The sequence below is a fragment of the Myotis yumanensis genome, unplaced genomic scaffold, assembly GCF_028538775.1.
Source record: "Myotis yumanensis isolate MYYU_CA2020_CCGP unplaced genomic scaffold, mMyoYum1.0.hap1 SCAF_1, whole genome shotgun sequence".
Lineage (NCBI taxonomy): Eukaryota > Metazoa > Chordata > Mammalia > Chiroptera > Vespertilionidae > Myotis > Myotis yumanensis.
This window is the reverse complement of record NW_027223752.1, coordinates 71,579,586-71,693,516: the sequence shown is the minus strand read 5'-3', so window position 1 is coordinate 71,693,516 and position 113,931 is coordinate 71,579,586. Positions and strand designations below refer to the sequence as shown.

At 41.6% G+C, this 113,931-nt stretch overlaps 2 protein-coding genes and 1 pseudogene across 5 annotated transcripts; 1 reads left to right on the top strand and 2 right to left on the bottom strand.

Annotated features, from left to right (window-relative positions):
* Positions 1 to 21,431: 21,431 nt before the first annotated feature.
* Positions 21,432 to 59,800, bottom strand: EXD1 (exonuclease 3'-5' domain containing 1). 4 transcript variants are annotated; one of them, XM_070424963.1, is made up of 12 exons: positions 58,871 to 59,796; positions 54,306 to 54,491; positions 49,271 to 49,339; positions 45,104 to 45,161; positions 44,387 to 44,511; positions 36,602 to 36,660; positions 36,059 to 36,145; positions 31,639 to 31,743; positions 31,476 to 31,556; positions 28,114 to 28,257; positions 27,124 to 27,315; positions 21,432 to 22,982 (listed from the first exon to the last, which is right to left on the bottom strand). In XM_070424963.1, exons 2-12 carry the CDS (start codon positions 54,436 to 54,438, stop codon positions 22,326 to 22,328), a joined length of 1,710 nt encoding a protein of 569 aa, XP_070281064.1. In that variant the 5' UTR covers positions 54,439 to 54,491; positions 58,871 to 59,796; the 3' UTR covers positions 21,432 to 22,325. The 4 variants fall into 4 exon arrangements, with proteins under 4 accessions (XP_070281064.1, XP_070281073.1, XP_070281065.1 ...); XM_070424972.1 differs by lacking the exon at positions 27,124 to 27,315 and having other exon boundaries at positions 58,871 to 59,800; XM_070424964.1 differs by lacking the exon at positions 49,271 to 49,339.
* LOC139000094 (U6 spliceosomal RNA) lies at positions 51,405 to 51,501 on the bottom strand (annotated as a pseudogene).
* CHP1 (calcineurin like EF-hand protein 1) lies at positions 59,357 to 113,147 on the top strand. The gene is made up of 7 exons (XM_070424981.1): positions 59,357 to 59,625; positions 78,244 to 78,316; positions 89,096 to 89,176; positions 96,474 to 96,601; positions 105,423 to 105,484; positions 110,668 to 110,790; positions 110,934 to 113,147. The coding sequence occupies exons 1-7, from the start codon at positions 59,559 to 59,561 to the stop codon at positions 110,985 to 110,987; spliced, it is 588 nt and encodes a 195-aa protein (XP_070281082.1). The 5' UTR covers positions 59,357 to 59,558; the 3' UTR covers positions 110,988 to 113,147.
* Positions 113,148 to 113,931: the final 784 nt, after the last annotated feature.

Genomic DNA, 113,931 nt, shown 5'->3' with positions numbered 1-113,931 from the left:
TAAATGTAAAACTATAAAACTCCTAGAAGATAGCACAGGAGATAAACCTAGGTGACCTTGGGTAAGGTGATGACTTCTTAGATATAACACCGAAGGCCTGATCCATGAAAGAAATAATTGATAAGCTGGACTTCTTTAAAATTAAAAAGTTCTGCACAGTGAAAGACAATGTCAAGAGGATGCGAAGACAAGCCACAGACTGGGAGAAAATATTCGAAAAAGACACATTTGATAAAGGACTGCAAAAAATATACATAGCACTCTTAAAGGTCAACATTAAGAAAACAAACAATCTGATTTTAAAACGGGCCAAAGGCCCAGCTGGTGTGGCGCAGTGGTTGAGCGTCGACCCATGTATTAAGAGATCGCTGTTTTGATTCCTGGTCAGACCACCTGCCTGGGTGGTGGGCTCAATTCCCAGTATGGGGTGTGCAGGAGGCAGCCAATCCATGTTGATGTTTTTCTCTTATCGATATTTCTATCTCCCTCTCCCTTCCTCTCTCTCAAAAAATCAATAAAAACATAGTTTTTAAAAATGGGCCAAAGTCCTAACAGACATCTCACCAAAGAAGATATACAGATGGCAATTTAACATGTGAAATGCAAATTAAAACAATAAGATACCACTATATACCTATTACAAAGGCCAAAATCTGGAACACTAACACCAAATGCCAATGAAGACGTGGAAGAAACCGAACCCTCATTCAATTGCTAATGAGAATGCAAAATGATATGGCCACTTTGGAAGACAATTTTACAGTTCCTTCCAAAACTAAACATACTCTTAGCATATGATCCAGCAATCATGCTCCTTGATATTTGTCTCCAAAAGCTGAAAATTATGTCTGCATTAGAACCTGCACATGAATGTTTATAGCAGCTTCATTCATAATTGCCAAAGCCTGGAAGCAACCAAAATGCCCTTCAGTAGGTGAATGGATAAGTAAATTGCGGTACATCCAGGCAATAGAATATTATACAGGGCTAAAAAGAAATGAGCTATTAAGTCTTGAACAGACTGAGCTATTAAGTCTTAAATGTATATTATTAAGTGAGAGCAGCAAATCTGAAAAGGCTACATACCGTATGATTCCAACTATATGACATTCTGGACAAGGCAAGACTATGGAGATAGTAGAAATTCCAGTGGTTGGCAGGGTTGTGATTGGGGGGAGAAGAAGGATGAATAAGTGGAGCACAGACAATTTTTAGGGCAGTGAAAATATTCAATATCATGCCATTATGATTGATACATGTCATTACACATTTGTCCTAACCTATGGGATGTACAAAACCATGAGTGAATCCTATTACACTATGGACTTAAGTTGACTGTGATGTGTCATTGTAGGTTCATCAACTATAACAAATGTAGCATTCTGGTGGAGGATGTTTATAATGGGGGAGGCTATGCATGTGTGAGGGTAGAGAGTATGTGGGAAATCTCTGTACTTTTTGCTCAATTTTTTCTGAGCCTAAAACTGCTCTAAAATTAAAGCCTTAATGAAAAGAACAAAATGTACGTATCATCTCAAGCCCTTACAAGTCCTTGAGTACTGAGGACCTGAAATAACTATTTATAAGCTTGGGGTATGGGTTATATAATGAGCTGCATTCATAAAGTTCTATTCTATCTAAGAACTGTTTATCTGTACTCAGAAAAGAGTGGCATTAATAATAACTTATTTCGTTAAAGGCCAACAAATTTTTGAGATATAATTCACATATCAACTTTACCCTTTTATAATGTACAATTGAGTGGGTTTTAGTATATTCACAAGGTTGTGCAACTATCATCTCTATCTAAATCCTGAACATTTTCATCACCACCACCCCCAAAGAAACCCTGCGACCATTAGCAATCACTCATTCTTGCTCCCCACAACCCCTGGCAATCACTAATCTACTTTTTGTTTCTAAGGATTTACCTATTCACTTAGGAAACAAATATTAAACAAACGTTTATGGAGCACCTTCTATGTGCCACACAATCTTCTAAATACAAAGATGTATAAGACCTCTATAGGAAATAGCCTAGAGAACTTCACAGAGAGTTGTTAGAGAAAACATAAAATAGAGAGGTATTCCAAATTCATGGTTTAGAATTGATGATTTAGTAACAATGTCAAGTCCCCCCAAAGTAATTTGTAGATTTGCTATTCTCCCAAATCAACACTCTAAAAGATTTGTGGCATTTACATGCTTAACCTTTTTATGGATATACAAAAGGCCAAGAAGAGCCAAGATACTTTTGAAGAAGAAGAATGAGTTGTTTTTGGATATCAAGATCTATTATAAAGCTACAATAATTAAGACAGTGTGTTATTGACATAAGATAGACAAAAACCCAATAAACAGGAGAACCCAGCAGCAGACATTGGCACTGGTAGCACAGCTTGTAGCAACACTATTTATCTGATAGTGGGAACACTGCAGTTTTTCAATAAATGGCACCAAACAAGTAATTGTATACAGAAACTGGTGAAATTTGATCTATATCTCATACTGTACTTAAAAGTCAATCTCAGGTGTATTATAGACCTAAATGTGAGTGCAAAACAAAAAGATTATAACAAAAGAAATATCTTCAGCCCTGTTCAGTGTGGTTAGTGCGTTGGCCAGGATCTTGGATTTGAATCTGGTCAAGGGGAGGCAACCAGTCTATGTGTCTCTCTCACCTAGATGTTTCTCCCTCCCTCCCTCCCTCTCTCCCTCCTTCCTTCAACTCTAAAAAGCAATGCAGAAAATATCCTCAGGTGAAGATAAAAAAAAAAAAGAAAGAAAGAAAAGAAAAGAAATATTTTCAGACCCTTGCAGTAAAAAAAAAGAGTTCTTTCTTTCTTTTCTTTTTGTTTTGTTAATCCTCACCCGAGAATATTTTTTCCATTGATTTTTAGAGAGGGTGGAAGGGCGGAGGAGAGAGAGAAATGTAGATGGAGAGAGACACATTGATTGGTTGCTTCCCGCACACACCGAGGCCTGGGATCAAACCTGAAACCTAAGTATGTGCCCTTGACTAGGAATCAAACCCAGGACCCTTCGATAGGCAGTCCACTGGTCTAACCATTGAGATCACTGGCCAGGGCAAAAAAGAAAGTTCTTAAGACAAAAAAAATCACACTGACTATAAAAGAAAGCAATAATATACTGGACATCATCAAGGTTAAAAACTTATATTTATCAAAGGAAACCATTACAAGTGAAAAAGGAAATAAAAAGTGCAGGAGAGGATATTTGTAATACTATATCTGACAAAGAACTTGTATATAGAATAAAGAATTCCCAAAACTCATTAAGCAAAAGACACATACTTGCCCTGGTCAGTTTGGCTCGGTGGATAAAGCGTGGGCCTGCGAACTCAAGGGTCCAGGATTGGAGAAGGTGCAGGCTGGGCTAAGGGCCACCCCCCCCAATATGAATTTAATGCACCAGGCCTCTAGTATTGAATAAAAAGCCAGATACAAAATAATATATACAGTATGATTCCATATATATAAAGTTCAAAACAGCCTGGACAGTATTGCTTAGTGGTTGAGTATAGACCTATGAACCAAGTTTAATTCCTGGCCAGGACACATGCCCCAGTTGCTAGCTCCATCCCCAGTAGGGGCATGCAGAAGGCAGCCAATCAATATTTCTCTCTCATTGATGTTTCTATCTCTCCATCCCTCTCCCTTCCTCTTTCTCTAAATCAATAAAAATATATTTATAAATAAATAAAGTTCAAAACAAGCAAAGCTACTTTCCTGTTAGGGAATTCATAAGTGGATGGTAACACTGTTAAAAACAAAAACAAAAAAAACACGGTTGAGAAACCAAGATGGCGGCATAGGTAAACACCTGAAATTGCTGCCTCACACAACCACTTCAAAAATACAACTAAAAGACAAAACGGACATCATCCAGAACCACAGGAAGGCTGGCTGAGTGGAAATTCTACAACTAGAAGGAAAGAGAAAAGCACAATGAGACTCGGAGGAGGTACGGAAGTAAAGTGCAGAGGTACGGAGGTGCACGCGGCAAGGGCTGGCAACTGAGGACGCCGCTGTCCTTTTCAATCGGGAGGGAGTCACAAGCTCCCGACCGCCATGACTCCAGTTCCGGGTGAGTCTGTGGGGACCCAGAGTCATACCGGAGAAACTGGACTGTCTGGCATCGGGCGGAACTGAAGGGCGGCTTTCTCTCAGAGGTGCTTGCAGCGATTACCAGGACACTGAGACCCTGGATCTCTTAGGGCAGGGCTGAGGATCAGCCATAGCTGCTTGCTCCGCCCTGTTGATTCCCTGAGACCCCGCCCCACCCAAGCTGCAGCAGAGGCTTTTGCATATGAATGGCCTGGCCCTTTGCAATCTAAAATTACCTAACAAACTGCAGCTGGGCCAGAGAGACCCAGAACATCCAAAAGAAGGCCCAAGGCCCACAGCAGCTTGCATTGCTTCACAGCTGGGCCTCATCTGGGCACCTCCAAATCCCAAACAAAGAAGAGGAATCTGCATATCTCTCCATAGCTCCTGCTGGGTAGCCTCAGGCAGAGGCTAAATTAGCACCTCCTTAGAGATCTAAGAGCCAGTGTACCCAGTGGTCAGAATGGGACCATCCAGATTACAGCTCCTCAGATCCATAAGGGACACACTCAGGGGGCAGACTCAGTGAGCACCAAAGCCCCACTGAAGCAAGTCTTGCCCCAGAAGGGTGTCTCCAGCACAGAAGTTCTCCCACTGTAGACACAGCTGATTCTCACGGCCAATTGGCCTGGAGGTTAATTCCTCCCAGTGATACCAACTACAATCAAGGCTTAACTACAACAAGACTGTGCACACAGCCAACAAAGGGGTACACCAAGAGTGTCCACCTCAGGTAATTGGGGAGGCTGAGCCACTGGGCCCTATAGGACACCTAGCACAGAAAGCCACTCTATCAACACAGGAAAGCAGCCAAAATGAGGAGACAAAGAAACAGGTCACAAAAGACAGAAATGGAGGAAAGCAAACTACTGGATATAGAGTTCAAAACCAAGGTTATAAGGTTTTTCAAGAATTTTCTAGAAACCGCTGATAAATTTAGTAAGACCCTCAATAAGTCTAGTGAGACCCTCGAGGATATGAAAAAGGACCAACTAGAAATTAAGCATACACTGACTGAAATAAAGAATATTATACAGAGATCCAATAGCAGACTAGAGGATCACAAGAATCAAGTCAAAGATTTGAAGTACGAAGAAGTAAAAAACACCTAACCAGAAAAGCAAAAAGCAAAAAGAATCCAAAAATATGGAGATAGTGTAAGGAGCCTCTGGGACAACTTCAGGCGTACCAACATCCGAATTATGGGGGTACCAGAAAAAGAGAGAGAGCAAGATATTGAAAACCTATTTGAAGAAATAATGACAGAAAACTTCCCCTACCTGGTGAAACAAATAGACTTACAAGTCCAGGAAGTGCAGAGGACCTCAAACAAAAGGAATCCAAACAGGACCACACCAAGACACATCATAATTAAAACGCCAAGGGCAAAAGACAAAAAGAGAATCTTACAAGCAGCAAGAGAAAACCAGTTAGTTACCTACAAGGGAGTACCCATTCGACTGTCAGCTGATTTCTCAAAGGAAACTATGCAGGCCAGAAGGGAGTGGCAAGAAATATTCAAAGTGATGAATAGCAAGAACCTACAACCAAGATTACTTTACCCAGCAAAGCTATTATTCAGAATTGAAGGTCAGATAAAGAGCTTCACAGGTAAGAAAAAGCTAAAGGAGTTCATCACCACCAAACCAGGATTATATGAAATGCTGAAAGGTATTCTTTAAGAAGAGGAAGAAGAAGAAAAAGGTAAAGATAAAAATTATGGCCTTGACTGGTTTGGCTCAGTGGATAGAGCATCACCCTGCGGACTGAAGGGTCCCGGTTCGATTCTGGTCAAGGGCATGTACCTTGGTTGCGGGCACATCCCCAGTAGGAGGTGTGCAGGAGGCAGCTGATCGATGTTTCTCTCTCATCGATGTTTCTAACTATCCCTCTCCCTTCCTCTCTGTAAAAAATCAATAAAATATTTTTTACAAAATTATGAGCAACAAATACATATCTATCAACAAGTGAATCTAAAAATCAAGTGAATAAAAAATCTGATGAACAGAATAAACTGGTGAATATAATAGAATCAGGGGCATAGAAAGGGAGTGGACTGACAATTCTCAGGGGGAAAGGGGTGTGGGGGATGCAGGAAGAGACTGAACAAAAATCATACACCTATGGATGAGGACAGTGGGGGAGGGGGGTAAGGGCAGAGGGTGGAGTGGGAACCAGGTGGAGGGGAGCTATGGGGGGAAAAAAGAGGAACAACTGTAATAATCTGAACAATAAAGATTAAAAAAAAACACGCAAGGACATGATTGCCATAAAGGTTAGGATAATGGCTGTCTCAGAGTTGGAGAGTTAGAAGGGAATTGTTAGAATGGAAAACAAATACAACATAAGATCCTATGGTACTGGCAATGTTCTAGCTCTTGCACTCAGTGTTCACTTTAGATTTTTCTTTAAACAGTGCATTTTCATTATATAAACTTCTATATATATTTCACAATAAAAAAGTTTTTTTAAAAAATTCCCTGTCATTGCTCATTGTTCCTCTAAATCTTTCTTGAAAGTTTCCAGTTACCACTCTCACCTGGAAATCACTATAAATTAATTTCGTAATTGAGATTTCACAAGATGCTAGATCTAAATGTTTTACTGATAGTCAACCTAGAATATCCAACACGTCTCTTCTCTTGTTACTGGAATTCATAATCCAAAAACTCCCCAGAAAACCATTCACACCAATCTGGCAAGGTCCGCTATTTATAATTCATCACTGCTGTTGATTAATCAGAATTCCTTCACCCTTTAGAGGCTTACACATTTTTTCTTTTTAAATATTTATTCCACTATTTAATGTTGACATCATCATTGCATGATGGTGATTTCCAGAAACATTTTTTGAAATTCACGTATTTATTCCTCATTCTTTTCTAATTCTTAAATGTATTCAGGACCTGCAGTGTAGATGGAAATGCATGAAAATCACAATGACATCCTGTTGAAATTTTAGAAAAATGACAATAAATAGAATATTTAACCTATGTATATATAATGAGAAGCACTACTAATGGACAATGCTTTGATTTTTCCTGCTGTTTTTTTAAACATTAGCAATGAGTCATACAGCATGACTGGTGTTTACATTTCATTATGACTGGGTCTCTTTTTTTCTAATTGAAAGGAGCCTTTCAATGTACAGTCAGCTTTTCAGTCACCTGCCTGACTTTAATTTCCCAGTTCCTCCTTGGGTATCAAGTTTCTTCTAATCTCATTTACAGGATATCATTCCAAAGACCACTCACTTCCTTTCCTATAGTTACAACTCATTAATAAGTCATTTTCCAAAATATCATTATTGTAAGTTTTCATCATCTAATTCCAACTACTTGGAAAACATGGTTTTTCTCTTATACCTCCAGGTGTTACCTGGGTGGCCGGGAACAGATAAGCCAACATATCCATGCGATATAATTCCCTGTCTCTGGGAGAAATCACAGATGAATTAGTAAACACTACAGTAAATGCCAACAGAAGGAAGACTCTACTACACTTATGCTGGAGGAACAAAGAGAGGCAGTAGTATTATTGGGGCCAGGATTCCCTAAAAAAGCTGAAACCAGGCAGTACTGTCTAGCTGACAATGGAGCCATGGAGCGGACATAGTCTCTGTTGGAGATATCAACCGGGACAGAAAGAGGGGGTGCTGTGTGAATATCCTGGCTTCTCCCTCCCTCTAATCTTCTACCAGTGCTTCCCACTAGCTGGAATCAGTTGGAAAACAGCCAAAGCGGGAGAACAGGGGAAGCTTGAAAAATGAAGGGACTAGAGAAAAGGGGATTCAGAGAAATCATAACACTTGTCTCCAAATAGTCAAATGACTATCACTTGGGAGAGGGAATAAATATGTTCCATGGCACCATGGGAGGATCAACAGATAAGGAGTTAAGTAAAACAAATCTAAACTCAAAATAAGGAAGAATATCTGAATAAACAGAACTGCCTAAAAAGGGGAACAATTTGCCTTGAAAAGTGACAATCTTGGAGTCTATAACTTGTTAAATTTTTTTTGGAATGTTTCAAATGAAATGTTTTCCTACAAGTTCTATAGGATGCCATTAAAAGCCACAGAAAATTTTTGATAGGATCTAGGTAGTGGGTATATGGCTGTTCACTGTAAAATCTTGTGATTTTATTGCATGTTTGAAATTTCCTATAATAAAATGTTGAAAAACCTTCACTGAAGTCAGCAAAACATAGGCTTACAAAGTGGGATCATTTGTTCATACATGTTTTATTCTCTGTTACTCGGTAACAAATTATTCCCAAAGTTAGCCCTTAAAGCAGCAAACATTTATCTCACGGTTTCTGAGGATCAGGAATCCAGGATCCGCTTAGCTGGGTAGTTGTGGTTCAAAGTCTCTGAGGATGTTTCAGTCAAGCTGGGCCAGCCGTCATCTGCAGGCTTGACTGGGAAGGATGCTCTTCCCAACTCACTAATGTTGTTGGCAGGACATAGTTCCTCATAGGATGTTGGCTGGAGTCCTCAGTTATTTGCCAGGTTGACCTCTCTACTGGCTGCCTGAGTATTGTCCCAACATGGCAGCTGACTTCCCTCAGAACAAGTGATCTGAAAGACAGAGTTTGAAGGAAGCTCCAGTGTTTTTTATTAGTAGTATTACTGGAGGCCCAGTGCCCGGACTCGTGCACCGGTGGAGTCCCTTGGTCTGGCCTGTGGGGATCAGTGGACCTCTGCACCGCCATAGCCCGGCCTTTCCTGCCAGTTCATCAGGCTCCAATCTGCTGTCCCCGTCAATCCCACACAAAGTAGTGCGTGAAGCAGCAGGCGGCCAGGGAGGAACCGAGCCCAGACCAGGAGCCGCACTGCTCCCTCTCATCTCAGCCCGCTGTGCCCATCCTAGGGTGATGCCGGCTCGCCCATGACCACACAGCCACTGCTTGTCATCGCAGTCTCGCTCCTCATGTGGCACTAGAGAAGCAGCTGCAGGCTCGCACCCAGTCAGTCTGGATACCAGTGTTGATCCCAGTCCCAGTCCAGATGGTGGAGAGGGTCGCGCTGCCACAGCTGCGCTCGCCAGCCAGCCGTGAGCCGGGTGTCTGGCGGCCGTTGGTCAGCTGAGCGGTGCTCCCACTGTGGGAGTGCACTGACCACCAGCAGCAGCTCCTGGGTTGAGCGTCTGCCCCCTGGTGGTCAGTGAGCATCATAGCTACCAGCTGGTCATCTGGTCGTCCAGTCGTTGGGTCGTCCGGTTGCTTAGTCTTTTATATATATATAGATAATTATTATTATTGTTACTAGAGGCCTGGTGCACGAAATTTGTGCACTTGGGGGGGGGGGGTCCCTCAGCCCGGCCTGCATTCTCTTGCAGACCAGGAGTCCTCAGGGGATGTCCAACTGATAGCTTAGGCTCACTCCCCAAGGAGAGCAGCCTTAAGCCGGCAGTTGGACATTTTAGTGCTGCTGCAGAGGCAGGAGAGGCTCCCACCACCACCACTGCACTCACCAGCTGAGCCCAGCTTCTGGCTGAGCAGCACTCCCCCTGTGGGAGTGCACTGACCACCAGGGGGCAGCTCCTGTGTTGAGCGTCTGCCCCCTGGTGGTCACTGTGCGTCATAGCGACTGGTTGTTCTGCTGTTCAATCCATTTGCATATTAGCCTTTTATTATATAGGATTATTTTGTTGTTAATCCACACCCAAGGATATTTTTCCCATTGATTTTTAGAGTGAATGTAAGAGAGGGAGGGAGGAGAAAGAAAGAGAGAGAGAGAAAGAGAGAGAAATCCATCAGTTGCCTCCTTCATAAGCCTTGACCAAGGAAGGGATCAAATCTGCAACCCAGGTTTGTGCCCTTGACTGGGAATTGAACCCATGACCCTTTGTGCTCGGGCCGACACTCTATCTACTGAGCCACACCTGCCAGGGTGGAAGCCATAACATTAGACCTCTCAGTGAAAATAAAAGTATATACCAAGATTCTGGGAAGGTGGCAGCAATGGTTATGGTGGCATAGCTTTCAGAGCTTCTCAAATTCTCCCACAAAAATGTAATGATTAGATAGCAAAACTCAAAACTCTTGAACAATATTTACCACAAAACTAGGTGACCAAGTATCCCATAAACCTGAAATTACAAGCCTGTAGGGAACAAACCACCAAGAGCTACTGTAAATATTGAAGACAGGCCAAGAAAATTTGACTCATGGATAACAGATGTCCTTAAAGAATAAAAACAAAGAAAAGAATAAATACTAAAAATATAATTCAAAAAAGTTTTCCTAACATGTAAAAAACTTCTTAAAACTACATATTGAAAAAGCACATTGTACATCTTAAAAATGGTGATAGAGAATGACCAATACCAAGATATATTCTAGTAAAATTATATGGCTTTAAAAAAAGAAAAGAAAATCTTTGGAGAGTCTATACAGGACCACATGACATCAAATTTGAAATAAAATTAGATTAGTATATTTTGAATCAATGGCAACATTTTATGCCAGAAGGAAATGGAATAACATATTTAAGACACCCAAGGAAAGAAAATACAAATCAAGGATTTCATATCTAGCAAAACTAACCTTCATATATAAAGAACACAGATAAATTTTTACATCATGAAAGTACTCAGGGAATATTGCTCCTATGAGCCCCTGATAATGAATCTACTAGAGGAAGAGTTGGAGATGATCAAAATGACTAGAGTCATTGGCATTAGAACCAGTGGTAAACATTAATTATAAAGCTCCTTATAGAACGAAGACTAAATGAAGGTTAAAAAGATTATAGGATGTAGTAGATTAAATATCGTTCATATATTTATTCCTCTCCATCTTAACTACTTTGTATTCCTATCAGATTCAAGCATTCACCATCTCCCACTTGAATCAAAGTAAGAGTTTTTATCCAAGTCAGCCTCATACTATTCTTGTCATTATTTCAGTCCATCCTCCAATTTACAGATGATCTAAAATCTACATTTCTGATTATCTTAGTTTCATATTCATAATTCTTCAATGGTTTCCCACAGCAGTGATGGTGAACCTATGACACGCGTGTCAGAGGTGACATGCAAACTCATTTTTTTGGTTGATTTTTCTTTGTTAAATGGCATTTAAATATATAAAATAACCCTGACCGATTTGGCTCAGTGGATAGAGCATCGGTCTGTGGACTGAGGGATCCCAGGTTCAATTTCGGTCAAGGGCATGTACCTTGGTTGCGGGCACATCCCCAGTGGTGGCTGTGCAGGAGGCAGCTGATCGATGTTTCTCTTTCATCGATGTTTCTGACTCTCTATCCCTCTCCCTTACTCTCTGTAGAAAATCAATAAAATATATTTAAAAAAATATATATATAAAATAAATATCAAAAATATGTCTTTGTTTTACTATGGTTGCAAATATCAAAAAATTTCTATATGTGACACGGCACCAGAGTTAAGTTAGGGTTTTTCAAAATGCTGACACGCCGAGCTCAAAAGGCTCGCCATCACTGGTCTATAGCATAAAACCCAAACACACAAGGCATGTCCTTAATTCCCCCTTCCTTTGGTGGTGCACTTAGATTTCTTTGGGGAATTACCTTTCCCCCACTGTGAGCAGTGTTGGTAGGACAATTAATCAGAGTGCCCTACACAGTTGGGTCCAGGATATGAGGTCAATTATAGTCTCTCTGGATTTTGAACCCTGAGTAAAACTATGCAGGGATGGAAAAATGTATTGGCGATCACTCACTCTGACAGACAGTTGGGTAGTTCCTGCTGCCTAGGGTTCTACAGCTGCCCTTGATGCTATTTCCAAACCTAGCTCTCCAGCTTTCCCATCAATTCTGAGAGTTACTCATCTTTCCAATAAATTCTCTTTTTGTTTACATTAGCCAAGTCAGTATTTTTGCTTATGACCAAAAAACTGTAACAGGCACAAGGGCACTATATTCCAGCCCTACCTCTCACCATCACATACTATATGTTTTCCTCTCTGAAATAGGGAACTCCTTGTAGTTCTCTTACCCAAAACACACCTTTACCCTACCTCTTAAGAAGCCCATTGACACACACCTCAGTTATAGGCCAAGTGCTTTGTCCTCTCCAAAACTATTCTACCTTCCCTGTCTGGCCCCGGTCCCCCTAACCAATACACTGTACACCCTGAACATAACTATTGTTTCTATTTTAATTTTTTAATTTTTTCACTAGACTAAGTTTTTTGAGAAGAGGGACTGTGTCTTTTCTCTGCTTTTTTTTAATAGGGTGGACACAATAGTGGAATAATCGTCAACCCTTATAGAGTACTTACTTTGGTTTAAATTGATTTTAGAGAGAGAGAAAAGGGAGAGGATTCGAGAGATAGAAAAATCGACGAGAGAGAGAGAGAGAGAGAGAGAGAGAGAGAGAGATTGATCAGATGCCTCCTGCACATCCTGTACTGGGGATGGAGTCCACAACCTGGGCCTGTGCCCTGACCAGGAATTGAACCCTGACCTCTTGGTTCATGGGTCAACACTCAACCATGGAGCCACTCTGGCCGAGCGAGACTGTGTCTTTTTACTTCTGATTCTCCATGCCAGCACCTGGCTCCAAAAAGGGGCTTCAAAATAGTTGCTAATGAATGCACAAATGAAGCCTACTATGTAAGACACTGCAGTGAAGCAGCTTTACAGCCACAGTTCAGTGTTCTCTATTTTAAAGGCAAGTATGAGTACATGCTCCTCATACACATATTTTCATTTACTTTTTACTTCTTTTAAGATCACTTTCTAAAAGAAAAAAGAGAGAGAGAGAGCTGAAGAAGGGTTTCCTTTCCTCTATATCGGTTTTTCTATTTCAATAGCTTCTCGAAAAACAAACTATGGATGGCATCCCAGCAAGTTACACAATAATCAACAGAACTTCTCTCTCTTCTTTCCCTCATTCCTGGAACTTGCAGATTTGGCATTTCCTAAGGGATGTTTTCATTAGAATTTGTTTCCATTACACAGATTTTTATTTAAAACATTCAGGGTTTGGCCATCAGGTGGCTTTCAAGTTATAAACAAAAATGTACTTTGGGGAATTTGAGAACTCCAGAATGTGGAAGTATCTCATACAAATCAGAGAAGCTACTGTTGCCATGTGGAGAGATCAGCAGCCTTAAGCTTAAGTTACTGGCCCTCCGATTTATATCACAGTTAAATGCCTTTCATCAACTGTTCCATATCTAGCAGTTTATACTCTAGTTCTTTGAGGAAAATGAGGTGGGGAGGGGTTAAAATATTAAAAGTGGATACCTCTGGGGAAAATTCCTGAGGCTGGGAAAGAATGGGGGAGGGGGGTATTTGTTTTCATTAATATTTATTAAACCCTTGTGTACTATTTTATAACCATGTGCATGAATTACTGTTTCTTCTTAAATTTTTATTAAATTTTATCTGACTATATTAGCAACATATACTTGCTTCTTTGTTGATAGCATTTAACAAAATGCTATAATTCTAACTATGATTGCCCCTATGCACATGAGATCAGTGGCTTCCAAATGCTTTTAAAATAAACTTTATTGATGTGGTTTATGCACAATAAAATACGTGTACAGTTCAATGAGTTTTGATGAACATGGGCATCGGGATTAACTACCACAACAATCAAGATACAGGACATTCATATCACCTGAAAAAATTCCCTTGTGTCCCTCACCCCAAGCAACCACTGACCTGCCTTCTATCACCATAGATGAGCTTTGTTTTTACTGGAGTTTCATGTAATGTAATAGCACTCTGCACTCTTTTGCATCTGGCTTATTTTGCTCAGCAAAAGTTTTTGAGAATTATCCATGTTGTGTGCATCATGGTTTGTCCCTTTTTATTGCTGAGTACTAGTAGACTATTTATTTATCCATTTGCCTATTGTTGGGAAATTTGTACTCCAGTTTAGGGCCACTAAGAATTAAGCCATCATGATCATGGTACATCCCCTGCCTGGTAAGTCTGTCTAACCACTATGCTATACACTTGAAACTAATACAAAATAATATTGAATGCAAACTGTAATTGAAAAATAAAACTTAAAAAAAGGAGAAGAAAGCCATCATGAGCATTTGTGTCCAAGTGTTTGTGTAAATATATGTTTTCATTACTCTTGGAATAAATTCCTAGGAGTGGATTATGGGGTGATAAATTCATAAGAAATAGACAGTCTTCTAAAGTGGTTGTGTATTTTATAGCTCTGGTTGCTCCACATCCTGAAACCCTTGGTATTGCCAGTCTTTCAATTAAAAAAAATAAACTTCATTAATGCATAAACACGTAGGAGTTGAATTTCTGGATGGTATGGTAAGTGAATATTGAACTTTTAAGAAATAGCCAGGTTATAACCTGGGCTAGCTCTTTCCGATTTGCCATCCTCTTTAGGAAATCAATAAAAATATATTTTTAAAAAACAAAAAATTGTTGGTAGCTGTTGAGATAATCAAATGGTTTTTTTCCTTTATTCTATTAATGTGATGCATTACATTTTCATGTTAAACCACACTTGCATTGCTGGAATAAACTTCATTTGGTCATTAAGTATTATCCCTTTTCCATGATTCTGGATCCCATTTGCTAATATTTTGTTAAGGACTTTTATATCTATTTTCACAAGTGATATTGGTCTATAGTTTTTTTGAAATGTCATTTTCTGGTTTTGGTATTAGGGTAATGATGGCCTTATAAAGTTAGTTGGGAAGTGATCCCTCCTTTTTTATTTCCTGGAATAATTGCTATTAGTGTTTCCTAGATAGAAATTCACCAGTAAAGCTATCTTGGTACAAAGTTTGTTTCAGGAAAGGTTTTAAATTATGAATTCAATTGTTTAATTGATTTAGGGCTATTCAGGTGTTCTATTTCTTCTTGAATCAGTTTTGGTAATTTGTGTCTCAATGATTTTTGTCTATTTCGACTGTTTTTCAATTTGTGGGTATAGAATTGTTAAAGTAGCCCCTTGTTATCCTTTTAATATATTCTAGAGGCCCGGTGCATGAAATCGTGCACCGGTGGGCTCCCTCTGGGTGGCCTGCAGGGATCGGGCCGAAACCCGCAGTCTAACGCTGCCTGTAGCTCCTACATGCTGCTCCTGCTCATCCTGGCCCCACTGTGCCTACTGCAGGCTCCTGCCAATCAATCCCGATCCAGAGAGGCTCTCGCTGCCACAGCAGTGCTCACCAGCCATGAGCCCTGTGTCTGGCGCCCTCACAAGGGGAATGGCCTGCGGTATTGGGCTGAAACCAGCTTTCTGGCATCCCCTGAATGGTCCCGGATTGCGAGAGGGCGCAGGCCAGGAGGAGGGACCCCACTGGTGCATGATTGGGCCAAGGAGGGACCACAGGATGGCTCCAGGGCGTGTCCAGCCCATTTCACTCAGTCCAGATTGGCCGGACCCCAGCAGCAAGCTAAACTACTGGTCAGAGCATCTTTCCCCTGGTGGTCAGTGCACTTCATAGCGACTGGTCGACAGGTGGACTGCCCCATGGTGGTCAGTACACATCATAGTGAGTGGTTGAGCAGCCTTAGCATATCATTAGCATATTATACTTTGATTGGTTGTTCAGTTGTTCTGCTGTTTGGTCTATTTGCATATTACCCTTTTATTATATAGGATAGTTTCTGTAAAGATAATCTCTCTTTGATTCCTGATATTGGTAATTTGTGTCTTTTTTTCCCCTCTTGGTCTGTATGGTTAAACTTTAAAGGCTTAGCAATTTCATTGATCTTTTCAAAGAACCAGGTTTTGGTTTTATTCATTTTTCTCCATCTACTTTTAATTTTGTTTCCATTCTTATCATTATTCAATTCACCTCCTACTTACTCCAAGTTTACTCTCCTTTTTCTACCTTAAGGTACAGGCTGAGATCACTGGTTTTAGATCTTATTTTATTGTATCAGTATATAAATTTCCTTTTATGCTTATCTTTGTTGTTGTTGTTGTTGTTGTTAATCCTCACCTGAGGATATTCTTTCCACTGATTTTCAGAGAGAATGGAAGGGAGGGGAAGAGACAGACAGAAACAAGATGTGAGAGAAACAATTCATCAATTCGTTGCCTCCAGCATGCTCCCAGACTGAGGTTTGTGCCCTTGACTGGAATGGAACCATTGACCCATTAGTCTGAGGGCCAAATGCTCTAACCACTGACCCAAACCGCCTAGGGCCTTCTATGCTTATCTTGAGCTGATTTTACTGCAACCAACAGTAAAAGCACACATGCCCCAGGCCTACAAATGAGAAAGAAAAGTTTCACAGAACAATACTTTTTCTTAATATGTGCAATGTACTCTGATATTTTCTATTCTGTGGTTTAAGAAATGCTGTTCATGACTGATTAAACTGAAGCACAGTTTAGACTTTTTTTTGCAATAACGTTATTTTAAATTGGTTGCTCATTATGCTCTCATTACAATTTAACAGCACTTCCTGTTTGAAGAGGTCTTGTAAGCCAAAAGCTCAAATCCTGTGAGTATGTAGAATAAACTATATTAAACTTTATCTTAGGGTGAACCTAGCAATTTAGCTAAGATTCTTATTTTATATAACAATATAATTTTCTATGCTATTCCTGATGAGAGCTCTGAAGATATTTATCATGAGTATATTAGACTTTGGTTTTATTTTAGTGTTTCTATGGTTAAATATTTTACCCATAATATTGTCCTTAACTTAGATATCAGAGATTCAAATATTCCCAATATTTATGTTTTCATTAATCACCATAGTATTCAATGCAGGTAAGCTACAGAAAATGACAAGAAACCTTTAGATTTATGGATGAAGATTTTTGAAAGCCAAAAAAGTATGCCATGCCACGCAAGATAAAAATCTAATGCTGTCAATGGTGCATCATTACCACAAAAATTAGTGGCAGGCATATAATTTACTAAGTTTTTTGTAAAATAACTTAGCAAGAGCTATAAAACTTTTATAGAAACCAAAACAAGAAAACTTCTTTGACCTGCTATTTCTATTTCTGGAATTTCATTCTAACGAAATGATTTAAAACATGGGAAAAACTTTTAAATACGCTTTGAAAAAAGCATAAAGTAAGGAATTGAAAACCATCTCAAAATGCCAAAATACAGTTAAATAAACTGTACTGCATCTTCTAAGAAATATTTTGTAGTCATTAAAAATCTTTACAAAGATTGTGTAACAGCATAAGAAAATATTCATAAGGTGGGATATATATGTGCATGTATGATTACAACCATGTAGGGGGAAAAACACCTATGCATAACACTGGAATTAACAAAAATGTTACCTTTTTGTCAGGTTAGAGAAATAAGAGTAATTTTTCTTATTGTCCATATTTTCCAAATTCTACTTAATAGCATATGAATTTTAAATAAAACATCTAGCCCTAGCTGGTTTGGCTCAGTGAATAGAGTGTCAGCCTGCAGACTGAAGGGTCCCAAGTTGGATTCCTATCAAGGGCATGTTAACACAAAAAATCATTGAAACCTGTAAAGGATTTTGTGAGTTTATTTGAACTTCAATGAATTGAGATAATGGTCTGGAGAATGGCGGGTTACATTTGTATTTATACATTGTAATCAAAGGAAAGGAACCTAGGTGGGTTACATGAAATCCATTGGTGATAGGCAAGAGAGGTGGGAGAAAGCATCGGGTTGGGGTGGGAGGGGAGGGCGGGAACCCCTGGGATTGGATAAAAAGTAAAATGATAGACACATATTTAGGTGTGTGCAGGAACAATTAACATGATAATGAAGGCCCTGATCGGTTTGGCTCAGTGGATAGAGCCTCAGCCTGCAGACTGAAAGGTCCCAGGTTCGATTCCAGCCAAGGGCATGTACCTTGGTTGCAGGCACATCTCCAGTAGGAGGCGTGCAAGAGGCAGCTGATCGATGTTTCTAACTCTATCCCTCTCTCTTCCTCTCTGTAAAAAAATCAATAAAATATATGTATTTTTAAAAACAAAAAAACAAACAAACAAACATGATAATGAAGGAATTTGTGGTATCTGTCCTGGTGCCCAGCACATTAGGTTGTGCCCCAAGGGGTCCAGAAAAAGGGAAGTTACAAGTTACCCAGACATTTCAAAGGGTATGTTATTATAGATGCAAAAAGACAGATAGGCTCAGTTAAGGTAAAGGTTGACCTTGTCAGTGAAGATACCGGCCTAGGATGTAACTACCCACCATAACTGCTTTTAGTTAAATTTCAGACCATCCTTTGTGGTTACTTTAGGTCTCTGAGTTTGCAAGCCTGCCATGCAGGCCTCCCTTGAGCTTGTCAGGTTAGCATGTGGTCCCTTTCATCAACAGGCACATGCCTGGGTTGCGGGCTCTATCCCCAGTAGGGGGCATGCAGGAGGCAGCTGATCAATGATTCTCTCTTCATCATTGATGTTTCTCTCTCTCCCTCTCCCTTCCTCTCTGAAATCGATAAAAATATTTTTTTAAATCTATTAAATATGCTAGTTGTTAGTATTATAAAAAGGAAAAATACATGATGTAAAAAGCACTTTTAACTGTATTTACTGTATAGTAGTGATTATATTTCAGATATGTGTGTATGTGGAGAGAGAATAAGAAAATTGAAAGAAAATACCAAAATGCTAGGAAGGGTTGTATAATGTGGGATGATAGTTAAATCTTTTTTCTCTTTATTTTCTAAATTTTAAGTAAGGCATTTTATTTTTATAACAGTACAAATGCCTTTTTAAAATGTTTTTATTTATTTCAGAGAGAGGAAGGGAGTGGAAGAGTCAGAAACATCAATGATGAGAATCATCTGTCCCGGTGATGGCGAACCTATGACACGTGTGTCAGAGGTGACAGGCGAACTCATTTTTTTGGTTGATTTTTCTTTGTTAAATGGCATTTAAATATATAAAATAAATATCAAAAATATAACTCTTTGTTTTACTATGGTTGCAAATATAAAAAAAATACGGCACCAGAGTTAAGTTAGGGTTTTTCAAAATGCTGACACGCCGAGCTCAAAAGGTTCGCCTTCACTGGTCTATCTCTGCCTCCTGCAAGCCCCCTCCTGGGGATCAAACCGCAACTCAGCCAAGTGCCCTGACCAGGAATCAAATCATGACCTTCTGGTTCATGGGTGGATGCTCAACCACTGAGCACACCAGTGGGGCTATAAATGCCTTTTTGATAAGTATACTTAGCTATTCGCCCCCAAGCACTCTAGGTTTGCCCTAGGCCTCATCTCAGTCTGCTGTTGGCACTTACCTTGTGTCAAAACAATGAGACACACCAATAGTGAGTTAAAATTCTATTGTGTTTAGATTTATCGAGCCCACAGCCAGACTGGAGGCAAAGCTGCTGCAGTGATTTTTCTCACTATAGTTGAAAGAACAATTAATGGACCAAGTAGCAAGAAACACTGATTCTATTCTCAGTGGTGCATTTTTGTTCAGGGAAGTCATTTATCTCTGTTTTCTAAATCCCAATCTAAAAAGGTCAGATTATTTGTAAGAATCTCTAATTGTAGTGGAAAGGTCAGACTTGAGTAGGATTCAGGAAATTTTTGTAGACTAAAGCAAAACCCCAAGAGTTTGAGAAAGCAGGCAGTACGGTTTATGAGTTCTCAACTAGAAAAATACAGTCAGTAAAGAACTCGAGCCCTAACCAGTTTGGCTCAGTGGATGGAGCGTCGGCCTGCAGACTGAAGGGTCCTGGGTTCGATTCCGGTCAAGGGCATGTACCTTGGTTGCGGGCACATCCCCAGTAGGGGGTGTGCAGGAGGCAGCTGATCAATGTTTCTCTCTCATCGATATTTCTAACTCTCTATCCCTCTCCTTTCCTCTCTGTAAAAAAAACTCAATAAAATATGTTAAAAAAAAAAAAAAAAGAACTCTACCATGGGTTGGGATAAATACCCAGCATTTCCCCAAATTCTGGGCAAAATTTAGATAAGATATCTGAGTAATGGTACAGAGTACTAGCAACGGGGCTTGAACAACCTAGAGATTTTTTACGCTCTATCTAGCAAAGGACAGGTAGGATCTGACAGTACACATGGAATTTAAGTAGGCACTTTACACTAGATAAGGATGTGGAGAAAAATGCAATTTCAGGACTATGAGTGTTTCTCTGACAAAATACTGTAATGAAACCCAACGATTCATTTAGTCTGGGAGTCAAAATACTGTGTTGCCTCCTGCAGGAGCCCTTACTGACAACACAGGTACATGCCCTTGACTGGGAATTGAACCCATGACGCTTGGATTTGAGGGCTGATGCCCTAACTACTGACCAACACTAGCCTTAATTAATCTTAACCTTAGACTGGATCTGAGCTCTGGAGTTTGGAAGGGCATAGCTCTGCTTTCAGTGAAATTCATAATTGAATCATCTGATGCAGACAAGGATGTTCCTAATCAAGCTTGTCCCTAAGTGAAATAAATAATAGAGACCTGTAAAAATATAATTACATATTTCTAAACTGGACTCTGAACCTATAAATCCAGACATATTCCAATTTATTTACCCTGACCCAATTAAGAAATGTAAGAGATAACCTAATGTAAAAACAGGTTTACTGGTTATTATACACAAAAGAATGTGAGCAACTTACAAGTATCCATATAATAAAAGCCTAAGCAACCATTACGGCTGAACAAGCAGAATGACTGGTCACTATGATGCACACTGACCACCAGGGGGCAGATGCTCGACACAGAAGCTGACCCCTGGTAGTCAGTGTACTCCCACAGGCGGAGTGCTGCTCAGCCAGAAGCTGGCTGGCAAGTGCAGCAGTGGTGACAAGAGCCTCTCCCGCCTCTGCGGCAGCGCTAAGGAGCAGCAAGCCAACCAGTAAGGAGCTTGCCGCTAAGAAGCAGCAAGCTGAGCGGTAAGGAGGAAGCAGGCAGGCGGTAAGGAGCAAGGGATCCCTGATTGCGATAAGAATGTCTGACTGCCAGCTTAGGCCCTATCCTCCAGGCCTAAGCCAGGCCTCAGCCTGGCCTAAGCCAGCAGTTAGACATCCCCCGAGGGGTCCCGGACTGTGAGAGGGCACAAGCAGGGCTAAGGGTCCTTCCCCATCCCCAGTGCATGAATTTCATGCACTGGGCCTTTAGTCAATATAATAAAAGGCTTGGTATAAGCTGCCTTCCTTTCAGCCTAGAAAATATACCAATTCCAAGCTAATAGAGTAGAATCAAACATAACAGACATACTCAAAGGAAGCCCTAGCTTTATTAGAAAATAGACAAAATCTTCTAAAAGTAAATGGACTGAAATTAAAACTGGAATAGTGCTCCTGATAATAACATTAACTGTTGTTTGTTTATGACATAAGACAGACAAAACTTTCAAAATTCAAAAATAGTTAATATTTTTTCAGCTTTATTGAAGTATAATTGACAACTTAAATATTTTGAAAAGGTAAAAAGATCCCTGGCCGGGTAGCCCAGTTGGTTAGAGTGTTGCCAAGGTTTCGGGTTCAATCCCCCATCAGGGCACATACAGGAATCAACCGATGCATGCACAAATTGGAATAACAAAATAATGTTTTTTTCTCTCTCCCTTCTTCTCTCTCTAAATTAATTAATAATTTTTAAAAAGAATTATGGGGCATAAAAAAAAGAAAGAAAAGGCAAAAAGAACTAATAAAGTTATTAGTACCAATTATTTTTAAACTTATAGCTAAGAGTTTTACCAACACTCTTCAAACCAAAAAACACAACAAAATTTTAAAAGTATAGATTTTTCAAGATATTAAACCCAAGATTTTTCCCTTCTTCAAATCCTCTAAATTCAAATTATGAGAAATAATTCACTCTGGCCACTGGGAACATTTCTTCTGCCCAGTGACATAATCAGAAAATTTATTTCTTCTATTATTTAACTTATTCACTCCCAGGAATAAGCAAGAGGATATAATTTCCCCGGAAGCCTATGACTGAGGCATAATTAAATTTATAACATGAGAAATTTAGCCCTAGCCTGTTTGGCTCAGTGGATGGAGCGTCGGTCTGCAGGCCGAAAGGTCCCAGGTTAAATTCCGGTCAAGGGCACATGCCTAGGTTGCTGGCTCAATCCCCAGTAGGGGGTGTGCAGGAAGCAGCCAATCAATGATTCTCTCTCATCATTGATGTTTCAGTCTCTCTCTCCCTCTCCCTTCCTCTCTCTGAAATCAATAAAAATATTTTATAAAAGGAAAAGAAATTTAAGCACTGAGGAAAGTCCTGATGGTAGGAGAAAATGAGCCACTTTTTGGCCTAAAGAACAAATTCTAGATCTCTAAGGCAGATTTGAAGAAGAATTTATCCAGGAATCGGTCTCCTCCAAAGCTGGACAGGGAGGAAGTGTGGGAAACACAGTTTTTCTAAAAGGATGAAAGGTGTCACTTGGAGTCATTCTGGTTTCCTGAGGAAGGGAAGGAGACACTGAGACATCTTGTTTTGTGCGTTTTAGATCTTCCTTGTTTTCCACCATTAGTAACTGTTCTATCTCCTCTTTCAAAGATAAACTTGCTTGAAATTCCTGTTTGGGTATCATGAGGTGTTCTTTCTGGCCTCTTCTCTGGTCCTCCAACCCCTCTAATTCAGGGCAAATGACTTTGTTACTGGAATCCTCGTGGACTTCCTGCTCTATGTGAGGTAAATGTGGAGGCTCTGTTGTAATTTGTTTACTCTTAGCTTCTTCTTTCAGCAAATTTACATTCTCATGAGATGTAAAACTTGGAGCTTTATCTAGCCTAGATTTTTCACAAAGTAAGACACCCCTTACTTTTTCCTCTTTCTTTGCTGTCTCTGTCACGGATTTCTTTGGATGTAGCAGTGTCCTTATGAGGAGGCCCTGTGCATTCATCCTGTATTCTTTTGCAGCTCTCTCTCTGCGCTGCTTCTGGAAGTCCCTGAGTTGAAGCAGTTCCTCTGGAAGTTCCATACACGTAGGCTAAGAAAAGAAAGAGAACACAAATCTCCTATAATTAAATTTCTGATCATGCCTTAAAATCACTTCTGCTATACTTAACAGTATTTGGCAAGTGAAGTTCTATTCAAATGTATTCTTATAGTACCCTCTAGTGTCTTTAACTGTAGTAGTACTACTTTTCAAGTAACAAATATTTTGAATCCAGTTTTGTGTGTGTCTTTGTGTGTGTATGTATCAGGATTATACAGTGAGCCCAGCTGGTGTGGCTCAGGGGTTGAGTGTCGACCTAAGAACCAGGGGGTCACGGTTCAATTCTTGGTCAGGGCACATGCCCAGGTTGTGGGCTTGATCCCCAGTAAGGAGTGTGCAGGAGGCAACCAATCGATGATTCTCTCTCATCATTGATCTCTCTCTCTCTCTCTCTCTCTCTCTCTCTCTCTCTCCTTTCTGAAATCAATAAAAAAAAATTTAAAAAAAGAAATAGAAAATGCCCTCTTTGTTGCAGGAGGTAAATAATTTTCCCAGGTTGCCTGCCTTTGTCTTTGTTCACTATCTTTTCACCATACAAAAAAATTGTAAGTCAAATTTATTAAATTTTTAAGAGTTCTGAGTATTTCTTTGTTGCATACAAAAACACATACACCTACAACTCCATAGCAAAAGAGCAAATAATCCAAATAAAAAATGAGCAAAGAGCCTGGCCAGGAGGCTCAGTTGGTTGTCCCGTATACCAAAAGGTTGTAGTTTCATGTAGGTTTCATTCCAGGTCAGGGCACATACCTTGGTTACAGGTTCAATCCCAGTCTGGGAAGCAACCGATCTATGTCTCTTTCTTCTCTCTCTCTTCTCTCTCTCTCTCTCTCTCTCTCTCTCTCTCAAATCAATAAAACATATCCTTGGATGAGGATTTTTTTAAAATGAACTAAAGACCTGAATTGACATTTTCCCAAAGAAGGCATTCAAATGGCCGTAAGTATATGAAAAGATGCTCTGATAACACTAATCATCAGGAAAATGCAAATCAAAACCACAATAAGATATCACCTCATACCTATTAGGATAGCTATTATAAAAAAGATAAGAGATAATAGTGCTTGGGGCGGGGGGAGTGGTATGTGGAGAATAGGGAATTCTCATACAGTGTTCATGGGAATGTAAATTGGTATAGCCATGATCAAAAGCAGTATGGCAGTTCCTCAAAAAATTAAAACTAAAATTACCATATGGTTCAGCAATCCCACATCTGGTATATATCCAAAGGGAATAAAATCACTGTCTTGAAGAGATATCAGCAATCTCGTTAACACTGCATTATTCACAAAAGCTAAGACATGGAAACAACCTAAGTGTCTATCAAGGGATGAATGAATTAAGATGATGTGTCTATATGTACATACAATGAAAAGAAGGAAATCCTGCCATTTGTGACAATGTGGATGAACATGGAGGGTATTATGCTAAGTAAAATAAGCCAGACAGAGAAAGACAAATACTGTATGCTATTACTTAAATGTGTGGAATCTTTAAAAAAAGCTAAATTTTATAGAAACAGAGAATAGAATGGTGGTTGCCAGGAGTTGGGGGAAATAGAGAGATAGTTCAAAGGGTACAAACTTTCAGTTATAAGTAGTTTCTAATTAATGTACAGCATGGTTATTTATTATGGTTATTAATTCGATATTGTATACTTGAAATTTGCTGAGAGTAGATCTTAAGCATTCTCAGCATACATACACACAAAGTAACAATGTGAGATAAGGATGTGTTAATTATCTTGATCTCAGAAGCATTCCACCAACGTATATGTACTAGTATACTTTAAATATATATCATTAATTTTTTCAATTATTTCTCAATAAAATTTCGGGGAAAGAAAGAAAAGCATTCCTTATGTAAGATTATTTTTTAAATTGTTTTTCCCCCACTAATTTTACAATTCCATTTTTTACAAAAATACTCGATCCATGGAGTTTGTTTCAGTGTAATGAAAGAGATACCAATTCAATTCTGAATTCTCCTCCCCGACAATGGTTAGTCATTTGCTAAGGTCATTTTCAGAATAATTATATTTTTTCTCATGGATTGAAAAGTCTACCTTTATCATAACCATCTTGGCAGATATAAATCGGATATATTTTTGGGTTTCTATTCTTTTCCATTGGTCTTCCTAAACTGGTACTGTCGCAAACTGTTTTATTTGGTTTAGACTTACATGTTTTACTTATGGTTATTGATCTCTATAAACTCTATAATCACAGTTTGCCTAAATAATGCTGTTGTTAATATTTTTATTGGACTAGAGTTAAATTTAAAAGTTAACTTAGATAACTAAAAATATTTAGTGTCCCATTCAAGTTCTCTTTTATGTCATTCAGTAATATTTTAACATTTTCTTCATCTCTATATTCCACATTTCTTGTTAGACTTATTTCTGGGTAATCTACCTTTTTTGTTACAATTACAAATTGATGTTTTCTTTCATTTTCTAGCTGTGTATATGGGTATAAGAAAGCTATTTTTTATGTCATACTTTTTCACTACTTTACTAAATTCTCTTTTTGTTTGGGGTGTTTTTTTCAGTTGATTCTCTTCAGGTTTCCTGTGTATCATAGGCATGTCATAATTCTAATTCCTCCTATTCAATTTTTATAGTTTATATATATTTTTTAACTCCATTGCCTAATAACTTCAAAAAATATTAAAGTAGTATGGCTGGCATGGCTCAGGGTTGAGTATGGACCTATGAACAAGGAGGTCACAGTTTGATTCCCGGTCAGGGCACATGCCCGGGTTTAGGGCTCAATCCCCAGTAGGGGTCATGCAGGAGGCATCCGATAGAAGACACTTCTCATTATTGATGTTTCTCTCTCTCCCTCTCCCTTCTTCTCTAAAATCAATTAAAAAATGTATTTTAAAAATATTAAAGTAATGGCAATATTCACCATTTAAATTTTTTTCTTTATATTAATGGGAATGCTTTTAGTGTTCCTAAACATTATGTAGTCTTCTTGCTTGAGAAAATTTTATCATGTTGAAGTATCTATTCCAACTTTAATTAATATTGTATGTAAAGTAATATAAATGTTTCTAGCATTAAACAGTGAGAGCAAAATACAAAAAAGTTATAAAATTGTCATTGGTTTTACATGATAAATAAAAAACATTAAAATTATCCAGTAAAACAAGGTATGCAAGGTATTTTTATGTTTTGTTGCTGTTGTTGCTATTAAACAGTGAGAGCAGAATACAAAAAAGTTGTATTTTTATTTTTGTTTGGCATTTATGAGATAGTCATAAGACTTTCTTGGCTCTAGTAAAATGGAGAATTTCCTAACATTAAACTATGCTTGCAAATAGAATCCAGCAACACATTAAAAGAAAAGTAAAATACATCTAGTGGGGTTCGTACCCAAAATGCTAATATTGTATTTAAGATTCTGAATCAGAATTTCTAACGGAGAATCCAACAACCGGCAAACTTTTTATGTAAGGAGCCAAACAGTAAATATTTTGGCCTTCCTAAGCCACAAACCAACTCCATTGCATACTTTTTTTTTTTTTAAATAATCCCTTAAAACTGTAAAAACCATTCTTAGTTTGTGAGCTATACCAAAATAGGCCAGGGGTTAAGTTAGGCGATAAGGGCAATATTTTCTCAACTTCTGGTCTATAATTTTTCTTATATTGTACTGGCATCATAAAAATAACTAATGAAATCTTAAATTTACTCATTCTTTGATAGAAATATTCATTGGAAACATAATATTGTGAAAAATGCTCAAGGACACGGATTAAGCCCAAGCTATAGCCCTTCAAAAATATTTATTACTGCCCTAGCCAGTTTGCCTCAGTGGATAGAGCATCAGTCTGTGGACTGAAGGGTCCCAGGTTCAATTCCAGTCAAGGGCACATGCCCAGGTTGTGGGCTCGATCCCCAGTAGGGTCGTGCAGGAAGCAGCTGATCAGTGATTCTCTCTCATCATTGATGTTTCTATCTCTCTCTCCCACTCCCTTCCTCTCTGAAATCAATAAAAATATTTTTTTAAAAATATTTATCACCAAGCCTGCCTGGTGAAATTTGCTGTGGCTGTGGATATCACTCCATGAGGAATAAGGCAGAAGCAGAAGTCCTCAAGACACAGCCACAAAGAGCTGCACCTACCTCCATGCCTCCCAGCCAGTCTGCAGACCCTTCTCGGTAGGTGTTTAGGTACCCATCTACCAGGGTGGTTAGGTCAGACATCATCTCATCCAGGAGTACCAAGCGAAGGGGTAGCAGGTAGGTGGCTTCTAGGGCCAAAATTTTTAGCAAGGAGGGTGAAAGAGGTCGTGTGAACCACACTTCTGTATTTTCCTAGAGACATCAAAACAATTTTCTCTGAATAGTAAGCAAAACGTTAAAGAAAATAACTGTAAGGAAAGAAAATAACTGTTCATGTAGGTGCTGTTTAACTTAAAACACTATTACTGTCATTTCCCTCAATTATTACCTTCTACTTTCACACTATGGCTAACCTTCTGAGCGCGCGCGCACGCGCGCGCGCGCGCACACACACACACACACACACACACACACTTTATGATTCAGGGAGGACAGAGGGAGGGAGAAAGGAAGGGGGGGGGAGAGAGAGAGAGAGAGAGAGGAAGAGAGAGAGAGAGAGAGAGAGAGAAGAGGGAAGAAGGAAGGAAAGATAAGAAGGAAGGAGGGAGGAGGAGAGAAAGATAAATCAGGACTTATTTAAAACTGGAGGCAGCAGATTTGGTTATATGGCCAAAATTATAGCCAAATGATCTAGATCCCAATTTAGCATGAGAGACAATCAGGAGCTAAATAAAATCTACCTTACTTTGGGATAAATAATTAGAATTATTTTTGTCCTATCACTTAGTCCAAATTCCCAACCTAATCACCCTCTTGTCAATTTAACAATGTATTTCAGAATGCTTTTAAATTGACAGACAACAAACCTGGATCCTGGCTCTTATCCACTTGAGCCCACAAACAAACTGTTCCCATTTGGAACAACTAAGATTTTAGCAATGCTCATATGCTTACATGGCACCTGTCATTTCTCTATAGAATATGCTAATAACCTCACTCAGAAAGCACTTGAAAAAAACTAATTCATATGGGACATCCTTTAATACTCACCTGAATCAGTTTTTGTTTCTCTTCCAGAAAGGAGAGATATTTGGGGGCTACTTTAAGATGTCTGATTAAACTCTCCTGTAAGGTACTGATGCAGTTTGGAAGAAAGCCGCCTGTTTCCATGGAAAACTGAAGGACATCTGCCACCTGTGGCATTAAAAAAAGACAAACAGACCGGTCTGTAGAATATATACACAGAGCTATCTCCTGGCAGACATAGTAGAAGTATATAGTATTTAGATAAATGTCTTTAAATACCATTTTCCCCAATGACCCACATGAAAATTTAAAGTTGTACAGTCAACGTATTCTGAAAAGTAGGAGGAAAAAAGAAAAAGAAAAATGATCACCTAATTTTAATGTGTACTTGTCTACTTTCTTTTCCACTTCTTTTATTTGACTGCCTTATGGTTATTTAATAATATTTTTTAAATATATTTTTATTGCTTTCAGAAAGGAAGGAAGAGGGAGAGAGAGATAGAAACATCCATGATGAGAATCATGGTGGATTGGCTGCCTCCTGCAAGTCCCGCACTGGGGATCGAGCCACCAACCCAGGCATGTGTCCTTGACCAGAATTGAACCTGGGACCTTTCAGTTTGCAGGCCGACACTCTATCCATTGAGCCAAACCAGCCAGGGCTATTTATTATTTTTTGGTGCCTTTGGGAAATGGGGAAAGGAAGATAAAATTCAAGAATTATTTTGCCAGGCCACAGTGGCTTGGTTGGTTGGTTTGTCATCCTGTGCACCAAAAAGTTGCTGGTTCTATTCCTGATCAGGGCACATACCTGGGTTGTGGGTTTGATCCCATGTTGGGGAACATATGGAAGGCAATCTCTCGGCAAACTCTCTTTCTCTCTCTCTTCCTCTCTCTAAGCATCTCCTTAGGTGAGGATTTCAAAAAAACAGAATTATTTTTATTACATACTAGAGGCCTGGTGCACGGATTCATGCACTGGTGGGGTCCCTTGGCCTGGTCCTCGGGGATTGGGCTGAAACCAGCTCTCTGACATCCGCCGTGGTGTCCCGGATTGTGAGAGGGCAGTTCTCAGGTGATGCACTCTGGAATCGAGCTCCCTCCTTTCTGGTTCCGGGTGCATAACCCAAGAACTGCAGCTGCCAAGTCACTGCAGCTCAGCAGCTCCTGTGTTGAGTGTCTGCCCCCTGGTGGTCATTGTGCATCATAGCTACCGGTTGGACAGTCAAACGGTTGGATGGTCGCTAAGGCTTTTATATATATAGATTAGCAACTGTGGTAAAGTTTTGGTAAGGAAAGCTTAAAAAATTAAGAATTAAGCCCTGACGGTATGACTCAGTGGTTGAGCATTAACTCATGAACCAATAGGTCACAGTTCAATGCCTGGTCAAGGCACATGCCTGGGTGTGCAGCCAATAGATGATTCTCTCTCATCATTGATGCTTCTAGTTCCCTCTCCCTCTCTCTTCCTCTCTCTGAAACCAATAAAAAAACATATTTTTAAAAATGTGAAATAATTATTTACCTGTGTGTGATAGGCTATATAATGGCCACCAAAGATATCTACATCCTAATTCCTGGAACATATGAATGTTATTTTATACAACAAATGGACTTTGAAGCTGTAATAAATTAAGGATCTTGAGATGGGAATATTATCTTGAATTATCAGGATAGGCTCTGAATGTAATCACGTGTTCTTATGAGAGGGAAGCAGAAGGAGATTTTACTATGGCAGCAGACTTTGGAGTGATGCACTTTGAAGATGCAATAAGAATAAGCCAAAGAATATAAGTGAAAACTGAAAAAGCAAGAAATCAGACTCTCCCCCATCAGTCTCCAGAAGAAACCAGCCCTGCTGACACCTTGACTATAGCCCGATAAAAATGATTTCAGACTTCTAAACTCCAGAACTGTAAGAGAGTAAATTAATGTTGTTGTGTTTTTTTAAAGATTTTTAAAAATTGATTTTTAAAGAGAGAAAGGGAGAGGGAGAGAAACAATGTGAGAGCATAACATCAATCTACTGCCTCCCGAATGCCCCCCACTGGGGACCTAACCCTAATCCTAAACTCTAACCCACAACCCAGGCATGTGCCCTGAGAATCAAATTGGCAACTCTCCATGCATGGGACATCCATCCAATTGAGCCACACTGGCCAGGGCAAATTAACGTTATTTACGCCACTAAATTTGAACTTATTACAACAGCAACAGGAAACTAATACATTGTGCTAAGGAAAACAAATTAGAAAAACTCTCAATACCTGCTTCTTTCACTATGAAAATCTGAGAAGAAAAATATGGAAAGATATGCCAGTGTCTTTATTACACACAATCAAGAAGCCTAATGGCCTCAAGGGAACAATGAGCAATTTTCTTATGTTTTGGAATAAGCAAAAAAGCAATCTCTATAAAGTGAAAGATCCTGAAAGAAGGCCCAAAAGAGCTTGTAAGTGAGCAGATACATACAGGGCAAACTGAATCACACACAAAAAACCACAAAAAATTAAAATTTTAGGAATTTGTTAAAAATTGGCCAACTCAATAGTTTAACCCCTCTCCAAAGGCTCTAGGTCTTATATATTCAATATTTCACTTTCACTGGCATAAACCTAGAAGAACCTAAGAAAGCATAATGAAAACTAATGGTTTTCCTGCTCTCACAGCCAAACCAGCTCTAAGAGACAGTATTGTCTAAGAATTTCTCATTTATCTAGGATTCTTTAGAGCAGAGAAAAATCATATATCTTTAGACTATTTTGTGCCAAAAGAGGCTTTTTGACATATCTAGGACGACCTGCATCCCTGAGCTAGATGCCATCTAGCCACTAGCCTTAACTAGTACATATGTGGTAAAGGCAGAGGTGTGATTGTTCACCTCATACTAAAGGTCTCATCTCAGACTTCTGAATGACCCCCAAATTGTTTGTTTCTGAATATTATTTACTAGAGTACAGAACAAGTTCTGGAGCAAAATGAGGGGAAAATACTAAATACTTTTTTAAAATATATTTTTTTTTATTTATTTTTTTACTGAGAGGAAGAGAGAGGGATAGAGAGTTAGAAACATCGATCAGCTGCTTCCTGCACGCCTCCTACTGGGGAGGTGCCTGCAACGAAGGTACACGCCCTTCAGTCCGCAGGCGGACGCTCTATCCACTGAGCCAAACCGGTTAGAGCAATACTAAATACTTTTAAGTAACTTTTCTGCAGTGATTTTATAGTTCACCAAATGATCCCACACATTGTACAAACATCTTACTTGAGAAATGAACAGGAATGGGGCACAGACACATAAAGACTTTCAACAACTCAGCAGACAAGGCCTATTTTCTACAGGAGCTACGTACAGTAGATTAAATCCAATGTTTCCCTGCATGTACCTGTGTGTCAAAGACATTATTCAGCAAAATTCCATACTGATGAGAGAGGCAATCAGAAAGCCAACGACAATCATGGATAACCTAAGGCATCAAAAGACAGAGACAGAGTAATTAGAACCTGGCTACTAATTTTATTAGCAGAGGAATCAGCTTACACATTCACCTTCAAAATTTTCTTGTCTTCTAATACCATCTGCAGTCCATTGTTGAAAGCACGATTTCCCAGAAGGAAAATGTCAAATAAATAGACACGGCTGTTTGTGGCCACCTACAATAAATCATGCAGTCACACATGTTATAGAATAAGGAAGAACTAGGGAAAGGGATCTGAAGATCAAGAAAGACACGGGATAAAATATTTAACATCCTCACTTTTAAAGTAAACTATAGGCATTCAATATTCTTAGAGAAAAATGGGTTTACATTGATCCTACATAAAAAAAAATAAAAAGGGAGGAAACCAAGATGGCGGCATAGGTAAACACTTGAAATTGCTGCCTTGCACAACCACTTCAAAAATACAACTAAAAGACAAAACGGACATCATCCAGAACCATAGGAAGGCTGGCTGAGTGGAAATTCTACAACTAGAAGGAAAGAGAAAAGCACACTGAGACTCAGAGGAGGTGCGGAAGTAAAGTGCAGAGGTGTGGAGGCGCACGTGGAAAGGGCTGGCAACTGAGGACACTGTTGTCTTTTTCAATCGGGAGGGAGTCTCAAGCTCCAAACTGCTCTGAACTCCAGTTCCAGGTGAGTCTCTGGGGACCCAGACTCATACAGGGAGAAACTGAATTGTCTGGCATCGGGCGGAACTCGAGGGCGGCTTTCTCTCAGAGGTGCTTGCAGCGATTACCTCGGGACACTGAGACCTGGGGCCTCTTAGGGCAGGGCTGAGGATCAGCCATAGCTGCTTGCTCCACTCTGTTGATTCCCTGAGACTCCATCCCACCCAAGCTGTGTGCAGAGGCTTTTGCATATGAATGGCCTGGCCCTTTGCAATCTAAAATTACCTAACAAACTGCAGCTGAGTCAGAGAGACCCAGAACATCCAAAAGAAGGCCCAAGGCCCCACAGCAGCTTGCATTGCTTCACAGCTGGGCCTCATCTGGGCACCTCCAAATCCCAAACAAAGAAGAGGAATCTGCATATCTCTCCATAGCTCCTGCTGGGTAGCCTCAGGCAGAGGCTAAATTAGCACCTCCTTAGAGATCTAAGAGCCAGTGTACCCAGTGGTCAGAGTGGGACCATCCAGATTACAACTCCTCACATCCATAAGGGACACACTCAGGGGGCAGACTCAATGAGCACCAAAGCCCCACTGAAGCAAGTCTTGCCCCAGAAGGGTGTCTCCAGCACAGAAGTTCTCCCACCATAGACACAGCTGATTCTCATAGCCAATTGGCCTGGAGGTCAATTCCTCCCAGTGATACCAACAGCAATCAAGGCTTAACTACAACAAGACTGTGCACACAGCCAACAAAGGGGTACACCAAGAGTGTCCACCTCAGGTAATTGGGGAGGCTGAGCCACTGGGTCCTATAGGACACCTAGCACAGAAAACCACTCTATCAACACAGGAAAGCAGCCAAAATGCGGAGACAAAGAAACAGGTCACAAATGACAGAAATGGAAGAAAGCAAACTACTGGATATAGAGTTCAAAATCACGGTTATAAGGTTTTTCAAGAATTTTCTAGAAACCGCTGATAAATTTAGTGAGACCCTCAAGAAATCTAGTGAGACCCTCGAGGATATGAAAAAGGACCAACTAGAAATTAAGCATACACTGACTGAAATAAAGAATATTATACAGAGATCCAATAGCAGACTAGAGGGTTGCAAGAATCAAGTCAAAGATTTGAAATACAAAGAAGCAAAAAAACACCCAACCAGAAAAGGAAAAAGAAAAAAGAATCCAAAAATACGAAGATAGTGTAAGGAGCCTCTGGGACAACTTCAAGCGTACCAACATCCGAATTATTGGGGTGCCAGAAGAAGAGAAAGAGCAAGATATTGAAAACCTATTTGAAGAAATAATGACAGAAAACTTCCCCCACCTGGTGAAAGAAATAGACTTCCAAGTCCAGGAAGTGCAGAGGACCTCAAACAAAAGGAATCCAAAGAGGACCACACCAAGACACATCATAATTAAAATGCCAAGAGCAAAAGACAAAGAGAGAATCTTAAAAGCAGCAAGAGAAAAACAGTTAGTTACCTACAAGGGAGTACCCATACGATTGTCAGCTGATTTCTCAACAGAAACTATGCAGGCCAGAAGGGAGTGGCAAGAAATATTCAAAGTGATGAATAGCAAGAACCTACAACCAAGATTACTTTACCCAGCAAAACTATCATTCAGAATTGAAGGTCAGATAAAGAGCTTCACAGGTAAGAAAAAGCTAAAGGAGTTCATCACCACCAAACCAGTATTATATGAAATACTGAAAGGTATTCTTTAAGAAGAGGAAGAAGAAGAAAAAGGTAAAGATAAAAATTATGAACAACAAATACATATCTATCAACAGTGAATCTAAAAATCAAGTGAATAAAAAATCTGATGAACAGAATAAACTGGTGAATATAATAGAATCAGGGGCATAGAAAGGGAGTGGACTGACTATTCTTGGGGGGGAAAGGGATGTGGGAGATGCGGGAAGAGACTGGACAAAAATTGTGCATCTCAGCCGAAACCGGTTTGGCTCAGTGGATAGAGCGTCGGCCTGCAGACTGAGGGGTCCTGGGTTCGATTCCGGTCGGGGGCATGTGCCTGGGTTGCGGGCGCATCCCCGGTGGGGGATGTGCGGGAGGCGGCTGATCGATGTTTCTGGCTCTCTGTCTCTCTCCCTTCCTCTCTGTGGAAAATCAATAAAATATATTTTTTAAAAATTGTGCATCTATGGATGAGGACAGTAGGGGGGAGGTGAGGCGGAGGCGGGGGTGAGAACCGGGTGGAGGGGAGCTATGGGGGGAAAAAGAGGAACAACTATAATAATCTGCACAATAAAGATTTAATTAAGAGAAAAACAAACAAACAAAAAAAGAAAGTACTAAATAACAACAACAACAAAAAGGAAAGTACCAAATAGGTCCTGGCCAGATAATAACTCAGTTGGTTAGAGTGTCATCCCAAACACCAAGGTTGTGGGTTCAATCCCCAGTCAGGGCACATACAAGAATCAACCAATGAATGCATAAATAAGTGAAACAACAAATCTCTCTCTCTCTCTTTCTTTCCTCTCTCTGTCCAAAATCAATAAATAAAAACAAGAAAGAAGGGTATAAATACAGACATAACAGGAGAATTAAAAAAGAACCCAACTATGCTGATGATCTGAAAAAAAAAAAAGAAAGAAAAATAGCCCTCGCTGGTTAGGCTCAGTGGATAGAGCATCGGACTGCAGACTGAAGGGTCCTGGGTTTGATTCCGGTCAAGGGCACATGCCCAGGTTGTGGGCTCGATCCCCAGTAGGGGTCGTGCAAAAGGCAGCCAATCAATAATTCTCTCCCATCATTGATGTTTCTATCTCTCTCTCCCTCCCCCTTCCTCTCTGAAATCAATAAAAATATATGTATTAAAATAAAGAAATTTGCATTTGTGCTGCTAACTCAAACCTAGTCACCTAAAAACTAAGGTTTGCCATGAAAGTGCATGAAATAAGAGAGGCAATCTAATCCTTGTACAAAACTGGGCTTGATATCTCCATTTCTTTCCCTTTGAGAGGATGAATACTTCAGTGAGAGAAGGTCAAGAGGGCAGACTGCGAATCCTAATAAAATATCTTTTCAGTAGATGGAGGTAGGTCTCTACTCAAAGGATAAAAGACATTGTTTGGGTATTCAGCCCCTTAAATGCTGCTGCTGCTGAGTGTGATCCAACGGTGGCTACCCAAGTTCCAGCTATGCAAAGCTCATTACAAAGTTCTTTGGATATAGTAGGGACCCTCACCTGACATCTCTCAGGTCCAGGAAAATAAAAATGATGTGGTAGAAACCTGCTGTGGAAAGCTAGCAAACAAAAGGAAAGATGAAAAACTCTTCATAGAGCTAAGGCAAGAGAATAGAGCTGGGAAAGACCTCAAGCATAATCTGTAAGTCAGCAAGCTATAATAATAAAAGCATAATATGTTAATTAGACCAGACAGTTGAACGACCTTCCAGACGTCATTCTGGACGTCCTTCTGGACGAAGCCACTGACGCGGGGGCCAAGGCAGAGGTGGTTAGGGGCGGTCACGCAGGCAGGCAAGCAGTTAGGGGCGATCAGGCAGGCAGGTAGGCCAGTGGTTAGAAGCCAGCAGTTCCGGATTGCGAGAGGGTGCAGGTCGGGTGAGGGTGAGGGACTCCCCCACCCCTGCACAAATTTCATGCACTGGGCCCCTAGTAATGATTATAAAAGTGAATCTATAAAGAGACAGAAGCTCTTTTCTGTTGAAAAGAATAAACTGAGTAGTAAGAGAATGAAAGACATTGCAAACAAGTTCTAGTACAGTGACACTTGGGTGATACAACGAAGACAATTAATATAAATTTCCAAGTGAATTTATAATTATTTCCAAAATAAAAAGTTTTTTATAACTATGTTTAACCTGAAGCCAACATAGTTTCCCATGACGACACACATTAGCTCCTTCTGCAGCCACACTCAAAACACTTTGCTTCTTGATGTGGAGCATCTGGTAAAAAAAGAAGATAATAGAATGCTCCAGGGAGTTAATTTTGCAATTATAACATCATGAATGACAGAAGTAAAATAGCTAGCAGTGAACAAAGTGGATCATATTTTTTAAACTCATAAAATCTAACTGATCCAAAACAGGTGTCTGCTACACACATACACACACATACACACATACACACACGCACACACACACACACACACCATCACTGATTATATACAATTATTTGTTTATTTCCTTACACTAAATGTAAAATTTCCAGCTTCTTGAGGGCTGGGAATTGATGACTGTTTTACCCCACACCTCAGAACAGTGCCTGGCATGTAGCAGGCACTCAGATATTTTGTTGAATTATTAGAGAAAACATCAATGATCTTATAAGAGAAAAATTTGTGAGACACAGACATGATACCCATATGGAGACAATACTGGGAATGATTGAAGGCAACTTACTGCAGCACCAAACTTCTGCTGGAACTGATCAATGACTGTGTATGTCACCTCTTCTTCCTCTACAGGGAAATGATAGCATTAGATATATTTATCTTTCTTGGAAATAGAATAGCTCACCCACTAATTTTAGCCATATTAATAGAATCCTACTCTATTGCAACTCAAATGTTTAATGATATTTCTTTTTTTTTAAATATATTTTATTCATTTTTCACAGAGAGGAAGGGAGAGAGATAGAGAGGTAGAAACATCGATGAGAGAGAAACATCGACCAGCTGCCTCCTGCACATCTCCCACTGGGGATGTGCCCGCAACCCAGGTACATGCCCTTGACCGGAATCGAACCGATGTTTCTCTCTGCAGGCCGATGCTCTATCCACTGAGCCAGTCTGCAGGCCGATGCTCTATCCACTGAGCCAAACCGGTTTCGGCGTTTAATGATATTTCAATATCACGTGCATCAGCCCATCACACAGTGAACACTATTAGCATCCTGTTTATCAACTGAGAATAAACAAAAGCCTCACTAGTGATAATCTTATGAATTGGACAATTTAGTCATTTCTTGTAATAACCCAGTAATGTTTCCCTCCTCATAGGTTTATGTCTTAAATACTTCAAGACACACAGTTTTTAAAAGCATGCTCAAAATAAAAAAATATCAGTTTAAATAAATTAGTCCTGGAGATGGACCAATGTCCACACTTTTGGGATTCTCTGAGTTCTGAAAGTTAATTACTTTTTAATTATGTAATTTAGAAAATTATTGGGATAGCCCAGCCAGTGTGGCTGAGTGGTTGAGTGTCGACTTATGAACCAGGACGTCAGGGTTGAATTCCTGGTCAGTGCACATGCCCGGGTTGTAGGCTCCATCCCCAGTAGGGGACATGCAGGAGGCAGCTAATCAATGATTCTCTCATCATTGATGTTTCTATCTCTCTCTCCCTCTCCCTTCCTCCCTGAAATCAATAAAAATATATTTTAAAAATGTTTAAAAGATTATAGATATAGTATAACATATAATTATTCATCTCAACCTCAGAATCTTTGGAGTGGCATAGGATACAACCCATGCACCTCTTTCTTTTTTCTATCCATACTCACTCTCTTGGTGACTTATCTCACCTAATTTCAAGGCTTTAAATATCATTATAGGCTAACTCTTAAATATGTACCTCCATCTCAGACCTTTCTCCTCATCTCTAGACTTACACTCAAACTTAGGTTAACAGAAACTAAACTCTTAATTATCTTCCCTAAACCTTTTCCATCCAGTCTTTCCCATCTCAGTTTAAGCAACACCATACTTCAGGATACTCAGGCCCAAACCCCTGATATCATCCTTGATTCCTCTCTTTCTCTCACATCCATGTCTGATTTACCAGTAAATCGTGTATGCTTCACCTCAACATACACCCAGAATTCCACCACTTCTTACCAATCATACTGCCACCACTAGCATCCAAGTTTCACCATACTCACTTATTGTAAAATTATTTCAATAGCCTCCTAAGGGGTATTCATGCATTCACCTTTGTCCATATATATATGTATATATAATATGCTAAGTGTCCTTTCCACCGACCAACCTGTTGCTATGATGTGCACTGACCACCAGAGGGAAATGCTCAATGCAGGAGCTGCCAAGCTGCAGTGACTTGGCAGCAGCGGTTCTCGGGTGATGCACCTTGAAACCAGAGAGGAGGGAGCCTGATTCCTCACAGGGCCACACGATTTCACCTTCAGCCGTGGGTTATGTTGTTGCTGGGGCACTGTCGGCCCCAAATCTGGTGTACTGCACACTTGTATTTGTTCTTTATTCTGCCTGACAAGAGCAACTTTGCAGAGTGCCCTCTTGCACTTCGGGCCTCCTCAGGGGATGCCAGAGAGCTGGTTTCAGCCTGATCTCCACAGGCCAGGCTGAGGAACCCCACCAGCTGAAGGAACTCGGCTCATGCGGAGGGGGCGTGTCCAGCCCATCTCGCCCAGTCCAACCCTGCTGGCCCTCTTCTGATTAATTTACTTTCAATGTGCACTAATCTGTGCACCAGGACACTAGTCTTTCTATAAGCATTTAGACCAGCGGTTCTCAACCTGTGGGTCGCGACCCCTTTGGGGGTCGAACAACCCTTCCACAGAGGTCTCCTAAGACCATCGTAAAACACATATATAACTACATATTGTTTTTGTGATTAATCACTATGCTTTAATTATGTTCAATATGTAACAATGAAAATACATCCTGCATATCAGATATTTACATTACGATTCATAACAGTAGCAAAATTACTGTTATGAAGTAGCAATGAAAATAATTTTACGGTTGGGGGTCACCACAACATGAGAAACTGAATTAAAGGGTCGCGGCATTAGGAAGGTTGAGAACCACTGATTTAGACTGATCTTGTTCAAAGAGAAGTCAGATCATGTTACTTTTCTGCTCAAAACTCTCCAATAGAGCCCTTCTAGTGTGGCTCAGTGGTTAAGCTTCGAGCTATGAACCAGAAGGTCATAGTTTGATTCCTGGTCAGGACACATGTCCAGGATGCGGGCTCAATCCTCAGTGTGAGGCAAGCAGGAGGCAGCCAACCAATAATTATCTCTCATTATTGATGTTTCTATCTCTCTTGCCCTCTCTCTTCATCTCTGAAATCAATAAAAATATACATTTTTTACAAAAACATAAACACACAAAATAACCTCTCCAATGGAAAATAAAAACTTTAAGACAGTAACAACAGTATAAAAATATGAAATACTTAGGGATACTTATGGCTAAAGATATGTAAGACATGCTGAAGACTACAAAACATTGCTAAGAAATAAAGATCTACATGAAAGGATGTGTAAAATCTAAGGTTTTGATACATACAATCTATTATCCTTCAGAATGACTGAACCAATTGATATGTTCATCAGCAATGTATGAGCTTGCCTGTGTATTATACTCAATAGTGAAGATCCTTTGAGAATGGAAAGTGTATTTACTGCTTTAAATTTGTGTCTTTGATTAAAGAAATTGAACATTTAAAAAAAAAAAAAATAAAGATCTAAATAAATGGAAAAATATACTAGGTTAATAGATTGGAATATTCAATATTGTTAAGATGCCAATATTCCCCAATCTAGCAATTCAATGCAATCCCAATAAAAATTCCAACAGGGTTGTTTTTTGAGTGTGGTGGTTCTTTCTTTGGTAGAAATTAACAAGCTGATTCTAAAGTTCATAGGGAAATGCAAAAGACATAAAATAGCCAAAACAACTTTGAAAAAAGAAATAACACCACCTCACTTCAAGAATAAATCAATAGTAAACAAAACAGTCTATTATTGGTGTAAAGATAGAAAATTAAATCAATGTAACAAAATTGAGTGTTGAGAAATAAACTTACACATTTATAGGCAACTGATATTTGACAAAGGTACAAAAGTAATTAAGTGGAGAATATAGTCTTTTCAACAAAGTTATACACATGCAAAAAAGAACTTTGATCCATACCTCACATCTTATATAAAAATTAACTGAAAATGAATCAGACCTAAATGTAAACCTAAAGCTATGAAACATCAAGGAGAAAACATGTGACTTTGAGTTGTGATAAAATTTTTTAGATATAACCTCAAAAGCATAACCCATAAAAGAAAATATGGAAAAATTGTAGTTCATCAAAATTTTTAGTCTCTTTGAAAGATACTTAAAGAGAATGAAAAGCCAAACCATAGACTTAGAGGAAATACTTGCAAAGCATTTATCTGAGAAAAGACTTGTATTCAGAATTTACAAAGAACTCCTAACATCCTATCTAATAATAGAGAAACATGGTAATTAGCCATACCTCCGCTACCCTTCCCATTGGCTAATCAGGGCGATATGCAAATTAACTGCCAACCAAGATGGCGGCCGGCAGCCAGGCAGTTTGAAGCGAACATGAGGCTTGCTTGCTTCAGTGATGGAGGACTCCAACGTTCTCCACCTGCCGCTGCCTGCCTCTGAGCTTGCAGTTTGAAACATTGTTACAAATATAGAAGCTAAACAAAACCCCAGAAACCTGCTTTCAGCCAGCCGGGATCTCAGAGCTGGAGTTGAAACAGTGTTTCGATTATAGAACCCAAACAAACCCAGATACCTGCTTTCAGCAGCCGAAGCCTCAGAGCTGGAGCCAAGCCTCAGAGCTAAAGCTGGCCCAGAATAAATAAAAAAGAAAAACAGGAGCAGTTGGGAGCTTCAGTCACCCGCCAGCCTGAAAACGGCCCTCAGCCCCTCGCCCAGACTGGCCAGGCACCCCAGTGGGGACCCCCACCCTGAAGGGGGTGTGACCAAATGCAAACAGCCATCATCCCCTCATCCAGGCTGGCCAGGCACCCCAGTGGGGACCCCCACCCTGATCCAGGACACCCTTCAGGGCAAACCAGCCGGCCCCCACCCGTGCACCAGGCCTCGACCCTATATAGTAAAAGGGTAATATGCCTCCCAGCACCCGGATCAGCGTGACGGGGGCAGCGCCCAAACCCCCTGATCACCCTGCGGCTCTGTGTGTGACAGGGGGCGGGGCCACAACCTCCCTATCCACCCTGCTCTGTTCGTGACAGGGGAAGGCGCCCCAACCCCCTGATCAGCTCTGCTCTGTGCCTGATAGGGGAAAGCTCCCCAACCCCCTGATCGCCCTGCGGCTCTGTGTGTGACAGGGTGCAGCGCCCTAACCCCCTGATCGGCCCTGCTCTGTGTGTGACAGGGTGTGGCGCCCCAACCCCCCCCCCCCCAAGGCTCTGCTCTATGTGTGACGGGGTAGAGCCATAACCTCCCCATCGGCCCTGCCCTGAGTGTGACAGTGGCGGTGCCCCAACCCCCTGATCGGCCCTGCTCTGTGGGTGATAGAGGGCGGTGCCCCAACCCCCTGATCCGCCCTGCTCTGTGTGTGACAGGGGGTGGTACCCCAACTCCCCTATCGGCCCTACTCTGTGCGTGACAGGGGGGAGCTCCTCAACCCCCTGATCGGCCCTGCTCTGTGCGTGACAGGGGGGGAGCTCCCCAACCCCCTGATGGGCCCTGCTCTGTGTGTGACGGGGGGAGCTCCCCAACCCCCTGATCGACCCTGCTCTGTGCATGACAGGGGATGGCACCGCAACCTTCCCATCAACCCTGCCTTGAGTGTGACAGAGGGCGGTGCCCCAACCTCCCAATCGGCCCTGCTCTGAGCCCGACCAGGGGCTGCACCTAGGGATTGGGCCTGCCCTCTGCCACCCGGGAGCAGGCCTAAGCCAGCAGGTCGTTATCTCCCTAGGGGTCCCAGACTGCGAGAGGGCACAGGCCGGGCTGAGGGACCCCCCATCCCCCCCGAGTGCACAAATTTTTGTGCACCGGGCCTCTAATCTATATATATAAGGAAGTAATATGCAAATGAGGTCAAGACTCCTTCATGGTCCGACCAGCTCTGGAGGGGCGGCCGGGCTCTGCCCAAGCCTGAATGATCAACACAGAGGGTGCGGCGCGGCTGGGGGCAGACTCCCAGCGGACACACACACACACACAGGGCACCTGCTCCGAGCCTCCACTGTGGCTGGGGGAAGGCCCCCAGCAGACACACAGACACACTGGGTGCCTGCTCCCAACCTCAGATACAGTGGGGGAAGGCCCCCAGCAGACACACACACACACACACACACACTCACACACAGGGCACCTGCTCCAAGCCTACATGGCTAGACTGCAGCTTAGGCCCACTCCCCCTGGGGGCTCCTGGACTGTGAGAGGGGGCAGGCTGGGCTGAGGGACCACCCCCCCCCCCCCCCGCCCAGTGCATGAATTTCGTGCCCCGGGCCTCTAGTTGAATAATAAAATCCTATATAATAATATGCAAATAGACTGAACGTTAGAACAACAGGAACAACCAAACAACTGAACAACTGGTTGCTATGATGTGTGCTGACCACCAGGGGATGTGTGTGGAACATGGCGGGCGTTGGCCGTGAAGGGATAGTGGAGCAGGTGAGTGGGGCGCCAGACCAAGGTGGGGCACTGGTCACTGTCATTGGGGCAAGCCTCTGGTGGTTACTGAAAATTCTTTGCTCCTGCACACCACGGGCCCGCCCAGTGCTCACACATGCCGCTGGCGCTGGCCCCACTCACACTTGCAGGTAGTGTCGGTGCTCAGCACCAGTCCCGATCACTCAGCGCCATCAGTGGGTTCAAGCAGTGGCTGCCTGACCGCCCCTGAGGGCTTCTCCACCTCCCCCTGCTCCTGAGGGGCGATCAGGGCAGCAGCTGCCACTCGCACCTGCTGATGGCACTGGCCCAGCTCGCACCTGCTGCTGGTGCTGGCCCCAACTGCTCCACGCTATCAGTGGGTGTGAGCGGGGCTGGTGACATCAGCGTGTGGGAGTGGTGGGTTGCCGGCAAACAGGGGACCAGGGGCCATGGCGGGAGGGGCCAGGCAGGGGCACAGAGGATGGCAGAGATCCGCCCCTGTGCCCACTGCAGCCTCGAAGCCCACAGTTCTTTTCAAGGTGCATGAATTCGTGCACTGGGCCCCTAGTACTTCAATAAGAAGATGAGCAAAAGATATGAACATATCTGAAAATATATGAATATATTTTACCAAAGATATTTAATGGCAAATAAGCACATTAAAAGATCCTCTACAACCTTACTCATTAAAGACAAGAAATCCTCCAGTGGCTTCTCTTCTCACTTCTGAGTACAGGTCCCTTCAGTAACCTACAACTTCCTCCATGATTCACTGACCCCACTTCATCTCCTACTACTCTCCTTGCTCCAGCTAAACTGATCTCTTTGCTGTTATGTCAAGATCCTGCCATGTTTCTTTCTCAGGGTCTTTGTATTTGTTCTTTATTCTGCCTAAAAAATATTTCCCATAGATATCTATACAGCTCCATCCCTCACCTCCTCCAGGCCATTACTCAAATGTCACCATTTCGATAAGGCCTGTCCTGGACACCCTAAATTATAAAACCACCCTCTTCACAGACTTCTACTTTTTTTTTAAATATATTTTTATTGATCTCAGAGATGAAGAGGGGAAGAGAGAGAGAGATAGAAACATCAGTGATGAAAGAGAAACATTGACCTGCTGCCTCCTGCAGGCTCCACACTGAAGACTAAGCCTGCAACCCGGGCATATGCCCTAACCAGAAATCGAATCGTGACCTCATGGTTCATAGGTCGATGCTCAACCACTGAGCCACAATGGCCGGGCCAGACTTCTATTCTTCTGTTTTTTCTCTTTATAGCATTTGGCACTGGCATACTATATATTAAACTATTTATTTTAATTATTTAGTGTCTATTTCCTCCACCAGAGCTCAAAGAGGTAACAGTATACCCATTGTCTGAATATAGTGTGCACTCAAATATTAAATAAATAACTGAATCATGATATTTTATCTTAATTCAGGACCAAGAAGCAATGGCTTAGCTGAGCATTCCATATGGAACCCTGACTTAGGGTTCTGCCAACTCTGAAGAGTGCTGAACCACAATAGAGAAAGCCCAGCCCTGGCCAGTTTTGCTAAGTGTTTAGAGTGTCGACCTGGGACCAAAAGGACTTAGGTTTGATTCCTGGTCAAGGGCATGTACCTGGATTGCAGGTTTGATCCCTGGCCCTGGTCTGGTCATGTTCAGGGAGCAACCAATCCATGTGTCTCTCTCACAGCAGTGTTTTTCCCTCTCTTTTCCCTTCCTCCACTCTCTCTAAAAAATCAATGGAAAAAATATTCTTGGGGGAGGATTAACAAAAAAAACAAACAAATAGAAAACCCAGTACTCACCTGATGGGCTGTACTTGAGGTCATTCAGAAGAGAGGTGGTTGGTGCCTCAGGGGCAGGAGGAGGCTCACATATATTTAAGTCTTCATCTTTCATTTCATCCAACTTGGTTCTTTCTGTATTTAGACTATACTTACAAAAAACAATACTCAGGTGAACTATTCTTTGTTGCTAATGCCATACATAGATTTTGCCACACATCAATGATAAGAACTCTAGATCTCCATTTCATAGAGGACCCCATTCATCCACTGCTTACACTCATTTGAATATGCCATCTAAAGATGGAAGAAGCCCTAGCCAGCATGCTCAGTGGTTAGAGCATCAGCCCAGGCACCGGAGGGTTGCCTGTTCTATTCTCAATCAAGGGCATGTACCTGGGTCACAGGTCCCATCCCCGCCCCTGGATGGGGTGTGTGTAGGAGGCAACCAATCAATGTGACACATCGATGTTCCTCTCTCTTTCTCTCTCTTCCTCTCCCCTTCCCCCCTCCCTTCCACTCTCTCTCTTTAAAAAAAATCAATGGAAAAAATATCCTCACTCCTTACATGAGGATTTAAAAAAAAAAGATTTGAAAGATAATAAAATACAGATGGAAGAAAATATCCATCTATTTTTTCTCATTTCTATTACCCAACTAGTGAATTAGAGTCAAGACGTTCTACTCTAATGTGTACATTTGGGTAACATAATAATTAAGAAAAATACTCCATCATACCTAACAGAGGATGCTTTTTCTCCCACTGTACCTTGTTCCACTTCATCCAGTAGTTCCACTGTAAAAGAAACAAATGGCTTCCAACAGTTTCCAATCTAAAAGCAATTAACACCCCCATCTGCCCCTGTCCACAGTTTGTCCATGTACCACAAACAATAATTGGAAATGAAATATTAGTCCCCAGAGGCCTTTATGTGGTAGTAATAGAGTAGAAAAGACTATCCAAAGTACTGATGACTCCTAATATTTTATTTTTCAATTATTAATATTAATATTGATATTAATATTAATATTTTTCAATATTATATTAGTTTCAGATGTACAGTATAGTGGTTAGACATTTATATCTTATGAAGTGTTTACCTTAATAAGTCTAGTACCCACCTGGCACCATACATAATCCCATATAATAAAAGGCTAATATGCAAATTGTCCCCTTGGGAGTTTGACCGACCAGGAGGAGTTTGACCGACTGGGAGGAGTTTGACCACCCGCTATGACGTGCACTGACCACCAGCGGGCAGTGCGCAATGAAGGAAGGCCCTGGCTGGCAGCCAGCAGCCGGCAGCCAGGGGAAGGAAGGCCCTGATCGGCCCTGATCACTGGCCAGGCCTAGGGACCCTACCTGTGCACAAATTTCATGCACTGGGCCTCTAGTTATTACAATATTATTGACTATATTTTCTATGCTGTAATTTACATCCCCATGACTATCTTGTAACTGCCAATCTATACTTCTTAATCTTTTCACAATTTTTTTCACCCAGTCCCCGAACTCCTACCCCATCAGGCAACCATCAGTTGGTTCTCTGAATTTGTTTCTGTTGTTGCAAATGGTAAGATTTTATTCTTTCTTATAGCCAAGTAATATTCCATTGTACATATATGTACCACATCTTCTTTATCCAAATGTCTATCGATGGACACTTAGGTTGTAAAGACTACTAATACTATGTCCCTTTGTAGCTTCCTTGGCCATTCAGCAGGATTAGGAAACTCTCTACATGTTCTGTTTACCTTTTTTTGTCCCAGGGCACCTCTGTGGTCATACAGATTGGTTCTAGAAATATCTTTTCTTTTCTGTTCATTTCAATTCCAATGCATCTTTCTTCATACTATGTACTGTTATGGGTTTTTTTTTATAAAATCACTTACAAATCTATCCCTTTCAAACTCTCACAAGCTAGTACATTAATATTTCAGTGACATGAAAAGTAATAAAAGCTAGATTCAAAATCACAAAAGATATGAGAAAACATTCCATGAGATTCTGAAACCATTTATTTTTAACCCAGCAGTGTAGGAACGTAGGGAAATGTTATATATCGACTCTAAGATGCACATTTTAAACAGCTCTGAAATTGGATATGACTCACAATTGAAAGCCTTTATTTTTTTTCTTAGGGTGGGAAAGTAATAGTGTACCTTACAATTAATGGCATCTTAGATTCAATTGTATGCATTAGTTACTTTTCAGGGAAAAAGGCTCTCAAGGGCCACTATCAAATGTCTCTTTCCCCTAAACTACCTGGAAGTGTAGAGTCTGGGTCAGAGAAAGTGAAATTCACTAAAAACACTGAAATCAATTATTATCCTTCATCATGACAATTTCTATTCAAGGTGCTTTTCAGGGAGACCCCTCCATGTCTGATTAAGCCACAGGACAAAGGAGAAGGCCAGCTTTTTCATCTAAAAGTTATGAACAAAGACTAAGTCCTGAGAAAGAATTTAGGAGGAGATGAAATCCATGTGTACAGATCACAAAGCTGATCAGTGGTTAGTATTCTCCTGTGAGGAGATGGTAGTAGTGATTCCTTCACTTCCCTTTATAAACCCATCCATAACCTAGCTTTGTGCCAGATCAGAGCTGTGCTTCTCTTCAAAGGCTAATACTTAAAACACACTTCACAAGCCCAGCCAGTGTGGCTCAGTGGTTGAGCATTGGCCTATGAACCGGGAGATCACAGTTTGATTCCCAGTCAGGGCACATGCCCAGGTTGCGGGTTTGGTCTCCAGTGTAGGGCAGTCAATCAATGATTCTCTCTCATCCTCAATGTTTCTATTTCTCCCTTACTCTCTGAAATCAAAAGAATATTTTCAGAAACCCAGATGGGACCAGCCCCCCCTACTGTCCTAGCCAGTTTGTCTCAGTGGTTACAGCATCGGCCTGTGGACTGAAAGGTTGTGGGCTCAATTCCAGTGAAGGGCACATATAGGAGGCAACCAATTGATGTGTCTCTCTCACATTGATGCTTCTCTCTGTCCTTATCCCTTCCTTCCACTCTCTCTAAAATTCAATGGGAAAAATGTCCTTGGGTGAGGATTAACCAAAAAAAAAAAAAAAAAAAGAAGAAGAAGAGAAAAGAAAAGAAAAGAAAGAATCCCACTACTGCCACCACCATCACTGAGATTATAAAAAGATGGTCAAGGGACAGAGTTTTACAGTAGCATACTCAGTGACAAAGGACAGTTAGATAGCTGGCTAGAAGTGGATCTGGATTGGCAGTCATTAATTTGGTGAGATTTTCATCTCTCCCTAAATTCTACTTCTCTCACAAAACAAAGTAAACTTTCAAGCAGCAATAATTTCTTGTTTACAGAAGTCCTTTCCTTTACTCATATTTGCCCCAATGGTAAGAAATGCAGAGCTCTAGGCAGTCCCAGATCTCAGACTTCACCACCTTCTCTTCCCTGCACTGATCTTTATTCCTCCTTGGAGGGATTTCTGCTTTTGAGTTCTTAAAAGCAAAAACAGCTCTTTCTCCCAGCCCTTTTCTTAGTCCATATGGTTTGTTTGAAACACACTGACCAGATGAGCTTCTATACTATTTCAGGCAAACAATTGGACCTACTCTTGCTAAATGGCTTTTGTTGGCAGAAATAAAGAACCGAGCTGCTTCCTGTGATTCCAAAACCCAAAAAGCTCTGATAAAAATTTTTTCCTGTGACTCTTTTGGCAGCAAAACCTAAACTGACATACTACTTATAGTCCTATTTTATTCCACTTAGTATGATTATCCACCCATTTCTCTGTAGAAATGTGTTTTATTATAGAGTGCTGCCTAGATCTGCTTGAGGTGTTATGTAATACTCGTGGCCGGGTGCACAAAATTCGTGCATGAAGCGGGGCGGGGGGTGTCCCTCAGCCTGGCCTGCACCCTCTCCAATCTGGGATCCCTCTCCCAATCCGGGACCGCTGGCTCCTAACCACTCACCTGCCTGCCTGCCTGATCACCCCTAACCACTCTGCCTGCCAGCCGGCTCACCCCCAACTGTCCCCCCTGCCAGCCTGATCTCCGCCAATTACCCCCCTGCCAGTCTGCTTGCCCCCAACTGGCCCCCCTGCTGGTCTGATCACCCCCAACTGCCCTCCCCTCCTGGCCTGATCACTCCTAACTGCCTCTGCCTCGACCCTGCCACCATAGCTTTGTCCAGAAGGTCTCCCGGTTTAATTAGCATATTACCCTTTTATTAGTATAGATGAACAGTATATACTCTGTGTTAGGTTTTTCCAAATGTCCAGTGCAATTCCGGATTCTGAAAAATTTGGCCCCAAGGTTTCAGATAAGAGCTTGTGAATGTACTGTGAACCTGTAGTGTTAAACTTGCTTGCTGAGCAAGACAATTCTTTTCTTTCTTTCTTTTTTTAAAATATATTTTATTGATATTTTACAGAGAGGAAGGGAGAGGGATAGAGAGTTAGAAACATCGATGAGAGAGAAACATCGATCAGCTGCCTCCTGCACACTCCCCACTGGGGATGTGCCCACAACCAAGGTACATGCCCTTGGCCGGAATCGAACCTGGGACCCTTCAGTCCGCAGGCCGACGCTCTATCTACTAAGCCAAACCGGTTAGGGTGACAATTCCTTTCTGTTCAGATTCCTAACTCTGCCTCTGGCTGAGTCTCTTGTAATGAGCACTAGCAATCCTCACATTGTAAAAACCAAGATGACTAAAATTCTCTAAGACTATTTTTGCTCATAATATCCATTGAAACAGTAAGGTAAGGATCAATTCTCAAATACTAACTTATTTAAGAGTTCATAAATACAATATTAAAGGCAAGATAACAATCATTTTTTTTCAAATATTGGAATGAGGCAGTGCAGTGAGTTTACCCCTGCAAATCCCAATACCAGCATTCTAGGACAATGAAGCTCTCACCATTCACAATCTCATGCCCAAAAAACATCTTCACTCCTGGGACACTTCGACCAGTCTCCACATTCTTCACTGTTATAGAAAATAATTCAATTGGTTAATAAAAAAGAATGAGCCCTGAAACTATAAAAAAAAGTATGATATCTCTCAAAAGTGCTCAATCTGAGTTTTATAAAAATTCCCAAGTTATTTTCCCCCAAAGAATGAAGAGTCAGTAACAAATTATAAAGCTATAGCCTTGAAACAAGCAGTATAAAGAACAAGGGGTGCCGAAACCGGTTTGGCTCGGTGGATAGTGCGTCGGCCTGCGGACTGAAGGGTCCCGGGTTTGATTCCAGTCAGGGGCATGTACCTGGGTTGCGGGCACGTCCCCAGTGGGAGATGTGCAGGAGGCAGCTGATCGATGTTTCTCTCCCATCGATGTTTCTAACTCTCTATTTCTCTCCCTTCCTCTCTGTGAAAAATCAAAGCACCTATTATGCTTTTAATTATCTCTATTATGGAGGAATCTAAGGCTCAGAAAGTTTGAATAACTTGCTTCAAGTCTTTTACTGCTAGTAAAAGACAGAGTCAGAATTCAAACCCAGGTCTCAATGATTTTAATATGCACCTCATAACCAGTGTTGCACTGTCACCCTGGTTTGCCTCCAGTCTCCTTAGCTGCCTCTACCAACTCTGCCTGCACATTGATAGTCTCCAGGGTTATGTGCTTCATCCTTTTTCTTTCTTCTTGAATGATCACATCAACTTCCTAGCTGTAGCTGTCCTGACATGCATTATTTCTCTAATATGGAATATTTCTCTGAATTCCACTCACGTTTTCAACTGACTAATAAGAGACTTAAGATTTTCAAACTGAAATCATATCTTTTCCTAGGAAGCAATAAATCTGCATCTCTTCCCATTTCTATCTACACTAATAAAAGAGAAAGATGCAAATTGACCACACTTTCATGATGCCTACCAGCCAATCAGGAGTATGCAAATTAACCCAACAAAGATGGCCGGTTAATTTGCATACACAGGTGCCAAACGGTCGGGGGCCGGGGTGGGACACTTGCGTCATCGCCATGCCTTCCGCACCGCTCCCAGCCACTCTGGGTCTCTGGGCAGCGTGGGAAGGCGGGAAGGCAGCTCCGGGCTGGAGCGAAGGCGGAAAGGCAGCTCCTGTTGGAGCAAAGGCAGTACCGGCAGCCAGGGGAAGGAAGGCCCATTCTTGCACGAATCTTCGTGCATCGGGCCTCTAGTCAATTAATAACTACTATACGCCTAATTTTCTGAGTCATAAAAGTAGGAGTCATTTTCCATTCTCTTTACCTAATGATTACTCAGTTACTCATCCCATCTCCTAAGCATTTATAGAATCTGTCTTCTCTTCTCCATTCCTTCCCAAGCTCCATCATTTCTCCTGCATTGGGTCCCTTGATTGTCTGAATAGTTCCTGTCTATTTCCTTTGTGTGTAGTTTCTCCCTGATGACACACACTGGCTTTGTTCAAATAGTACATAAAAGCAGGAAACAAGTGTAAAGAAATATGTTCAATCTCTCTAGAAATATTTTAAAACATGCCAAAATGAAATTCACTTGTCCATAAAACTAGCAAAAATCAAGGAGCATTTTTTTAAAAATCCAAAGCTAGATTATTTACTGTAATTTACTCACATATTACTAGAAGCAAAATAATACACAACCCTTTTGAAAGACTATTTGGAAATATACATAAAAAACATTTAAACTGCCCTAGCCGGTTTGGCTCAACGGATAGAGCATCAGCCTGCAGCCTAAAGGGTCCCAGGTTTGATTCCAGTCGAGGGCACATGTCCGGGTTGCGGGCTTGATCCCCAGTGTGGGGCATGCAGGAGGCAACCGATCAATGATTCTCTCTCATCATTGATGTTTCCATCTCTCTCCCCCTCTCTGAAATCAATTAAAAAAAATTTTTTTAAATCTCAAAAAAACGCCACAAATATTTAAACTCTCCCCGGCTAGTGTGGCTCAATGGTTGAGCATTGACTTATGAACCAGGAGGTTATGGTTTCATTTCCGTTCAGGGTACATGACCAGGTTGTGAGCTCAATCCCATGTGGGTGTGCAGGAAGCAGCCAATCAATGATTCTTTCTCATCTTTTTTTTTTTTTTTAATATGGAATGCTTCATGTTATCCTTGTGCAGGGGCCATGCTAATCTTCTCTGTAGCGTTCCAAGTTTAGTATATGTGCTGCCGAAGCGAGCACTCTTTCTCCTCATTGATGTTTCTATCACTCTCTCCTTCTCCCTTCCTCTCTGAAATCAATAAAAAATATACTTAAAAAAAACAACCATTTAAAATATCCATAATTTTCACCCAGTAATTTCACTTCTAGGACTATTCCTAAGAAAATGATTATGAAATATAATATTACATTTTATTTTATAAAGTGTAATAATACATAAAATGTACAAATATAAAATTGTATTTTATAAGTAAAAATTATTATAATTTATAATTATAAAATATATCAAATATTTTGAAAGTTTTTAAGCTTTTTGCTTTAAAATATTTAGCCTTATTAAATGGAAATTTTAAAACATGAGAAAATACTTGTTACAGTGTTAACTAAAAAATTGTATATGTGATATACAAGACTTATGTCACCTATATAAATCTGTTATTAAAGACTAGAAAAAATATACCAAAATATGTCATCTGGACTGAAGGATTATTGAACAAGCATGAGACATTTACTGATTGTTGTCTATTCAATGCCATTTATTCAGGCTAGAAACGTGCTCAATCTCCCTGCAGAGAGTGGTGACCTACTGGGCTTCCAGGGCACCTCTTTAAGGGGGCTGATTCAGCTGGATAGAACACCGGTTTCCCCATCTTCCCTCTTCCTCCTGTCTGTAACTCCAATTATTCTGAGATTTGAAGCCATGTGCTAAAAAGATGGCAGAGTAGAAAATGAAAAACCCTGGATCCTTGCCAACTTTGAGGAGTATGCCTGGGATGTCTACCTTCTTTAATATGAGAATAAACTCCTAATGCATTTAAGCCCCTGGAAACAAATCTGTTTCTAGCACCTGGTCATGGTTCCCAATAGCACAGCATTAAAAATTTCAAGCAACTAACTTGAAAACTTATATGCCTCCCACTTAAAAATCTTTCAGATTGTTCCTCATTGCTTTCAGAAGTGTCCAAATGCTATGACATGTAAGGTCCTTCTCATCTGTCTACGCCTATTTCTCACATCTTCATACTGAAATTTACTTAGGTTTTCCGAATGCACCAAATTTTCATGTCTCTATATGTTTGTACATACTGCAACTTCTGCTTAAAACAATAGTTCTCTCCATGTTCTCCATCATCTGCATCACCGGGAAACGTAAGAAATGCAAATTCTTGATCCCCACCCCAGACCTAAGAATTAGAAATTCTTGGAGGGGGGTCAAGCAATCTGTGTTTTAACAAGTCTCCCATGTGATCCTGATGCACAGATAAAGTTTGAGAACTACTGACTTAAAACAGCCTCCCTTTCTTCCCATCCAGTTAATTCCTATTCACCTGAATGAAGTTCTGCATCAATTCTGCCATTAGGGACGCCTTCCCCACTGTACTAATCCTACCATGCTCAGATGGAAATTAGCTGAACCTTTGTGTTTCCATAGCATCTTGTCCCTCTATAAAAAAGGATATAACACTACATTACTGTATATTTTTCTACTTGCTTATGTCTCTTTACCAGACTAAGTTTTTTTGAGAATAGGGACTATGTCATTTTTATCTATATCCCTGGTACCTTACACAGTACCTGGTATATACAACTATCAATAAATGGTTACTGAATGAATTATTCCTAGCCCACAAAAGTCATAATGTGGCTTAACAATAAAACTAATCTCAAATGCCATTTATGTCTTTTTTTTTTTTTAAATCCTCACCTGACGGTATTTTTGCATTGATTTTTAGGAAGAGTGGAAGAGAGAGGGAAAGATGGAGAGAACCATCCATGTGAGAGAAACACATTGATTGGTTGCCTCCTGCAGGAGCCCCGACCAGGGACTGGGCTGGGGAGGAGCCTGCAACCAAGGTACATGCCATTGACCAGAATCACACCTGGGACCCTTTGGACCACAGGCCAACACTCTATCTACTGAGCAAACTGACTGGGGCCATTTATGTATGTTTTAATTATGAACTTGAAATTTACCATGCCAGGAAAACAACTATTCTAGCATGTCCATATTTTGGCTTAATTGAAAACTACATGTTAGGCCCAGCTGGTGTGGCTTAATGGTTGAGCATCACCATATGAACCAGGAAGTCAGGATTTGATTCCCTGTCAGGGCACATGCTCGTAGGGGGTGTGCAGGAGGCAGCCGATCAATGTTTCTCACTATCCTTCTCCCTTCCTCTCTCTAATATCAATTTTAAAAAATATTGTAGCTTCAAGGTGAACACATGGAGGAGCTAGGAGGATGGCACACCCAGAGAAGGCACGGAAACTCTGAGCCTCTTCCATTTGGCTATTCCTGAGTTGTATCCTTTATAATAAACCAGAAATGCAGCTGGAAGAGATAGAAGTTATTTTATGACAAAGGATAATAGATAATCACTGAGGTTGCAGAGCAGGAGCACAAGACCCCTGGTCCCTCCTGGTATCTTTGAGCCTTTGCACTATTACTAAGCAGCCTATCTCTGACTTCTTTTTTTGCATGAGAAAAATAACTGCCTTTGTGACTTTGCCTGTTAAAGCCAAAAGCAATTCTATCTAATAGAGTATTTTAAATTTCAAGATGCATATGGAGAAAAATTAAAAGAATTACCCAATTTAAAAATATATTGAAATTTTCTACTATCATGTCAATAAAAGTAGAGAAGTGGGACAAGCTAGCATATGCAGCCATGTTGCTGTTAGGGAAAATAGCATTCTAATCTTCCTCCTACCCTTTCCTAAAATAGGAATGATGCCTACTAATAATCCCAGTGGAGCCCAGTCATCACCCAAACTAAGCTATGAATTTCTTAAACAGCAGAAGATTATGAGAAATAAAAAGAGACCTTTCTTCAAGACAACAATCTTGTTAGGGTCCACATGCTGGAGCACTCCCTCAAAGATGCCACAAACCAATGTGAGTTTCACCCTTCTCCACAAAATCTGATTGAGGTAATGGTAGTCACTGCTGGGATCCATGCTTTTTTATTCCAAAAGCAGTCTTCAAGAAATCTTCTTTAAGTATCTAAGCACTTGAAAATAAAAGAGATCTATGATTTAAAAAATATTTTGGGGTGGGGGAGTGGGGTTATTTTTTCTTTCTCTATACCTGTAAGAGACAAGAAAAATAAAAATATAAGAGTAATTCAGTTTGTTTATCCTTTTAGAATGATAATGAGAAAAAGATCATTGTAAGCACCAACTCTAATTTATACATGGGGAAATGAAAACCATAGGACTTAAGGTAAGGTAGGCTTGATGACTTCATCTATAAAATGGGGTAATACCACATTTTCTTCCTTAGCTAAATGAATAAGCAGAATATTTAGAAACTTTTAATGGCAGGTACATATATCTTTTTAATATCAACCATAAAAACTAAAAGAACGAATGAAAAAAATTGACATTGGCAAAACATTTGCAATACAAACTATTTACCCAGAAATGTCTCTAATCTATCCTCTTCCAGGTTAGTAACATTTCCAGAGTTTGACGTTTTATAAAAAATATATTTTTATTGATTTCAGAGAGGAGAGGAGAGGGAGAGAGATAGAAACATCAATGATGAGGGAGAATCATTGATTGGCTGCCTCCTACACACCCCACACTGGGGATCAAGCCCACAACCCAAGCATGTGCCCTAACTGGGAATCGACTCGTGACCTCCTGGTTCATAGGTTGATGCTCAACCACTGAGCCACGCCAGCTAGGCCAGAGTTTGACATTTTTAACCAACCAAATTATAAGTGATTTAAAACTATCACAATTTATTCATTACCACTCCAGCTGCCATTTCACTGCAAGGGCCATTTGATCCCACTCTGGCCACAGTTCAGTCACTGGGCTGCTGTAGTATCACCAAGCAGTCATTTGCAGCCTAACACAGTGGTTGGCAAACTCATTAGTCAACAGAACCAAATATCAACAGTACAACGATTAAAATTTCTTTTGAGAGCCAAATTTTTTTAAACTTAAACTATATAGGTAGGTACATTGTTATTAACTTAATTAGGGTACTCCTAAGCTGGCCTTTGCTAAAAATGTCCTCAATCTGATTGAGGTACATTCGCTGAGGTCGACCCCTTCCAACTCTCCCATCCACACTCGTCTTGTATACTTGTTTAGTCTATCTCCTTTCCGAAAACCGACTTCTGCGCATGGGCCATGAAGTTTCAATTGCACGGTACATGTGTGCCCACATGTGGTATTTTGTGAAAGAGCCACACTCAAGGGGCCAAAGAGCCACATGTGGCTCATGAGCCGCGGTTTGCGGACCACTGGCCTAACAGATTAAACTGCCAAATGCCATACACTAGTTTTGTAAAATTCAACTGTTTTTGTGAAGGTGATGCATGCTCATTAAAAATGATAATGCAGAAATGTATAAAAAAACTTTACCTTGTAGAAATAACTATTAGCCATAGTAGATACTCATATTCTTAAGTGTAATACTGTAATTTAAAAGATGAATCTTTTTTTAATAGTATCTTTTAGAACAATCCTACTGTTTGAATGTCCTTATTTTTAGAATCCCAGATAAATTTTCCTCTATGGTGGTTTAAATTGAAAAGCTGATTGCCTTTACCAATCAATGTGTGTGTCTCACATGGATGTTTCTCTGTCTCTGTCTCTCCCCCTTCTTTCCACTCTCTCTAAAAATCAATGGAAAAATATCCTCACGTGAGAATTAACAACAAAATAAATAAATAAATAAATAAATAGATAAATGCTGCTTGCCTTTGCCACACTACAAACAGTGAACCAGTGAATTTGCAACCTATTTATATAATAATAAAAAGGTAATATACTGCCGAAACCGGTTTGGCTCAGTGGATAGAGCGTCGGCTTGCGGACTGGAGGGTCCCAGGTTCGATTCCGGTCAAGGGCATATACTTGGGTTGCGAGCACATCCCTGGTAGGAGATGTGCAGGAGGCAGCTGATCGATGTTTCTCTCTCATCGATGTTTCTAACTCTCTATCTCTCTCCCTTCCTCTCTGTAAAAAATCAATAAAATATATTTAAAAAAAAAAAGGTAATATACTAATTAGACCAGATGTCCTACGGACGTCATTCCAGACATCCTTCCTGATAAAGCCAGCCGGGATCCCAGGTGCCTGTGGGTGGCCAGAGGAGGGAAGCCTGGGTCCCAGATGCCAGTGGGAAGCCATTGCCAGCAGCTGGGGGAAGGAAGGCCTACTCTTGCATGAATTTTCATGCATCGGGCCTCTAGTTTATATATATAAAAGCCTAAGCGACCTTTACGACCGGTCGCTATGATGCGCACTGACCACCAGTGGGTAGACGCTCAACGCAGGAGCTACCCCCTCGTGGTCAGTGCACTTCCACAGCCAACCTCCCCCAGCTGGCCCTGATCGGCCCCGATCGATGGGCTTCGATCTCTGGCCAGACCGAGGCACCCCACCCATGCATGAATTTTGTGCGCCGAGCCTCTAGTTTAACAATAAAATAAAACATTGATGGAATAATTAAGGCATAATTCAACTAGGAAGAAGATGAGAAGATACATAGCAATTTTAGCCAGATAAATTACCTATATTTTTATATTTTAAGGTGTAGCAAGTACTTTCACAAATTTTACTTGTTGCCTACAACAACCATTACCTAATTTACACATGCAGAAACTAAGGCTTAAAGATTTAAAACACCTGCCCAAAGGCACACATTTAGAAGATAATGGAACCTGAACTAAAACCAGGCCCTTAGTGAAGAGCATATGTAGGGCAAGGCCAGGTGTAAAGCATCCAGAGAAAACATGTCACCAGAGTGTCTGAGAAAAATCATTCTTCATTGTTCAAGGCAATCCAAACAGGCAAAAGGGGAATTTCTACAGACACAAAAAAAGGGCATAAAACTGGGAAAAAAAAGCCCTTAATAGAGGCAAAAAAATTAATTTATATTCTTAAATGATACATAAGAAATAAAAGTTTGTGAAATGCTTGGAGCGTAAGGAAGCTTAAGAAACATTAAAGAAAAAAACATTAACACAAAGAAAGTTCTCACAGAGGACAGCTGCAAACGGTAGATTCAAGATTAGGAAGGAAAAACTACGGTCAAAATCCAGAGATGGGCTTCAGGGCAGAGTCGGAAAAGGGACATTCACTTGGCTGACATCAAGTCTTTCCTACCACACCTATACTTGCAAGATTAAGAAGCTCCCATGGCTTCCAGACCGGCAAATCCAAAAGATCACCCTCTGCATACAAAGGCAGACCTCACTACGGACAAGAGCAAATCAGTCCTGAAAACAATTCAGTGAGAGTGGGACCTCCCTCGGTCTCCTGCTAAGCTGTCAGAGCTTTTGGTGAAGCTTAAAACTAGTGAGCCAAGCTGACTCGTGCAGCGTGCCAGTCCCCGGGTGCTCAGGTACTCAGTGATGGAGGGCAGGATTTGTTCTAACCATCGCTCAACCCAGTGGTTCTCAACCTTGGCTGCACATTAGAATCACCTGGGAATCTTTTTAAAATCCTGATTTCCAGGCCCCATCCTCTGGAAATTCTGTTTCTTTGTTACTAATGTTGTGGCCTCACCCCATAAAAAGAAACAAAATTTCCGGAGGATGAGGCCCAGAAATCAGGATTTTAAAAAGATTCCCAGGTGATTTTAATGTGCAGCCAAGGTTGAGAACCACTGGCCTAACGGTTATAGTTAGACTCGAACCGGTTCCGCACAAACCCGCACTGGAGGGGCGGGGAGGAGGGCTCAAGGCACTGACGCCACAGGCCAAGGACCAGTTCACCTGAGAGCCTGTCATTTACCGGGTGCATTTGTTTTCAAGAAAACACACACAGGCCATGAGAATAAACTGCAGGCCTGGCCCGCGTGGCTCAGCTGCTTGGCTCGTGGTCCCTTCGGCGGAAAGGCGGGGTCACAGAGGCGGCAGGTGCCATCCCCGCGGGGCACACGCCCAGGTTTCCGGGTCCGTCCCCCGTGGGGCGCGTATGGGAGGCGACGGGTAGATGTTTCTTTCCCTCCCTTCCTCTCTAAAATCAATTAAAAAAAGAATACAGGGTGTTCCCCCCCCCCAAAATGTACACACACTTTAAGAGCTGATAGCTCAATTTTGAAAATGTACTTTAATAAACACTGCCTTTGTAATTATTCCAAATGTGCATACATTTTTTTGGGTTATACTGTAAATATATCCTCGGGCGAGGGTAACAAACAAGAATTAAATCCAAATTTTCTCGTTTTTAAGACAACATAAACTTCAAAGAAAAGTCGAGCCATACGCTAGGAATTCACTCTTCTCTGTCGGTAGGTGTATCTATCCAAAGGAAGTTTGGGAAATTCGGTCCCAATTTTCGCCAAATGGTGAGTTCCTGGAGCTGTGAAAAGGGGCTGCTGTTACGGAAGAACTCTCGGCCACTCCCAGCCCGCGGCGCCGGTTACCTGAGACCCGCGAAAAGGACGCTACCGTTGGCCTCCGGCCGGAGCCAACGAGAGGGCCGGCTGTTCCTCAGGAGTCAATCAGCGCGCGGCCCCGAGGCCGATGGCAGAGCGCCCCCAGCGGCCAGGAGGAGAGAGGGCCGCCCTGGAAAATGAGGAAGCGCAACTCCCAGCAAGCCGTTCCCAGGAATCACCCTAGAGGTCCCCCGAGCGAGCATTTGTCTTTCTGTCTTTATGGTTTCTCCGTGCCATCCGTAGGGTGGGGATATCTATGTTAGAGTTCTGTGAGAAACCTGTCGCAGGTCAGCTTGTCAAATGAGTAAAATGGCGTTGCCCCTTTAATTGCGGTCGCTAGAGCCAGAGTGGCATTGCCCTTTTAAGGACGGTTGCGTCACAGTTCCGGGGCCGGGTCCGTTTCCAGCTAGACCCGGCTGGGCGCTGAGGTGATTCATTCGGGGGCTGGAGCCGGGAGCGCCGACGTCGTCTCCTGCGCCCGGCGCAGCCTCGCTCCTCATTGGCCGCCCTCGGGGACGCCCTCGCCCGCGCACCACCCTTGGGTACCCTCCCCAGTGCGCTGTGGTAACACTGCCCTCTTCCTTCTTGACCCCTGGCCCTTTCTTTCTTCCCTCTCCCTCCCGCTTCCGCCGTCGCTTCAGGAGCTCCTGCTCGCGGAGGAGCTTCCGGCTCGGCGATGGGGTCTCGCGCTTCCACGTTACTGCGGGACGAAGAGCTGGAAGAGATTAAGAAGGAGACTGGCTGTGAGTTGGGGCAGGGGGGTGGGAACGCGGCCGGGCGCCTCCGGCTGGCTTCGGGACGACCGAGGGGAGATGTCGCCGAAGTCTGGGGCTGGGGTCCCCGGAGGTTGCGGGGATCCCGGGCAGCCTCCAGCACCGAGCTTCGGGCTCGGGAGCTGGAGAACCTGCTCGTCCAGCCACGGCTCCCCGGTCGGCGTTCTGGCTCTTGGGGGACGGTCCTTCGCCTCCAAGGCGGGAGTCGCGATTACCCGGGGAACACAGACACCGCTCGTTTCCCCGCTCCCTGCTAAGGAGACCCCCGAACTCCCCCCGTCTCCCCTCTCTCCAGCCTCCCATTCAGGAACTCGGGGTAGACCCTGTAGAAAATACAATCCCTTACCGTGACATCCCTGGGCAAGGGCTTAAAACCACTCACATCTTAGGGAAATCACAAATACTTGCCACAGCTGGGAAAAGAAACGCAGAAAGCCAGCTTCTATAGTAAGACTTTGAAATACGTGAACGGGTGACAGGAGGCCTTGAAATAATCAGGGGTCTGAGGGTGTAAGACCTGTGCTGAACTTGCGGAGGAAAAGGATGGATACTGGGACCACCCGTTTTTACTTACACGGAGGATGCTCGCAGTCCCCGGGCTCAGATGTGTTGATTTCTGCTGTGCCGGTGTACTTTATGCAGTCGCTATGGAAATTGGATGTGCCCCAAAAATCTCAGTGTGAATTTGTATTAAGAACTGATTTTTTTTTTTTATAGTCCAGTCTCTTCGTCATTAACCTGAACAAAGGGCAGCGGGCCTTTGGGGATTCAGAAGCTCTGTAAAACACCATCACATACGTTCGTGTAGTCCTTCATGATACGTATAATATTGTCTCTTCTCAGTAATACATTATGACTTGTATTTTACACGAGTTATATAAGCATCTGAGTGTTGTCTCTTCATGCTCCCTTGTTTTTGATAATGAGGTGGCCAGGAAGTAATTCAGTGGCCTGTATGCAGGTAATATTGGAGCAATGCTGGGGGAAACTACAGAATTACTCAGGCAATGGTGACCTGAGATAACTTAAATGCCGTCCACTGCTTTCTGACAAATTCAACTTTCTAGAACCTTCAAGTTGGAAGGAATGTTACATAGTCCCAGCCCTTGTCTGAGTGGTTTACTGCTTTCAGTGTCCCCTAATGTATGGCCATTATGCTTCTCCATAAAGGCTAATGATGATGAGCTCACCACATCCCAGTGCTGTCCTTTTCCTGATTTTGGATGAATGGTGGAAAGTAGTTATTTATAATGTGCAGAATTTGGCCACTTTACTGTATAGTCTACTTATGGCACTCTAACTCCAAGAGTAGAAAGATAAGCAGTTTGTATTTAGCAAGCATTTTATTACATTTCAGGCCAATACCGCTATGTTAGGACTAAGGTGACACCAGGGTTAAAGCATTTGTGCTTAAAGTAAAAAGTCACATTAATGAGGAAGTATAAAGCATAGTGTGGGTGGGAAAAAGCGATTTTTGCCTCAAGATAAAGGGAGCAGTAATCCCATCCTGGTTTATTTGCATTTGACCAATGATAGGGGCCTGGATGCCATAGGACTCTGGGTTATTTTACTGTATAACTTGTGGACACACAGAACTAAGTACTCCTGGAAGAGCTGTTTTCCTAGTTGCCAAAAAATGAAGCAAGCTTGAAAGGAGAGTCTTAACCACAACTAGTACCAATGTATGTATTAAGTCAGAAAGCCTAATGAAACAAGTTCTTACTGAATTTTTGCAAGGTCTATATTCAGTACTGTGCTAGGTACTCAAAGCAGATGGTGACAAAACATGCCCATAACTTGGTGGTGGAGATAAATCCACAAGAGTTAGGATTAACATCAGGACATAGGGTAACTGAAATTGTGTAACACCTACCTGCAGGACTCAGGGAAGCCTTGTGGGCTGGCCTTGTAGAGGACAGGAATTGGGCCTTTATACATGCATGAATGGATTACATTTGGGTAAATTAACTTAAAGCATTGTTTATAATTCCAGGAGCATTATCCCCCAGCTTGCTACACAATTTTTCCTCCTCCATGGGAGTTAAGCCATCAGTTTATTCAGTTAGTACCCATCAGCAGAGTTGATTTTTATTTTTTTATTTTTTAAAAAAAATATATTTTATTGATTTTTTACAGAGAGGAAGGGAGAGAGATAGAGAGTTAGAAACATCGATGAGAGAGAAACATCGATCAGCTGCCTCCTGCACATCTCCTACTGGGGATGTGCCCACAACCAACGTACATGCCCTTGACCGGAATCGAACCTGGGACCTTTCAGTCCGAAGGCCGATGCTCTATCCACTGAGCCAAACCGGTTTCGGCTTTATTTTATTTTTTAAAATATTTTTTTAATTTTCCAATTACAGTTGACATACAATATATTAGTTTTAGGTATATAACAGAGTAGGCAGTTATTAACTTACTAGTGACCTGGTGCATGAAATTCATGCACATTAAAAGGGAATTAATTAGAGGAAATATTTTAATACAGTGGGGCCTTGACTTACGAGTGTCCCAACTAACGAATTTTTTGAGATACCAGCTGTCTCGGCTGATTTTTTGAATTGAGTTGATAGAGTAATTTGAGTTAACGAGCTCCTTAACGAGCTCGGTCTTGGAACAAATTAAACTCATAAGTCAAGGCCCCACTGTATTGCTATTTGCCCTTTCTCTATAATAGAAGTGTCAGAGATGAAAGAAAATTAGTAAAATGTATATGAAAATCTTCTTCCTCTATCCACTGAGCCAAACTGGTTAGGGCGAAAATCTTCCTGTCAGAGTCTGGGGCACGCCTCGGGACCCAGAGTCAAGGCTCCACCCACCCGCATACACCTCCAAATCCCGTGAGGCCCAGACCCTGCCGGCCTCACCCCTGTCAAGCCCCTCCATGTGGGGTGCGTGGCCTCAGTCCCACGGCCTGGTGCCAGGGTGTGGGGCACGGCCTGAGCTCTCCCGTCAAGCTCCGCCAGGTGGGGGATGTGGCCTGAGGTCCCCATCAAGCCCTGCTGGGAGGGGGGCACAGCCTGAGGTTCCCCAGCCTGGCGCTGGGGCGGGGGGACACAGGCTGAGATCCCCTGTCAAGCCCCACCAGGTGGGGGGCACAGCCTTAGGTCCCCTGCCCTGGCCCAGCGCCATGCAGGCTCAGGTGCCTGCTGATTGCTCGTTGAAGGCTCATTACGGGAACTCAGCCTCTGCTGTGGGTGCAACCATCTTGTGTTACGGAATACCTGCCTCCACTGTGGGTGCAGCCGTTTTGTTATGGTGTGATGGTCAATTTGCATATTCACTATTTATTAGATAGGGTGGTACAATTACCCCAATAAGTCTAGTGACACCATACATAGTTATTACAATATTATTGCAGAGTTGATTTTTAAAGCAGTGATTTTAGCATAGTATAAAGGTTTAGAAGAATAAAATCAGGTATCTGAGAGTGGAGTAAAGAGGTAGAATTTGTCTTTTTTTCACCTGCTTCCTAGTTTGGGGAGCTATCAGAAACACTCAACTGTAAGTGTTTTATTGTTCCCTTTGCCTATAAGAAAGTGTATTGTAATTGGGGAAAAATTGACTTTACATATATTTTAAATATATTTTTATTGGTTTTTTGGGGGCTTTTTTTGTGGTTTTTTTTTTTTTTTTTTTGAGGGATTTATTTATTTTTTTTGAGTTTTCTCTCTTTTATTTAATTAAATCTTTTTTGTTCAGATTATTACATTTGTTCCTCTTTTTTCCCCCCATAACTCCCCTCCTTCCAGCTCCCACCCCACCCTCTGCCCTCACTCCCCGCCCACTGTGTTCATCCATAGGTGCACGATTTTTGTCCAGTCTCTTCCCGCATCTCCCACACCCCTTTCCCCCCCAAGAATAGTCAGTCCATTCCCTTTCTATGTCCCTGATTCTATTATAATCACCAGTTCATTCTGTTCATCAGATTATTTATTCACTTGATTCTTAGATTCACTTGTTGATAGATGTGTATTTGTTGTTCATAATTTGTATCTTTACCTTTTTCTTCTTCTTCCTCTTCTTAAAGACCACCTTTCAGCATTTCATATAATACTGGTTTGGTGATGATGAACTCCTTTAGCTTTTCCTTATCTGTGAAGCTCTTTATCTGACCTTCAATTCTGAATGATAGCTTTGCTGGATAAAGTAATCTTGGTTGTAGGTTCTTGCTATTCATCACTTTGAATATTTCTTGCCACTCCCTTCTGGCCTGCAAAGTTTCTGTTGAGAAGTCAGCTGACAGTCGTATGGGTATTCCCTTGTAGGTAACTGAGTTTCTTTCTCTTGCTGCTTTTAAGATTCTCTCTTTGTCTTTTGCTCTTGGCATTTTAATTATGATGTGTCTTGGTGTGGTCCTCTTTGGATTCCTTTTGTTTGGGGTTCTCTGAGCTTCCTGGACTTGTAAGTCTATTTCTTTCATTAGGTAGGGGAAGTTTTCTGTCATTATTTCTTCAAATAGGTTTTCAATATCTTGCTCTCTCTCATCTTCTGGCGCCCCTATAATTCGGATGTTGGTACGCTTGAAGCTGTCCCAGAGGCTCCTTACACAATCTTTGTATTTTCGGATTCTTTTTTCATTTTGCTTTTCCAGTTGGGTGTTTTTTGCTTCTTCGCCTTTCAAATCTTTGACTTGATTCTTGCGCTCCTCTGGTCTGCTGTTGGGAGTCTGTATAATATTCTTTATTTCAGTCAGTGTATGCTTAATTTCTAGTTGGTTCTTTATCACAATTTCGAGGGTCTCATTAGATTTCCTGAGGATCTCACTATATTTATCAGCGGTCTCACCAGTCTTTTCGAGGGCCTTACTAAATTTATCGGCGTCTTCTAGACAGTTCTAGAGAAACCTTAAAAGTGTGGTTTTGAACTCTATATCCTCCATTTCTGTCCTGTTTCTTTGTCTCTGCATTTTTTATGCTTTCTTAGTGCACCCCCTAGTGGTCTTTGTGCGTAGTCTTGTTGTAGTTAAGCCTTGATTGTTGTATGTAATACTGGGAGGGATTTGACCTCCAGGCCAACTGGCTGTGAGAATGAGCTGTGTCTGCAGTGGAAGAACTTCTGTCTTCTAGGGAGGTGCTAATCTAGCCTTTGCCTGAGGCTATCCAGCAAATGCCTCTGTGTAGGGCTTGGGCGGGGCGGGTCCCACGGGATCAACAGGGCAGGCAGAGGGAGCAGTTATGGCTGCCCTCAGTCCGGTCCCCAGAGGCTCTGCCTCTCAGTGTCCCAGCAACTGCTGCAAAACTCGGAGAGAAAGCTGCCCTCGAGTTCCGACCGATGCCAGACAGTCCTGCTTCTCCCGTATGAGTCTGGGTCCCTAGAGACTCACCCGGATCTGGAGCTCAGAGTCTGAGACTCCCTCCCGATTGAAACAGACAACTGCGCCCTCAGCCGCCAGCCCTCTCCGCATGCACTCCACACCTTAGTATTTTTCATAGTGTTTACCTATGCCGCCATCTTGGTTTGACCTGGGGTTTGTTTTTTTTGAGAGAGAGAGAGAGAAACGTTGATATGAGAGAGAAACATCTATCAATTGCCTCCTGTTCTCACCATGAAAGGGACCGAACCCGAAACCTGGGCATGTGCCTTGACCAGGAATCAAACTGGCAACCCTTTGGTGCCCGGGAAGACATTCAACCACTTAGCCACACCAGCCAGGGCAAAATTGACTTTATTTTTCATATGAAAGCTTTGCATTGCTTTTAAACAATTTTTTCTAAGTGTAAATTGATTAGAATTCGTGTGTCACTAGTTTAGGCAGTGTTTGAAATTTAATCTAAGTGATTCTAGGGAAGTAATTCTAGGGAAGAATTACCTATAAGTCTTAGTTTCATCATCTGTAAATGGGAATAATAATAGTATCTACTTTACAGGGGTATTGTGAGGATTAAACTACTTAGAATAGTGCTTTGTGTATAATAAATACCAGGTAAGTGTTAGTTTGTATTATTTTGAACCATCCTATATAATAAAGCCTAATATGCAAAGTGTCCGATTGTTCATTCGACCAGTCACTATGACACACACTGACCACCAGGTGGCAGACGCTCTGACCGGTAGGTTAGCTTGCTGCTGGGGTCCGGCTGATTAGGACTAGGCTATATGGGCCAGACACACCCTGGAGCCCTCCTGCGGTCCCTCCCCAGCCCCAGTCGTGCACCAAGGGGCCCTACCGGTGCACAAATCAGTGCACCGGGCCTCTAGTAGATAATAATCATCTTATAGGGAAGATACCATTTGCATATGCTAGTTATACAAACCATGTCTAGGACAATGTAATTGAAGAGATGACAGCATTTTATACATTTCCAAATTTCAGGGGGGCATTGGATTAGGAATCAAGTACAAATATTGTTTTCCCAATTCTAAGGAAGTGTAACTTTTAAAGGAGTATTTCTACTCCTTTTAAATCCCAGTATTTCTAACAGTTTAAAAAGCAGTAATAAGCCTGGCTGGTGTGGCTCACTGGTTGAGTGTCAACCTATAAACCAGGAGGTCACAGTTCGATTTCCAGACAGGGTATATGCCTGGGTTGCGGGCTTGATCCCCAGTGTGGGCCATGCAGGAGGCAGCCAATCAATGATTCTCTTTCATCATTGGTGTTTCCATCTCTCTCTCCCTCTCCCTCCCTGTCTGAAATCAACAAAAATATATTTAAAACAAAACACTTTGTGTTGTCATAAAATTTTTCTATATTATTGTTCTTTTACCTTTTTTTACACATTAGCATTCCGTAAATTAAAGCTCATTTGAATAAAAGTTGTTATTAGGGGAAAGGCCACAAGTGTCTTGGGAGTTTCTGTAATCTCCACCCTTAGTTCACCTAACCATAGCAATAATCTGGCTGTGAGTTATTTAAAACTTTTTTTACTTTTTTTTAAAATATGTTTTATTGATTTTTTACATAGAGGAAGGGAGAGAGATAGAGAGTTAGAAACATTGATGAGAGAGAAACATCGATCAGCTGCCTCCTGCACATCTCTTACTGGGGATGTGCCCGCAACCCAGGTACATGCCCTTGACCGGAATCGAACCTGGGACCTTTCAGTCCGCAAGCCGATGCTCTATCCACTGAGCCAAACTGGTTTCGGCTAAAACTTTTTTTAAATAGCCATTTAGAATATATGTACTTCTATGTTCATTGCAGCATTATTCACAATAGCCAAAAAATGCAACCTGTGTCCATCAATTGAGCAGTGGATAAAAAAAGTTGTGGTACAGCCCTAGCTAATGTTGTTCAGGGGTTAGAGTGTTGGCCTGTTCACCGAAGGGTCTCTGGTTCAATTCCCTGTCAAGGCATGTACATGGGTTGCAAATTCGATCCCTGGCCTTGTTTGGAGCACCTGCAGAGGCATCCAGTCAACATATCTTTGTCATATCAGTGTTTCTCCCTCTTTCCCCTGCCCTCACTCCCACTCTCTCAAAAAAATCAATGGAAAAAATATCCTCGGGTGAGGATTAATAACAACAAAAAGTGGTGATGGTGGTTGTGGTGGTGGTGGTGGTGGTGTGTGTAATGGAATATTACTTGGCCATAAAAAAGAACGAAATCTTACCATTTGTTACAGCATGGATGGACCTAGAGGGTATTATGCTGCTAAGTGAAATAAGTCAGAGAAAGACGAATACCATATGATTTCACTTATATGTGGAGTCTAAAGAGCAAAATAAATGAAAAACCAAATAGGAACAGACTCATAGATACAGAGAACAGATTGATGGTAGGGAGCATAATCACTATGCTATACACCTGAAATTAATACTGAATGATATTGGATGTCAACTGTAATTGAAACAAAATAAAAAGGAAAACCAATTAGATTCAAGTAAGGAAAAAATTGAATTCCAAAATCACTTAAGACAAATTGTGTAAATAAAAAGTAAAACATATTAATAAAAAGCATGAATAAATCACAATACATACATCCACAAGAAAAAATAGCCATTTAATCTGTGAGAATTAATCTATGCCAACTGAGTGGTAATGAATAGATTGGAATCTTTATTTTTGTGTGTCTCTTAATGCTCACCGAAGGATATTTTTCCTTTGATTTTTAGAGAGAGTGGAGGGAGAGAGACAGAGAGAGAGAAACATCAGTGTGAGAGAAACACATTGATTGGTTGCCTCCAAGGTCCTGCCCTTGACCAGAATCGAACCCAGGACCCTTCAGTCTGCAGGGCCGATGCTCTATCCACTGAGCCAAACCAGTTAGGGCTCATTTCTTTTTAGTCCCTAACTTCTGATGTGTCATTGGTATTGGGAAAGTGTTGAATGGGTTTAGGCAGTAAGTTGAGGTTTGTGTATGTTTGATGGGTGGAGTGATAGAACTAGTTGCAACAAAGAACACGAGCCTGGCAAAGGTAATTGCTTGAGAATGACTTCTTAGGCTAGAACAGCCGCCCACGGGCCGGATCCGGCCCGTTTGAAATGAATAAAACTAAAAAAAAAAAAAAGACGGTTCCCTTTTATGTAATGATGTTTACTTTGAATTTATATTAGTTCACACAAACACTCCATCCATGCTTTTGTTCTGGCCCTCCAGTCCAGTTTAAGAACCCATTGTGGCCCTCGAATCAAAAAGTTTGCCCACCTCTGGGCTAGAATATAAGTGGAAGTTCCACTTAAGGCTGCAGGCGCTACTAAAGAGTCTTCTGACTTTAATAGAAATGGACATGTAGATGGTATAACTTAGCACCTGTAGCTGGTTTGGAATTAAGTGATTTGTATACCTCGGTACTTCCCCCCACCCCCAACTTATTATAATGAAAAATTTCAAATGTAAAGAAAATAGTATAACCTTCTCTATACCTTCCATCTTAATTCAACAGTTGATAACATTTTGCTATATTTGCTTTATCCTATATAATAAAAAGGTAATAAGCAAATTGACCCTCACTTTGTCACGCTATTACAAGATGGCTGCACCCACAGCAGAGGTGGGGTTCCCATAACAAGCTGTAACAAGCGATCAGCAGGGACCTGAGGCTGCGTGGCACTGGGTTGGGGTGGGGGACCTGAGGATGCACCCCCCACCTGGCGGGGCTTTACGGGGGACCTTGGGCCAGGCGGGTCTGGATCTCGCCCAATGGGGGTGGGGCCAGCCGGGTCTGGGTCTCACTCGATTTCAAGGTGCATGTGGGTGGACGGGGCCTTGACTCTGGGTCCCGAGGCGTGCCCCAGACTCTGACAGGAGGAAGATTTTCATATACATTTTACTAATTTTCTTTAATCTCTGATACTTCTATTATGGAGAAAGGGCAATAGGAATATTAACCCTTTGCGGTCCAATTTTATTTTTGGATTTCAAACAGTCTGGTCCAAATTAATTGACGGGATTGAATGTTGAACCGGTTTGCGGTGTCGACACTGGACCTGCTCCTAGTGCCTGGTCTGTCGAGTCAGCCTCCACATTGGACCGAAAAGGGTTAAAATATTTCCTCTAATTAATTCCCTTTTAATGTGCACGAATTTTGTGCACCGAACCACTAGTCCATTTATATTTTTTGATGAACCAGTTGAAAGTTAGATACCATCCCTAAATACTTCTGCATGAATAGGGATTTTTTTTCTACGTAATCACAATACTATTATCACACCTCAGAAAATTGACAATAATTCTATTATACTATCTACCATTTAATCCATATTCAAATTTTCCCAATTGTAAAAAGGTAATTTGGTGTTCTTTAATGTCTTTTAAGTCGCTTATTTGTTAGCTTCCCCAAGAGAATAGTTCAGCTCTTGTCTTATCAGGAGGTGCGGAATGTTCAGGGAAAATAGGTGTGCAGACTTCAATACCTCAGTCTTTTATCTAAAGCAGCAGTTCTCAACCTGTGAGTCTCGACCCCTTTGGGGGTCGAACGACCCTTTCACAGGCGTCACCTAAATACATCCTGCATATCAGATATTTACATTGTGATTCATAACAGTAGCAAAATTACAGTTATGAAGTAGCAATGAAAATAATTTTATGGTTGGGGGTCACCACAACATGAGGAACTATATTAAAGGGTTGTGGCATTAGGAAGGTTGAGAACCACTGATCTAAAGCTACTTTTGGTTGCAGTTGTATGCTTTACCTAGCTTATCTATTAGTCTACTCTTCTGCATTAAGATTTAGGACAGCAGTCCTCAAACTTTTTAAACAGGGGGCCAGTTCACTGTCCCTCAGACCGTTGGAGGGCCGGACTATAGTTTAAAAAAAAAACTATGAACAAATTCCTATGCACACTGCACATATCTTATTTTGAAGTAAAAAAACAAAACGGGAACAAATACAATATTTGTATTTGCATGTGGCCCACAGGACGTAGTTTGAGGACCCCTGATTTAGGATAAAGGCAGGCGGGAAATAATTTTTTTCTTCCTCTGTTTTTATTTTATTTTTCCCCTCTGCCAATTCCTCCTTAGTGTTTGGCACTTCTTTGAAATGCCTTGCTCATCTGAGCTCGAGGCAGTGATGATAGAAAGGTTTGGAAGCTTAGCAGGGTCTTCTAAGTAATCTTTCAACAATATAAAATAATTATTTGCCTACTTTGGAGGAAAATGTGGGGAGCCAGCACGGCCATGGCATACTCAGCCCCACATTGGGCGCCTTATGTACAGTGCCAGCTCAGCCAGGTTCGGTGAGCCTGAGAGGGGGTGGTGAAGGATTGAGAAAAGACAGACAAGAGAAGAAAGCTGGGTCTGGATGGGATGGTGTCCTCTCTGATGGAGAGCTAGCGACAGCGCCACAGACTACAAGCTGTGTCTTTATTTTATAGCCAGATTCCATGAGGCAAAGTAAGGGCATGGTCAAGATGTTTACAACATTCTCTTGGGTTTTGATCCTACTCAATTACATGTACCTGAACTCTATCAAGCCCACATTACCCAGACACATCGGACCAGGTGTTGGGACCATAGGTTCAAGCTTACAACTACAGCTGTTGGCTATAATTGGCACTCCAAGCTGGGACTTTCACGTGGCCATAAGGGGACTGTGCCCTCTCATTAGTCCGAGGCTTGAACCTGTCCAAACACTGTAGCCACTCTCCACAGAAAATATAGCTTCATTAAAGACATGTCCATGTGCACAGCTTTTTCTGAGACTAATTGGCAACTCCTGAGACTTCCTTTGAGTTACCAAGACTTGTGCAAGTTTGGGGTACCTGTCCTGCCTGCTAGTTTAGTGCCTCGTTGTGAAAATAGTTTACTGGAAACTTGTCCTGCCTTCATTTGTGGTAGTTCCAAGACCTTTCTGCTTCTTGAACTTGCTCTGAGCACTATACCTTGAAGGTTGCTTTATATTCTTGGTTATGGTGGATTTCACAGCTAAATTAAAGCTTTAAAGTCCTTCCTTCCACCCTCCCTCCCTTCCTTCCCTCCCCTCTGTTTTTTTCTAATTTCTCCTCCTCCTCCTTTTTCTTCTCCCTCTTTCCACCCCTGTCCTCCTCTTCATCCTGATGTTCTCTTCCTCTTCCTCCTCCTCCTCCTCCTTAGAAAAAGCCCTTTGTAACAGTATCTTTATTTCACTGAGATGTATTAAATAACATTTGGTTGTACATTTGTCCACTAATTTCCATATAGCCCAGTTTGTCCTGGAAGATAGCAGTTTTGTGGGATTCTGGCTACTTATTTACATGTTTATTTTTAACATATTGGTAAATTATGAATTCTAGCAGCCATAAACTGATCTTTTAGTCTGAAATATGGGTGTAAGTGCCATAGTGGTACTTACTTGTTGGGTGTTTCCTTCCCACGTCCCGAGTGGGTCAGGGTTCAGGAACTGGAAGCAGAGCCGCACACAAATGAATATGAAAAGACAAGAGATAATTTGGAAATATTGGGGGACCAGGCGAGTAAGTCCAACTCAAGGGGAAGGACTTCCTCCAGTGCTCAGGCCTCACCAAGCATTTATTCATCTGGGATGCACCCATAGCATAGCCCTTAGGCAGGTGACCCCTGGCAACAGACAGACTAGCCCAGCCGTGGGCAAACTACGACCCGCCGGATCCAGCCGACCCGCCGGATCCAGCCCGTTTGAAATGAATAAAACTAAAAAAAAAAAAGACCGTACCCTTTTATGTAATGATGTTTACTTTGAATTTATATTAGTTCACACAAACACTCTATCCATGCTTTTGTTCCGGCCCTCCAGTCCAGTTTAAGAACCCATTGTGTCCCTCGAGTCAAAAAGTTTGCCCACCCCTGGACTAGCCCATCAGCAAGGATTTACATAATAATAAATGGGAAAGTAGTTTCAGCTACCACTGTCTGGACAAACAGAAGTGGCGCCTAGCTACAACCTTTGCTAGGGCTTCAAAAGCACCCAGCCTTGGGGGGCGGGGAGGGGTTCTCTGTCTATACTTATCAGATAGTGAAGGCAATAAACAGTTTCCCACACTTACTTAAGGGCATTTTTAAAACCATACTATGAGGTTTCAGTGCCAGTTCTTTTTTGTTGTTGTCAGTTCTCACCCAAGAATATTTTTCATTGATTTTAGATAGAATGGAAGGGAGGGAGAGAGAGACATCAATGTGAGAGAGACATCTCTTGGTTGCCTCCCACATGCACCCAATGGGGAAGGAAGGGGAGGGGCCGGGCAGGATTGAACCTGCAACCCTGCCATTGACCAGCAATCAAACTTGAGACCTTTGGTGCACAGGCCTATGCTCTAACCATTGAGCCATGCTGGCCAGGGCAAGTGCCCCGTTCTTTCAGATAGTGATCTGTATTAGAAGGATAACTGATGGTTCATTTATTAGTTGAAAGGGTTGGATTAGATGATAACATTGCTTCCCATTTAAAAATTGTACAAATCATTATAATTGCTTGTATATACACATGTGGAATTTGTAGAAGGATTCACAAGTAACTGGTAATAGTGTTTGCCTCTGGCAAGGAAGACTGGGGAACTAAGTAGTTATGGATACTTTTCAATTTGAATGTTTTCCTTGTTAAAGAAAAGTAACCTAAAATATATAATGCTCTACTAAAAAGTGATCCAGTGGACTAAATATTATGCAATTATTGAAAAGGACTCCAAAGCAGTATAGAAAAATTATGAATTAATAAATGAAAAGCTATCAGAACTATGTAAAGTATACTTTACAGGTAACTGATATTAGATGATATATGAAGAAATTAAAACAGTGTTGTTGAGATTGTGAACAAATTTGGCTTTCTCAAAAAATCTTTTGGGAAAGTTAGTCATTCATTAACTAATTTTGTTAAACTAAAAAGAACTTGAGTTTTAGAGCAGCCTTTGAGGCCTGAGGCCAATGCTAAGGTAAACTCCTCAGCCTCCTGAAGAATATGGCTGTGCCTGGCAGAGTCAGGAGAAAGGTGGAGATTAACTAGTGTGGCAGTAAACTGTACCTTCAGGCTCATAATGTAAGGATGATGATAATGACTTGGAGAGCTTACCATGTGCCAGGCACTTTGCCAAGCACTTGCATGGACTCCGTTAATTCTGTTGTAGGCGGCTGGAACAGCACTGGGTGTTAGACCCATGGGGGTCAAACTGGACCTGGGTTCAGCAACCTCGGTACTTGGGTTCTGGCTAGGAAAGAATTCAGAGCCAAGACCTAAACTGTAAGAGAACATTTATTTGGTAAATTACAGCGGTAGAAGAAGTAATTCCCAGTAGAAATGGGCTTAGGAAACAAGTTATAGAGGTTAAGGAAGGGCCCTTGGAACTTGGGAGTGAGGAAGGTAATGGTAATGCACCTGGGGGGTAGAGAAGTGGAAGGGAAAAGGCTGCGCATGTTCCCAGGAGGGAAAGTGTGCTAGGTCCTCTGTGCCTCTGTCCTAAGGGTTTTAAGGGTGGAAATGTTAGGGGAGGTCCCAGGAGAAGATCTCAGTAGAATATTCATTAGTTTTCCAGGTGTGTCCTTTCAGGTTTATGGTTTCCACTGGAGGGGTAATTATTCACTGATGATGGTTCTGTGGTCAGCTGTGGCTGGTTTGGTTGCTCTTCTAGGCCCTAGAGCTGAAATACAACTAAAGCCTAGATGTTATCTCTAGGGAGGAAAGGTCAGGGGGTCCAAACTGCATGACCAGTGATATGCTAGGGGAGGAAAGGTCACCCTGGTGGCAAGGTCCCACCCTATATTTTGTCCTTTGCTAGGCACTGAGAGCCTTCCACTCTGATGACCTTTTGTACCTAGCCCAATGTCCTCGCACTGCTCATGTCTGTCTAACTGCCTACCATAGTTCACTCCACAGCCCTGTTCACGCACCCCTCACTGGTAAGCTTTGGTGCCATGAATGGAATCATTCTGTCAACCTGCTCCTCCCAGGAGTGTACTGTTTACACCGAGCTGTTCACAACTGCCTGGTTGGCAGAAAGGTCCACAATGCTTCCTCAGTGCCTGAAATCCCACTGGCTTTGCCCAGGCTGGAGGTAGGTAATTCTGCTTCCTCTGCTCTCCTTAGCGAACAGAACAGAGCCCAGTTTGGGGATGAAACCTGATGCTGAAGCATTCACAGCTACACCTAGTGTGTCCTCCTAGCCTAGCTTTGGACCACTCACTTCCTGCTTCTCGTGCTGTGCCCCTGTTTACTTTTGTCCTATTGTTCCTAAAACTGTAAGTAAATTTTTGTTTCTAGAGCAGGGGTGAGGAGGACAACATCAGAACTCTTTCAGCCTCTCCTTTAAAACCTGGAAAAGAGCCTGGGACAAAGTCCACACTTGCCACACCCTCTTTGGCTGTTGTCTTTTCTCTTTTGATAACTTTTTTCCCCTTCTACCTCCAGTCTGCCAGGAGACTATTTCCCAGAAATTCCTTTTTAACATTTTTTTTATTACCTCATTTTACTTGTCAGTTTATGCCTGGGTTATTCCCAAATGAGGAGCAAAATAGGTTCTTTGTAAATGTCAGCTGATGATAACATGCCAATTTTACAAATTGCCTAATTTGTTTCCTTGAAGCCCATTCTTTTAAAACTGGACAACCAATGGGTCCGGGCTACCTGTCACTACTTGAGCCAATTAATCAGAGACAGGGTTATCCTATCTAATAATAGACAAATATGGTAATTAACCATACCTCCGACACGCTTCCCATTGGCTAATCAGGGCAATATGCAAATTAACTGCCAACCAAGATGGTGGCCAGCAGCCAGGCAGCTAAAGTAAACAGGAGGCTTGCTTGCTCCAGTGATGGAGGAAGCCAAGGTTCCCCGCCAGCCTCTGCTGGCCTCTGACCTGCACTCTAAGAAACAATGTTGCAATTATAGAAGCTAAACAAACCCCAGAAACCTGCTTTCAGCCAGCCGGGCCTCAGAGCTGGAGTTGCAACAGTGTTTCAATTATAGAAGCCAAACAAACCCAGATACCTGCTTTCAGCAGCCGAGGTCTCAGAGCTGGAGCCGAGCCTCAGAGCTAAAGCCGGCTCTCAGTTCCAGTGACAGCCATAGAAGGTAAATAAATCCCAGAATAAAAAAAGAAAAGAAGAAAAGAGGTTGGGAGCTTCAGTCATCCGCCAGCCTGAAAACGGCCCTCAGCCCCTCACCCAGACTGGCCAGGCACCCCAGTGGGGACCCCAACCCTGAAGGGGGTGTGACTAGCTGCAAAGAGCCATCAGCCCCTCATCCAGGCTGGCCAGGCACCCCAGCGGGACCCCCACCCTGATCTGGGACACCCTTCAGGGCAAATCAGCCGGCCCCCACCTGTGCACCAGGCCTCTATCCTATATAGTAAAAGGGTAATATGCAAACTGACCCTAACAGCAGAAAGACTGGGAATGACTGGTCACTATGACACACACTGACCACCAGGGGGCAGATGCTCAATGCAGGAGCTGCCCTCTGGTGGTCAGGGCACTCTCACATGGGAGGAGCTCTGCTCAGCCACAAGCCAGGCTGATGGCTGCCAGTACAGCGGTGGTGGTGGGAGCCTCTCCTGCCTCCTCAGCAGCGCTAAGGATGTCCGACTGCAGTTTAAGCCTGCTCCCCGCTGGCAAGTGGACATCCCCCGAGGGCTGCCCGGCTGCCAGAGGGATGTCTGATTGCCATCTTAGGCCCAGTCCCCCAGGGAGTGGGCCTAAGCCAGCAGGTGGTCATCCCCTAAGGGGTCCCAGACTGCAAGAGGGCACAGGCTGGGCTGAAGGACCCCTCCTCTCCCCCAAGTGCACAAATTTTTGTGCACTGGGCCTCTAGTCTATATATAAAAGCCTAAGCGTCCAGACGACTGGCCGGTAGCTATGACGTGCACTGACCACCAGGGGGCAGATGCTCAACACAGGAGCCGCCCCTGGTGGTCAGTGTGCTCCCACAGCCAGCCTCCTGTGGTCCCTCCCCTCTGGCCTTCCAACCTCCCTCGGTCCCTCCCCCTGGCCAGCCAACCTCCTGCAGTCCCTACTCCTGACTGGCCGGCCCCAATCAGCCTCGATCGACAGCCAGGCCGAGGGAACCCCACCCACGCATGAATTCGTGCACTGGGACTCTAGTATCATATATGAGCGTTTATTCCAATAATGTCAGCAGGATGGGAGAGCAGCAGGTAGGTCATCCACGAAAATCTGCTCTGACACCCCCCGCCCCCAAGCCAGCTGCTTATATTGGGTAGGGCAAAGATTACATGGGGAAGTAGTCAAAAGGAATAAGAATGGGTATGCACCCTGGTCAGCATGGCTTACTGGTTGAGAATCTACCTATGAACCAGGAGGTCATAGTTCGATTCCTGGTGAGGGCACATGTTTGGATTGTGGGCTCGATCACCAGTGTGGGGCATGCAGGAGGCAGCTGATAGATAATTCTCATCATTGATGTTTCTCTTCCTCTCCCTTCTCTGAAATTAATAAAAATATATTTTTTAAAAAAAGAATGGGTATGCAAAATGGGTATTATTACAGGCATGGGGAATTAGGCTGTTCGGGCTGGGGAGGGACTTTTTGTTTGAGCAACTAGGCCAGGTCAAGGTTAACAGAGCATGATCAATATTTCTTATAACTATAGCTAGTCCCCAATATTCTATTTCTGCCCCAACACCTGTACTGGGAACTCAGTAGAGGTCATGCAATCACAGAAAAGAGGCTGATCCAAGACTCTGGTGTTCTTTTACTGAGCGAAATGGTAAAGCCACTAATGCTTGGTGCAGGGGTGAACCACATTTTAAAGATAAAATCTGTTTGCCCTGGCCAGTGTTGCTTATTGGTTATGTTTTAGGTGGTAGGAATGGCACCATGTGTCTGAATGGTGGGGGTCAGAATGGACCTGGGTTCAGCAACCTTGGTACTGGGGTTCTGGTTAGTAAAGAATTCAGAGCCAAGACCCACACTGTAAGAGAACATTTATTTAATAAGTTACAGAGGTAGAAGTCATTCCTAAAAAAATGGGCTTAGAAAACAAGTTATAGAGGTAAAGGAAGGGTCCTTGGAACTTGGGCCTGAGGAAGCTAATGGTAAAGTGCCTGGGGAGGGGGAAGGGGAAGGGAAGGGAAAAGCAGGGGTGTGCTCCCTGGAGGAAGAGTGCTCTGGACTGGGTCCTCCATCCTAAGGGTTTTAAGGGCGGAGGTTTTAGGGGAGGTCCCAGGAAATCTCAAAGTATTCAGCAGTTTTCCAGGTGTGTCCTTTCAGGTTTGTGGTCTCCACTGATTGATTGGCCGGCACCAGGGCAGGGGTAATTATTCAGTGCTGTTGTTCCTTTGGTCAGCTGTGGCTAGTTTTGTTGCTTATCTGGGCCTGGAGCTGAAATACAACTGAAGCCTAGATGTTATCTCTAGGGAGGAAAGGTCAGGGGGTCCAAACCTCATGACCAGCAATATGCTAGGGGAGAAAAAGTCACCCTGGGGACAAGGTCCTAGCCTACATTTGATTGTCCATTGCTAGGCACCTGGGGCTTTCCATCCTGGTGACCTTCTGTACCTGGCCCCTTGTCCTTGCTCTGCTCATGGCTAACTGCCTGTAGCAGTTAGAGCATTGGCCTTTGCACTGAAGGGTCTTGGGTTCCATTCGTGGTCTGGGGCAAGTTAGATCCCTGCCTTCATCTGAGTGAGGGAGGCAACCAACCAGACAATGAATCTCTCTCACATTGATGTTTCTCTCTCCCTCCCTTCCACTCTCTCTAAAAATCAATGGGAAAAATATCCTCAGGTGAGGATTAACAAAAAATAAAATCAGTTTGAGTGCCCAGTCTTAAATTCACTACAAGTTCCCTACCCAACAGTGCCAGCCTGAAACCTCAAACTGATGAATAAGTATGTGTTTTTAATCAAAGTATGCATTTTCATAGCCTCTAAGTTAGGGGACTAAAAGGAAAATTTCACAATTTCCTTTTCAACTAAAATTGGTTTTGTGTTAAGTCTTAACTACCTGACATTTAACACATAGTTTTAATTAAGCATAGACTTCATTCCCGAGTCTATTTTGATTGCTCTTGATTTAGTTTGCATACTAATTCCTTTCATTTTTTTTAGCTGTTAAATTTCCTCCTTTGACACTCTAGAGATGAGTTAGAGTTGAGACATTTCCCCATTTTGCTCACTTTGAAGCATTCAATGGTGAGCTCAGATCAAAGGGTCAGCTGGCTTCCAAAGGGCCACAGGGATGCTGTTTGAGTGGAGGGCAACTTCTCCAACTGGGACTAATTTTGTGTTCCTTAGTTTCCCACAGTCAGATCACCCGCCTCTACAGCCGGTTCACCAGCCTGGACAAAGGCGAGAATGGGACTCTCAGGTAGGCAGTTCCTTTCTTTATTTTCTGGCAATGTCTGAATAAATGCTTTTATCCCAAGGGCAAACATGATAGGCATCTAGCATGCAGAGCAGGGACCATTTCTTCAGTTGTCTTTGAGCATCATTGATCCAAAAGGGAGTTAAATAAGCAAAACACCAGCATTACATTTATCACTAGGTGCTTGCTGTTTACTCCAACTCCCCTTAGTTTGGGTGGCCATTGTTCTGGTCCTAAGAATGTATGTACATTTGAGAATTTCAGCTCTCTGCTTGAATTTTCCCACAGTCCTTTTCCAAAAATACTAGCTTTATGAGGTTGACCCGTAGCAATCCAAGATGGTCAGGTTGTTTTGTGTTTCCCAATACAACCCATAATCCTAGGGTACATCATTTTATGTTTATTAATATTACATAAGATGTTCAATATTTTAGTCCGGAGCAGTGATTCTCAACTAGGAGCTATTTTGCCCCTGGGTGGCAAAATGTCTGGAGACATTTTTAATTGTTATGACTGAGAAATGCTGCTCTTGTCAAGTGAGTAGAGGCCCGGAATGCTGTTAAACATCCTACAGTGCACAGGACATCCTCCCACAACAAATAATTATTCTGCTCTAAATATCAAAAGTGCCACTGGTCTAGAGTAAGTATATGATCTCAGAGTAATGTAATGCTGTATCATTTCATATTTGTAATTGTCTTATCAAAGTCAAATGAAAAAAATACCTCCTTACCACTACCTCCCAACCTAACTCTCAGTACAGTACAACCTTTTTGTTACTGTTGTTCCTGTTTTGATTGACTGTATAGAATGAAGCTGCTTGCCTTTCTGGTGGCTGGCAGAAAGCAGTTTAGTACTTCTTTGGGAGGCTTCTCGTATGGATGTGGGATATAGCATAAAAGGGGAAGGAATATAGTTGCTAAGCCTTTGTACATATCCTCATAGCTCTTCTGCCTGAGGATATGTCCAAAGGCTTAGCAACTATATTCCTAGGGCTATGTTTGTTCAAGGCAAAATCTGCCTTTACTAGAAGCTGGGATTGACCAAAACCATGCTGCACAGTCATTAAATCAATGACTATGGAATACCTACCATGTGCAAAGACCACACTAAGTGCTTCTTCTTAATTGAGGCAAAATACATATAAAATTTATCATTCTAAAGTGTACAATCCAGTGGCATTAAGTATGTTCACAATGTTGTGTAACCATAATCACTATCTAGTTCTAGAACATTTTCATCACAGATGGAAACCCTTTACCTATTAAGCAGTCTACTTCCCATTCCTCTGGAAACCACTAATCTACTTTCTTCCTCTCTCTGGACATTTTATATAATACTAGAGGCCTGGTGCATGGATTCAGGGTCCCTGAGGGGTCCCAGATTGCAAGAGGGCACAGGCCAGGCTGAGGGACCCCACTGGTGCATGATCGAGGCCAGGGAGGGACCGTGGGAGGGCTCCAGAGCATATCTGGCCCATCTCGTTCAGTCTCGATTGGCTGGACCCCAGCAGCAAGCTAACCTACCCGTCTCAGCGTCTTGCTCCCTGATGGTCAGTGCACATCATAGTGACTGGTAGAACGAATGGTTGGACACTTAGCATATTAGGCTTTTATTATATAGGATATGGAACCATACAGTATGTGGCCTTTTGTAACTGGCTTCTTTCAATTAGCATGATGTTTTCAAAGTTCTTTCATATTATAACACTAGAGGCCTGGTGCACAAAAATTTGTGCACTGCGGGGGGGGGGGGGGGTCCCCCCAGGGGGGGGTCCCCCCAGCCCGGCCTGTGCCCTCTCACAGTCTGGGACCCCTCGGGAGATAACGACCTGCTGGCTTAGGCCTGCTCCCGGGTGGCAGAGGGCAGGCCCGATCCCTAAGTGCAGCCCCTGGTCAGGCTCAGAGCAGGGCCCATTGGGGAGTTGGGGCGCCGCCCTGTCATGCACAGAGCAGGGCGGATCAGGAGGTTGCGATGCCACCCTCAGTCACGCTCAGGGTAGGGCCGATTGGGGGGTTGGGGCACCGCCCCCTGTCACACTCAAGGCAGGATCGATGGGGAGGTTGCGGCGCCACCCCCTGTCATGCACAGAGCAGGGCCGATCAAGGGGTTGGGGCACCACCCCCTGTCACACACAGAGCAGGGCCGATCAGGGGGTTGGTGCGCTGCACCCTGTCAAACACAGAGCCGCAGGGCAATCGGGATTGGGGAGCTCCCCCCTAACAGGCACAGAGCAGGGTTGATCAGGGGGTTGGGGCGCCCTCCCCTATCAGGAACAGAGCAGGGTGGATAGGGAGGTTGTGGCCCCACCCCCGTCACACACAGAGCCGCAGGGCAATCAGGGGGTTTGGGCGCTGCCCCCTGTCACGCTGATCCTGGTGCCGGGAAGCATATTACCCTTTTACTATATAGAATAGAGGCCTGGTGCACGGGTAGGGGCTGGCTGGTTTGCCTTGAAGGGTGTCCTGGATCAGGGTGGGGGTCCCCACTGGGGTGCCTGGCCAGGCTGGCTGAGGGGCTGAGGGCTGTTTTCCAGCTGGGAGGTGACTAAAAGCTCCCAACCGCTCCTTGTTTTCCTGCTTTTTTTTTTTTATTCTGGGCCAGCTTTAGCTCTGAGGCCTCGCTGCTGAAAACATCAATACAATGTTGCGGTCCCGGGCTGACTGAAAACCGGTTTCTGGGATTTTGTTTAGCTTCTATATTTGCAACATAGTACATAGTTGCTTAGAGTTGCAGCTGAGAGGCCGGCAAGTTAGGCGGGAACGTTGGAGTCTGCAGTCTCTGGAGCAAGCAAGCCTCATGTTCACTTCCAGCTGCCTGGCTGCCAGCCGCCATCTTGGCTGACAGTTAATTTGCATAAGGATATGCTGATTAGCCAATGGGAAGGGTAGCGGTCGTACGCTAATTACCATGTTTCTCTTTTACTAGTGTAGATGTGTCAGTACTTCATTCCTTTTTATGGTTGAATAATACTCTATTGTGTATAAATATATCACATTTTGTTTAATCGTTCATCACTTGGTGGACATTTGGGTTGTGTACACCTTTAGGCTAACTATTATGAGTAGTAGTAATATGAACATTTTTGTGTGGGCGTATGTTTTAATTCTTTTGGGCATATCCGTAGGAGTAGAATTCGCGTCTATGGTAATTTTATGCCTAATTTACTGAGGAACCACCCAGCTGTTTCCCAAGCAGCTGTACCATTTTACGTTTCCACCAGCAATGTATGTGGGTTCAAACCTCACCAATGCTTATTATGTCATTCGGTTGTGTGAGTGGTATATCATTGTGGTTTTGATTTGTATTTCCCTGGTGGCTAATGATGCGGAGCATCTTTTAATGTGCTGGTTAGTCATTTGTATATCTTCTTTGGAGAAATTCCAGTCATGTCCTTTGCCTATTGTTTAATTGAATTGTTTATCTTTCTCTTGTTGAGTTGCAGGAATTCTTTTTATAGATATTAGAACCTTTTCAGATATGTGATTTGCAAATATCTTCTCTATGTGGATTATCTTTTCACTCTTTAAAGCACAAAAGTTTTAAATTTTGATGAGTCCAGTTTATCAGATTTTTCTTTTGGTGCATGTGCTTTTGGTGTCATATCTAAGAAACCATTGCGATATCCAAGGTCATGAAGATTTATTCCTCTGTAGTCTTCTAAGAGTTTTGTAGTTTCAGCTCTTATATTTAACTCTGATTCATTTTGACTTATTTTATATATATATATATATATATATATATACACACACACACAAAATATGTATTTTATACATACATATATACATACATTATATATATATATATATATATATATATATATATATATATATATATAATATATGATGTGAGGTAAGAGTGAAACATTCTTTTGTGGGTGGATGTCCACCTGGCCCAGCACCATTTGTTGAAGAGACTGTAAATTTGCACTTGAAAAATAAACCGGACAGGAAATCTCTACTTTTTTTCCATTTAGCTCCAATACTTGAATAATTCACTTGGGATTACATCTTCCTCATAAATTTAGGTTTAACCACTAAGATGCAGATTCAAATTAGTTCTGAGTTGCCCTGGACAGTGTTGCTCAATGGTTAGAGTGTTGGCCCGAGCACCTCATATTGATATATCACGGGATATAAATATACACTGTAACCTCACAAATGTTACTTTCTTCAGCTGCCATTATATTGGGTGGAATATACCACTGCTATTGAAATTGGTCTTTCTGAAAAGGGAGTGGAGTCCGGTAAGGGATCCTGAATTGGTCTTTTGTAGGGCAGATCAAGATGAGAGCTCAGTCAATATCTGAATATAAAGATATTTTCTTGTCATAGCCGGTTTGGCTGAGTGGATAGCGTGTCAGCCTGTGGACTGAAGCGTCCTGGGTTCAATTCCAGTCAAGGGCACATGCCTGAGTTGTGGGCTTAGTCCCTGGTAGGGGGTGTGCAGGAGGCAGCTGATCGGTGATTCTCTCATCATTGATGTTCCTATCTCTCCCTGCCTCTCTAAAATCAATAAAAATTGTTTGTTTTTAAAAAGATGGTTTCTTTGTTTAAATACCCTCTGTGCTGATCTAGTCCATGGTCTTAGAAGTCAAAATAATGATTACCCTTTGGGGAGGGGAACAGGTAGAGACAAAGGGAGCATCTGAGTATTGGTAATATCAATGTTTCTTGACTTGGGTGCTGGTTACAATCTTCACCATGAAAATTCATCATGTTGAATACTTATGATTTGTGCTCTTTTCAGTATATATGTTACACTTCAATAAAAGTTTACTTTTAAGATATCCTCTACTTTGAACAATTTATTATTGGGTCTTTGTCAGATAATACCTTGATGAAAAATGTTCCTGGATATTAAAGCCTACAGGTTAAGTTGACAATAGGGGCTTCAATATACACCAGCTAAACTCTGCAATGAAGTTATTACTGGGAATTGCCAGTTGGCTGTGTTGTTACATATTTCTTAACGATAACCTATAAATTTTAGGAGATAGTGTACTAAATGATAGCCATTTATCTGCTTACACACTAGGACTTTTTGAGGTTCATTTTCTTGTTTGGCTTTATCCAGAGGACAGATTTCAACATTCTGGACAAACACTTATTCTGTACACAGTGGTATCACAGATGAGAACCATGATGCCTATCTAATTCTCATTCTTTTGGTACATAGTCTTTTTTTTCTTCTCTCAAAGCTTCATACATCTCCTGTTGATGTTCTGAAATTTCACAATGATGCACCTTTTTATGGGTTATTTTCTGTTATTCATTGCTCAGTATTAGGAGAACCTTCACAATCTAAAAATATGTCCTTTTCTGAGAAGTTTTTGTCTTTTCTGGGAAGTTTTCTTCTATTGTGTCTTGGAGGATTTCCATTTCTCTCCTTTTTTTAATTATTAAATTCATCTTTATGGCATTTCTCTTTATTGGACTACCATGACTCAGTTTTCTGGTTGTTTTTTTTCCTTTGCTTCCTGAAAGATATCCTTGAATTTATTTTTCAGTCCTTTTATGAACTTTTATAGTCCACAATCATATTTTTAATTTTTTTTTTAAACTAAATCTTTATTGTTCAGATTATTACATTTGTTCCTCTTTTTCCCCCCATAACTCCCCTCCTCTCAGTTCCCGCCCCACCCTCCGCCCTCACTCCCCACCCACTGTCCTCATCCATAGGTGCACGATTTTTGTCCAGTCTCTTCCCGCATCTCCCACACCCCTTTTCCCCCCAAGAATAGTCAGTCCATTCCCTCTCTATATCCCTGATTCTATTATAATCACCAGTTCATTCTGTTCATCAGATTATTTATTCACTTGATTCGTAGATTCACTTGTTGATAGATGCATGTTTGTTGTTCATAATTTGTATCTTTTTTTTAATAATTAAATCTTTATTGTTCAGATTATTACATTTGTTCCTCTTTTTTCCCCCCCATAACTCCCCTCCTCCCAGTTCCCACCCCACCCTCCACCCTCACTCCCCACCCACTGTCCTCATCCATAGGTGCACGATTTTTGTCCAGTCTCTTCCCGCATCTCCCACACCCCTTTCCCCCCCAAGAATAGTCAGTCCATTCCCTTTCTATGTCCCTGATTCTATTATAATCACCAGTTCATTCTGTTCATCAGATTATTTATTCACTTGATTCTTAGATTCACTTGTTGATAGATGTGTATTTGTTGTTCATAATTTGTATCTTTACCTTTTTCTTCTTCTTCCTCTTCTTAAAGAATACCTTTCAGCATTTCATATAATACTGGTTTGGTGGTGATGAACTCCTTTAGCTTTTCCTTATCTGTCAAGCTCTTTATCTGACCTTCAATTCTGAATGATAGCTTTGCTGGATAAAGTAATCTTGGTTGTAGGTTCTTGCTGTTCATCACTTTGAATATTTCTTGCCACTCCCTTCTGGCCTGCAAAGTTTCTGTTGAGAAATCAGTTGACAGTCGTATGGGTATTCCCTTGTAGGTAACTGAGTTTCTTTCTCTTGCTGCTTTTAAGATTCTCTCTTTGTCTTTTGCTCTTGGCATTTTAATGATGATGTGTCTTGGTGTGGTCCTCTTTGGATTCCTTTTGTTTGGGGTTCTCTGCGCTTCCTGGACTTGGAAGTCTATTTCTTTCACCAGGTGGGGGAAGTTTTCTGTCATTATTTCTTCAAATAGGTTTTCAATATCTTGCTCTCTCTCATCTTCTGGTACCCCTATAATTCTGATGTTGGTACGTTTGAAGCTGTCCCAGAGGCTCCTTACACTATATTGGTATTTTTGGGTTCTTTTTTCATTTTGCTTTTCCGGTTGGGTGTTTCTCGCTTCTTCGCATTTCAAATCTTTGACTTGATTCTTGCGCTCCTCTGGTTTGCTATTGGGAGTCTGTATAATATTCTTTATTTCAGTCAGTGTATGCTTACTTTCTAGATGGTCCTTTATCACACCATCGAGGGTCTCATTAGATTTCCTGTACATCTCATCAAGTTTATCGACAGACTCTAGAAGCCTCTTGAGAGACCTCAAAAGTGTGGTTCTGAACTCAGTATCCTCCCTTGATAGTTTTGTCCTGTTTCTTTGTCTCCACATTTTTTACGCTTTCTTGGTACACCCCCTAGTGGTCTTTGTGCGCAGTCTTGTTGTAGTTAAGCCTTGATTGTTATAGTTAATACTAGAGGGATTTGACCTCCAGGCCGACTGGCTGTGATAATCAGCTGTGTCTGCAGTGGAAGAACTTGTGTCCTCTAGGGAGGTGCTAATCTAGCCTTTGCCTGAGGCTATCCGGCAAATGCCTCTGTGCAGGGCTTGGGCGGGGCGGGTCCCTCGGGATCAACAGGGCGGAGGAGGGAGCAGTTATGGCTGCTCTCAGTCCGTCCCCAGGGGCTCTGCCTCTCTGTCCCAGCAACAGCTGCAAACCTCGGAGGGACTGTAGCCAGACAGTCCTGCTTCTCCCGTTTGAGTCTGGGTCCCTAGAGACTCGCCCGGATCTGGAGCTCAGAGTCTGAGGCTCCCTCCGGATTGAAACAGTCAACCGCGCCCTCAGCCACCAGCCCGCGCCGCTCGCACTCCGCACCTTAGTATTTTACTTCAGCACTGCGCCTCCTCTGATTCTCGGTTCCTCCTAGTTGTGGAACTTCCACTCAGCCAGCCTTCCTGTGGTTCTGGATGATGTCCGTTCCATCTTTTAGTTGTATTTTTGAAGTGGTTGTTCGAGGCAGCAAACTCCGGCGTTAACCTATGCCGCCATCTTGGTTCTCCCATATTTTTAATTTCTAAGAATCTTTTTTGTTCTCTGCCCTCTGCTCTTTCACAGTAGCCTATTTCTGTTTTACCATTGCAAAACTTATCAAATGTCTATTGGGTTACTTATTAGAATCTTTCATTCTAATAATTCTTTCATTCCCTGAATTATTATCTTATTCATCTTAATTCTACTCTTTTGTGCTATTAATTTTCCTAAGATGTCTGGTGAGCCTTGGTTGTCCATTCAGATTTATGAAAAGGCCTGGCTGGATTACTGTAGAAAACTGTTATGGGTTTGTTTGTGGTTTGTGGTTTGTGGTTTGTTTTTCTACAGGTCTTTCCCTTCTGTACTCTGAGAAGGACCATTAAGTTGATAGGCCTCACTCTAGGACATGTGGTCAGGGAGCAAGGGGACAGATTTGCAACGCTCTTCCCCAAATAAAAGGATTATGTTTCTGGGTGGCCAACCTCCCACACTTGGTTGAGGTTTTGCTCAGGTAGATCTTTCCGTTTCTTTCCATAGCAGTGCTCTGTTTGTATATTTTATTTGGAGAAATACCTATTCAAGTCCTTTGCCCATTTTTTAAATTTTAATTTTTATTACAGTTTAAAATTTTACTTAGCTTTTTGAAAACATGTTTTTTCAACTTGAATTGAGATGGTATCAGTGTATGTTTTTTAAGATAATTTTTTAATTTTCAGTTATAGTTGATATACAATATTATATTACTTTCAGATGTACAACCCAGTGATTAAACATTTATATAACTTACAAAGTGATTATCCCAATAAATCTAATATTCATCTGATGCCATATACAGTTATCACAGTATTATTGACCCTATTCCCTATGATATAGTTTATAACCCATGACTATTCTGTAACTATCAATTTGTACTTCTTAATTTATATATATATATATTTTATTGGTTTTTCACAGAGAGGAAGGGAGAGGTATAGAGTTAGAAACATCGATGAGAGAGAGAGACATCGATCAGCTGCCTCCTGCACATTCCCCACTGGGGATGTGCCCGCAACTACGGTACATGCCCTTGACCGGAATTGAACCTGGGACCCTTGAGTCTGCAGGCCAACACTCTATCCATTCAGCCAATCCGGTTGGTTAGGGATGTACTTCTTAATTTATATGTCAAAATGATTTCTGTATCTATGGATCTATTTCTGTTCTGCTTGTTTATTTTGTTTTTTAGATTCCACGTATAAATAAAGTCCTATGGCATTTGTCTTTCTCTGTCGGACTTATTTTATTCAGCACAATACCCTGTAGGTCTATCTTAAGCACCGGGTTATATTATGAATGACTTCTGGTTCATTCATTGCTATAAAAAGTATTATCCTAAGAGTCAAGAAAGATAGAATCCAGATTATTGTTCCAGAGCTTTGTGCTCAGTCTCCTGTTTCTACCTTTGTCACCATCAGAAGTGCTAGAGATGAGTTTGTTGAATTAAGCACTGTAAATGTTAAACCACAAGAGGAACAGTATTAAAGGCTCCCGGGTAAACAGAAACACTAGCATTTAGTACACAACAGTGAAAGAGTAACTTTTATCTCTTCTGTTAGTAAACATCTTAAAGGCAGGAATCAGATTTGTTGAGTTTATATTTCTTCATATACTTATGACCCAGATTTACCAGTTAACATTTTGCCACATAATTCAGTGTGTATTTCCTATAACAAGGACCTTCCCATACCAAAATCAAGAAATTTAGCATTTTGATGCAGTACCATTTTATAATATTTTATATTCTGAATGGTCATACTTCATTTTTACCTATTGGTTCCATAATGTCCTTCATAGCAATTTTTCTTCTACTCTAGGATCATGCATTGAGTTTAGTTACATGGCTCATTAGTCTCTTTGGATCTGAAACAATCATGCCTTTCCCTGTCCTTTATGACATTGGTATTTTTGAAAAGTATAGCACAGTTATGTTGTAGACAGCTTTATATTGGCACAGAAAATCAATCAAGTTTTCTTTTTGAAATACTTATTGAACATTTTTTGGGAGAACACCTTTCTTTCAAAAAGTTTAATATTGGAGCCTTGGCTGGTTTGGCTTAGTGGATAGAGCATCAGTCTGTGGACTGAAGGGTCCCAGGTTTGATTCCAGTCAAGGGTACATGCCTGGGTTGCGGGCTCAGTCCTCAGTAGGAGGAATGCAGAAGGCAGCCAATCAATGATTCTCCCTCATCATTGATGTTTCTATCTCTCTTTCCCTCTCCCTTCCTCTCTGAAATCAATAAAGATATTTTTTTTAAGTTTAATATTGGAAATAAATGTGCTTTTAGAAAACGATGTGCTTTAACTTACAGACTTAGATTTAAATCACAGTTCTGCTACTTAGTGGCTTTGTAGCATGGGGCAAGTTACTTTATCTCACTGACTCAACTTCCTCAGTTCTAGAAGGATATAGGTAAAATGTTAGCATTAAGAAATGAGATAATGTATATAAACAGAGCGGCACATAATGTGTATACAGTGAGAGGTAACTAATAATACACCAACATAACTTCCAGGTTGTGAGTAGATAACTACTCTTGCCATGTTTGAAGGTTAAATAGTCCTCTAATTCTAGTCTGTAGAAGATAATGGAGAAAAAAACAGACTCAGAGCAAGGAAGTCTGGAAATCAGTTAGTTTGTTACATTTTATTCTTTCCTTGGACTTAAGGATTGCCCAAGAGTTATTTGTATGTCATAGTGCTGTAGATCTTCCTGTTCATTCTCCAAACTTAATAACTAAGTACAAAATGGTAATGTTCAAGGAATCATTTACAGGGACAACTGAGTATTTGCTCGTTGGTGGTTTATTGACGTAACCTGTGTGCTGAATTCACTGGAATGTGGCAAAGTTAAATCTGGCTTCTTCCACTCCTAACTTGGTGCAAGAAACACTTGGCAGCTATTAAAGTGCTATTCTTTGCAGTTAGTATAATTTATCACAGAAGTAAATTCCAGCAGGTAATATCCTTGCTAGGAGTTCATGTTAAGGGCCAATGGTCTCTAACTCAAGGTGATTCTCTTGGCAGCCGGGAAGATTTCCAGCGGATTCCAGAACTTGCCATCAACCCATTGGGGGACCGGATCATCAATGCCTTCTTTCCAGAGGGGTGAGTTCCTGTAGTTATTTGGCTTCCTTTCTGAAGTTGATCTGGAATAATGATGTTGGTTGGGTCATCTCATACCACATTCCTCCTGATTATATTAAACATCCCTAACATGGTCATATCTAAAATATGCCTTTTCTTCTACCCTCCTCCCTTTTTAAACTTTAAACAGGTATATAAGCCCATCTTTAAAATTCTGTTTTTATCCCTGTTTATCTATTTTTTTAAATTATTTTTTTAAATCCTCACCTGAGGATGTTTTTTTATTGATTTTTAGAAAGGGAAGAGAGAGAAACATCGATATGAGAGAAACATTGACCAGTTGCCTCCCATACATGCCACAACCAAGGATCAAACCAGAAACCTATATATGTGCTCTGACTTGGAATCAAACCTCCAACCTTTTTAGTATACTGGACAACACTCCAACCAACTGAGCCACCCTGCCAGGGCTAATCCCTGTTTATCTTTGATATAAAACTAAACTCTTTAAAAACTTTATTTGGAAATTATTTCAATATACAGAAAAGTTGCAAAAATTGAAAATAGTGCAAAGCACACCTGTATATCTTTTACCCAGACACATCTATTATTATATTGTTGTTAACATGTTGCTTCATTTGCATGTACTTTCTTTCAGTCCAAACCAATAAAAATATAATCTAGACACAGACATAATTATGCATTTTCTAGTAGCCACATTTAAAAGTAAAAATTAACAAGTTAAATGAACTTCAGCAATATATATTTTATTTAATCTAATATATTCAGAGTATCATTCAATATGTAATTAGTATTTTAAAATTATTAATATATCTTAACATTCTTTTTTAAAATACGTTTTTGAAATTCAGTGTGTAATTTACACTTACAGCACCTACCAAATGCTATAATCATAAAATATTAGGTAATTTATTCTTTGTATTCCAGCTTTATTGAAGATATGATTGACATATAACATTGTGTAAGTTTAAGATATACAACAGTGATTTTATAGATTTTATTGCAAAATGATTACCACAATAACATTAGTTAACATATTCATCACCTCACATAGTTAACTTTTTTGTATGTGGTAAGAACTTTTATAATATACTCTCTTAGCAACTTTCAAATATATAGTATAGTCCGGCCGGCATGGTTCAGTGGTTGAGCGTTGACCTATGAACCAGGAGGTCATGGTTCAATTCCGTTGGCTTGATCCCCAGTGGGGTACATGCAGGAGGCAGCTGATCAATGATTCTCTCTCATCATTGATGTTTCTCTCTCTCTCTCCCTCTCCCTTCCTCTCTGAAATCAACAAAAATATATTTTAAAAAAACACACAATATAAAACATATAGTATAGTATTGTTAACTATAGTCACCATACTGTACATTACAACCCAGAACTTATTCATCTTATTACCATTACTCATTCCTCCCATTATCTACTTGATCTATAATAATAAAAGTGTAATATGCTAATTAGACCAGACAGCCAAACAACCTTCCAGACGTCATTCTGGATGAAGCCACCAGGGTAGGGACCAAGGCAGAAGCAGTTAGGGGCAAGCAGGCAGGCAGGCAGGCAGAGTGGTTAGGGGTGATCAGTCAGGCAGAGTGGTTAGGGGCGATCAGGCAGGCAGGCAAGCAGGTGAATGCTTAGGAGCCAGCAGTCCTGGATTGTGAGAGGGATGTCCAACTGCCAGTTTAGGCCCAATCCCACTGTGGGTTCGGGCCTAAACCGGCAGTTGGACATCCCCCAAGGGGTCCTGGATTGTGAGATGGTGCAGGCCGGGCTGAGGGGACCCACCTCCCTGCATGAATTTTGTATACTGGGCCTCTAGTTTTAATATATTATTTATATTCCAATTTTATCAGTTCATCCAATAATCTCCTTTATAGCACTTTTGCCCCCTTTAATAACAGAATGCAGTCTGGGTCTGTTGTCATGTATCTTTAGCCTTCTTTAATTTGGAATATTTGCACAGCCTTTGTTTCTTTTTGTGGGTTTATTTTGTTTTGTTAGTATTTTTTTTACAACATTGACTAAGAATACAGTTGTCCCCACCTCATACGCACTTACTTTCTCAAATATAAAGTTTGTCTAATATAAAACTAGGCTGTTGATATGCTTTACTACCTAATCCACTGCCTGCCTTCAAAGTACTGAGTCAATATTTATTGATTTGATTAGGTACCTTTTCATGAATAAAGTTAGTCATATAACCTTGTTTTAAGTAATCGCTAACAATCTCTTCCTGGTTCCTTGTGGCTTGTCTGTATGACCCAAGGGACTTTAAGAAGTTTTGTGGTTGCGAGTTCTTAATAATGAGACTAAGTATCAGTGAGGACACTATCACATAAAATGCCTGGAGAAATTTTAGAACTCTGAATTGAGAGCAAAGAATTTGCAGGTTGAGAATTTGGATACTCGGTAAATCTGAGTGATAGTCAGAGGAACACTAGCAGCCAGTTTATATGAAGGCAGGAATATGAAGACTGAGACCTGCTCTTTCAGATTCATGTTGACCATGAGTAATGTGCTACCCTTCCTCATTTTCCCCCATTTCTCTCCCTGAACTGCCCTGTTTGTTTTAGGTGTGGTTTTTCTACTTCTTCTTTTAGCTCTTGCAGAACATGGAACTTCTCCAGAGAGACCTTTCACAGCTATGTTTCAGATCTTTTGCAAAGAAAAGTAAACCCTATAGAGTCATTTTGCCAACTTTTTTTCAAAGTTCCTCAGTCACCCTTGATTATTTAAAGAAGCAGCTTGTGGAAAGTGTTTTGTAAGGCCAAACCACCTTTGCTGTGACTGCAGTATTGTCCACCATCCTACCCAGGGATCTGCTGCTAAGGACAATAGGCAGATGTACATGAGGAAGCTGAGGCCCACACTGGGATGCACTGCTAGGTTCTTAGCAAGCTGCACCACTGCTTCTTGCTCTTTCTAGTAAGATATAAATATCTAGCTTACAAGGTATGTTTTTTGTCTAGTCTTATGCAAGTGGATTTTTTTTTAATTCTCACTTGAGGACATGTTTTATTGATTTTTAGAGAGAGGGGAAAGTATGGGAGAGAGAGAGAAACATTGATGCAAGAGAGACATCAATCGGTTGCCTCCTATTACGTGCCCGGGAATCGAACATGCAACCCAGGTATGTGCCCTGACTGGGAATCGAATCCACAACCTTTCAGTATGCAGGATGATGCTCCAACCAACTGAGCCACACTAGCCAGGGCTGGAATCTTTTTTTTAAACAATGTGATTTGAGCTCTGGCTGGTGTGGCTCTGTTGGTTGAGCGTCATCCCGTGCACTGAAAGGTCGCCAGGTCAATTGGTCAGGGCACATGTCTGGGTTGCAGGTTCAATCCCTGGTCAAGGGTATGTGTGGGAGTCATTCGATGGATGTTTCTCCTTCTTTCCTCTCTCAAGAAAAATCAATTAAAAAAACATATTTAAAGAATGAGATTTGCCCCATCGGTGTGGCTCAGTTGGTTGAATGTCATCCAGTGCATGCACCGGGAGGTCACTAGTTTGATTCACAGTTAGGGTACATACCAGGGTTGTGGGTTTCATCCCCAGAGGGGGCCATACCGGAGGCAGCAGATCAGTGTTTCTATTTGAAAGTGGAACATTGGTATATAGTCAATTTTTTATTGTTGTTATTAATCCTCACCTGAGGATATTTTTCCATTGATTTTTAGAGAGAGTGGAAGGGATGGGGAGAAGACAGAGAGAAACATTGATGTGAGAGAGACACATCGATTGGTTGCCTCCTGCATGCCCCCCCAACCAGGGCCAGTGATTGAGCCTGCAACCAAGGTAGGTACTCTTGACCAGAATCGAATCCAATTACCTTCAGTCTATGAGCCGACACTCTATCCACTGAGCCAAACGGGCTAGGGTGATATTTAGTTACTTTTAACTCAGAGACATTATGGCAATAAAATATGTACTTATTAACCTGTTTGTTCTGGCATATAACTCATATCTTATTTCATATTACTTGATTCCTCAGATCTTACTTTTTTAAAATATATTTTTTATTGATTTTAGAGAGGAAGGAAGAGGGAGGAAGGGAGGGAGAGAGAAACATCAGTGAGAGAGAATCATTGATTGGTTGCCTCCTGCAAGCCCGCCACTGGGGATGGAGCCAGCAACCTCAGCATGTGCCCTTTACTGGAATCAAACCTGAGACCCTTCAGTTTGCATGCTGATGCTCTATCCACTGAGCCAAACCTCTTAGGGCAGATCTTATATTTTTTTACCAGATATTGCTCCATTAGTAGTATAGCTACTTTTAAGAACTAAAGGTTATTCTTTAGAACAGTGGTCGCCAACCGGTGGTCCGTGGACCACTGGTGGTCCTTGAGGTCCAAAAGGTTGGCGCCCATTGGTTTAAGGAAACCTTTGGAGCAGCGGTCGCCAGTCGGTGGTCCATGAGGTCCGAATGATCGGCAGCCGCTGCTTTAGAAGGTTGTACCTTTAGCAGGTGTCTGATCTGTATGTCTATAAAGACCTTCCATGCTTCATCTGATCAGTGAGACACACAAAGACTGGCATTTACTCTTATGAACCAGGCAACTGTTCTTTCCAGTACTGCCCTAGGCAAATAACTATGTCACATGGGACATTCTTTTTTAATATTAAAGAACATTCTTCATTTATTCAAATTTTAAAATTATTTCTTTTTTTTTCATTGATTTTTCACAGAGAGGAAGGGAGAGAGATAGAGAGTTAGAAACATCAATGAGAGAGAAACATCGACCAGCTGCCTCCTGCACATCTCCTACTGGGGATGTGCCCGCAACCCAGGTACATGCCCTTGACCGGAATCGAACCCTGGACCTTTCAGTCCGCAGGCCAATGCTCTCTCCACTGAGCCAAACCGGTTTCGGCTAGAATTATTTCTTAAAGGATTATTGAGTGGCCTGCAGTACAATAAAAATGTTTTTCTCCGATTACCAAAAAAAGCTTTTTATACAAAAAGGTCTTTCAAAACATTGTTTGATGAAAAATGAGGAGGGAAGGGTGATCTATCCAATTATGAGGGAATAAGAGAATCATGATACACACACACAATTATGCTTTTATATTTATACTAGAGGCCCAATGCACGAAAATTCATGCAAGAGTAGGCCTTCCTTCCTTCAGCTGCCGGCAGGCACCCAGGACCTGGGCTGGCTTCCCCCGGGCCACCCACAGCCCCGGCTTCTGGAAGACATCCAGTCTAATTAGCATATTACCCTTTTGTTATAGAAGATTCATTGGAGACATGCTTAAAAGTTTTAAAGAGCAAGATACAATAGAAACAGACTCATACATACAAAGAACAGATTGATGGTTGAGGGAGGGGTGGGGGTTGGAGGACTGTGTGACAAAGGTGAAGGTATTAAGAACTACAAAATGGTAGTTAAAATATAGTTATGGAGATGTAAAGTATAGCATAGGGAATAAAGTCAATAATATTGTAATAATTACAGGGTGAGGCAAAAGTAAGTTTATATTGTAAGTGAAACGGAGTTTATTGTTTATTGATTGTTATATTTTCTATACAAGCAACTGTAAACCCCCACTGTGTGTATGGTGCCAGCTGGTTACTGGAGATATCAGGGGGAACACTTTGTAAAGTATATGATTGTCTAACCACTATGCAGTACACCTCAAACTAATTCAAAAGAATATTGAATGTAAACTGTAATTGAAAAATAAAAGAAAGTAAATAAATAGCCCTGCCCTATGTAGTTCAGTGGTTAAGAGCATCAGCCCAGGCATTGAAGGCTCACAGGTTGGATTCCGGTTCAAAGGCTTGTGCCTGGGTTGTAGGTTTGATCCTTGACTCTGGTTGGGGCACTGTGGGAGGCAACTAACCAATGTGTCTGTCTCACATTGATGTTTCTCTCTCTCTCTCTCTCTCTCCCCCAGCCTCCCTTTCCACCTCCCTCCCTCCCTTTCATTCTCTAAAAGTCAGTGGAAAAAATAATCACTTGTGCAGTATGTTCACAATTATCCAAACAGCATAGAAAAATTACTGGAAGAAAATTTATTAATGATAGTTGTAATTGATTGGTAGAACTAGGACTCTTTTGTTTTCTTTCTACTCCACCCCCCCCCAAAAAAAGATTTCCAAAAATGTATTTATTGCTTTTATAACTAAATAACATTTATTTTAAAAATAGCTTTTCCAGCCCTAACTGGTTTGGCTCAGAGGATAGAACGTGGGCCTGCAGACTGAAGGCGGTCCCAGGTTCCATTCCAGTCGAGGTCACATGCCTGGGTTGCGGGCTTGATTCCCAGTAGGGGGTGTGCAGGAGGCAGCCAATCTATGATTCTCTCTCATCATTGATGTTTCTCTCTCTCTCTTTCTCTTTCTTCCTCTCTGAAATCAATAAAAACACCTTTTAAAAAAATATTTTTTTAAAAAAGCTTTTTCATGGTATGCCTTAACCTTAAAATATCACTAGGTATATGTGACTGCAGAGGAGACATAGGAGGTGGTTGGAAGTCATTCAGTTGAAATGACCACCTTGCTGCTTGCTGCAGATTCCAAAGCAGTGAGTTTGTTTTTAAATATATATATTTTGCCCTGACCGGTTTGGCTCAGTGGATATAGCGTTGGCCTGCAGACTGAGAGGTCCCAGGATCGATTCCAGTCAAGGGCATGTACCTTGGTTGCGGGCACATCCCCAGTAGGGGGTGTGCAGGAGGCAGCTGATCAGTGTTTCTCTCTCATCGATGTTTCTAACTCTCTATTCCTCTCCCTTCCTCTCTGTAAAAAAATCAATAAAATATATTAAAAATATATATATTTATTATTATTATTATTATTATTATTATTTCAGAGAGGAAGGATGAGGGAGTGAGAGATAGAAACATCAATGCCCACCTCACAAGGTTAAGGTGAGACTTAAATGAAGATATTTTAGCCCTAACCGGTTTGGCTCAGTGGATAGAGCGTCAGCCTGTGGACTGAAGGGTCCCAGGTTCGATTCCGGTCAAGGGCATGTACCTTGGTTGCAGGCATATCCCCGGTGGGGGATGTGCAGGAGGCAGCTAATCAATGTTTCTCTCTCATAGATGTTTCTGGCTCTCTATCCCTCTCCTTTCCTCTCTGTAAAAAGTCAATAAAATATATTTTTTTAAAAAATGAAGATATTTTATGAACACTAAAGTACTAGTACTGTGCATGTGGAAAGAGACCTTGTTGGATGGAATTTCTTGCCACTTTAGCTTAAGCTGTTGCTAATAAATTGAATTTGTAAGAAATTATCACCCTGATTGACATGGTGTTCTGTTTGTTATATTTCCCAATCAGAGAGGACCAGGTAAACTTTCGTGGATTCATGAGAACTTTGGCTCATTTCCGACCCATTGAGGATAATGAAAAGAGTAAAGATGTGAATGGACCAGAACCACTCAACAGCCGAAGCAACAAACTACACTGTAAGGAGCTAAAGTCTTCTGGTTTAAAACATTTGCTTTTCATTTCTTACAAATTATTTACTCATTCATTTATTTAACAAACATAAGAGTATAGTGATTAAGAGCTCAGATCCTGGAACTAAACTGGCTGGGTTTGAATCCCAGCTCTGTCATTTTTTGACCATGTGACTTTGGGCAAGTATTCAAACTCTTTGGGCCTCGGTTTCCTCTTTTGTAAAGAGGAATATTAAAGGATTTCATCTAGGGATGTTTGTGAGGATTAAGTGAGTTAACATATGTCAAGTACTTCAAATAGTGCCTGGCAATGAGTTAGCTATTAATATTACTTACAAATCATAGAATGCCTATTGTGTACCAGGAACTGTAGTAAGTGCTAGGGTGACAACAGTGAATAACATTCAGCCACGTCTACGGCCATACCACCCTGAATGCACCTGATCTCTGATCTTGGACGCTAAGCAGTGTCAGGCCTGGTTAGTGCTGGGATGGGAAAAAGACCCAGGCCCACCTGTAAGGAATGACAATCCTCAGCTCATTTTAGAATTTGATAGGTATTAGATATGACTCAAGTGGGAGCGGACAGCCGGGTTTGTGCAAGATTAAATTTTGTCCCCATGCCTTTTGCCTCCTTTCCTTGGATGTTTGTTAGATTTCCCTCTGTCCTTGTTGGTTCATGTATAATATTGCCCAATCTCTTACAAAACTTCTCTAAGAAATTAAATTGTAATTTCTCTTTTCATTTAACACAGTCACAATTGGGATTGAAATTGTATTGAATTGATTGAATTCAAGCTTCTCTTCAAGGATGCACAGTGGTATACAGAGAGGTCTGTGAAAAGACTTTTTAATATTGAAACAAATATAGATGAAGTATAGACTATCATGCCAAATGTACATATATTTTTTAAATGGTGTGTAAGACTTAAAATAAACTTTTTATCTGTGGCCCTCGGCCCATACCCTGGTCTCCCTATCTATAGGATAGGAGTATGAGTTCACTCCTTTATTCAGGAAAAGGGTTTAAGAAGCACTGAAATAAGTATTGTTGTATAGGGTAGGGAAATTTTTTTGGCGAAAATGATGAAATACTGCTCTTCTGTACATAAGGTCATGTACCTTAATGAAGAGCACAACACTTAAATATAACCAAAACTAGATATAGAAGAAAATAGAACTCTAATGATTTGTGATCAAATTTACTGGATACTGTATTGGTGAATTTTAATTGCTTCTTTCAAGACTAATGTCTGAGACTAAATGAAGCCACCATGCACTGCAACTGTCTGGCCTGCAGCATCCCTACCCCCCGCCCCTCCAAACCTCCAACCCCCACCATCAGAATGATATAATATTAGGCTTTGAGTAGAGAAATGTATCATAATGAGACTAGTGGTAATCCCACTCTGTACTAAAGAGAACACATCTTGGGAACCATATTTTAGTTTGTATTCTGGAGATATACTAGAGCAGTGGTTCTCAACCTTCTGGCCCTTTAAATACAGTTCCTCATGTTGTGACCCAACCATAAAATTATTTTCGTTGCTACTTCATAACTGTAATGTTGCTACATAATGATTTTTTACATTAATGAATTGTAATGTAAATATCTGATATGCAGGATGGTCTTAGGCAACCCCTGTGAAAGGGTCATTCGACCGCCAAAGGGGTCACGACCCACAGGTTGAGAACCGTTGTACTAGAGCATCTATACTAATAAAAGGGTAATATGCTAATTAGACCAGACATCTTCCAGGCATTCTTCTGTACAAAGCCACGGTGGCGGGGGCCAAGGCAGAGGCGGTTAGTAGCAACCAGGCCAGCAGGGGTGAGCAGTTAGGGGCTACCAGGTTGGCAGGAGAGGGCAGTTAGGTACGACCAGGTAGGCAAGCAGAGTGGTTAGGGGCAGGCAGGCAGGCAGGCAGGTGAACGGTTAGGAGCCAGCAGTCCTGGATTGTGAGAGGGATGTTCAAGATTGGAGAGGGTGCAGGCTGGGCTGAGGGTCACCCCACCCCCTGCCCACTGCACAAATTTAGTGCACCGGGGCTCTAGTATATATAGAAGGCAACTAGAAGTTTGAGGGCACTGACGGCCACATGAATCATTATCATAAGGAAGAGTCCTTTTATTGTGGTAAAAAACAAATAACAAAATTTACCATCTTAAATATTTTTAAGTGTACAGTTTAGCAGTATTAAATATGCTCACATTATTGTGAAACATATCTCCAGAACTTTTTATTTTGCAAAGCTGAAACTCTGTGCTCACTAAATTCCCCTTTTCCCCCATAAAAAGATTTTGAAAGAAGTGGGCATAAAGTCAGAAGAAGGAAAGAGTGGGTTAGAGATTTTTCTTCAAATATATGAAAGTTTATGGCGTGGAGAAGAATTTATGCAATGAGGACATGGATATAGTTCAGTTCAACAGAAGGAAGAATTTTTAAAAGAGAGATACTCATGTATGGATAGGACTGTCTCAGAAAAAGAAGTAATTCCCTGTTCAAGGAAAAAAGGGCATGGCCCTGTCTGGGTAGTTCCGTTGGTTAGAGCATCATCCCGATATGCCAAGGTTGTGGGTTCCCTGGTCAGGGCACATATAAGAATCAACTAGTGAATGCATAAATAAGTGGAACAACAAATCAGTCTCTCTCTGCCCCTTCCTCTCAAATTAAATAATAAAAATTAAAATAAGCCAGACACTAAAGGATAAATATTGTTTGAATATTCTTATATGAGGTTCCTAGAGTAGTCAACTCCATAGAGAGAAAGTTGTCAGGGGCTGGGGTTGAGGGGAGATGGAAGTTAATGTTTAATGGGTTAGAGTTTCAGTTGGGAGAACTGAAAAAGTTCTAGAGATGGATCATGGTGATGGTTATACCAAAATGTGAGAATACAACAGTGATTAAAAGGTAAAGGTTTGACTGAGATCATTAGTTTGGTCTTCATTAAGCAAATGTATGAGTAATTACTATGTGCAAAGCACTATTTTAGGCCCAGGATATGATAATGCATAAACCAGATTAGGTTTTTGCTTTCATAGAGCTTATGATCTAATATGGGAGACAGACTATGGAAAAAGACAAATGAATAAACAAGATTAAGAGCATGGCAAGTTCTGTGAAGGAAATTAATAAGGTGAGATTAGAAAGTGTTAGGGGGCTGTCATAATTTTCGAATGAGTGGTCAGTGAACTCTTTGAGGAATTGAAATATGAGCTAAGAATGAGCTGACCATGTGAAGAACAGGAGAGCTCTAGGCAAAGGGAACAGCTGGTTTAATTAGTACTTGGTGTGTTCAGAGAACAAAGAAGCATTATCAAGAAAGAAGTGAGTGGTATGGGAGGAGGGCAGAGAGGCGATGGCAAGTAAATGGCATTGATTGAGCTCTTACTGTGTGTCAGACACTATTTAAAGTGCCTTTCATGGCTCTCCTCCCAGGAGATCATGCCTATCCTTTTCCTCTTCCCTTCCCTGCCCCAGGCATGTTACCATTAGCTAAAAAACAACAACAATAAAGTGCCTTCCCTGTGCTAACTCTCATTCAGTCTTCAGAACCCTATGAGGTGGATTCTGTTCTTATTGTGCACCCTTCAGGCAACTGACTCACAATGTTAGTAAGCTTCAGAGCCAGGATTCAGGGGAGCCAGAGTCTTAACCCTGTCTTGTATAGCACTGAGGAGCTCAAGCAAGAGGTCTGAACTGGAGCTGCATGTTCGGGAGTATTCAGAATTAGGTGGCATTTGAAGCCATGGAACTGGAAATTCCAGAAGGCTGCTTTGGGGACGAGAGTCTGAGTCATGGACCAAGAATCAGGAAAGGGAGAGTAGAAAAGGAAAGAGAAAACCTAACAAAATGGCTCCAGTCATTTGTGCATTTGACCGTTCATTATCTTGGGGAAAGTGTTTCTTCTGTTTCAAGGCCAGAGCTGACTGACAGGAATCCAAGTCACTTGAAAAATAACTACTGTTGCTGCAGTTTTTTCTAAAACGTCCTACTGGGTGATCTCTTCAGTTACTCTGCTGGTGTCTTAGTCTGCTCAGGCTGCTGTAACAAGATACCATTGCTGGGTGACGAAAGTAACAGACATTTCTCACAGTTACATTTCTCACAGTTCTGGAGTCTGGGAAGTCTGAGATCAGGGTGCCACACGGTCAGGTTCCCGATGAAGGCCCTCTACTGGTTCACAAACAGTCATCTTCTTACTGTATCCTCACATGGAGAGGATGGTAGAGACAGAAAGAGAGAGAAAGAGATCTATCTCCTTCCATCATGAGGGCCCCACCCTCATGATATAATCTAACCCTAATTATCTCCAAAGGCTCTACCTCCTAATAGTATTGCATTGGGGGTTAGACTTCAACATGAATTTGTGGGGACACAAATCTTTACTCCATGGCATTTGGGTTTCAAAATAAGCAGTTCAATACAAAAACCAACAAATTTATAAAATCTGCTCAACCTGCCTGACTGGTGTGGCTCCGAGATTGAGCATAAGCCAGGAGGTCATGGTTCAATTCCCAGTCAGGGCACATGCCCTGATTATGGGCTCAATCCCCAATAGGGGGCATGCAGGAGGCAGCCAATCAATGATTCTCCCTCATCATTGATGTTTCTCTCTCCCTTTCTCTTTCTGAAATCAATAAAAACATTAAAGATGCTCAGCTTCACTGGCTATAAGGAAAATGCAAATCAAAACTACGAGATACCATCTCATACTTGTTAGAATTGCTGTTATCAATAAGACAAGAAATAACAAGTGTTAGAGAGGATGTGGAGAAAATGGAACCCTCATACACTCCTAGTGGGAAAGTAAACTCGTACAGCCACTATGGAAAACAGTGTGATGGTTCCTCAAAAAAATAAGAATAGACCACATGATTTAGCAGTCCCTCTTTGGGGCATCAACCTGAAAATTTTGGAAAGATTTATTTGTGAAGGTATATATATCCCTCTGTTTGGTGCAGCATTATTCATGGTAGCCAAAAAATGGAAACAACCTAAGTATCCTTTGATGGGTGATTGGATAAAGATGTGGTACACATATACAATGGAATACTACTCAGCTATAAGAAAGGATGAAATACTACCATTTGCAACAACATGAATGGATCTTGAAAGTATGCTAAGCAAATTAAGTCAGATGGAAGAGGACAAGAACCACATGAGTTCACTCATGTGGGATATAAAACAGAAAGCAGTAAGCAAACAATTCATAGACACAGGCAGCAATATGGTGGTTACCAGAAAAGGAGGAAGGTGGGGGAAGAATGAAGAGAGTCAAATAAATGGTCACAGAAGGAGACTAGGCTTTGGGTGGTAAGCACACAATGCAGTACGCAGATGATATATTACAGAATTGCATGCCTGAAACTTACATAATGCTATTAACCAGTCACCCCAATTAATTTTTTAAAAGAATTAGCAGTTCAGGCTTCTGTAAATACTTTAGCAGAAAGGCATGTATATTCCAGTTACCCAATTAAGAAATGCAGAAATAGATATTAATGGGTTATATACCAAACAGGTTTCCATCCCAAAATCATCCTGAAGATAGCTTAGTAGATAACACATTTTATCCTATTTCTGAAAGGTGACAACATATTCAGAAGTGTGTGTGTTTAGTTTAGGGAATATATTAAACTTACATTTCTGCAGGAACACTTAAGATCTTTGTCTCCTTTCCCTTAAACTCTAAACCAGTGATGGCGAACCTTTTGAACTCGGCATGTCAGCATTTTGAAAAACCCTAACTTAACTCTGGTGCCGTGTCACATATAGAAATTTTTTGATATTTGCAACCATAGTAAAACAAAGATTTATATTTTTGATATTTATTTTATATATTGAATGCCATTTAACAAAGAAAAATCAACCAAAAAAATGAGTTCGCGTGTCACCTCTGACACACGTGTCCATAGGTTCGCCATCACTGCTCTAAACCATCTAAGCATATAAATTTTCAAATTTGGTAAAGATAGTTACTCAACTAACCAAATTAAGAACAGACAACATTAGAGAAAATCTTGCCCCTCCAGAATTCTAATATGTACCTTACAAAGAGTAAATTAGATTTTTTTTTTAAATTCTACTTTGACTTTTATTTTTTTAATTTATTTTTATTGATTTCAGAGGGGGAGAGAGAAACATCAGTGATGAGAGAAAATCATTGATCGGCTGCCTCCTGCAGTGCACCTACCAGGAATTGAGCCCACAACCCAGGCATGTGCCCTGACTAGGAATTGAACTGTGACCTACTGGTTCATAGGTCAATGCTCAACCACTGAACAACACTGGCCAGAGTACTTTGACTTTTAGAGAACTCACTCCTTTAGGGGTGTGTGATATATAACCTTTTAAAACATATACTTTTTATTGATTTTAGAGAGAGGGAGGGAGAGGGAGAAAGAGAAACATCAATGAGAGGGAATCATCGATCAGCTGCCTCCTGCATGCCCCCTACTGGGGATCAAGCCCACAACCCTTGGAATTGAACTGTGACTTCGTGGTTCATGGGTCATTGCTCAACCATGTGTTCAGTTTTTGTACCTAGTGCTAGCTCTGCCTGGAATGCCACTCTTTGTCAGACTTGTTCAAATGTTATTGAATCAGAAAGGCATATCTGCTACTTGCTTTGTCCCCCTGAATTTCAGATATATGATAGCACTTAGCATATATTAAAGTAAGTAATGCGGCCCAGCCCATGTGGCTCAGTGCTTGAGCAGCCACCTTTGAACCAGGATGTCACGGTTCAATTCCCAGTCAGGGCATATGCAGGCTCAATCTCCAGTAGGGGCTGTGCAGGATCAATGATTCTCTTTCATCATTGATGTTTCTATATTTCCCTCACCTTCACCCTTCCTCTCTGAAATCAATAAAAATATATTTTTAAAAAATAAAGTAAGAAGTGCATGTTGCTCTCCACTAAATCATGAGTTTCTAAAGACAAGTTCTAAATCTGTGTGTCTTAACTCTGGAGCCCTAGCTGGTTTGGCTCAGTGGCTAGAGCGTTGGCCTGGGGACTGAAGGGTCCCGGGTTCTATTCCAGTTGGGGACACATGTCTGGGTTGCAGGCTCAATCCCCAGTGGGAGGGCGAGCAGGAGGCAGCCAATTAATGATTCTCATCAATGATGTTTCTATCTCTCTCCCTCTCCCTTCCTCTCTGAAATCAATAAAAAATATATTAAATAAAAATAAACACTGAGTGTCTTAAAAAATAATAACTCTGGAGCATTGGATTTTGGCCTTTTAGTATTCATAGCACTCTACTGAAAACCAAAAATCTTAGTGGCATACTTGAAGTGATTCAAAGCCTCAAAACGGAGGCAGTCACTTTCTCTGTGAGGATTTCTCACAGTGCCTATAAAATTATTCATTGTTGGCGCTCTCCCTCCCAGGAGCATGCCCTTGCCTTTCCCTGCCCCTCCCCCCACTCACATTACCATTAGCTTCCTCACTCCCAATCTCCAAGTGCCATTCCTTTACCTCTATAACTTGTTCCCTAACCCATTTCTTCTAGGAACCCAATACATGTTCTCTTACAGTAAAAAAAAAACATCATCCATCATTATCACACTACTAGAGGCCCGAGGCACAAAAATTTGTGCAAGAATAGGCCGCCCTTCCCCCTTGCTGCCAGCACCGGCTTCCCTCTGGGACCCAGGCTGCTTCCCTCCAGCCCCGGCTTCGTTAGGAAGGACTGGAAGATGTCCGGTCTGATGAGCATATTACCCTTTTATTGTTATAGAAGATTCGTTTGGTAGCCCTTCAGCACTATGGCTGAATGATTTTTGCTCTTCTGAATTCTCTTATATAGCCTACTTTCTAGAATATGTACATATTGTTAAAAAGAAATATGATAAGGTCAGAAGACCATCAAATTCTTGGCATTTTTATTTGAAACAGAAGCTCTTTACCTACAAGAACTCCAAGTAGTAGAAAATTATTTGAAATTTGCTCAAATTTGCCAAAGTGACCATTTTCCCAGGGCAATATTTGGTGTAGCCAGCCATTTGGTAGCTATATGGCTCTGATTGTTGGCTCCCCCTGAGCAGTGCACAGTAGACTTGATGGATTGTGTGAGATGACCTAATTTACAGAATCACTTATGGGTGGTGGTTTGTTTTATGTGTTGTTTTTTAATATATATTATTGATTTCTGAGAGGAAGGGTGAAGGAGAGAGAGATAGAAACATCAATGATAAGAGAAAATCATCAACCCTGCACTTCCCCTACTGGGGATTGAGCCTGCAACCCAGGGATGTGCCCTCACCAGGAATGGAACCGTGATCTCCTGCTTCATAGGTGGACACTCAACCACTGAGCCACACCGGCCAGGCTGGGTGGTTTTTTTAAATTCTAAGATAAGAAAAAGGACATTTGTCCCAGTCTGGTTGCTCAGTGGTTAGAACATAGGTTTAATCAGGGTGCATGTGGGAGGCAACCAATCAATGTGTGTCTCTCATATCAATGTTTCTTTCTCTCTCCCTCCCACTCTCTGTAAAAAGTGATGGAAAACATATTTTCCAGTGAGGATTAACAACAAAAGAAAAAGGACATTTTGACTTTTTATTAAGTTTTCTGTTTTGTTCCAGGAGGGTTCCATATTTCATCAAAGCTAAGATGCCATCAATTATGAGATGCATCTCAATTTCTTAACTGTTACAATTTACAATGTCTTTAAAAGCTCTACAAGTAATAGCAGTGGCTCTTGGAAAAACTATTAATTCACTTTCAGTTTTCTGTCTAGTGTCCTTTACATATTTAGTTTCTTGAGAATGGGAAAAACATTACTGAATTTCCACTAACTTCTTATTTTTCCCTACCAGTTGCTTTTCGACTATATGATTTGGATAAAGATGACAAAATCTCCCGAGATGAGCTGTTACAGGTATGTGGAGAGCTCCCATGCACATGGAGAGCTTGTATTTGGGCCCTGCCTGCTTCTTCATGTGGGCAGGAATTGTACTTTCCTTCAGGAACCATTTACTTAACACCTGCTGTGTGCAGTTCTATCCTGGATATAAGGAAGAGCACATAATTTGGGGAAACTTGAAATGGCTCATTGATTTCTCAAAGACAAATGTCTCTATTTAAAAGGTAACTCAGTTGGCCCTGGCCACTGTTGCTCAGTGTTTGGAGCGTAAGCCCCACACCTAAGATTCTCAGGTTCGATTCCCTGTCAAGGGCCTGCACCTGGGTGGCAGGTTCGATCCCTGGCCCCAATCAATGTGTCTCTCTCATATTGATGTTCTCTATTCTCTCTCTCTCTCTCTCTCTCTCTCTCTCTCTCTCTCTCTCTCCCTCCCTCCCTATCCTTTCCCCCTCCTTCCCTTTCTCCCCCCTCCTTTCTCTAAAAATCAATGAAAAAAATATTCTTGGATGAGGATTAATCAACTCCCCCCCACCCACCCCAAAAAAGGGTAACTAAATGTCTTTTAGGTGCAGACTGGCAAAACTAAAATATGTGAGATGATTTAGATTAAAATGTTCTGTTAGTGTCCAGTCAGTTTATTGGCAGCCGGGTAATTCTGATGACACTTGGATAATTACCGCTATTCCATCTGTCCTTGGGCTTGACATAGAGTCAAGGACCTGCTGCTGGGTTGGTTACACCAAGCTGATTGCTCATTGTCCTTTGTTGCTCCCATGTCCTCTACCAGCAGTGACTGGCATTTCATCCTATCAGTCATTGCCCTTCTATTCTTCCTCTCCCCCTTCCTCGAAATACGAGTTTAGAAGGAGAGAAAATTCTTCCCTTTTGTATTTTTATTTATAAGCCTGGAGGACGCTAGGAGGCTAACACATTCAGGACATTCTGTGGGGAAATATCTCTGTTTCAAGAGACACCTAAAAAGGAAAGTGGTTTTCATTCAAACCAAAGTAAATCTGAATTTATTCAGTGTTTTGAGAACTCTCTAAATTGAAGATTACTCAGGCTAGATTAAACCAACTCAAGATATTCCTACATTTCTATGTCTGAACAAAAACTGAAACGGTCTACCTTTCAGGAGGGTTGATTTCTTTTCTATTATTAGGATTAAAAAAGCCTGAGGCAGGGAGTGGGGAGGAGCTCATGTGGCCAGAGTGCCAGTCAGTGCCCTTAGAATATTCCTTCAGCCTGAAATGCCTTTAAGACATATATGCTCATGGACTGTTGAGGTGAACTGGTTTTATCCTAGCAAGAAGAGGATATGAACATTTTACCAAAATGAGAAGGAGAAAAAATTTACCTTTCTAGACACTGCCATTTCTAAAACATTTGGTGGCATGCAGTTCGTAACTACTCAGTGGATGTTAAAAAGTCTGTGGTCAGTTTATCCTAAGGAAAGGAAGAGTGGTCATGGTTTCCTGGTATGATGTTTTTAAAATATATTTTTTATTGATTTCAGAGAGGGAGAGAGAGATAGAAACTTCAATGATGAAAGAGAATCATTGATTAGCTGCCTTCTGCATGACCCCCACTAGGGATGGAGCCTGCAACACAGGCATTTGTCCTGACCCAGAATCGAACTGTGACCTCCTATTTCATAGATCAACATTCAGCCACTGAGCCATGCCAGCTGGGCCTGGTATGATCTTTTTAAAAGTCCTGGTTTAACTTTTGGGAGATGGAAAAATTCATTATTTTGATTGTGATGATGGTTTTATAGGTATGTACATATGTCAAAAAACTTATCATAGTGTATAGTTTATTATATATCAGTTACACTTCAATAAAGGTAGTTGCTGTAATCATTTTATGAGGTTGGCATAACTTTGATGTGGAATCCTTGTAAACTGTATAAGAAAAGAAAATTAGTCATTATCTTTCATTCACATAGATATAAAAGTCCTAAACAAAATATTAACACACTGAATACTTAAGTATAATACATATATATATATATATATATATATTATAACCAACGTGGGTTTATACCAGGTGTTCAAAGTTCATTTGAAATGAGGAAATTAGTCAATGTATTTTGCCATGTTAACAGATTAAAAAATAAAAACAATGATCTTTTCCATAGAAAAAAAATGTTATAAAATTCATCATTCATTCATGATTTTTAAAAGAAGTCTTAGAAAAACGGAGATAAAGAGAGAGCTTTCCTTAACTGGTAAAGGGTATATACAAAAAAAACCTCACCAGACATTAAAAATAGTAATAATGAAAGTCCCATTTGCTAATAAACTTCTGGCTGGACCTGTAAGTGATACTGTGGAGAGGTGGAAAGTACACTGGCTCGGAATGGAGGCCTGGTGGACAGCTCAGGGCCTGTATCAAGCCACTTTGAGACCTTCATGTCCTTATTAATGGACTGGGTGAATGAGTTTTTGTTTTTGTTTTTGTTTTAAATATATTTTATTGATTTTTTTACAGAGAGAAAGGGAGAGGAATAGAGAGTTAGAAACATTGATGAGAGAGAAACATCAATTCAGCTGCCTCCTGCACACCCCCTACTGAGGATGTGCCCGCAACCAAGGTACATCCCCTTGACCGGAATCGAACCTGGGACCCTTCAGTCCCCAGGCTGACGCTCTATCCACTGAGCCAAACCAGTTAGGGCTTGGGTGAATGAGTTTTAAGACACCACCACTCTTATCCCCACCCTTATGCACCCACAGCACACATGCACAATTCAGTTTTATAATTCTAAAAATAAAACACATTCGAGAATAATTGTACTGAGATCTTATCTGTTAGAGAGGTTTGAGGATAGATTGATTTGTCTAGTCGGCCATACACAATCAGGAAAGATGGCAAATGGCTTGGCTACTTTTTATTTTTGCTAGCATTGCTTCTTTTTATTATTCCTTCAATTTGTGTATATTTGTCACCAAAATGTACAACTTCCAATTTTCTACAATTGATTTGCCAGGCGGGGGGGAGGGGGGAGCGGGAGGGGGGATAACTAGTGTTGATGCAAATCATTATTTTAACTCTTCAGAGAAACTGTAATTTACTTTTTAAAAATCATTTCATGAGATAGGAGAAGGTTGTAAAGGAGTGGGGGAAAGGAAGACCTGTGAACAGCTGGATTAGAAGGCCTTTCTTTCCTGTGGAAAAGCTATGCTCTTACCTTTTGAAGACAGAGGTGGCTGACTACAGTGATGTGAGGCACCAGAAAGCATCCTTTCCCCCATTTCATACTAAGGTTCATGTGATTAAAGGTATTTATTTTGCTTAAGGTAGCAATTTTCAAAGGATATTCACATCTAAAAATGTTAGCAGAATTGGGAGGGGGTGGATTTTTTTTGCTTGAGACATTTTGTGAAACAGTGTTAAATTTACTTTACTGCACTTCTCATAGCACTTAGAATGTTATTTTCCTAAAAGGGGGGATTTAGGCTAAGCCAGCATGGCTCAGTGGTTGAGTGTCGACCTATGAACCAGGAGGTCATGGTTCAATATGCCTGGGTTGCGGCACGATTCCCTTCCCCAGTGTGGGGCATGCAGGAGGCAGCCGATCAATGATTCTCTCCCATCATTGACCTTTCTCTTTCTCTCTCTCTCTCTCTCTGCCCCCTTCCTCTCTGAAATCAATTTAAAAAAATAGTTTTTAGCCCTAACTGGTTTGGCTCAGTGGTAGAGCATCAGCCTGCAGACTGAAGGGTCCCAGGTTTGATTCCGGTCAAGGACATGTACCTTGATTGTGGGCACATCCTCAGTAGGGGGTATGCAGGAGGCAGCTGATCGATGTTTCTCTCTCATCGATGTTTCTAACTCTCTATCCCTCTCCCTTCCTCTCTGTAAAAAAATCAATAAAGTTAATTAATTTTAAAAAATAGTTTTTAAAGAGGGGAGGGGATGGATTTAGTATTTAACCCTTCAAGGATCTTTATGTTTCTTGGCCATACTTTAGGGATAGTGGGTCAGTGCACCACTTCAAAGAGGACTGCATTTGGGTGGGATTCCAGAAAGCCCCACCAAACTTACTTAAATCCAAAAAGAAACTAGTTTGCTCCCTGGCTGAGCTGGAACACTGATGATGTCTCACCGGAGCAGAGCAGAACGGTACAGTGCAAAGCAGACCAGCATGGAGCAGAGCTAAGCAGACCATGGAGGAGCAGAGCAGAGCTGTCTAACTGGAGAGAGGCCTGGCCTCCGGGCTGCCTCATAACTGTGCTGTATCACAATTGAGCTGTTTTGTAGTGAATAAAGTTTTCTCCTTCACTGCAAAAAAGAAAAATTAGTTTGCCTCATGCAATAAGAAGTCTGGGCATAGATTATCCAGGTTGATACAGCAACTAAATGATGTCCAGGAACCAGGCTTCTTCTGTATTGCTCTGGCATTCATAGTGCATATGACTTTTCACCTCCTGGTCCCAGGATGGCTGCTACAACACCAGGCATCATCTCTGTATTCCAGGCAGGAAGAAAGGGCAAAAACAAAATGCAAAGGGCTCTCCCTCAGTGAGGTTTGCTTTCCTATTCAATGAACTTGCCAGAGTTCTGTTCATGTCATTGTCTAGAATGGCCTAAATGATCCAGGCCCGTGTCACTCAGTCCTCAGTGGTTGGACGATGACCTATGAACCAGGAGGTCACAGTTAGATTCCCTGTCAGGGATTGATCCCCTATAGGGGGTTTGCAGGAGGCAGCCAATAGATGATTCTCTCTCATCATTGATGTTTCTTATCTCTCTCTCCCTTCCTCTCTGAAATCAATAAAAATAATATTTTTAAAAATAGAATGGCTTACATAAGAAGATAAGGGTTTCAGCTTTCTGGCTGTTAACATTTAAGGACATCAAAGGAAAAGAGGGTTGCCCTAACCGGTTTGGCTCAGTGGATAGAGCGTCAGCCTGCGGACTGAAGGGTCCCAGGTTCGATTCCAGTCAAGGGCATGTACCATGGTTGCGGGCACATCCCCAGTAGGAGTTGTGCAGGAGGCAGCTGATCAATGTTTCTCTCCCATCGATGTTTCTAACTCTCTATCCCTCTCCCTTCTTCTCTGTTAAAAATCAATAAAATAGATTTTAAAAAAAGAAAAAGGAGAAGAGGGTTGGGGTGGTTTTATCTTTAATCTTGGTAAAGTTTCCCCCTGACCCCAAGTCTCCTGTAAGCCTGGCTCTTGGTCCTGCAGGTGCTACGCATGATGGTCGGAGTGAATATCTCAGATGAACAGCTAGGCAGCATCGCAGACAGGACCATCCAGGAGGCTGATCAAGATGGGGACAGTGCTATATCTTTCACAGAATTTGTTAAGGTCAGTCAGTCATCTCATGGTTTGAAAACTTAAATCCTGCACAGGAGGGAGGGAGAAAAACATTGAGATAAGAGCATGGGACAGTATCTCCTGTTGTGACCTTCGTAACTGTAACTGTTTCTTCTCCTCCCCGCCCCCCCCAGGTTTTGGAGAAAGTGGACGTAGAACAGAAAATGAGCATCCGATTTCTTCACTAAAGGACTGAGACTACTAAACTGTTCCTTGCTTTCTAGTATTTAAGAACTGGAACTTGGGAGTCCTCCTGTCCACCAGCCCCACCTCCACCCCATCATTCGTCTTCTCCCAAAGTACTACTGCTGTTGCATGACAACCCCCAATGTGTCTGCCAACATAAACCTGCCTTTGGTATATAAACAGGGCATTACAGAATGGTACACCCGGTCTATATTTGTTCCATATCATTTGCCGATTGTCTCCATTTCTCAATATTCTCCCCACTCCCCTTCGGCTGCTGAATGCCACATGTGGATCTCGTCTAACAGAGAAGGAATCATGTCAAGAACCAGCCAGCATAGCTCTTTCATTGGGTAGACTATAGCCACGCTGTCTTCCCTCCCTCAAGGCTTTGGCATGCTCCTCGATCTTTTTTTATATGTCGTTTGCTTTCTGCTTCTTTTTTACCCAACACATCATTAATCTTCAGTCTCCCCGCTTTTTAAGTTTTAATTTCTTCTACTTGGCATCCCCAGCTATGCCTGTTCAGTGTATTTCTGACTTGGCAGGATAGTTTAGTGGTCTGGCCGTTTTGAACTACCTTTACTCTTAAATAGGTCTCTGGGATGTTGCCTCTCTAGGAGCTTTTCAATACTGAGCACTTCTCTCAGAAGAATGTGATCGCCTCTTGGTCCCCTGTACTCTGCTTTGTCATCAAAGGGCTGTGAATTAGAGATGTTCTTCTTGAAAGGTGGTGGCTGTGGTGAGAGTTGTAGAGCAAAGTCTTTCAGGTGACTTGCCCAGGTCACTCTACCTCTGGCCTCTGATTCTCAACATGGATATCTATGTAGCTACTCTTGTTAGTACAGTGTTGACTTTCAGAAAACAGCCATATGCTGGCAGGTTTGCTTAGTTTTGGGACACTGTCACCACCAGAATGGCTGCTCTGACAATATGCTTGGGGACTTTCCCATGGCTTTTTTTTTTTTATTATTAATATATTTTATTGATTTTTTACAGAGAGGAAGGGAGAGGAATAGAGAGTTAGAAACATTTGAGAGAGAGAAACATTGATCAGCTGCCTCCTGCATGCCCCCCTGTGGGGATGTGCCCGCAACCAAGGTACATGCCCTTGACCGGAATCGAACCTGGGACCCTTGAGTCTGCAGGCCGACGCTCTATCCACTGAGCCAAACCGGTTCGGCTCCCATGGCTTTTTGAGCAAGGAGGCTGGCACCCTAAAAGCCTCATGTAGCCCCACTTCTGCAGCATGGTTTATGCCTCAATGTTATGTGCCCTGAAATGTTTTCACTTCACACTTCCAAATAGAAAGGTTAGTGTTACAGAAGTGCCTACTTATTCCCATCCAAGATATTTAAAATTTGTCCTCAGTGTCTTGAAGTTTTGCACAAAATTCTCTATGAATTTTACACTTGGCAAATGTTAATGCTGGAAGCCATAGTCAGCTCCTAATACAGGTCCAAAGCTTTGAGTGTATTGTATCATAAGCAGTCTGCTTACATTTATTTCCCAGCTCCTCTCTTAGACCATTGCTAATCCTTTAGAAACAAGGGGTCTGGCACTGGTGGCAAACCTGAGGTGGTATTACAGCCCTTTGCACAAGCCAGAGCAACTTTTCTGCCTAAGTCAGCTTAGTATAGACCTCGTTGAATCAGCCTGTTATCATCCTAACATCTCTCTTAACAGTCTATCAGTCTGCTCATCCTTATAACTACCCTTGGCTGATTTTGTCTGACTCATTGCATGCTTGCTTGTTTCTTTGCTTTGGAAGGCTATCCAAGATGGATACATAATACTTTAGGAAGGAAATTGCTTTAAAAAAAAAAATGCAAAGAGATTGGACAGAGTGGGGAACAGGAGTGTCCGGGCTACACAACTCAAGAATAAATGACTGAGAAATTCTGGGTGAAGTGTCAGTCTGACTTTGTGATCAAGTGATGTAGTTATGGGAATCATATAAAAGGGAAGGACAGACACTGATCTGTTAAAGAGGTACTTCAAAGGCTCCTTGACTTGCATATTTAAAGTTCCTAAGATTGTGGCTTTTTCCTCCTTTTGGCTGTATAGCAAACTGTTTTCATCCACAGCTGTGCCTTACTGTTCCATTAAAACTGTATTCTCCGATCCATCAATAATAAATTCTTGTAGTTAAAACAATATAACTTGGTTGATTTTGTTCATCTGTTTTACAAGAATTGTATGTAAGTAAATCACCTTCTTCAAGTTTGAAATCGCAGTGTTTCCCTTAGGTTTGTCTGTGCTATTAAATGCAGGTCTATTCAGTGTCTGGCTGGTGGGGGCATTCATCTAGGGACCAGCACGGTATGCCTCTGAGCACAGCTTTGTCAGCCTTTTACCACTCCAAGGAAGATTTACTTTCTGTTCTTGACTCCTGGCTCCTTAAATGTAGAAAAGACCTAAAAATGGGGTATCTATCTATTGCTTGTTATTAAGATGTCTACCCCCTCATTCATGTGCAACCTCAGTGACACATTGCACCCAGCGATTATTACATGGCTTTTCACATCTCCAAGCTTTAGTGACTTAGTCTGTGCAGGGTATGAGCATCGCTTCTTATTTTAAGGTTTAGTGGCATGCCACAAGACTCAACACAGTAATAGCTGGAATCATTGGTCATATAAATTCTAACATGATAATCCTTTTGCTATCCCTCTGCCTCAAAATCCATTCAAAATTACATGCATGATGTTTCATCTTTGCTTCACTTTGAGTCTAATTTTAGGGTTTAGGAAAACGAAAAATGGATGGAGTGACCATATAGGCAATTTTGGAGGAACCTTAATGTTACTGACCATGTCTGTAGGTATAACAGTCTGTGACTAAAATAAAACAATACTGAAAAAAAAATTATAAAATCATTAGAACATTAAGTACAGTTTGAGAAGAATCTCTTTAACCAACTTTATTTCCCTTGCTCCCTTCTGC

What these genes read in the sequence shown, in the direction of transcription:
- EXD1 (XM_070424963.1), bottom strand. Translation starts at nt 54,438, where the DNA reads ATGGATCCCAGCAGTGACTACCATTACCTCAATCAGATTTTGTGGAGA. An exon ending in GAAAAAGCATCCTCTGTTAG is followed by an intron (nt 44,512 to 45,103) that starts GTATGATGGAGT and finishes TTGTAAGTATAG; the next exon opens with TCTAAATACAGAAAGAACCA. An exon ending in GGAAACTATGTTGGCTTCAG is followed by an intron (nt 31,744 to 36,058) that starts GTTAAACATAGT and finishes GATTTATTGTAG; the next exon opens with GTGGCCACAAACAGCCGTGT.
- CHP1 (XM_070424981.1), top strand. Translation starts at nt 59,559, where the DNA reads ATGGGGTCTCGCGCTTCCACGTTACTGCGGGACGAAGAGCTGGAAGAG. An exon ending in GATTAAGAAGGAGACTGGCT is followed by an intron (nt 59,626 to 78,243) that starts GTGAGTTGGGGC and finishes TGTGTTCCTTAG; the next exon opens with TTTCCCACAGTCAGATCACC. An exon ending in CCCGAGATGAGCTGTTACAG is followed by an intron (nt 105,485 to 110,667) that starts GTATGTGGAGAG and finishes TTGGTCCTGCAG; the next exon opens with GTGCTACGCATGATGGTCGG.